Source organism: Ischnura elegans, chromosome 13, assembly GCF_921293095.1.
Source record: "Ischnura elegans chromosome 13, ioIscEleg1.1, whole genome shotgun sequence".
NCBI lineage: Eukaryota > Metazoa > Arthropoda > Insecta > Odonata > Coenagrionidae > Ischnura > Ischnura elegans.
This window is the reverse complement of record NC_060258.1, coordinates 16,894,177-17,038,355: the sequence shown is the minus strand read 5'-3', so window position 1 is coordinate 17,038,355 and position 144,179 is coordinate 16,894,177. Positions and strand designations below refer to the sequence as shown.

Genomic DNA, 144,179 nt, shown 5'->3' with positions numbered 1-144,179 from the left:
ATTTCCATGCTATAAATCGCATATTTTAAATCTCCACACTAAAGCTATGTTCTGAAATAAAAATTCAATTTCTATGTAATAACTCGCATTTACAAAATCTCCACACTAGAGCTGTGTTCTGCAATAAAAATTCAATTTCTATGCTTTAATTTGCATTTTTTAAATCTCCACACTAAAGCTGTGTTCTGTAATAAAAATTCAATTTCTATGCTATAAATCGCATTTTTAAAATAACCTACCTACAGCTATGTTCTGTAATAGAAATTCAATTTCCATGCTATAAATCGCATTTTTTAAATCTCCACACTAAAGCTATTTTCTGAAATAAAAATTCAATTTCTATGTAATAACTCGCATTTATAAAATCTACACACTACAGCTGTGTTCTGTAATAAAAATTCAATTTCTATGCTTTAATTTGCATTTTCAAAATCTCCACACTAAAGCTGTGTTCTGTAATAAAAATTCAATTTCTATGCTATAAATCGCATTTTTAAAAATTCCTACCTACAGCTATGTTCTGTAATAAAAATTCAATTTCCATGCTATAAATCACATTTTTTTAAATCTCCACACTAAAGCTATGTTCTGAAATAAAAATTCAATTTCTATGTAATAACTCGCATTTATAAAATCTCCACACTACAGCTGTGTTCTGTAATAAAAATTCAATTTCTATGGTTTAATTTTTTATTTTTAATATCTCCACACTAAAGCTGTGTTCTGTAATAAAAATTCAATTTCTATGAAAAAACTCACATTTTTAATATCTCCGCACTAATGCTGTGTTCTATAATAAAAATTCAATTTCTATGCTTAAATTTGCATTTTTAAAATCTCCACACTAAGGCTGTGTTCTGTAATCAAAATTCAATTTCAATGCTATAATTCGCATTTTTAAAATTTCCTACCTACAGCTATGTTCTGTATTAGAAATTCAATTTCTATGCTATAAATCGCATTTTTTAAATCTCCACACTAAAGCTATGATCTGATATAAAAATTATATTTCTATGTAATAACTCGCATTTATAAAATCTCCACACTAGAGCTGTGTTCTGCAATAAAAATTCAATTTCTATGATTTTATTTTTTATTTTTAATATCTCCACACTAAAGCTGTGTTCTGTAATAAAAATTCAATTTCTATGAAAAAACTCACATTTTTAATATCTCCGCACTAATGCTGTGTTCTATAATAAAAATTCAATTTCATTGCTTTAATTTGCATTTTTAATATCTCCGCACTAAAGCTGATTTCTATAGTAAAAATTCAATTTCTATGCGATAACTCGCAATTTTTAAATCTCCACCTTAAAGCTATGTTCTGAAATAAAAATTCAATTTCTATGTAATAACTCGCATTTATAAAATCTCCACACTAGAGCTGTGTTCTGCAATAAAAATTCAATTTCTATGCTTTAATTTGCATTTTTAAAATCTCCACACTAAAGCTGTGTTCTGTAATAAAAATTCAATTTCAATGCTATAAATCGCATTTTTAAAATTTCCTACCTACAGCTATGTTCTGTAATAGAAATTCAATTTCCATGCTATTAATCGCATTTTTTAAATCTCCACACTAAAGCTATGTTCTGAAATAAAAATTCAATTTCTATGTAATAACTCGCATTTATAAAATCTCCACTTTAGAGCTGTGTTCTGCAATAAAAATTCAATTTCTATGCTTAAATTTGCATTTTTAAAATCTCCACACTAAAGCTGTGTTCTGTAATAAAAATTCAATTTCAATGCTATAAATCGCATTTTTAAAATTTCCTACCTACAGCTATGTTCTGTAATAGAAATTCAATTTCCATGCTATAAAAAACATTTTTTTAAATCTCCACACTAAAGCTATGTTCTGAAATAAAAATTCAATTTCTATGTAATAACTCACATTTATAAAATCTCCACACTAGAGCTGTGTTCTGCAATAAAAATTCAATTTCTATGCTTAAATTTGCATTTTTAAAATCTCCACACTTAAGCTGTGTTCTGTAATAAAAATTCAATTTCTATGCTATAAATCGCATTTTTAAAATTTCCTAACTACAACTATGTTCTGTAATAGAAATTCAATTTCCATGCTATAAATCGCATTTTTTAAATCTCCACACTTAAGCTATGTTCTGAAATAAAAATTCAATTTCTATGTAATAACTCGCATTTATAAAATATCCACATAAGAGCTGTGTTCTGCATTAAAAATTCAATTTCTATGCTTTAATTTGCATTTTCAATATCTCCACACTAAAGCTGTGTTCTGCAATAAAAATTCAATTTCTATGCTTTAATTTGCATTTTTAAAATCTCCACACTAAAGCTGTGTTCTTTAATAAAAATTCACTTTCTATGCTATAAATCGCATTTTTAAAATTTCCTACCTACAGCTATGTTCTGTAATAGAAATTCAATTTCCATGCTGTAAATCGCATTTTTTAAATCTCCACACTAATGCTATGTTCTGACAAAAAAATTCAATTTCTATGTAATAACTCGCATTTATATAATCTCCACACTAGAGCTGTGTTCTGAAATAAAAATTCAATTTCTATGCTTAAATTTGCATTTTTAAAATCTCCACACTAAAGCTGTGTTCTGAATTAAAAATTCAATTTCTATGCTATAAATCGCATTTTTAAAATTTCCTACCTACAGCTATGTTCTGTAATAGAAATTTAATTTCAATGCTATAAATCGCATTTTTTAAATCTCCACACTAAAGCTATGATCTGATATAAAAATTCAATTTCTATGTAATAACTCGCATTTATAAAATCTCCACACTAGAGCTGTGTTCTGCCATAAAAATTCAATTTCTATGATTTAATTTTTTATTTTTAATATCTCCACACTAAAGCTGTGTTCTGTAATAAAAATTCAATTTCTTTGCGAAAACTCACATTTTTAATATCTTTGCACTAAAGCTGTGTTCCAAAATAAAAATTCAGTTTATATGCTATAACTCACATTTTTAATATCTCCGCACTAAAGCTGTCTTCTATAATAAAAATTCAATTTCTATGCGATAACTCACATTTTTTAAATCTCCACACTAAAGCTATGTTCTGAAATAAAAATTCAATTTCTATGTAATAACTCGCATTTATAAAATCTCCACACTAGAGCTGTGTTCTGCAATAAAAATTCAATTTCTATGCTTTAATTTTTTATTTTTAATATCTCCAAACTAAAGCTATGTTCTGAAATAAAAATTCAATTTCTATGCGATAACTCGCATTTTTTAAATCTCCACACTAGAGCTGTGTTCTGCAATAAAAATTCAATTTCTATGGTTTAATTTTTTATTTTTAATATCTCCACACTAAAGCTGTGTTCTATAATAAAAATTCAATTTCTAAGCGATAAATCGCATTTTTTAAATCTCCACACTAAAGCTATGTTCTGAAATAAAAATTCAATTTCTATGTTATAACTCGCATTTATAAAATCTCCACACTAGAGCTGTGTTCTGCAATAAAAATTCAATTTCTATGCTTTAATTTGCATTTTTTAAATCTCCACCCTAAAGCTGTGTTCTGTAATAAAAATTCAATTTCAATGCTATAAATCGCTTTTTTTAAATTTCCTACCTACAGCTATGTTCTGTAATAGAAATTCAATTTCCATGCTATAAATCGCATTTTTTAAATCTGCACACTAAAGCTATGTTCTGAAATAAAAATTCAATATTTATGTAATAACTCGCATTTATAAAATCTCCACACTAGAGCTGTGTTCGGCAATAAAAATTCAATTTCTATGCTTTAATTTGCATTTTTAAAATCTCCACACTAAAGCTGTGTTCTGTAATAAAAATTCAATTTCTATGCTATAAATCGCATTTTTAAAATAACCTACCTAGAGCTATGTTCTGTAATAGAAATTCAATTTCCATGCTATAAATCACATTTTTAAAATCTCCACACTAAAGCTATGTTCTGAAAAAGGAATTCAATTTATATGTAATAACTCGCATTTATAAAATCTCCACACTAGAGCTGTGTTCTGCAATAAAAATTCAATTTCTATGCTTTAATTTTTTATTTTTAATATCTCCACACTAAAGCTGCGTTCTGTAATAAAAATTCAATTTCTATGCGAAAACTCACATTTTTAATATCTCCGCACTAAAGCTGTGTTCTTTAATAAATATTCAATTTCTATGCGATAACTCGCATTTTTTAAATCTCCACACTAAAGATATGTTCTGAAATAAAAATTCAATTTCTATGTAATAACTCATATTTATAAAATATCCACACTAGAGCTGTGTTCTGCAATTAAAACTCAATTTCTATGCTTTAATTTGCATTTTTAATATCTCAACACTAAAGCTGCGTTCTGCAATAAAATATCAATTTCTATGCTATAAATGGCATTTTTAAAATTTCCTACCTACAGCTATGTTCTGTAATAGAAATTCAATTTCCATGCTATAAATCGCATTTTTTAAATCTCCAAACTAAAGCTATGTTCTGAAATAAAAATTCAATTTCTATGCGATAACCCGCATTTTTTAAATCTCCACACTAGAGCTGTGTTCTGCAATAAAAATTCAATTTCTATGCGAAAACTCGCATTTTTAAAATTTCCTACCTACAGCTATGTTCTGTAATAGAAATTCAATTTCCATGCTATAAATCGCATTTGTTAAATCTCCACACTAAAGCTATGTTCTGAAATAAAAATTCAATTTCTATGCGAAAACTCACATTTTTTTATCTCCGCACTAAAGCTGTGTTCTATAATAAAATTTCAATTTCTAAGCGATAAATCGCATTTTTTAAATCTCCACACTAAAGCTATGTTCTGAAATAAAAATTCAATTTCTATGTTATAACTCGCATTTATAAAATCTCCACACTAGAGCTGTGTTCTGCAATAAAAAATCAATTTCTATGCTTTAATTTGCATTTTTTAAATCTCCACACTAAAGCTGTGTTCTGTAATAAAAATTCAATTTCAATGCTATAAATCGCTTTTTTTAAATTTCCTACCTACAGCTATGTTCTGTAATAGAAATTCAATTTCCATGCTATAAATCGTATTTTTTAAATCTCCACACTAAAGCTATGTTCTGAAATAAAAATTCAATATTTATGTAATAACTCGCATTTATAAAATCTCCACACTAGAGCTGTGTTCGGCAATAAAAATTCAATTTCTATGCTTTAATTTGCATTTTTAAAATCTCCACACTAAAGCTGTGTTCTGTAATAAAAATTCAATTTCTATGCTATAAATCGCATTTTTAAAATAACCTACCTACAGCTATGTTCTGTAATAGAAATTCAATTTCCATGCTATAAATCACATTTTTAAAATCTCCACACTAAAGCTATGTTCTGAAAAAGGAATTCAATTTATATGTAATAACTCGCATTTATAAAATCTCCACACTAGAGCTGTGTTCTGCAATAAAAATTCAATTTCTATGCTTTATTTTTTTATTTTTAATATCTCCACACTAAAGCTGCGTTCTGTAATAAAAATTCAATTTCTATGCGAAAACTCACATTTTTAATATCTCCGCACTAAAGCTGTGTTCTTTAATAAATATTCAATTTCTATGCGATAACTCGCATTTTTTAAATCTCCACACTAAAGATATGTTCTGAAATAAAAATTCAATTTCTATGTAATAACTCATATTTATAAAATATCCACACTAGAGCTGTGTTCTGCAATTAAAACTCAATTTCTATGCTTTAATTTGCATTTTTAATATCTCCACACTAAAGCTGCGTTCTGCAATAAAATATCAATTTCTATGCTATAAATGGCATTTTTAAAATTTCCTACCTACAGCTTTGTTCTGTAATAGAAATTCAATTTCCATGCTATAAATCGCATTTTTTAAATCTCCAAACTAAAGCTATGTTCTGAAATAAAAATTCAATTTCTATGCGATAACTCGCATTTTTTAAATCTCCACACTAGAGCTGTGTTCTGCAATAAAAATTCAATTTCTATGGTTTAATTTTTTATTTTTAATATCTCCACACTAAAGCTGTGTTCTATAATAAAAATTCAATTTCTAAGCGATAAATCGCATTTTTTAAATCTCCACACTAAAGCTATGTTCTGAAATAAAAATTCAATTTCTTTGTAATAACTCGCATTTATAAAATCTCCACACTAGAGCTGTGTTCTGCAATAAAAATTCAATTTCTATGCTTTAATTTGCATTTTTTAAATCTCCACACTAAAGCTGTGTTCTGTAATAAAAATTCAATTTCAATGCTATAAATCGCTTTTTTAAAATTTCCTACCTACAGCTATGTTCTGTAATAGAAATTCAATTTCCATGCTATAAATCGCATTTTTTAAATCTCCACACTAAAGCTATGTTCTGAAATAAAAATTCAATATTTACGTAATAACTCGCATTTATAAAATCTCCACACTAGAGCTGTGTTCGGCAATAAAAATTCAATTTCTATGCTTTAATTTGCATTTTTAAAATCTCCACACTAAAGCTGTGTTCTGTAATAAAAATTCAATTTCTATGCTATAAATCGCATTTTTAAAATAACCTACCTACAGCTATGTTCTGTAATAGAAATTCAATTTCCATGCTATAAATCGCATTTTTAAAATCTCCACACTAAAGCTATGTTCTGAAAAAGGAATTCAATTTATATGTAATAACTCGCATTTATAAAATCTCCACACTAGAGCTGTGTTCTGCAATAAAAATTCAATTTCTATGCTTTAATTTTTTATTTTTAATATCTCCACACTAAAGCTGCGTTCTGTAATAAAAATTCAATTTCTATGCGAAAACTCACATTTTTAATATCTCCGCACTAAAGCTGTGTTCTATAATAAATATTCAATTTCTATGCGATAACTCGCATTTTTTAAATCTCCACACTAAAGATATGTTCTGAAATAAAAATTCAATTTCTATGTAATAACTCATATTTATAAAATATCCACACTAGAGCTGTGTTCTGCAATTAAAACTCAATTTCTATGCTTTAATTTGCATTTTTAATATCTCCACACTAAAGCTGCGTTCTGCAATAAAATATCAATTTCTATGCTATAAATGGCAATTTTAAAATTTCCTACCTACAGCTATGTTCTGTAATAGAAATTCAATTTCCATGCTATAAATCGCATTTTTTAAATCTCCAAACTAAAGCTATGTTCTGAAATAAAAATTCAATTTCTATGCGATAACTCGCATTTTTTAAATCTCCACACTAGAGCTGTGTTCTGCAATAAAAATTCAATTTCTATGGTTTAATTTTTTATTTTTAATATCTCCACACTAAAGCTATGTTCTGTAATAAAAATTCAATTTCTATGAAAAAACTCACATTTTTAATATCTCCGCACTAATGCTGTGTTCTATAATAAAAATTCAATTTCATTGCTTTAATTTGCATTTTAATATCTCCGCACTAAAGCTGATTTCTATAGTAAAAATTCAATTTCTATGCGATAACTCGCAATTTTTAAATCTCCACCTTAAAGCTATGTTCTGAAATAAAAATTCAATTTCTATGTAATAACTCACATTTATAAAATCTCCACACTAGAGCTGTGTTCTGCAATAAAAATTCAATTTCTATGCTTTAATTTGCATTTTTAAAATCTCCACACTTAAGCTGTGTTCTGTAATAAAAATTCAATTTCAATGCTATAAATCGCATTTTTAAAATTTCCTACCTACAGCTATGTTCTGTATTAGAAATTCAATTTCCATGCTATTAATCGCATTTTTTAAATCTCCACACTAAAGCTATGTTCTGAAATTAAAATTCAATTTCTATGTAATAACTCGCATTTATAAAATCTCCACACTAGAGCTGTGTTCTGCAATAAAAATTCAATTTCTATGCTTAAATTTGCATTTTTAAAACCTCCACACTAAAGCTGTGTTCTGTAATAAAAATTCAATTTCAATGCTATAAATCGCATTTTTAAAATTTCCTACCTACAGCTATGTTCTGTAATAGAAATTCAATTTCCATGCTATAAATCGCATATTTTAAATCTCCACACTAAAGCTATGTTCTGAAATAAAAATTCAATTTCTATGTAATAACTCGCATTTACAAAATCTCCACACTAGAGCTGTGTTCTGCAATAAAAATCCAATTTCTATGCTTTAATTTGCATTTTTTAAATCTCCACACTAAAGCTGTGTTCTGTAATAAAAATTCAATTTCTATGCTATAAATCGCATTTTTAAAATAACCTACCTACAGCTATGTTCTGTAATAGAAATTCAATTTCCATGCTATAAATCGCATTTTTTAAATCTCCACACTAAAGCTATGTTCTGAAATAAAAATTCAATTTCTATGTAATAACTCGCATTTATAAAATCTACACACTACAGCTGTGTTCTGTAATAAAAATTCAATTTCTATGCTTTAATTTGCATTTTCAAAATCTCCACACTAAAGCTGTGTTCTGTAATAAAAATTCAATTTCTATGCTATAAATCGCATTTTTAAAAATTCCTACCTACAGCTATGTTCTGTAATAAAAATTCAATTTCCATGCTATAAATCACATTTTTTTAAATCTCCACACTAAAGCTATGTTCTGAAATAAAAATTCAATTTCTATGTAATAACTCGCATTTATAAAATCTCCACACTACAGCTGTGTTCTGTAATAAAAATTCAATTTCTATGGTTTAATTTTTTATTTTTAATATCTCCACACTAAAGCTGTGTTCTGTAATAAAAATTCAATTTCTATGAAAAAACTCACATTTTTAATATCTCCGCACTAATGCTGTGTTCTATAATAAAAATTCAATTTCTATGCTTAAATTTGCATTTTTAAAATCTCCACACTAAGGCTGTGTTCTGTAATCAAAATTCAATTTCAATGCTATAATTCGCATTTTTAAAATTTCCTACCTACAGCTATGTTCTGTAATAGAAATTCAATTTCTATGCTATAAATCGCATTTTTTAAATCTCCACACTAAAGCTATGATCTGATATAAAAATTATATTTCTATGTAATAACTCGCATTTATAAAATCTCCACACTAGAGCTGTGTTCTGCAATAAAAATTCAATTTCTATGATTTTATTTTTTATTTTTAATATCTCCACACTAAAGCTGTGTTCTGTAATAAAAATTCAATTTCTATGAAAAAACTCACATTTTTAATATCTCCGCACTAATGCTGTGTTCTATAATAAAAATTCAATTTCATTGCTTTAATTTGCATTTTTAATATCTCCGCACTAAAGCTGATTTCTATAGTAAAAATTCAATTTCTATGCGATAACTCGCAATTTTTAAATCTCCACCTTAAAGCTATGTTCTGAAATAAAAATTCAATTTCTATGTAATAACTCGCATTTATAAAATCTCCACACTAGAGCTGTGTTCTGCAATAAAAATTCAATTTCTATGCTTTAATTTGCATTTTTAAAATCTCCACACTAAAGCTGTGTTCTGTAATAAAAATTCAATTTCAATGCTATAAATCGCATTTTTAAAATTTCCTACCTACAGCTATGTTCTGTAATAGAAATTCAATTTCCATGCTATTATTCGCATTTTTTAAATCTCCACACTAAAGCTATGTTCTGAAATGAAAATTCAATTTCTATGTAATAACTCGCATTTATAAAATCTCCACACTAGAGCTGTGTTCTGCAATAAAAATTCAATTTCTATGCTTAAATTTGCATTTTTAAAATCTCCACACTAAAGCTGTGTTCTGTAATAAAAATTCAATTTCAATGCTATAAATCGCATTTTTAAAATTTCCTACCTACAGCTATGTTCTGTAATAGAAATTCAATTTCCATGCTATAAATCGCATTTTTTAAATCTCCACACTAAAGCTATGTTCTGAAATAAAAATTCAATTTCTATGTAATAACTCGCATTTATAAAATCTCCACAATAGAGCTGTGTTCTGCAATAAAAATTCAATTTCTATGCTTAAATTTGCATTTTTAAAATCTCCACACTAAAGCTGTGTTCTGTAATAAAAATTCAATTTCTATGCTATAAATCGCATTTTTAAAATTTCCTACCTACAGCTATGTTCTGTAATAGAAATTCAATTTCCATGCTATAAATCGCATTTTTTAAATCTCCACACTAAAGCTATGTTCTGAAATAAAAATTCAATTTCTATGTTATAACTCGCATTTACAAAATCTCCACACTAGAGCTGTGTTCTGCAATAAAAATTCAATTTCTATGCTTTAATTTGCATTTTTAAAATCTCCACACTAAAGCTGTGTTCTGTAATAAAAATTCAATTTCTATGCTATAAATCGCATTTTTAAAATAACCTACCTACAGCTATGTTCTGTAATAGAAATTCAATTTCCATGCTATAAATCGCATATTTTAAATCTCCAAACTAAAGCTATGTTCTGAAATAAAAATTCAATTTCTATGTAATAACTCGCATACATAAAATCTACACACTACAGCTGTGTTCTGTAATAAAAATTCTATTTCTATGCTTTAATTTGCATTTTCAAAATCTCCACACTAAAGCTGTGTTCTGTAATAAAAATTCAATTTCTATGTTATAAATCGCATTTTTAAAATTTCCTACCTACAGCTATGTTCTGTAATAAAAATTCAATTTCCATGCTATAAATCACATTTTTTTAAATCTCCACACTAAAGCTATGTTCTGATATAAAAATTCAATTTCTATGTAATAACTCGCATTTATAAAATCACCACACTACAGCTGTGTTCTGTAATAAAAATTCAATTTCTATGCTTTAATTTGCATTTTTAAAATCTACACACTAAAGCTGTGTTCTGTAATAAAAATTCAATTTCTATGCTATAAATCGCATTTTTAAAATTTCCTACCTACAGCTATGTTCTGTAAAAGAAATTCAATTTCCATGCTATAAATCGCATTTTTTAAATCTCCACACAAAAGCTATGTTCTGAAATAAAAATTCAATTTCTATGTAATAACTCGCATTTTTAAAATCTCCACACTAAAACTGTGTTCTGTAATTAAAATTCAATTTCTATGCTTTAAATCGCATTTTTAAAATTTCCTACCTACAGCTATGTTCTGTAATAGAAATTCAATTTCCATGCTATAAATCGCATTTTTTAAATCTCCACACTAAAGCTGTGTTCTGCAATAAAAATTCAATTTCTATGCTTTAATTTTCATTTTTAAAATCTCCACACTAAAGCTGTGTTCTGTAATAAAAATTCAATTTCAATGCTATAAATCGCATTTTTAAAATTTCCTACCTACAGCTATGTTCTGTAATAGAAATTCAATTTCCATGCTATTAATCACATTTTTTAAATCTCCACACTAAAGCTATGTTCTGAAATAAAAATTCAATTTCTATGTAATAACTCGCATTTATAAAATTTCCACACTAGAGCTGTGTTCTGCAATAAAAATTCAATTTCTATGCTTAAATTTGCATTTTTAAAATCTCCACACTAAAGCTGTGTTCTGTAATCAAAATTCAATTTCAATGCTATAATTCGCATTTTTAAAATTTCCTACCTACAGCTATCTTCTGTAATAGAAATTCAATTTCCATGCTATAAATCGCATTTTTTAAATCTCCACACTAAAGCTATGTTCTGAAATAAAAATTCAATTTCTATGTAATAACTAGCATTTATAAAATCTCCACACTAGAGCTGTGTTCTGCAATAAAAATTCAATTTCTATGCTTAAATTTGCATTTTTAAAATCTCCACACTAAAGCTGTGTTCTGTAATAAAAATTCAATTTCTATGCTATAAATCGCATTTTTAAAATTTCCTACCTACAGCTATGTTCTGTAATAGAAATTCAATTTCCATGCTATAAATCGCATTTTTTAAATCTCCACACTAAAGCTATGTTCTGAAATAAAAATTCAATTTCTATGTAATAACTCGCATTTATAAAATCTCCACACTAGAGCTGTGTTCTGCAATAAAAATTCAATTTCTATGCTTTAATTTGCATTTTTAAAATCTCCACACTAAGCTGTGTTCTGTAATAAAAATTCAATTTCTATGCTATAAATCGCATTTTTAAAATTTCCTACCTACAGCTATGTTCTGTAATAGAAATTCAATTTCCATGCTATAAATCGCATTTTTTAAATCTCCACACTTAAGCTATGTTCTGAAATAAAAATTCAATTTCTATGTAATAACTCGCATTTATAAAATCTCCACACTAGAGCTGTGTTCTGCATTAAAAATTCAATTTCTATGCTTTAATTTGCATTTTTAATATCTCCACACTAAAGCTGTGTTCTGCAATAAAAATTCAATTTCTATGCTTTAATTTGCATTTTTAAAATCTCCACACTAAAGCTGTGTTCTGTAATAAAAATTCACTTTCTATGCTATAAATCGCATTTTTAAAATTTCCTACCTACAGCTATGTTCTGTAATAGAAATTCAATTTCCATGCTGTAAATCGCATTTTTTAAATCTCCACACTAAAGCTATGTTCTGACAAAAAAATTCAATTTCTATGTAATAACTCGCATTTATATAATCTCCACACTAGAGCTGTGTTCTGCAATAAAAATTCAATTTCTATGCTTAAATTTGCATTTTTAAAATCTCCACACTAAAGCTGTGTTCTGAATTAAAAATTCAATTTCTATGCTATAAATCGCATTTTTAAAATTTCCTACCTACAGCTATGTTCTGTAATAGAAATTTAATTTCAATGCGATAAATCGCATTTTTTAAATCTCCACACTAAAGCTATGATCTGATATAAAAATTATATTTCTATGTAATAACTCGCATTTATAAAATCTCCACACTAGAGCTGTGTTCTGCAATAAAAATTCAATTTCTATGATTTTATTTTTTATTTTTAATATCTCCACACTAAAGCTGTGTTCTGTAATAAAAATTCAATTTCTTTGCGAAAACTCACATTTTTAATATCTTTGCACTAAAGCTGTGTTCCATAATAAAAATTCAATTTATATGCTATAACTCACATTTTTAATATCTCCGCACTAAAGCTGTGTTCTATAATAAAAATTCAATTTCTATGCGATAACTCACATTTTTTTAAATCTCCACACTAAAGCTATGTTCTGAAATAAAAATTCAATTTCTATGTAATAACTCGCATTTATAAAATCTCCACACTAGAGCTGTGTTCTGCAATAAAAATTCAATTTCTATGCTTTAATTTTTTATTTTTAATATCTCCAAACTAAAGCTATGTTCTGAAATAAAAATTCAATTTCTATGCGATAACTCGCATTTTCTAAATCTCCACACTAGAGCTGTGTTCTGCAATAAAAATTCAATTTCTATGGTTTAATTTTTTATTTTTAATATCTCCACACTAAAGCTGTGTTCTATAATAAAAATTCAATTTCTAAGCGATAAATCGCATTTTTTAAATCTCCACACTAAAGCTATGTTCTGAAATAAAAATTCAATTTCTATGTAATAACTCGCATTTATAAAATCTCCACACTAGAGCTGTGTTCTGCAATAAAAATTCAATTTCTATGCTTTAATTTGCATTTTTTAAATCTCCACACTAAAGCTGTGTTCTGTAATAAAAATTCAATTTCAATATTATAAATCGCTTTTTTAAAATTTCCTACCTACAGCTATGTTCTGTAATAGAAATTCAATTTCCATGCTATAAATCGCATTTTTTAAATCTCCACATCAAAGCTATGTTCTGAAATAAAAATTCAATATTTACGTAATAACTCGCATTTATAAAATCTCCACACTAGAGCTGTGTTCGGCAATAAAAATTCAATTTCTATGCTTTAATTTGCATTTTTAAAATCTCCACACTAAAGCTGTGTTCTGTAATAAAAATTCAATTTCTAAGCTATAAATCGCATTTTTAAAATAACCTACCTACAGCTATGTTCTGTAATAGAAATTCAATTTCCATGCTATAAATCGCATTTTTAACATCTCCACACTAAAGCTATGTTCTGAAAAAGGAATTCAATTTATATGTAATAACTCGCATTTATAAAATCTCCACACTAGAGCTGTGTTCTGCAATAAAAATTCAATTTCTATGCTTTAATTTTTTATTTTTAATATCTCCACACTAAAGCTGCGTTCTGTAATAAAAATTCAATTTCTATGCGAAAACTCACATTTTTAATATCTCCGCACTAAAGCTGTGTTCTATAATAAATATTCAATTTCTATGCGATAACTCGCATTTTTTAAATCTCCACACTAAAGATATGTTCTGAAATAAAAATTCAATTTCTATGTAATAACTCATATTTATAAAATATCCACACTAGAGCTGTGTTCTGCAATTAAAACTCAATTTCTATGCTTTAATTTGCATTTTTAATATCTCCACACTAAAGCTGCGTTCTGCAATAAAATATCAATTTCTATGCTATAAATGGCATTTTTAAAATTTCCTACCTACAGCTATGTTCTGTAATAGAAATTCAATTTCCATGCTATAAATCGCATTTTTTAAATCTCCAAACTAAAGCTATGTTCTGAAATAAAAATTCAATTTCTATTTGATAACTCGCATTTTTTAAATCTCCACACTAGAGCTGTGTTCTGCAATAAAAATTCAATTTCTATGGTTTAATTTTTTATTTTTAATATCTCCACACTAAAGCTGTGTTCTGTAATAAAAATTCAATTTCTATGAAAAAACTCACATTTTTAATATCTCCGCACTAATGCTGTGTTCTATAATAAAAATTCAATTTCATTGCTTTAATTTGCATTTTAATATCTCCGCACTAAAGCTGATTTCTATAGTAAAAATTCAATTTCTATGCGATAACTCGCAATTTTTAAATCTCCACCTTAAAGCTATGTTCTGAAATAAAAAATTCAATTTCTATGTAATAACTCACATTTATAAAATCTCCAGACTAGAGCTGTGTTCTGCAATAAAAATTCAATTTCTATGCTTTAATTTGCATTTTTAAAATCTCCACACTTAAGCTGTGTTCTGTAATAAAAATTCAATTTCAATGCTATAAATCGCATTTTAAAATTTCCTACCTACAGCTATGTTCTGTATTAGAAATTCAATTTCCATGCTATTAATCGCATTTTTTAAATCTCCACACTAAAGCTATGTTCTGAAATTAAAATTCAATTTCTATGTAATAACTCGCATTTATAAAATCTACACACTACAGCTGTGTTCTGTAATAAAAATTCAATTTCTATGCTTTAATTTGCATTTTCAAAATCTCCACACTAAAGCTGTGTTCTGTAATAAAAATTCAATTTCTATGCTATAAATCGCATTTTTAAAATTCCTACCTACAGCTATGTTCTGTAATAAAAATTCAATTTCCATGCTATAAATCACATTTTTTTTAAATCTCCACACTAAAGCTATGTTCTGAAATAAAAAATTCAATTTCTATGTAATAACTCGCATTTATTAAAATCTCCACACTACAGCTGTGTTCTGTAATAAAAATTCAATTTCTATGGTTTAATTTTTTATTTTTAATATCTCCACACTAAAGCTGTGTTCTGTAATAAAAATTCAATTTCTATGAAAAAACTCACATTTTTAATATCTCCGCACTAATGCTGTGTTCTATAATAAAAATTCAATTTCTATGCTTAAATTTGCATTTTTAAAATCTCCACACTAAAGCTGTGTTCTGTAATCAAAATTCAATTTCAATGCTATAATTCGCATTTTTAAAATATCTTACCTACAGCTATGTTCTGTAATAGAAATTCAATTTCCATGCTATAAATCGCATTTTTTAAATCTCCACACTAAAGCTATGTTCTGAAATAAAAATTCAATTTCTATGTAATAACTCGCATTTATAAAATCTCCACACTAGAGCTGTGTTCTGCAATAAAAATTCAATTTCTATGCTTAAATTTGCATTTTTAAAATCTCCACACTAAAGCTGTGTTCTGTAATAAAAATTCAATTTCTATGCTATAAATCGCATTTTTAAAATTTCCTACCTACAGCTATGTTCTGTATAGAAATTCAATTTCCATGCTATAAATCGCATTTTTTAAATCTCCACACTAAAGCTATGTTCTGAAATAAAAATTCAATTTCTATGTAATAACTCGCATTTATAAAATCTCCACACTAGAGCTGTGTTCTGCAATAAAAATTCAATTTCTATGCTTTAATTTGCATTTTTAAAATCTCCACACTAAGCTGTGTTCTGTAATAAAAATTCAATTTCTATGCTATAAATCGCATTTTAAAATTTCTACCTACACCTATGTTCTGTAATAGAAATTCAATTTCCATGCTATAATCGCATTTTTTAAATCTCCACACTTAAGCTATGTTCTGAAATAAAAATTCAATTTCTATGTAATAACTCGCATTTATAAAATCTCCACACTAGAGCTGTGTTCTGCATTAAAAAATTCAATTTCTATGCTTTAATTTGCATTTTTAATATCTCCACACTAAAGCTGTGTTCTGCAATAAAAATTCAATTTCTATGCTTTAATTTGCATTTTTAAAATCTCCACACTAAAGCTGTGTTCTGTAATAAAAATTCACTTTCTATGCTATAAATCGCATTTTTAAAATTTCCTACCTACAGCTATGTTCTGTAATAGAAATTCAATTTTCATGCTGTAAATCGCATTTTTTAAATCTCCACACTAAAGCTATGTTCTGACAAAAAAATTCAATTTCTATGTAATAACTCGCATTTATATAATCTCCACACTAGAGCTGTGTTCTGCAATAAAAATTCAATTTCTATGCTTAAATTTGCATTTTTAAAATCTCCACACTAAAGCTGTGTTCTGAATTAAAAATTCAATTTCTATGCTATAAATCGCATTTTTAAAATTTCCTACCTACAGCTATGTTCTGTAATAGAAATTTAATTTCAATGCTATAAATCGCATTTTTTAAATCTCCACACTAAAGCTATGATCTGATATAAAAATTATATTTCTATGTAATAACTCGCATTTATAAAATCTCCACACTAGAGCTGTGTTCTGCAATAAAAATTCAATTTCTATGATTTAATTTTTTATTTTTAATATCTCCACACTAAAGCTGTGTTCTGTAATAAAAATTCAATTTCTTTGCGAAAACTCACATTTTTAATATCTTTGCACTAAAGCTGTGTTCCATAATAAAAATTCAATTTATATGCTATAACTCACATTTTTAATATCTCCGCACTAAAGCTGTGTTCTATAATAAAAATTCAATTTCTATGCGATAACTCACATTTTTTTAAATCTCCACACTAAAGCTATGTTCTGAAATAAAAATTCAATTTCTATGTAATAACTCGCATTTATAAAATCTCCACACTAGAGCTGTGTTCTGCAATAAAAATTCAATTTCTATGCTTTAATTTTTTATTTTTAATATCTCCAAACTAAAGCTATGTTCTGAAATAAAAATTCAATTTCTATGCGATAACTCGCATTTTTTTAATCTCCACACTAGAGTTGTGTTCTGCAATAAAAATTCAATTTCTATGGTTTAATTTTTTATTTTTAATATCTCCACACTAAAGCTGTGTTCTATAATAAAAATTCAATTTCTAAGCGATATATCGCATTTTTTAAATCTCCACACTAAAGCTATGTTCTGAAATAAAAATTCAATTTCTATGTAATAACTCGCATTTATAAAATCTCCACACTAGAGCTGTGTTCTGCAATAAAAATTCAATTTCTATGCTTTAATTTTTTATTTTTAATATCTCCACACTAAAGCTGCGTTCTGTAATAAAAATTCAATTTCTATGCGAAAACTCGCATTTTTAATATCTCCGCACTAAAGCTGTGTTCTATAATGAATATTCAATTTTTATGCGATAACTCGCATTTTTTAAATCTCCACACTAAAGATATGTTCTGAAATAAAAATTCAATTTCTATGTAATAACTCATATTTATAAAATATCCACACTAGAGCTGTGTTCTGCAATTAAAACTCAATTTCTATGCTTTAATTTGCATTTTTAATATCTCCACACTAAAGCTGCGTTCTGCAATAAAATATCAATTTCTATGCTATAAATGGCATTTTTAAAATTTCCTACCTACAGCTATGTTCTGTAATAGAAATTCAATTTCCATGCTATAAATCGCATTTTTTAAATCTCCAAACTAAAGCTATGTTCTGAAATAAAAATTCAATTTCTATGCGATAACTCGCATTTTTTAAATCTCCACACTAGAGCTGTGTTCTGCAATAAAAATTCAATTTCTATGGTTTAATTTTTTATTTTTAATATCTCCACACTAAAGCTGTGTTCTGTAATAAAAATTCAATTTCTATGAAAAAACTCACATTTTTAATATCTCCGCACTACTGCTGTGTTCTATAATAAAAATTCAATTTCATTGCTTTAATTTGCATTTTAATATCTCCGCACTAAAGCTGATTTCTATAGTAAAAATTCAATTTCTATGCGATAACTCGCAATTTTTTTATCTCCACCTTAAAGCTATGTTCTGAAATAAAAATTCAATTTCTATGTAATAACTCGCATTTATAAAATCTCCACACTAGAGCTGTGTTCTGCAATAAAAATTCAATTTCTATGCTTTAATTTGCATTTTTAAAATCTCCACACTTAAGCTGTGTTCTGTAATAAAAATTCAATTTCAATGCTATAAATCGCATTTTTAAAATTTCCTACCTACAGCTATGTTCTGTAATAGAAATTCAATTTCCATGCTATTAATCGCATTTTTTAAATCTCCACACTAAAGCTATGTTCTGAAATAAAAATTCAATTTCTATGTAATAACTCGCATTTATAAAATCTCCACACTAGAGCTGTGTTCTGCAATAAAAATTCAATTTCTATGCTTAAATTTGCATTTTTAAAACCTCCACACTAAAGCTGTGTTCTGTAATAAAAATTCAATTTCAATGCTATTAATCGCATTTTTAAAATTTCCTACCTACAGCTATGTTCTGTAATAGAAATTCAATTTCCATGCTATAAATTGCATTTTTTAAATCTCCACACTAAAGCTATGTTCTGAAATAAAAATTCAATTTCTATGTAATAACTCGCATTTATAAAATCTCCACACTAGAGCTGTGTTCTGCAATAAAAATTCAATTTCTATGCTTAAATTTGCATTTTTAAAATCTCCACACTAAAGCTGTGTTCTGTAATAAAAATTCAATTTCTATGCTATAAATCGCATTTTTAAAATTTCCTACCTACAGCTATGTTCTGTAATAGAAATTCAATTTCCATGCTATAAATCGCATTTTTTAAATCTCCACACTAAAGCTATGTTCTGAAATAAAAATTCAATTTATATGTAATAACTCGCATTTACAAAATCTCCACACTAGAGCTGTGTTCTGCAATAAAAATTCAATTTCTATGCTTTAATTTGCATTTTTAAAATCTCCACACTAAAGCTGTGTTCTGTAATAGAATATCAATTTCTATGCTATAAATCGCATTTTTAAAATAACCTACCTACAGCTATGTTCTGTAATAGAAATTCAATTTCCATGCTATAAATCGCATTTTTTAAATCTCCACACTAAAGCTATGTTCTGAAATAAAAATTCAATTTCTATGTAATAACTCGCATTTATAAAATCTACACACTACAGCTGTGTTCTGTAATAAAAATTCAATTTCTATGCTTTAATTTGCATTTTCAAAATCTCCACACTAAAGCTGTGTTCTGTAATAAAAATTCAATTTCTATGCTATAAATCGCATTTTTAAAATTTCCTACCTACAGCTATGTTCTGTAATAAAAATTCAATTTCCATGATATAAATCACATTTTTTTAAATCTCCACACTAAAGCTATGTTCTGAAATAAAAATTCAATTTCTATGTAATAACTCGCATTTATAAAATCTCCACACTACAGCTGTGTTCTGTAATAAAAATTCAATTTCTATGGTTTAATTTTTTATTTTTAATATCTCCACACTAAAGCTGTGTTCTGTAATAAAAATTCAATTTCTATGAAAAAACTCACATTTTTAATATCTCCGCACTAATGCTGTGTTCTATAATAAAAATTCAATTTCATTGCTTTAATTTGCATTTTTAATATCTCCGCACTAAAGCTGATTTCTATAGTAAAAATTCAATTTCTATGCGATAACTCGCAATTTTTAAATCTCCACCTTAAAGCTATGTTCTGAAATAAAAATTCAATTTCTATTTAAAAAATCGCATTTATAAAATCTCCACACTAGAGCTGTGTTCTGCAATAAAAATTCAATTTCTATGCTTTAATTTGCATTTTTAAAATCTCCACACTAAAGCTGTGTTCTGTAATAAAAATTCAATTTCAATGCTATAAATCTTATTTTTAAAATTTCCTACCTACAGCTATGTTCTGTAATAGAAATTCAATTTCCATGCTATTAATCGCATTTTTTAAATCTCCACACTAAAGCTATGTTCTGCAATAAAAATTCAATTTCTATGCTTAAATTTGCATTTTTAAAATCTCCACACTAAAGCTGTGTTCTGTAATAAAAATTCAATTTCAATGCTATAAATCGCATTTTTAAAATTTCCTACCTACAGCTATGTTCTGTAATAGAAATTCAATTTCCATGCTATAAATCGCATTTTTTAAATCTCCACACTAAAGCTATGTTCTGAAATAAAAATTCAATTTCTATGTAATAACTCGCATTTATAAAATCTCCACACTAGAGCTGTGTTCTGCAATAAAAATTCAATTTCTATGCTTAAATTTGCATTTTTAAAATCTCCACACTAAAGCTGTGTTCTGTAATAAAAATTCAATTTCTATGCTATAAATCGCATTTTTAAAATTTCCTACCTACAGCTATGTTCTGTAATAGAAATTCAATTTCCATGCTATAAATCGCATTTTTTAAATCTCCACACTAAAGCTATGTTCTGAAATAAAAATTCAATTTCTATGTAATAACTCGCATTTACAAAATCTCCACACTAGAGCTGTGTTCTGCAATAAAAATTCAATTTCTTTGCGAAAACTCACATTTTTAATATCTTTGCACTAAAGCTGTGTTCCATAATAAAAATTCAATTTATATGCTATAACTCACATTTTTAATATCTCCGCACTAAAGCTGTGTTCTATAATAAAAATTCAATTTCTATGCGATAACTCACATTTTTTTAAATCTCCACACTAAAGCTATGTTCTGAAATAAAAATTCAATTTCTATGTAATAACTCGCATTAATAAAATCTCCACACTAGAGCTGTGTTCTGCAATAAAAATTCAATTTCTATGCTTTAATTTTTTATTTTTAATATCTCCAAACTAAAGCTATGTTCTGAAATAAAAATTCAATTTCTATGCGATAACTCGCATTTTTTAAATCTCCACACTAGAGCTGTGTTCTGCAATAAAAATTCAATTTCTATGGTTTAATTTTTTATTTTTAATATCTCCACACTAAAGCTGTGTTCTATAATAAAAATTCAATTTCTAAGCGATAAATCGCATTTTTTAAATCTCCACACTAAAGCTATGTTCTGAAATAAAAATTCAATTTCCATGTAATAACTCGCATTTATAAAATCTCCACACTAGAGCTGTGTTCTGCAATAAAAATTCAATTTCTATGCTTTAATTTGCATTTTTTAAATCTCCACACTAAAGCTGTGTTCTGTAATAAAAATTCAATTTCAATGCTATAAATCGCTTTTTTAAAATTTCCTACCTACAGCTATGTTCTGTAATAGAAATTCAATTTCCATGCTATAAATCGCATTTTTTAAATCTCCACACTAAAGCTATGTTCTGAAATAAAAATTCAATTTCTATGTAATAACTCGCATTTATAAAATCTCCACACTAGAGCTGTGTTCGGCAATAAAAATTCAATTTCTATGCTTTAATTTGCATTTTTAAAATCTCCACACTAAGCTGTGTTCTGTAATAAAAAATTCAATTTCTATGCTATAAATCGCATTTTTTAAATAACCTACCTACAGCTATGTTCTGTAATAGAAATTCAATTTCCATGCTATAAATCGCATTTTTAAAATCTCCACACTAAAGCTATGTTCTGAAAAAGGAATTCAATTTATATGTTATAACTCGCATTTATAAAATCTCCACACTAGAGCTGTGTTCTGCAATAAAAATTCAATTTCTATGCTTTAATTTTTTATTTTTAATATCTCCACACTAAAGCTGCGTTCTGTAATAAAAATTCAATTTCTATGCGAAAACTCACATTTTTAAATCTCCACACTAAAGCTATGTTCTGAAATAAAAATTCAATTTTTATGTAATAACTCGCATTTATAAAATCTACACACAACAGCTGTGTTCTGTAATAAAAATTCAATTTCTATGCTTTAATTTGCATTTTCAAAATCTCCACATTAAAGCTGTGTTCTGTAATAAAAATTCAATTTCTATGCTATAAATCGCATTTTTAAAATTTCCTAACTACAGCTATGTTCTGTAATAAAAATTCAATTTCCATGCTATAAATCACATTTTTTTAAATCTCCACACTAAAGCTATGTTCTGTAATAAAAATTCAATTTCAATGCTATAAATCGCATTTTTAAAATTTCCTACCTACAGCTATGTTCTGTAATAGAAATTCAATTTCCATGCTATTAATCACATTTTTTAAATCTCCACACTAAAGCTATGTTCTGATATAAAAATTCAATTTCTATGTAATAACTCGCATTTATAAAATCTCCACACTAGAGCTGTGTTCTGCAATAAAAATTCAATTTCTATGCTTAAATTTGCATTTTTAAATTCTCCACACTAAAGCTGTGTTCTGTAATCAAAATTCAATTTCAATGCTATAATTCGCATTTTTAAAATTTCCTACCTACATCTATGTTCTGTAATAGAAATTCAATTTCCATGCTATAAATCGCATTTTTTAAATCTCCACACTAAAGCTATGTTCTGAAATAAAAATTCAATTTCTATGTACTAACTCGCATTTATAAAATCTCCACACTAGAGCTGTGTTCTGCAATAAAAATTCAATTTCTATGCTTAAATTTGCATTTTTAAAATCTGCACACTAAAGCTGTGTTCTGTAATAAAAATTCAATTTCTATGCTATAAATAGCATTTTTTAAATAACCTACCTACAGCTATGTTCTGTAATAGAAATTCAATTTCCATGCTATAAATCGCATTTTTAAAATCTCCACACTAAAGCTATGTTCTGAAAAAGGAATTCAATTTCTATGTAATAACTCGCATTTATAAAATCTCCACACTAGAGCTGTGTTCTGCAATAAAAATTCAATTTCTATGCTTTAATTTTTTATTTTTAATATCTCCACACTAAAGCTGCGTTCTGTAATAAAAATTCAATTTCTATGCGAAAACTCACATTTTTAATATCTCCGCACTAAAGCTGTGTTCTATAATAAATATTCAATTTCTATGCGATAACTCCCATTTTTTAAATCTCCACACTAAACATATGTTCTTAAATAAAAATTCAATTTCTATGTAATAACTCATATTTATAAAATATCCACACTAGAGCTGTGTTCTGCAATTAAAACTCAATTTCTATGCTTTAATTTGCATTTTTAATATCTCCACACTAAAGCTGCGTTCTGCAATAAAATATCAATTTCTATGCTATAAATGGCATTTTTAAAATTTCCTACCTACAGCTATGTTCTGTAATAGAAATTCAATTTCCATGCTATAAATCGCATTTTTTAAATCTCCAAACTAAAGCTATGTTCTGGAATAAAAAATTCAATTTCTATGCGATAACTCGCATTTTTTAAATCTCCACACTAGAGCTGTGTTCTGCAATAAAAATTCAATTTCTATGCGAAAACTCGCATTTTTAAAATTTCCTACCTACAGCTATGTTCTGTAATAGAAATTCAATTTCCATGCTTTAAATCGCATTTGTTAAATCTCCACACTAAAGCTATGTTCTGAAATAAAAATTCAATTTCTATGCGAAAACTCACATTTTTTTATCTCCGCACTAAAGCTGTGTTCTATAAAAAAATTTCAATTTCTATGCTATAAATCGCATTTCTAAATTTCCTACCTACAGCGCTGTTCTGTAATAGAAATTCAATTTCCATGCTATAATTCGCATTTTCTTAATCTCCACACTAAAGCTATGTTCTGAAATAAAAATTCAATTTGTATGTTATAACTCGCATTTATAAAATCTCCACACTACAGCTGTGTTCTGCAATAAAAATTCAATTTCTATGGTTTAATTTTTTATTTTTAATATCTCCACACTAAAGCTGTGTTCTGTAATAAAAATTCAATTTCTATGAAAAAACTCACATTTTTAATATCTCCGCACTAATGCTGTGTTCTATAATAAAAATTCAATTTCATTGCTTTAATTTGCATTTTTAATATCTCCGCACTAAAGCTGATTTCTATAGTAAAAATTCAATTTCTATGCGATAACTCGCAATTTTTAAATCTCCACACTAAAGCTATGTTCTGAAATAAAAATTCAATTTCTATGTAATAACTCGCATTTATAAAATTCCACACTAGAGCTGTGTTCTGCAATAAAAATTCAATTTCTATGCTTTAATTTGCATTTTTAAAATCTCCACACTAAAGCTGTGTTCTGTAATAAAAATTCAATTTCAATGCTATAAATCGCATTTTTAAAATTTCCTACCTACAGCTATGTTCTGTAATAGAAATTCAATTTCCATGCTATTAATCGCATTTTTTAAATCTCCACACTAAAGCTATGTTCTGAAATAAAAATTCAATTTCTATGTAATAACTCGCATTTATAAAATCTCCACACTAGAGCTGTGTTCTGCAATAAAAATTCAATTTCTATGCTTAAATTTGCATTTTTATAATCTCCACATTAAAGCTGTGTTCTGTAATAAAAATTCAATTTCAATGCTATAAATCGCATTTTTAAAATTTCCTACCTACAGCTATGTTCTGTAATAGAAATTCAATTTCCATGCTATAAATCGCATTTTTTAAATCTCCACACTAAAGCTATGTTCTGAAATAAAAATTCAATTTCTATGTAATAACTCGCATTTATAAAATCTACAAACTACAGCTGTGTTCTGCAATAAAAATTCAATTTCTATGCTTTAATTTGCATTTTTAAAATCTCCACACTAAAGCTGTGTTCTGTAATAAAAATTCAATTTCAATGCTATAAATCGCATTTTTAAAATTTCCTACCTACAGCTATGTTCTGTAATAGAAATTCAATTTCCATGCTATTAATCGCATTTTTTAAATCTCCACACTAAAGCTATGTTCTGAAATAAAAATTCAATTTCTATGTAATAACTCATATTTATAAAATATCCACACTAGAGCTGTGTTCTGCAATTAAAACTCAATTTCTATGCTTTAATTTGCATTTTTAATATCTCCACACTAAAGCTGCGTTCTGCAATAAAATATCAATTTCTATGCTATAAATGGCATTTTTAAAATTTCCTACCTACAGCTATGTTCTGTAATAGGAATTCAATTTCCATGCTATAAATCGCATTTTTTAAATCTCCACACTAAAGCTATGTTCTGAAATAAAAATTCAATTTCTATGTAATAACTCGCATTTACAAAATCTCCACACTAGAGCTGTGTTCTGCAATAAAAATTCAATTTCTTTGCGAAAACTCACATTTTTAATATCTTTGCACTAAATCTGTGTTCCATAATAAAAATTCAATTTATATGCTATAACTCACATTTTTAATATCTCCGCACTAAAGCTGTGTTCTATAATAAAAATTCAATTTCTATGCGATAACTCACATTTTTTTAAATCTCCACACTAAAGCTATGTTCTGAAATAAAAATTCAATTTCTATGTAATAACTCGCATTAATAAAATCTCCACACTAGAGCTGTGTTCTGCAATAAAAATTCAATTTCTATGCTTTAATTTTTTATTTTTAATATCTCCAAACTAAAGCTATGTTCTGAAATAAAAATTCAATTTCTATGCGATAACTCGCATTTTTTAAATCTCCACACTAGAGCTGTGTTCTGCAATAAAAATTCAATTTCTATGGTTTAATTTTTTATTTTTAATATCTCCACACTAAAGCTGTTATCTATAATAAAAATTCAATTTCTAAGCGATAAATCGCATTTTTTAAATCTCCACACTAAAGCTATGTTCTGAAATAAAAATTCAATTTCCATGTAATAACTCGCATTTATAAAATCTCCACACTAGAGCTGTGTTCTGCAATAAAAATTCAATTTCTATGCTTTAATTTGCATTTTTTAAATCTCCACACTAAAGCTGTGTTCTGTAATAAAAATTCAATTTCAATGCTATAAATCGCTTTTTTAAAATTTCCTACCTACAGCTATGTTCTGTAATAGAAATTCAATTTCCATGCTATAAATCGCATTTTTTAAATCTCCACACTAAAGCTATGTTCTGAAATAAAAATTCAATTTCTATGTAATAACTCGCATTTATAAAATCTCCACACTAGAGCTGTGTTCGGCAATAAAAATTCAATTTCTATGCTTTAATTTGCATTTTTAAAATCTCCACACTAAGCTGTGTTCTGTAATAAAAAATTCAATTTCTATGCTATAAATCGCATTTTTTAAATAACCTACCTACAGCTATGTTCTGTAATAGAAATTCAATTTCCATGCTATAAATCGCATTTTTAAAATCTCCACACTAAAGCTATGTTCTGAAAAAGGAATTCAATTTATATGTTATAACTCGCATTTATAAAATCTCCACACTAGAGCTGTGTTCTGCAATAAAAATTCAATTTCTATGCTTTAATTTTTTATTTTTAATATCTCCACACTAAAGCTGCGTTCTGTAATAAAAATTCAATTTCTATGCGAAAACTCACATTTTTAAATCTCCACACTAAAGCTATGTTCTGAAATAAAAATTCAATTTTTATGTAATAACTCGCATTTATAAAATCTACACACAACAGCTGTGTTCTGTAATAAAAATTCAATTTCTATGCTTTAATTTGCATTTTCAAAATCTCCACACTAAAGCTGTGTTCTGTAATAAAAATTCAATTTCTATGCTATAAATCGCATTTTTAAAATTTCCTAGCTACAGCTATGTTCTGTAATAAAAATTCAATTTCCATGCTATAAATCACATTTTTTTAAATCTCCACACTAAAGCTATGTTCTGTAATAAAAATTCAATTTCAATGCTATAAATCGCATTTTTAAAATTTCCTACCTACAGCTATGTTCTGTAATAGAAATTCAATTTCCATGCTATTAATCACATTTTTTAAATCTCCACACTAAAGCTATGTTCTGATATAAAAATTCAATTTCTATGTAATAACTCGCATTTATAAAATCTCCACACTAGAGCTGTGTTCTGCAATAAAAATTCAATTTCTATGCTTAAATTTGCATTTTTAAAATCTCCACACTAAAGCTGTGTTCTGTAATCAAAATTCAATTTCAATGCTATAATTCGCATTTTTAAAATTTCCTACCTACAGCTATGTTCTGTAATAGAAATTCAATTTCCATGCTATAAATCGCATTTTTTAAATCTCCACACTAAAGCTATGTTCTGAAATAAAAATTCAATTTCTATGTACTAACTCGCATTTATAAAATCTCCACACTAGAGCTGTGTTCTGCAATAAAAATTCAATTTCTATGCTTAAATTTGCATTTTTAAAATCTGCACACTAAAGCTGTGTTCTGTAATAAAAATTCAATTTCTATGCTATAAATAGCATTTTTTAAATAACCTACCTACAGCTATGTTCTGTAATAGAAATTCAATTTCCATGCTATAAATCGCATTTTTAAAATCTCCACACTAAAGCTATGTTCTGAAAAAGGAATTCAATTTCTATGTAATAACTCGCATTTATAAAATCTCCAAACTAGAGCTGTGTTCTGCAATAAAAATTCAATTTCTATGCTTTAATTTTTTATTTTTAATATCTCCACACTAAAGCTGCGTTCTGTAATAAAAATTCAATTTCTATGCGAAAACTCACATTTTTAATATCTCCGCACTAAAGCTGTGTTCTATAATAAATATTCAATTTCTATGCGATAACTCCCATTTTTTAAATCTCCACACTAAAGATATGTTCTTAAATAAAAATTCAATTTCTATGTAATAACTCATATTTATAAAATATCCACACTAGAGCTGTGTTCTGCAATTAAAACTCAATTTCTATGCTTTAATTTGCATTTTTAATATCTCCACACTAAAGCTGCGTTCTGCAATAAAATATCAATTTCTATGCTATAAATGGCATTTTTAAAATTTCCTACCTACAGCTATGTTCTGTAATAGAAATTCAATTTCCATGCTATAAATCGCATTTTTTAAATCTCCAAACTAAAGCTATGTTCTGGAATAAAAAATTCAATTTCTATGCGATAACTCGCATTTTTTAAATCTCCACACTAGAGCTGTGTTCTGCAATAAAAATTCAATTTCTATGCGAAAACTCGCATTTTTAAAATTTCCTACCTACAGCTATGTTCTGTAATAGAAATTCAATTTCCATGCTTTAAATCGCATTTGTTAAATCTCCACACTAAAGCTATGTTCTGAAATAAAAATTCAATTTCTATGCGAAAACTCACATTTTTTTATCTCCGCACTAAAGCTGTGTTCTATAAAAAAATTTCAATTTCTATGCTATAAATCGCATTTCTAAATTTCCTACCTACAGCGCTGTTCTGTAATAGAAATTCAATTTCCATGCTATAATTCGCATTTTTTTAATCTCCACACTAAAGCTATGTTCTGAAATAAAAATTCAATTTGTATGTTATAACTCGCATTTATAAAATCTCCACACTACAGCTGTGTTCTGCAATAAAAATTCAATTTCTATGGTTTAATTTTTTATTTTTAATATCTCCACACTAAAGCTGTGTTCTGTAATAAAAATTCAATTTCTATGAAAAAACTCACATTTTTAATATCTCCGCACTAATGCTGTGTTCTATAATAAAAATTCAATTTCATTGCTTTAATTTGCATTTTTAATATCTCCGCACTAAAGCTGATTTCTATAGTAAAAATTCAATTTCTATGCGATAAATCGCAATTTTTAAATCTCCACACTAAAGCTATGTTCTGAAATAAAAATTCAATTTCTATGTAATAACTCGCATTTATAAAATTCCACACTAGAGCTGTGTTCTGCAATAAAAATTCAATTTCTATGCTTTAATTTGCATTTTTAAAATCTCCACACTAAAGCTGTGTTCTGTAATAAAAATTCAATTTCAATGCTATAAATCGCATTTTTAAAATTTCCTACCTACAGCTATGTTCTGTAATAGAAATTCAATTTCCATGCTATTAATCGCATTTTTTAAATCTCCACACTAAAGCTATGTTCTGAAATAAAAATTCAATTTCTATGTAATAACTCGCATTTATAAAATCTCCACACTAGAGCTGTGTTCTGCAATAAAAATTCAATTTCTATGCTTAAATTTGCATTTTTAAAATCTCCACATTAAAGCTGTGTTCTGTAATAAAAATTCAATTTCAATGCTATAAATCGCATTTTAAAATTTCCTACCTACAGCTATGTTCTGTAATAGAAATTCAATTTCCATGCTATAAATCGCATTTTTTAAATCTCCACACTAAAGCTATGTTCTGAAATAAAAATTCAATTTCTATGTAATAACTCGCATTTATAAAATCTACAAACTACAGCTGTGTTCTGCAATAAAAATTCAATTTCTATGCTTTAATTTGCATTTTTAAAATCTCCACACTAAAGCTGTGTTCTGTAATAAAAATTCAATTTCAATGCTATAAATCGCATTTTTAAAATTTCCTACCTACAGCTATGTTCTGTAATAGAAATTCAATTTCCATGCTATTAATCGCATTTTTTAAATCTCCACACTAAAGCTATGTTCTGAAATAAAAATTCAATTTCTATGTAATAACTCATATTTATAAAATATCCACACTAGAGCTGTGTTCTGCAATTAAAACTCAATTTCTATGCTTTAATTTGCATTTTTAATATCTCCACACTAAAGCTGCGTTCTGCAATAAAATATCAATTTCTATGCTATAAATGGCATTTTTAAAATTTCCTACCTACAGCTATGTTCTGTAATAGGAATTCAATTTCCATGCTATAAATCGCATTTTTTAAATCTCCAAACTAAAGCTATGTTCTGAAATAAAAATTCAATTTCTATGCGATAACTCGCATTTTTTAAATCTCCACACTAGAGCTGTGTTCTGCAATAAAAATTCAATTTCTATGGTTTAATTTTTTATTTTTAATATCTCCACACTAAAGCTGTGTTCTGTAATAAAAATTCAATTTCTATGAAAAAACTCACATTTTTAATATCTCCGCACTAATGCTGTGTTCTATAATAAAAATTCAATTTCATTGCTTTAATTTGCATTTTAATATCTCCGCACTAAAGCTGATTTCTATAGTAAAAATTCAATTTCTATGCGATAACTCGCAATTTTTTTATCTCCACCTTAAAGCTATGTTCTGAAATAAAAATTCAATTTCTATGTAATAACTCGCATTTATAAAATCTCCACACTAGAGCTGTGTTCTGCAATAAAAATTCAATTTCTATGCTTTAATTTGCATTTTTAAAATCTCCACACTTAAGCTGTGTTCTGTAATAAAAATTCAATTTCAATGCTATAAATCGCATTTTTAAAATTTCCTACCTACAGCTATGTTCTGTAATAGAAATTCAATTTCCATGCTATTAATCGCATTTTTTAAATCTCCACACTAAAACTATGTTCTGAAATAAAAATTCAATTTCTATGTAATAACTCGCATTTATAAAATCTCCACACTAGAGCTGTGTTCTGCAATAAAAATTCAATTTCTATGCTTAAATTTGCATTTTTAAAACCTCCACACTAAAGCTGTGTTCTGTAATAAAAATTCAATTTCAATGCTATTAATCGCATTTTTAAAATTTCCTACCTACAGCTATGTTCTGTAATAGAAATTCAATATCCATGCTATAAATTGCATTTTTTAAATCTCCACACTAAAGCTATGTTCTGAAATAAAAATTCAATTTCTATGTAATAACTCGCATTTATAAAATCTCCACACTAGAGCTGTGTTCTGCAATAAAAATTCAATTTCTATGCTTAAATTTGCATTTTTAAAATCTCCACACTAAAGCTGTGTTCTGTAATAAAAATTCAATTTCTATGCTATAAATCGCATTTTTAAAATTTCCTACCTACAGCTATGTTCTGTAATAGAAATTCAATTTCCATGCTATAAATCGCATTTTTTAAATCTCCACACTAAAGCTATGTTCTGAAATAAAAATTCAATTTATATGTAATAACTCGCATTTACAAAATCTCCACACTAGAGCTGTGTTCTGCAATAAAAATTCAATTTCTATGCTTTAATTTGCATTTTTAAAATCTCCACACTAAAGCTGTGTTCTGTAATAGAATATCAATTTCTATGCTATAAATCGCATTTTTAAAATAACCTACCTACAGCTATGTTCTGTAATAGAAATTCAATTTCCATGCTATAAATCGCATTTTTTAAATCTCCACACTAAAGCTATGTTCTGAAATAAAAATTCAATTTCTATGTAATAACTCGCATTTATAAAATCTACACATTACAGCTGTGTTCTGTAATAAAAATTCAATTTCTATGCTTTAATTTGCATTTTCAAAATCTCCACACTAAAGCTGTGTTCTGTAATAAAAATTCAATTTCTATGCTATAAATCGCATTTTTAAAATTTCCTACCTACAGCTATGTTCTGTAATAAAAATTCAATTTCCATGATATAAATCACATTTTTTTAAATCTCCACACTAAAGCTATGTTCTGAAATAAAAATTCAATTTCTATGTAATAACTCGCATTTATAAAATCTCCACACTACAGCTGTGTTCTGTAATAAAAATTCAATTTCTATGGTTTAATTTTTTATGTTTAATATCTCCACACTAAAGCTGTGTTCTGTAATAAAAATTCAATTTCTATGAAAAAACTCACATTTTTAATATCTCCGCACTAATGCTGTGTTCTATAATAAAAATTCAATTTCATTGCTTTAATTTGCATTTTTAATATCTCCGCACTAAAGCTGATTTCTATAGTAAAAATTCAATTTCTATGCGATAACTCGCAATTTTTAAATCTCCACCTTAAAGCTATGTTCTGAAATAAAAATTCAATTTCTATTTAAAAAATCGCATTTATAAAATCTCCACACTAGAGCTGTGTTCTGCAATAAAAATTCAATTTCTATGCTTTAATTTGCATTTTTAAAATCTCCACACTAAAGCTGTGTTCTGTAATAAAAATTCAATTTCAATGCTATAAATCTTATTTTTAAAATTTCCTACCTACAGCTATGTTCTGTAATAGAAATTCAATTTCCATGCTATTAATCGCATTTTTTAAATCTCCACACTAAAGCTATGTTCTGAAATAAAAATTCAATTTCTATGTAATAACTCGCATTTATAAAATCTCCACACTAGAGCTGTGTTCTGCAATAAAAATTCAATTTCTATGCTTAAATTTGCATTTTTAAAATCTCCACACTAAAGCTGTGTTCTGTAATAAAAATTCAATTTCAATGCTATAAATCGCATTTTTAAAATTTCCTACCTACAGCTATGTTCTGTAATAGAAATTCAATTTCCATGCTATAAATCGCATTTTTTAAATCTCCACACTAAAGCTATGTTCTGAAATAAAAATTCAATTTCTATGTAATAACTCGCATTTATAAAATCTCCACACTAGAGCTGTGTTCTGCAATAAAAATTCAATTTCTATGCTTAAATTTGCATTTTTAAAATCTCCACACTAAAGCTGTGTTCTGTAATAAAAATTCAATTTCTATGCTATAAATCGCATTTTTAAAATTTCCTACCTACAGCTATGTTCTGTAATAGAAATTCAATTTCCATGCTATAAATCGCATTTTTTAAATCTCCACACTAAAGCTATGTTCTGAAATAAAAATTCAATTTCTATGTAATAACTCGCATTTACAAAATCTCCACACTAGAGCTGTGTTCTGCAATAAAAATTCAATTTCTTTGCGAAAACTCACATTTTTAATATCTTTGCACTAAAGCTGTGTTCCATAATAAAAATTCAATTTATATGCTATAACTCACATTTTTAATATCTCCGCACTAAAGCTGTGTTCTATAATAAAAATTCAATTTCTATGCGATAACTCACATTTTTTTAAATCTCCACACTAAAGCTATGTTCTGAAATAAAAATTCAATTTCTATGTAATAACTCGCATTAATAAAATCTCCACACTAGAGCTGTGTTCTGCAATAAAAATTCAATTTCTATGCTTTAATTTTTTATTTTTAATATCTCCAAACTAAAGCTATGTTCTGAAATAAAAATTCAATTTCTATGCGATAACTCGCATTTTTTAAATCTCCACACTAAAGCTATGTTCTGAAATAAAAATTCAATTTCCATGTAATAACTCGCATTTATAAAATCTCCACACTAGAGCTGTGTTCTGCAATAAAAATTCAATTTCTATGCTTTAATTTGCATTTTTTAAATCTCCACACTAAAGCTGTGTTCTGTAATAAAAATTCAATTTCAATGCTATAAATCGCTTTTTTAAAATTTCCTACCTACAGCTATGTTCTGTAATAGAAATTCAATTTCCATGCTATAAATCGCATTTTTTAAATCTCCACACTAAAGCTATGTTCTGAAATAAAAATTCAATTTCTATGTAATAACTCGCATTTATAGAATCTCCACACTAGAGCTGTGTTCGGCAATAAAAATTCAATTTCTATGCTTTAATTTGCATTTTTAAAATCTCCACACTAAGCTGTGTTCTGTAATAAAAAATTCAATTTCTATGCTATAAATCGCATTTTTTAAATAACCTACCTACAGCTATGTTCTGTAATAGAAATTCAATTTCATGCTATAAATCGCATTTTTAAAATCTCCACACTAAAGCTATGTTCTGAAAAAGGAATTCAATTTATATGTAATAACTCGCATTTATAAAATCTCCACACTAGAGCTGTGTTCTGCAATAAAAATTCAATTTCTATGCTTTAATTTTTTATTTTTAATATCACCACACTAAAGCTGCGTTCTGTAATAAAAATTCAATTTCTATGCGAAAACTCACATTTTTAAATCTCCACACTAAAGCTATGTTCTGAAATAAAAATTCAATTTCTATGTAATAACTCGCATTTATAAAATCTACACACAACAGCTGTGTTCTGTAATAAAAATTCAATTTCTATGCTTTAATTTGCATTTTCAAAATCTCCACACTAAAGCTGTGTTCTGTAATAAAAATTCAATTTCTATGCTATAAATCGCATTTTTAAAATTTCCTAGCTACAGCTATGTTCTGTAATAAAAATTCAATTTCCATGCTATAAATCACATTTTTTTAAATCTCCACACTAAAGCTATGTTCTGTAATAAAAATTCAATTTCAATGCTATAAATCGCATTTTTAAAATTTCCTACCTACAGCTATGTTCTGTAATAGAAATTCAATTTCCATGCTATTAATCACATTTTTTAAATCTCCACACTAAAGCTATGTTCTGATATAAAAATTCAATTTCTATGTAATAACTCGCATTTATAAAATCTCCACACTAGAGCTGTGTTCTGCAATAAAAATTCAATTTCTATGCTTAAATTTGCATTTTTAAAATCTCCACACTAAAGCTGTGTTCTGTAATCAAAATTCAATTTCAATGCTATAATTCGCATTTTTAAAATTTCCTACCTACAGCTATGTTCTGTAATAGAAATTCAATTTCCATGCTATAAATCGCATTTTTTAAATCTCCACACTAAAGCTATGTTCTGAAATAAAAATTCAATTTCTATGTACTAACTCGCATTTATAAAATCTCCACACTAGAGCTGTGTTCTGCAATAAAAATTCAATTTCTATGCTTAAATTTGCATTTTTAAAATCTGCACACTAAAGCTGTGTTCTGTAATAAAAATTCAATTTCTATGCTATAAATAGCATTTTTTAAATAACCTACCTACAGCTATGTTCTGTAATAGAAATTCAATTTCCATGCTATAAATCGCATTTTTAAAATCTCCACACTAAAGCTATGTTCTGAAAAAGGAATTCAATTTCTATGTAATAACTCGCATTTATAAAATCTCCACACTAGAGCTGTGTTCTGCAATAAAAATTCAATTTCTATGCTTTAATTTTTTATTTTTAATATCTCCACACTAAAGCTGCGTTCTGTAATAAAAATTCAATTTCTATGCGAAAACTCACATTTTTAATATCTCCGCACTAAAGCTGTGTTCTATAATAAATATTCAATTTCTATGCGATAACTCCCATTTTTTAAATCTCCACACTAAAGATATGTTCTTAAATAAAAATTCAATTTCTATGTAATAACTCATATTTATAAAATATCCACAAAAGAGCTGTGTTCTGCAATTAAAACTCAATTTCTATGCTTTAATTTGCATTTTTAATATCTCCACACTAAAGCTGCGTTCTGCAATAAAATATCAATTTCTATGCTATAAATGGCATTTTTAAAATTTCCTACCTACAGCTATGTTCTGTAATAGAAATTCAATTTCCATGCTATAAATCGCATTTTTTAAATCTCCAAACTAAAGCTATGTTCTGGAATAAAAAATTCAATTTCTATGCGATAACTCGCATTTTTTAAATCTCCACACTAGAGCTGTGTTCTGCAATAAAAATTCAATTTCTATGCGAAAACTCGCATTTTTAAAATTTCCTACCTACAGCTATGTTCTGTAATAGAAATTCAATTTCCATGCTTTAAATCGCATTTGTTAAATCTCCACACTAAAGCTATGTTCTGAAATAAAAATTCAATTTCTATGCGAAAACTCACATTTTTTTATCTCCGCACTAAAGCTGTGTTCTATAAAAAAATTTCAATTTCTATGCTATAAATCGCATTTCTAAATTTCCTACCTACAGCGCTGTTCTGTAATAGAAATTCAATTTCCATGCTATAATTCGCATTTTTTTAATCTCCACACTAAAGCTATGTTCTGAAATAAAAATTCAATTTGTATGTTATAACTCGCATTTATAAAATCTCCACACTACAGCTGTGTTCTGCAATAAAAATTCAATTTCTATGGTTTAATTTTTTATTTTTAATATCTCCACACTAAAGCTGTGTTCTGTAATAAAAATTCAATTTCTATGAAAAAACTCACATTTTTAATATCTCCGCACTAATGCTGTGTTCTATAATAAAAATTCAATTTCATTGCTTTAATTTGCATTTTTAATATCTCCGCACTAAAGCTGATTTCTATAGTAAAAATTCAATTTCTATGCGATAACTCGCAATTTTTAAATCTCCACACTAAAGCTATGTTCTGAAATAAAAATTCAATTTCTATGTAATAACTCGCATTTATAAAATTCCACACTAGAGCTGTGTTCTGCAATAAAAATTCAATTTCTATGCTTTAATTTGCATTTTTAAAATCTCCACACTAAAGCTGTGTTCTGTAATAAAAATTCAATTTCAATGCTATAAATCGCATTTTTAAAATTTCCTACCTACAGCTATGTTCTGTAATAGAAATTCAATTTCCATGCTATTAATCGCATTTTTTAAATCTCCACACTAAAGCTATGTTCTGAAATAAAAATTCAATTTCTATGTAATAACTTGCATTTATAAAATCTCCACACTAGAGCTGTGTTCTGCAATAAAAATTCAATTTCTATGCTTAAATTTGCATTTTTAAAATCTCCACATTAAAGCTGTGTTCTGTAATAAAAATTCAATTTCAATGCTATAAATCGCATTTTTAAAATTTCCTACCTACAGCTATGTTCTGTAATAGAAATTCAATTTCCATGCTATAAATCGCATTTTTTAAATCTCCACACTAAAGCTATGTTCTGAAATAAAAATTCAATTTCTATGTAATAACTCGCATTTATAAAATCTACAAACTACAGCTGTGTTCTGTAATAAAAATTCAATTTCTATGCTTAAATTTGCATTTTTAAAATCTCCACACTAAAGCTGTATTCTGTAATAAAAATTCAATTTCTATGCTATAAATCGCATTTTTAAAATTTCCTACCTACAGCTATGTTCTGTAATAGAAATTCAATTTCCATGCTATAAATCGCATTTTTTAAATCTCCACACTAAAGCTATGTTCTGAAATAAAAATTCAATTTCTATGTAATAACTCGCATTTATAAAATCTCCACACTACAGCTGTGTTCTGTAATAAAAATTCAATTTCTATGCTTTAATTTGCATTTTTAAAATCTACACACTAAAGCTGTGTTCTGTAATAAAAATTCAATTTCTATGCTATAAATCGCATTTTTAAAATTTCCTACCTACAGCTATGTTCTGTAAAAGAAATTCAATTTCCATGCTATAAATCGCATTTTTTAAATCTCCACACTAAAGCTATGTTCTGAAATAAAAATTCAATTTCTATGTAATTACTCGCATTTTTAAAATCTCCACACTAAAACTGTGTTCTGTAATTAAAATTCAATTTCTATGCTTTAAATCGCATTTTTAAAATTTCCTACCTACAGCTATGTTCTGTAATAGAAATTCAATTTCCATGCTATAAATCGCATTTTTTAAATCTCCACACTAAAGCTATGTTCTGAAATAAAAATTCAATTTCTATGTAATAACTCGCATTTATAAAATCTCCACACTAGAGCTGTGTTCTGCAATAAAAATTCAATTTCTATGCTTAAATTTGCATTTTTAAAATCTCCACACTAAAGCTGTGTTCTGTAATAAAAATTCAATTTCAATGCTATAAATCGCATTTTTAAAATTTCCTAGCTACAGCTATGTTCTGTAATAGAAATTCAATTTCCATGCTATAAATCGCATTTTTTAAATCTCCACACTAAAGCTAAGTTCTGAAATAAAAATTCAATTTCTATGTAATAACTCGCATTTATAAAATCTCCACACTAGAGCTGTGTACTGCAATAAAAATTCAATTTCTATGCTTTAATTTGCATTTTTTAAATCTTCACACTAAAGCTGTGTTCTGTAATTAAAATTTAATTTCTATGCTATAAATCGCATTTTTAAAATTTCCTACCTACAGCTATGTTCTGTAATAGAAATTCAATTTCCATGCTATAAATCGCATTTTTTAAATCTCCACACGAAAGCTATGTTCTGATATAAAAATTCAATTTCTATGTAATAACTCGCATTTATAAAATCTCCACACTAGAGCTGTGTTCTGCAATAAAAATTCAATTTCTATGCTTTAATTTGCATTTTTAAAATCTCCACACTAAAGCTGTGTTCTGTAATAAAAATTCAATTTCTATGCTATAAATCGCATTTTTAAAATAACCTACCTACAGCTATGTTCTGTAATAGAAATTCAATTTCCATGCTATAAATCGCATTTTTTAAATCTCCACACTAAAGCTATGTTCTGAAATAAAAATTCAATTTCTATGTAATAACTCGCATTTATAAAATCTACACACTACAGCTGTGTTCTGTAATAAAAATTCAATTTCTATGCTTTAATTTGCATTTTCAAAATCTCCACACTAAAGCTGTGTTCTGTAATAAAAATTCAATTTCTATGCTATAAATCGCATTTTTAAAATTTCCTACCTACAGCTATGTTCTGTAATAGAAATTTAATTTCCATGCTATAAATCACATTTTTTTAAATCTCCACACTAAAGCTATGTTCTGAAATAAAAATTCAATTTCTATGTAATAACTCGCATTTATAAAATCTCCACACTGCAGCTGTGTTCTGTAATAAAAATTCAATTTCTATGCTTTAATTTGCATTTTTAAAATCTACACACTAAAGCTGTGTTCTGTAATAAAAATTCAATTTCTATGCTATAAATCGCATTTTTAAAATTTCTTACCTACAGCTATGTTCTGTAAAAGAAATTCAATTTCCATGCTATAAATCGCATTTTTTAAATCTCCACACTAAAGCTAAGTTCTGAAATAAAAATTCAATTTCTATGTAATAACTCGCATTTTTAAAATCTCCACACTAAAACTTGGTTCTCTAATTAAAATTCAATTTCTATGCTTTAAATCGCATTTTTAAAATTTCCTACCTACAGCTATGTTCTGTAATAGAAATTCAATTTCCATGCTATAAATCGCATTTTTTAAATCTCCACACTAAAGCTATGTTCTGAAATAAAAATTCAATTTCTATGTAATAACTCGCATTTATAAAATCTCCACACTAGAGCTGTGTTCTGCAATAAAAATTCAATTTCTATGCTTTAATTTTCATTTTTAAAATCTCCACACTAAAGCTGTGTTCTGTAATAAAAATTCAATTTCTATGCTATAAATCGCATTTTTAAAATTTCCTACCTACAGCTATGTTCTATATTAGAAATTCAATTTCCATGCTATAAATCGCATTATTAAATCTCCACACTAAAGCTATGTTCTGAAATAAGAATTCAATTTCTATGTAATAACTCGCATTTATAAAATCTCCACACTAGAGATGTGTTCTGCAATAAAAATTCAATTTCTATGCTTTAATTTGATTTTTAATGTCTCCACATTACAGCTGTGTTCTGCAATAAAAATTCAAATTCTATGGTTTAATTTTTTATTTTTAATATCTCCACACTAAAGCTGTGTTCTGTAATAAAAATTCAATTTCTATGCGAAAAATCACATTTTTAATATCTCCGCACTAATGCTGTGTTCTATAATAACATTTCAATTTATATGCTATAAATCACATTTTTTAAATCTCCACACTAAAGCTATGTTCTGAAATAAAAATTCAATTTCTATGTAATAACTCGCATTTTTTAAATCTCCACACTTAAGCTGCGTTCTGTAATAAAAATTCAATTTGTATGCTATAAATCGCATTTTTAAAATTTCCTACCTACAGCTATGTTCTGTAATAGAAATTCAATTTCCATGCTATAAATCGCATTTTTTAAATCTCCACACTAAAGCTATGTTCTGAAATAAAAATTCAATTTCTATGTAATAACTCGCATTTATAAAATCTCCACACTAGAGCTGTGTTCTGCAATAAAAATTCAATTTCAATGCTTTAATTTGCATTTTTAAAATCTCCACACTAAAGCTGTGTTCTGTAATAAAACTTCAATTTTATGCTATAAATCGCATTTTTTAAATTTCCTACCTACAGCTATGTTCTATAATAGAAATTCAATTTCCATGCTATAAATCGCATTTTTTACATCTCCACACTAAAGCTATGTTCTGAAATAAAAATTCAATTTCTATGTAATAAGTCGCATTTAAAAAATCTCCACAATAGAGCTGTGTTCTGCAATAAAAATTCAATTTCTATGCTTTAATTTGCATTTTTAAAATCACCACACTAAAGCTGTGTTCTGAAATAAAAATTCAATTTCTATGCTATAAATCGCTTTTTTTAAATTTCCTACCTACAGCTATGTTCTGTAATAGAAATTCAATTTCCATGCTATAAATCGCATTTTTTAAATCTCCACACTAAAGCTATGTTCTGAAATAAAAATTCTATTTCTATGTAATAACTCGCATTTATAAAATCTCCACACTAGAGCTGTGGTCTGCAATTAAAATTCAATTTCAATGCTATAATTTGCATTTTTCAAATCTCCACACTAAAGCTGTGTTCTGAAATAAAAATTCAACTTCTATGCTATAAATCGCATTTTTAAAATTTCCTACCTACAGCTATGTTCTAAAATAAAAATTCAATTTCCATGCTTTAAATCGCATTTTTTAAATCTCCACACTAAAGCTATGTTCTGAAATAAAAATTCAATTTCTATGTAATAACTCGCATTTTTAAAATCTCCACACTAAAGCTCTGTTCTGTAATAAAAATTCAATTTCTATTCTATAAATCGCATTTTTAAAATTTCCTACCTACAGCTATGTTCTGTAATAGAAATTCAATTTCCATGCTATAGATCGCATTTTTTAAATCTCCACACTAAAGCTATGTTCTGAAATAAAAATTCAATTTCTATGTAATAACTCGCATTTATAAAATCTCCACACTAGAGCTGTGTTCTGCAATAAAAATTCAATTTCTATGCTTTAATTTGCATTTTTTAAATGTCCACACTAAAGCTGTGTTCTGTAATAAAAATTCAATTTCTATGCTATAAATCGCATTTTTTAAATTTTCTACCTACAGCTATGTTCTGTAATAGAAATTCAATTTCCATGCTATAAATCGCATTTTTTAAATCTCCACACTAAAGCTATGTTCTGAAATAAAAATTCAATTTCTATGTAATAACTCGCATTTATAAAATCTCCACACTAGAGCTGTGTTCTGCAATAAAAATTCAATTTCTATGCTTTAATTTGCATTTTTAAAATCTCCACACTAAAGCTGTGTTCTGAAATAAAAATTCAACTTCCATGCTATAAATCGCATTTTTAAAATTTCCTACCTACAGCTATGTTCTAAAATAGAAATTCAATTTCCATGCTATAAATCGCATTTTTTAAATCTCCACACTAAAGCTATGTTCTGAAATAAAAATTCCATTTCTATGTAATAACTCGCATTTTTAAAATCTCCACACTAAAGCTGTGTTCTGTAATAAAAATTCAATTTCTATGCTTTAATCGCATTTTTAAAATTTCCTACCTACAGCTATGTTCTGTAATAGAAATTCAATTTCCATGCTATAAATCGCATTTTTTAAATCTCCACACTAAAGCTATGTTCTGAAATAAAAATTCAATTTCTATGTAATAACTCGCATTTATAAAATCTCCACACTAGAGCTGTGTACTGCAATAAAAATTCAATTTCTATGCTTTAATTTGCATTTTTAAAATCTCCACACTAAAGCTGTGTTCTGTAATAAAAATTCAATTTCTATGCTATAAATCGCATTTTTAAAATTTCCTACCTACAGTTATGTTCTGTAATAGAAATTCAATTTCCATGCTATAGATCGCATTTTTTAATTCTCCACACTAAAGCTATGTTCGGAAATAAAATTTCAATTTCTATGTAATAAATCGCATTTTTTAAATCTCCACACTAAAGCTATGTTCTGAAATATAAATTCAATTTCTATATAATAACTTGAAAAATAAATACAAACTTGACCAAAAAACTAAGTTTAACAATGTAATGTACATTGGTCTTTAGAATAAATGAGTATTTGGTACTTGAGAGCGAGTATTGAGAAAAATATTGGATAAACCGCATACTCAATACAGAGGTTATGAAAAATAACCAACTTTAAAAATGTATAATTAACGACAAATGTATGAACAAGTCATGCGATTCACTTTAAAACATACTTCCATACTATATTTACATAACAAAAGCATATTTTATTCACATAACAAAAGCATATTTTATTTACATAATAAAAAATTAATCACAGATACGAAATGTAATTTTCATGAATTTTTATAAATCTGTTCCCAAATGGGAACATTAGACTGTAAACGGTTAATAAATGCTAATAAAAACTGTTTGTAAACAGACTTATATCACATACGTTTTAAAATTATTACAGCATTTAATTGACTAACTTTATAGAGTTTGAATGCGACTTCAAAGTTAAAGAATGTAAGTGAATTTAATGATGTATCGATTTTAAACGTATCTAATGAAAATCGGTAAAAATATTAATATTTTATTATTATATTAAATTATGTAAAATATTAAGATATTTTATATATATATATATATTATATTATTATCATTATTATTTACTATTTTTATTTTTTTAAACGACGTTTATCCCATCACAAAATGAGCGTCAGTGATAGGTACGCTAAAATTTCACATCTCAATCTAAACAAATGCCAATAAAAACTAATTGGAAATAAATTTTGATAATGATGCGTCTTAAAATAATATGATTCTTAAAGGAATAACCTCTTTATAGTTGGATTTCTGCATTCAAACAACGTGTTACTATATATCTCGAAATTGTTACTATGTTACGCTAAAATTCCTTTAGTCAATTTAAAGGAATACTGTAATAGAAAAACTGTAATTGTGTTTATCAGATATGTTGTGAAATACATAAATATTTTAAAGAAAATTACTTCCTCAACGATTGAATTCTGAATTTAAGCAACTTTCTCCAGTATCACAAAAAGTGTCCCAATTTGATTCGATAATTATCGTTAATAATAATCGATAATTATTTAAATATAATTTTGTCAATTTTAACAAATACTCATAAAAACTTTAATTGCCAACCGATATTGACCAGATTCGTTTTGAAACGATACAATATTTAAGGCACTTAGACCTCTTATGGTTTTAAATGTTAAGTTCCAACGACATTGTAAAATACCTATCAAAAATTTTCCATCTGATAAGCTTAAACTACTTTTTCAATATGAACTTAAAAATTTTATTTGTCACCGATTTTGATCAGATACGTTTAAAATCGATGCATCATTAAATTCACTTCATGTACCATGATTGAATGTAATGATGTATCGATTCACTTCACTATATATTTCAACCAAATTTTGTTAGAAAAATATAATAATAATCAATTTCTTAATACACTGAAAAACATAATTTTTTTCCTGATGTTTCCGAAATGATTTAGAAATTTGTTATTTAGACAGTATCATACAGGATGATTTTTAATTGTGAATCTTAGCTCAGGATTCATCCCAGGTGGGAACATTAAATTTTGACAAAGATAACGTTTATTTCAAACGCGAAATGTCAAATGATGTGCACGAAAATAACTCAGAAGTCATTGGTGTTGTCATCGTTTATAAATCCGTAATTTTGACAGTGCCATGCTAGATAAATTTTAGTTGTGTTAGTCCTTACCACGAATGATCACTAAAATTACACACTTATAAAAAATCGTTACTTTGTAATCATATGCGAAATTTATTTGCCCGAAGTAACTAGAAGAAGTTATTCGCGCTCTTTTCCCTTGAAATTCCGTTATTTTGACAATATAACATGAACGATGAACTTAAGTTTAGATAGATACACGGAAGGTAGCAGTTATTTCACAAGTGTTTACCGAGATAAAAAGAAAACAATCTTTGAATGTCACCGAAATTTACAACTTTCCTTTCATTAACACATCAAACCTAATTCTGATATACATCGGTCGGTCGGTTTCTTTATCCGCAATGGATTTCCACACAGCATATATCACGGATTGCAGTCAACGTTAGATCCATAGGCGGATTTAGGGGGGAAACGGGTGCCCCTACACGCTTAACAAATAGACAAAGTTTTCAAAAATATCATTACGTTCGTTTTCTTTTGTGTACTACAGAGCCTCTATCATTTAAGACTAAGACGAAGTACAAGTCAACAATGCAGATTATTATGTCATTGGTCATATGACTAAATTGCGCCGTACGTAAATATCTGGCTAAAAAATAGCATTACCCAAATAGGAGAGGGAATCTAAATTTTCGCTATTATTTATGTAACCTTCATATTAATAGCTTCCATATTAAAATAAAGAGAATGTTTCGTAAAGTAATTGTTTTCATATAGTTTTTATCTCAATTATGAGGAGACGGCCATTTACCTGAGAGGAATCCTGGATACACCTACATAGTTACGGGTTCACTCCGAAATTAGCACTCGACACTTGAGAATTATAATAGCACTCTATCTAAAACACTTGAACGAAACAGAAACCTATAAGAACTCATAATTAAATAACCATAAACCCATAATAGGGTAGCTTCCTTCATCAAAGAAAACGAAAGGTGTTGATTGCGATTCGTTACCCACCATTAGTGTATTCATAATACCTATACAAATTATTTGGTTTTAGAAATCCCAGTTTAGACGAATGTTAATGGTCAATTTTAATCTCATTTGAAAAAGGCCATATTGGCGCCCATGCGATGCCACTCCACGTGACGTCAGAGGGACCTAGTTTCTATACGAGTAGATAGGAGTTTTACATCGTCTGAGATTACCAATGCATGCATGCGGCACAGAGCTCAGGGAAACATCTCTTAATAATAACCCATTAAAACTGCCTATGGTCGGAAAATTTCCTTCTTTTGATAGGGTATTGAAAATCCTTATTTAAGCGAAGCGCTATCTGCTAGCAGCGTAATCTGCTACCTGCTAGCAGCCTGCATCGCAGCGGTGCACATACCTTCGCCCCAAGGTCATCTCACACGCCGACAGCGGGAACCAGAATGACGTCACACGGGGTTTTCCCAGCATTCGTACTCAGCCGTCGCGTTTTCGCGCGCTTGGAAATTTTCACTTTTCATTTAATCGCATAAATTAAATATCGTCATTCGAAAATCTAAAAGCGTGAAATACGTACTCCAGGAGTAATTATCTTTCGATTTAAGCAATCAAAAAAAATAATAGGAAAACACCCTATTAAGGCCCTACAGGGTCTATGAAGAATACACCAGGACCTTAATCTTTCGAACCCCATAGTGCTACTTCTGGTTATGTCCCCTCGTGCTCTTAGCGTCGTTTTCTCGTTACTGTTTGTTGCGTCACGACATACAACTTATATGTATTGTTGGACATCCTGCTTGGTAGGCAAACCTCTTGACATATTACTCCGCGGGAAAACATAACTCAAAGGATGCGACAGTTAACTATTAAATTTGCTTTTATTTAATTATAAATGGTTTTCAAGGCATGAGAGGACCCATTCAGAAATTAACATATCAATTAAAACGGTGAAGCCGAAGAGGTTTCATCACGGTATTGCTGACAGTATTTATTGGTAGTTAAATTAGGTAAAATATTTACCCATTACCATCAAAAATCATTATTAAAGCATTATTTTTCAAATTATTTAAGAATTTCTACTATATTTTCATAAAATAATAAATGATTACCATGAGCACATAGCCCTTTAAACATCAATAATTATTAATAATAAATGCGAAACGATAAGCAGACGAAATCCGGGGGCCATATTACTTGTAGCGAGTAGCATGCCATGGACCTCGCTAGACTTTGCAGCGGGTGATCGTAGCGGTGCTCGGCCGCTATAGCAGCTACGTTGGGCCTGATGACGTATCTAGCAGTGGTGAGGTTTTTGGATACAGCCCTTAACCCTTTAACTGCTTTTGAATCTCTGAAAACCATCTATGTAAATAGGTCTGATAAATGGCTCCATCAAATGCAACCTAATATCGATCATAACTTCGACTTTAATTAATCGATCTCCTTGTTTTAACTTTTATCGGATGAAACACATTATCAGCTGTATTGTGTATGACTTTCATGTTCAAAACTTGATTAACAAAAAAGTTATTAGCGATTAAAGCGTATCCAAGGAGATTGGTATCGATATAACTCGCACATGAATCGATCGAGCGGAATTATCACCATTGCGTAAGTTGACTATTTTAATTATGCTATTACCCTGAAAATTTCATTCATCTAGCTGAAATGGTTGCTAAGATATTTAAGGTTGTATGCTCTACAAAAAAATGGCGACAATGATTTTTCGCGTGCAGGATATTTTTCGGAATTTAATTATGAATAACCCAAGAGGGATACGGAGAAAGTAAGCTGAAACGTTAGGATTCGAAGAACCCTTAACGGTTTTTCTAGAAGATTCCAAATTTTCACATGGCACATGTCTCAACGCCGAAATCCAAGATTGAAAATTCGACCACCTCTACAATGGAAAATCGAAATCGTTTATTCCTCGGAATTGTTTCGACATATGAAAATTCCGAGATAGCCAAAAAATCAACCAAAAAATCTAGCATCTTGCGTTTCAAGGAATTTGTCCTGCAATGATTGCAAGTTGGTCAAAAAAATTCTTTACGTAGTGCCATAAGAAAAGCATGGGACACTTTCAAAAAATCATAAAAAATACTAAATATCAATTCATCGCAATGATAACCACATCAAAAAATCAACCAAAAAATCTTGTTTATGTCAAGGGAATCTCATGGTCCTCACATATTTAAAAATACATTATAAAAGCGAAAACGTTTTAGTCCCATAAGGCTCCCATGTTAATTCAACTCGATATATCTCGAAAAATTATCAACTTTTTAAAGATTTCAGATTTTTCCTCCCGATGAATTTTTTTTTACTTTTACGTCCAATATTCCATATACCCACACATATCACAGTTTGGGCTGCTAATTTGTATCAATCACACAATCAGTGAATTAACCATCAACCAGATTAACCATCTCCTCACATGCGACGAAAAGGTTAAAATGAGGTTCATTTGGCCATGGAGCAGGTACTTCTATAATGGGTTTTATACACTCTCCAAACGGTTGCTAATAAAGAACCCTTTCCTCAACAAGCTCACCCACACAGGACCCTCTCATCGACCCTACCGGCTGGGGGCCTCCCTCCTGAAAAGTGTCCGCTCTGACTGCATTTTTTAAATATATCTATCAATGCGATTATCAAAAAGCGATGGTTTGCATCATACTCCTGCCAATCAAGTACGTCTTTGAACCGTGTTTCTGCGATGAGAAATAACGATTTTGTTAACTTTGCTATAAACGTGGCTGCAGACCACCGGAAATTGGCCATTTTAGCAAAGTTAACTTTCGAAGACCTTTCAAAGTGATTCGGCGAAAGTGCATCGCAGGGAGGAAGAGAAAGTACGTTCACAGCAGCCTGCCGAGCGAACGTACCAGGTGAGTTCACAGCAGTGAAAGGGTTGAGTATATTGAGGAACAACCTCAAGGAAAGACGTGTAAGATGTTTACACCCTGTGGGAAAAGAATGGAGAACTAATGATAGAAAATGAAGAAAAAGTGAAGACACGGAAAGAATATCTGGTGGAATTGTACAGTGGATACAGACAAAAAAAAAGAACAAAAACTATCAACAACAAAAGGGAAGTGGATAAAGATAACACAGGAGCCCCAATTTTAATATGAATCAGAATTTGATGAGGCAGTAAGAGACCTGCAGATGATTTACTCAACTGGAATTGACAATATTCCAGCAGAGCTAAATAAAAATGCAGGAGAAAAGACGTTGAACCAGCTGTAGAAAACCACACGTGAAATGTATTCATTAGGTGAGATGCGAAAGGACTTGGAGAGAAATATTATGATCCCAATTCCCAAGAGAAAAAAGGGCAGAGAACTGTGAACATTTTAAAATCATAAGCCTGATAACGTACCAAGTACGTCCACAGCAGTGAAAGCGTTAATCCTCTAGGTGAAAACCTATTTGCTGGGATGTGCATTCGAACGATGTTTTTGGTCAACACACGCACGGATACACACAACGATCAATGCTGCAGAGTGGGGTAAAGCAGATCCTTTGCGCAGTGCTTTTACTAAGTTTTACATGTCCATGCACATGACTGATGACCTTGACTCTTCTTTTTAAACACTCTTATGAGACTCTTTCTAAACACTAAAGACTCTTATGGGTCAATATCCAAAAAAACGTACATTCTCTACGGGCAAAATTTAAAAAATAATAATTTTTGTTCATTGAGAACCAAAGTTGTGCAATTACAATTGCTCAGTCATAAAATCTAATGGCGTAAGCGGCAGAGATTGTTAGTATTTAGTTTTTTTTACTTTTGTCTGTCTACGTGCATGATAATTATGTCCACCGACATAGTAGAAGAGGAATATTGCGTTTACTCACAACATTTTTTTTTAAATTTGTCATTGGGTATTCTGTAACTAGTCATAGTCTAGGTATCATCATGCCCGTTACCATCTGTCATGTCCATGGACTTCGGATATTTCACGAACATGATGTCCACAGACATGACAAATTCCTCCACATTAAGCTATAGTTGGGACTTACAATAAGTTAGGGCACTGCCCTTACTACATTGAACTTGCATTTTATAGTTACAAAAAGCATCTCCATTTCTATTAGTGAATGATTTTACTTTTACTAATTTTTACATCTCCACAGACATGACTGGACGATCTTGGCTCTTTCAAAAAACTGTACATACTAAATTTTTTTTCTTCCAGCATTAAAACACTCACTAAAGCAAGTATAAACTCAAACAACCCAATATATCTGACAATATCTTTCTCTGCACACTGGTTGTTCAGGGCTGACATCATTTTCTATTAATGAATTCTCTCCCTTTTTCCCATCTGTCCACGAATATTGCTTTTTTGGGTAGGACAAATGTTTTTTATCTTATGATAAATATTATGAAATAAAAGCTACCCAAGAAGCCTATCTTGGAATGATTATATTGTCGTAACTTGTTGAACGATAGATTTTATAATATACCTATTATTCGGTAATGCCATGGTTGTTATTATGTACAATAAACACTGCTTCGAAAATCTTCGTGGAACTGTCTATACTGACATGACGAATCGTAGTCTGTGGACATAAAATTTGGGGAATATAATTTTTTCCTTTGTTTATTTGTCACTAAAATTAGTTGTAGGGTACATAAAATAATATGCCACTTTATTTTCGATTTACCAGTTTTGGCTTTTTTTACGGCAGTCCATGCACATACTTTTGTAGGATTGTGGAAGAATGACCCTTATACCACGAATCACCTGCTGTGTTCCTTGGTGACAACCAATAATTATCGGCAATTAGTGCTTCACTTTCGAATGATTTCAAGATTTGTAATGCGTGCCGAATACAAGAAACGATGAGGCCAATTCAGATATGATTTCACTTTTTCAATCATGGTACCGTCAATTTTATTTATCGATTTATCAACGATCAATCACTAGTTCCTATATTAATTTCATGTGGGGCACATACTTCCACAATCTGACGTGTACTACTATCTGATGCTTTACAACAATATTTACTATTTATATTTCCTCTCACGAGACAGGTCCTTGACGAGCCTTGACTATATGAAGAGAGGAAGAAGCTGTTCGAATTCACATAATAGTAATAATGTAATTTCAACTGATATTTTCAATGATGAAAGTAATGATTATAAGACGCAATAATTAGAAGATGCAGGTTTGAGCATATTATGTTGTTTTAAATGTTAGTACATATATAATTGCTAGTGATACGTGAAAATTGCATGTGCAGTAGATGCGATACGCGTGAATAAATGACGGTTCTTTGGTGACAACGAAGAATTTTTGGCAATTAGTGCTTTACCTCTGAATGATTTCAAGGTTTGCAATGCGTGCCAAATACAAGAAACAATGAGTCCAATTCCGATATAATTTAACTTTTTTAATCATGGTACCGTCAATTTTATTTATCGATTCATCAACGAATCATGAGTTCCTATATTAGGCCATTTTATATACAGTGGAACTTAGTTATAACGGCATCGGCTGTAACATCAACACGGGTTTAACGTCACATTTTATACAGACCAGCCAAAATTGAACATTTCATGTTGTACGAAACCCCCGTTTATATCATCGACAAATATTGTGATGCTCGGGTATAGCGTCAAAAATTTTGCAATTCTTAGGTTGCAAAAGTGCTTCACTGCTGCACTGCTTCAACACTCAGCGCGCTTCAAGACGTTTGTTGCACAACGGAGAGAATTTATATTTCTGAAAGGACCGTTCAAAAGAAGATCACAGATTTTTTTCGACAGTAAAGTAAGATTTTTATTAGGCTATAAAATATTTAATTGTGAATATCATTTTTACTAACTTTTTTTATCATACATATTCCAATGTACGAGTTATAGATTTCAATAAACAGTGTTGTATATAAAGCAGAACATTTTCGTTTTTACTTTGTCCTTTCACTCAGATTTTAAGGCTCCTTTTTTTATAACGTCACTCTGATATAACGTTAAAAGCTTCTGGTCCTATTGATGACGTTATAACCAAGTTCCACTGTATAAGGCACGTACTCTCACAATCTGACATGTGTACAAAGCCGCAGTCAAAATTGCATCGTGTAAAGCGGTGAATTGCTAGGAAACAGGGGAGAATGCGTGGTAATGAGATGGAAAAATAGCCCTTTCCAATTTCGTTCACGCATTTGTGCAATTCCACGCCATTTTAGAAATAAATGCAATTCTAACCTGCATAATTCTGTGCCACATGTAAAACGGCCTTAGACCACACCTAAAAAGCACTTTCGAGTTTAAACTACAATAGCATGATTCTTGTTTGCCCACCTTGACATCCTACAAGAATATTTACTGTTTTAATTTCCTCGCACGAAAAATGTCAGAAGCCTTGACCAAGAAGAGAGGAAGAAGCTGTTCGAATTCACATACTAGCAATAATATAATTTCAACTGGCATTTCCAACGATGAAAGTAATAATGATTACACAATAATTAGAAGACACAGGCATGTGCATATTACATACTGTTTTAAATGTTAGTACATATATAATTGTGCATCTTATATTATCCATTTCCTTCCAAGAACAAAACTTGAGAAATTGACTGATGGCAAATTTAAAAAAAAATTCTGACTCAATCTCTTAAAAAATAAGACTGTTTTCTGATTCAAAAATATATAATACTCCATTCAACAGAACTTGAAAAACATGGTAGAACCATAAAAATGCAGGCCTGAGTCAAAGTAGTAACCAGGATTATAACTGGGGGTGGGGCAAGCCATGGGACTTATGAAATTATTTCCTTGAAAAAATAGTATTATTTTAGTTACATATCTTAAACTAATACAGTCAAACCTGTATGTAGTGACCCTCTTTACATCATAAACCTCCATACTTCGTACCACCCCTACGGTCCCGTCTGATTTACATGTAAATTTACAGGCAAACCTCTTTGTAGTGAACCTCTTTATCTCGTGAAACCTCCACTTATCATATCAAGGAGACACCCCCGAGACGGCCTAACTACCTTCGCAAATCGTACCGAGACAACTAGAGACCATTAATGCAGTTGTGATTATGTGCATGGAATGACATTTTCAGCGATAAATGTTTCACGCTTATTTTTTTTCTTATACACCTTTAAATGTGCTGTGATTTTCACGTTAATCATTAGTTGTGGCCATTTTGTTCCATACGAGAGCATACCTAAGAGTGAATAAGAAAAAAGGTTTCCAACTATCCTAATCATTTTAAGTGACTGTTGAATTAAGAGAGATAACATCGTTTTCTCTCAAATCATGGTAAAAATCATGCGATAGCGTTCGCTGTGAGTAATTATTAAATAATAAATGTATGTTCACTAATACATTCATGTTTGTTTAAACACATAAATATAATGGTTTAAAAGACAGAAGTGCCTTTCATTTTCGAAGGATATGAAAAAATAGTGCCCATCACTAAAACCTCTCTCTAGTGAACCTCCATACATCAAATTGCCCAAATTATTGGTCCCCTCCATTATGACGTAAAGAGGTTTTACTGTATATATCATTTTTCCTGGCTTTAAACAAAATTTGTTGAATACTTTCATTTCAATTCAGTACTGATTTTGCGATGCTTGCTTCTATGGGGGGGTGGGGTAGCTGCCCCCCCCTGCCCCTCGCTGGGTAAGCCCATGGCCTTTGTTATCATCATTACACCCAAAGAAACTGGAAACTCAAACTGCACCAATCACATAGCTCACCTGTTTCTCCCTGGAAAGAAAGAATTCACAAAAGTTCAAGATCATACGTGCCAGTCGCTAGCTCCCTCGCACATATTCTCTCCAGAGCCTCGCTGCTAGTAAACCAGCGAAAAATCTCCATCCCCTCCACCGACCCCCTCACCCTCCCTTCAGGTTTTTTGCAGCCCCCGCCCCCCCTTTCCCTCTCAATGAGCGGATGAGTAGTTCTAGTTCTCCCAAATCTCCTCTCAACAAGGCCCTCCGACAAGTTGTGTTTTTGTCATTATTTATTATTTGATTTATTACTTATTACCTGCAAACATTTTAAAAGTCACATTATCCCTGTCAACACAACAATTATGGCCACACTGTGGCCGAATTGTGGTTTACCTGTGGCAAGTATGGCTATGGCTAAACACAGCTTGCCATATTATGGCCAGACTGTGGGTACCATATGGCAAGCCATAGTCTGGCTTGCCAAACACATGCCCAACTTTAACCACCCTTCGGATAGTCTCAGGAAGGCCAGATATTGGCAAACCAAACATTTGCAAGCATAAGTATATCGTGGTTGCTGTCGATACTGGTTTGTTGACGAGTTATTAAAATGGAAGTTTGTTGATTCTATTTACATAAAGAAAGTGTACTATTCAACCTTAACACATTCAATGTGGGCCCGATTTTCATTAAATTCGTCAGAATCGGCCGATAAAATAAGACAGAAAAGTATTTAACAATTTATTACTAAAAAAGGCCACCTTTTATTTTCTTTAAAATTTCTCAGCTGGCAGTTTAAGTGTTCTGCTTTCAATTAAAAAAATAAAAAAAGGTAGTATTTTAATACTTTTTGTTTTAAGGCATGTCAAAGTGAGGCTTGTTTTCGATTCTTTTACACCAAGATGGCATACCTTCAAGGAGGAAAAAAATGTTGTTTCATTCCACTTTCATAACAGTGAAAAGTTCATATCTGAATGATAGGTTACATCTATTGACTGAAAGCAAGTTCAATCTTGTTTACTTCCATGGCTTCCAATGTGTGCAAACACCCACTGCTACTGGCTGGAAACGGTGAATGAGTCGCAATTTGCACAGAGTATTTTTCAATGGCAGTTCACGTAAGTCTTCTACTTTGGGCCATATGGAACAATTCGATGGACCTTGTGGATGTATAAACAAGACACTAATGTCATTCTCTTCTGAACACACTGCAGTGATTTTTTAAATTGACCAGGTTTTTCGGAAACACACAATGAAGTCATTCATGGTGAGATTTTGAGTACAGCATGTCTTTATATCTGAATTTGTTAGTGTCACAGCCTGTTTGATTGCGTGGATTACAGAGAGAGCAATAGTTGTCCCGTGTCTGTTGACTACCAACACATGAAACTGTTGATGCAATGTACAGGTGCTTCTTTCACCCAATCATTTTTTTGTCTACATAGGGTGGTTTCCTATTATTGTTATTGCCTAAATCGAAAGATTATTAATCCTGGAGTACATATTTCACGCTTTTAGATTTTTAAATGATGATAACTTTTTTTTTGTAATTAAATGAAAAGTGAAAATTTTCAAGCGTACGAAAACGCAACGCCCAAGTATGAATGCTGCGAAAAGCCCGTGTGACCTCTGGCTGCTTGCTGCCGAGCATGGCGGTAGCGTAGAGTTCCTTGCTAGCAGGTAGTGCTTGGTTTAAATAAGGATTATTAATACCCTATCAAACAAAGAAAACTCTCTGACCAAAGGCAATTTTAAGAGGGGATTGTTAAGGGATGTTTCCCGGAGCTCTGAGCCTCATGCATACATTGGTAATCTCAGATGATGTAAAACTCCTATCTACTCGCGTAGCATCTAGGTCCCTGTGACGTCATGTGGAGTGGCATCGCATCGACGCCAATCTATCCTTTTTCAAATGAGGTTAGAATTGACCATTAACATTCGTCTAAATAGGGATTTCTAAAAATCAAATAATTTGTCTATTATGAATACAAAGTCACGATAGTGTACTATCCAACCTTAACACATTCAATGTGGGCCCAATTTTCATGAGCGTCGTCAGAATCGGCCGATAAAATAAAGAAAAATAAAGAGAGATTTTCGTGCCATAACTTCCATTCAAATACTGCTATTTATAAACGGTGCACACTGGTCAAAAGAGGGAAGCTTGCTAAAGGCCGTACACACGATCGGAAGACTCGGAAGCGGATATTAGTCACGTATGGAGGTGGAGAAAGAGTCTGACCGGCAGAGCACGTCAATTGACGTCCTCCGCGATTGACGTGCTCCGCGCTGAATGTGTTAAGCCGCATTATGACGGGCCACACTTTAGCCGGGGGTCAAAACCATTATGGGGCCCAGTGGCGCAGCGAGGGGGGGGTTCTAAGGGTTAAAACCCCCCCAGAGCTCAGATAAATTTTAAAGTTTAACCCATTTTCCTTAATTGGATTGATATTACTAATAGAATAGTGTAAGGGTTAATGATATATCCCTCAGAAAGCCGTAAAACTCACCATTTTGAACCATGCATCTTAACCCTTTCGCACCGAATTCCGCACCAGTGCGGCGAGGATTTTTTTTCCTCAACTACGAATGCCACACCAGTGCGTCCTGAATCTTCTAACCCTAACCAACGAGCCTGTGTGGCACAGGTCGAAAAAAGTGGCCGTGGCGGACACAATAGACCCACGGACGCGGTCGCCCCTTGTGATCCGCCTTAGCGCGAGCCCAGCCCCTTCTTCGGCCGCTCAGGTCGACCCTTTCCTATCCTCTCCACGCGGTCAACTATTGTTATTTGCAGTGTGTTTTCCAAAAAAATATTTGTAGCTTACTTTTGAAATCCAATGCTATAAATGAATTCATCTTTTTTTGGTGACCACATGGAAATTTCAAACGAAATTCTAACGTTAATATCAACAGAGTTATAGAACGACTAGTATATATACTAAATCTGTCTATATAAACGTTAGAACTTCGTTTAAAATTTCTGCACGCTCGGAAAAAAACACGAAATTCATTTTGAATTTAAAAAAATCGATACGAACAACAAATATTTGCATATATTCTGCGTTAATATTTTAGCTAGTTGACCGCAGACTCGTGCTAGGAAGGGGCTTTTAATCCTTCTAGGGTCTGGGACAGAGGCCGAGGAAAAGGATCGGCGCCCCACCGAGTTGGGTCCAAAAATGTTTCGGGAGGGACCCACTGCCTTTAGTCGACGTGGAAAGGCTTCGTACAGGGGAGTAAAGAAAACTTTCAAGAGACTCGTATTGAGGAAGAATTTCCTTCAACGAAGGTCCGGCACGAAAGGGTTAAAATTCCGCAATTTATTAATCTCGCACCCATATTGCTTATCCTGGAGGGTATTCCATACCCCCAAACACCCTGGTATTAGTTGCACCAAACCCCTCCAGCCTTAATTCCTAGCTGCGCCCCTGATGGGGCACACCGTAATGTGGTTTAAATATGGATAACACACTTTCTTTATATCAATTGAGTCAATAAACTTACATTTTAATAACTCACCAACTAACCTGTTTCAATAGCAACCGTAATATACTTATGTTTATAAATGTTTGGTTTGCCAATCTTTGGCCTTCCTGAGACGATCCACAGTTTACTTGAAGTTATCCATGTGTTTAGCAAGCCAAACTATGGCTTGCTGTATGTCAACCACAGTCTGGTCATAATTTGGCAAGCTGTGGCTAGCCATAGTTGCCACAAGTAAACCACAATTGTGTGCTGACTGGATAGACTATTAACTTGGCTAGAATTCTTTTGTTAAGATTGTTATTTGCAAAAAAAATAAATTCAATTAACTACTACATTTAAAACTTACCATTTCAAATAAATGTAAATTTGGAAAAGCTAGATAGAAAAAATGCAGCGACTGTTACATATTAGCAAAGGTTTCATGTCGATAGTTTCCTGCTCATCATTACAATTAGGAAAACTGTAAGTGGAGCAATCACCTTTCGTCTTAAATAATAAATAACAATGACTTATGTTAATTATTTAAATATTTAAATTTATAAATCAGTGGATGAAAACAATTAATTTGTTTCCTGAACATCAATTACAATAAAATATTTACACTCTACATTCATGTGAGTGAAAACAAAAGTACATACATATTTACATTTTTGAATATTGCATTGCTCAAGAGGCATGTCCACTTTTTTTGTTAAACATACCACACTTTGGGAAAAAATGCCTGGAAAAGATGGCGGCAAATAATTTCCAAAACTTTGACAATCACATTTTGATGGGAATAGAGTTTCTCTCGGTTTCGAAGAGGAGAGAGCGTTCTAGGAAAAATACCAAAATTTGTACATCAAATGTCATTTCTGTAGGATCAGAGTTCCCACTCTAGCTACATTATAAAATTAACTAAAAATTTATCAACCGCAACAGGCACTGTAAATTCAAACGTAGCAATGAAAGAGCTATTTCTCCTGACGTCACCTATCGATATCAAAATTTAGATGTATCTTAAGGTGGTGAGTGGCAGAATGGAGGGAGCAGTGAGGTAGGGAAGTAAAGAAGTGTCTGATTTTTCACCATATTTAATGAAAACTTTGTTTGCCGGTCTTCCAATCACAGGCTCAAGATCAACGTGTCGTCATGGCACAAGGCACCAAAAATTGCACTTCGAATATACGTGTGGAGATAAATGTGCCCCTATGTGGCTCGGCATTGAAACATGATTTTAATACTTTCTATTTTTTGTGATCTGTCAATTTGTAGTTCTTTTTCTATAAGTTCGAGAGATTTTTAAAGTGTTACGATGAAATTCACAGCTATTTCCAGGTTTCTTCATGGTAGACGAAACTCCCGGCTTATTCACGGATTTAAAGTTTTTCACGGTTGAGAGGGAACACTGAGGATTCATCTCACTTCAAACCTTGCGGACATATCTTATTTTGCAGGAGTGGATCTTGGACGATATCCAAAACCTTCGTATGAAATAGAGGCCCTCACCCCTTTTAGGAACCAACAATCGAACGTCTTCACCACTCGAACCTGGAAGGCATCTCGGCTTTCCTCCTAGAAATAACTTGAAAATGTTGGTTGTGGTTTTCGGGAATCGCTCCATAGGTAACATTTCCACACTCAAATAACGTTTCACTCCTACTAGGAGCATTATCAAGAGAATGGGAGGTAAACCGTTCTCGTCCCGAGCTTATATATGTTTCGTTAACCCATTGTTGACCCGATTTTGAATTTTCGCAGAAGGCAAAAAAAAAAAAAATCAAAATCAAATCAAAATCAGGTCAACAATGGGTAACGAAGCCTATAATATAAGCTCGGGACGAGAACGGTTTCCCTCCCATTCTCTTGATAACGCTCCGTATAGGAGGAGTGAAACGGTATTTGAGTACCTACCCAGCAATTACCGAAAACCACCACCAACATTGATAAAAGAATCTGTGAAAATCTTCACGCGAAAATCACGTGGAAATACTCTTCCTTGAAAAATTTAAGGCCTCGAGACGAATTCCTCGAACTGATATCGCCTTACTTTTTGGGATACCACCACAGTTTCTTCCAGCTTTTGAATCTGCTCCTGTTTGTGGCGTTGCGTTCACAGTTTTCCTGTCATCTAGGTGTTGACGGGGGGAAGCAGCTCTCCGATTTCGACGCCGTGACATTCGGAACACGTGACTTTGGTGGTTCGGCGGAACGGCGGGATGCAGATGCGTCATTCGCTCCCTCTGCTAAATTTGAGTCCACATTCCCCGTTTGCAACGCTTCCGAATGTTTAGAATCTTCTACCTGGATGCTAATCTTCACTAAATCACGGACCGGCGCTGAAGCATCAGTCTCCAAGCACGATTCATCGGATTTCATAGACAAAACATCAGCACCCGGTTTCGGCAGTCCTGATGCCTTTGACCCAACACCATTGTCACATGTCGCAACTTTTTTCACACCAACACCATTCTCGCCTGCGGCCGGGGAAGCTGTACAGTTTCCTCTAGATGTTCGATTAACTATTACTTTTCCAGCACCTTCGGCATCGGAATCAATGCAATTTGACACTTTTCTCTTTCCAGCACTAATCTCCGCTTGAGATGGAAGGTGGGAAGATGTGATTTCTGTACCCACACCGTCAGCAACTCTGGAGTCACCACTCTTTGACTTTTCTCGTGAACTGGTGCTAATAGCAGCCGGTTTGACTTCTTTACTCAAACGATCGGCTACTTCCAAGTCTCCCGTCTTTGATTTTTTCGATGAACCACTGTTCAAGCTAGAATGTTTGATTTCCGTGCTCGAAACACCAGCTTTTTGAGAGTCTCGTGCCTTTGATGTTTCTGATGAATTGTGGCTAGAACCAGAAGATTTGATTTCCGAATCCACACCATCAGTCACTTTTGAGTCTCCTGTTTTTGATGCTTCAGATGAATTGCCGCTAGCACCAGAATGTTTGATTTCAGCATTCAAACAATCAGCTTTTTTGGTCCCTCCTATCTTTGGTTTCACTGATGAATCACCCCTACCACTAGACATCTCGATTTCTTTACGTAATCCATCATCTCTCTTAGTCTCTCGTGACTTTGATTTTTCTGATAAATCATCGCTACCCCTAGAAGATTTGATTCCTTTATCCAAACTGTCATCTTTTTTAGAATCTTGTGTCTTTGGTTTCCCTGATGAATTAACGCTAGCAATAGAAGATTTTATTTCCTTACACAAACCATTATCTTTTTTAGAGTCTTGTGTCTTTGGTTTCCCTGATGAATCACCGTTAGCACTAGACATCTCGATTTCTTTACGTAATCCATCATCTCTTTCACTCTCTCGTGACTTTGATTTTTCTGATAAATCATCGCTACCACTTGAAGATTTGATTCCTTTACTCAAACCATCATCTTTTTTAGAATCTTGTGTCTTTGGTTTCCCTGATGAATCACCGTTAGCACTAGACATCTCGATTTCTTTACGTAATCCATCATCTCTTTCACTCTCTCGTGACTTTGATTTTTCTGATAAATCATCGCTACCACTTGAAGATTTGATTCCTTTACTCAAACCATCATCTTTTTTAGAATCTTGTGTCTTTGGTTTCCCTGATGAATCACCACTAGCAATAGAAGATTTGACTGCCTTACGCAAACCATTATCTTTTTTAGAGTCTTGTGTCTTTGATGTAACGGATGAGTTACCACTACCACTAGAAGATTTGATTTCTTTACCCAAACTGTCATCTTTTTCAGAGTATTGTGTCTTTGGTTTCCCTGATGAAGTACTGCTAGCACAAGAAGATTTTATTTCCGTACGCAAGCCATCATCTTTTTCAGAGTCTTGTATCTTTGGTTTCCCTGATGAATCACTGCTAACAGTAGAAGATTTGATTCCTTTACTCAAACCATTATCTTTTTTAGAGTCTTGTGGATTTGATGTTATGGATGAATCACCACTTCTAGTAGAAGACTTGATTTCTTCACTCAAACTGTCTGCTTTTTCAGAGTCCTTTAATTTCTCTGATGAATCACCGCTAGCAATAGCAGATTTGATTTCCTTACCCAAACCATCATCTTTTTTAGAGTCTTGTGTCTTTAATATTTCGGACGAATCACCGCTAGCACCAGAAGATTTGCTTTCTTTCCTCAAACTGTCACCTTTTTTAGAGTCTAGTGCCTTTGATGTTACGGTTGAGTTACCACTAGCACTAGAAGATTTAATTTCTTCACTCAAACTGTCTGCTTTTTTAGAGTCCTTTGATTTCTCTGATGAATCACCCCTAGCAATAGAAGATTCGATTGCCTTACCCAAACCATCATCTTTTTTAGAGTCTTGTGTCTTTAATATTTTGGACGAATCACCGCTAGCACCAGAAGATTTGATTTCTTTCCTCAAACTGTCACCTTTTTTAGAGTCTTGTGCCTTTGATTTCTCTGATAAATCACTGCTAGCATTAGATGGTTTTATTTCTTTACTCAAATTGTCAGCTTTTTTGGAGTCGTCTGTTTTTGACCTTTCAGTTGAACCACCGCTAACATTAGGAATTGCAATTTCTCTATGCAAAACATCGCCTACTTTGGAATCTCCTACCTTTGATTTTTCTGTCGAACCACGGCTAACACTGGAAGATTCGACTTTTGCACCCAAACTTTCAGCCTTTTTGGAGTCCCCTGTCTTTGATCCTTCAGAGGAAACACTTCTGACAATTTTTAAAACACTATCATTCGATTCTGTCAACACTTGAGAGGATGAACCACCAGCTTCAGATTTTTCCATGGCTTTCTGTTCTTTTTTGGCCTCAGAAACACTGCTGTTACCCTGACTAGAAACACTATCACCACCTTTTTCTGAAACCGCAACTGAAGCAGAAACATCAGTCGATTCCTGCTCTTTCAAAGCACTCGACCCAACAGTAGAAGACTCAGAAGATTTGGAGTTCTCATTAACAGCATCATTTTTCACTGTTTTGTCCGCAGATACCAAAAGATCTGGATCTTCACCATTTTTATTGGATGCCTTCAAGACTGCATTCGAACTCCCAACAGTAGTTGTTGCTTCTAAAATGTCAGTGCTTTCACAGTTGGCCTTCTTGTGAGACAAATTATCACTTGCTTCACCACATTCCTTTGGAGCTGTATCCAACCCTTTCGATGTTTCCAAGTCTCCTTTGGAGCTAAGCTCCACCACCTCTGAAGCAGGGTTCGCGTCACCATGGTCTGAAGAGGGCTCTTTGGATGTCTTACAGATGCCTTCTTCTGTTTCCAACTGTCCCAACACCACAGAAACGTCACCACCAAGACTTCTTGACTTTTTACCACCCTCAACATTATCCTCCGTGTTTCCTGAAGCAGAGTTTGAGCTACCAATGTCTGAAGAGGTCTCATTGGATGTCTTTGAGATGCCTTCCCCTGTTTTCAACTCTTCTCCAAGATTCCTTGGCAGTTTAGTATTCCCAACACTGTCCTCCCCTGTGGTTTCTGAAGCAGCGTTGGAGTTGCCAATGTCTGAAGAGGGCTCTTTGGATGTCTTTGAGACGTCTTCCCCTGCTTCCAACTGTTCTCCACCAAGACTACCTGACTGTTTACTACTCTCAACATTGTCCTCTGTGGTTTCTGAAGCAGAGTTCGAGTTGCCAATGTCTGAAGAAGGCTCTCTGGATTTCTTGGATACGTCATCCCCTGTTTCCAACTGTTCCAATGCCACAGAAACAGTCTCCGTGGTTGGGGAGGTTGAAGTGACTCCTGTCTCACTTGCGTCAGCAATCTTAGAGTCTGATTCTCCTGATGCCTTTCCAGGACCATCGCCCACTGACGAGCACTCCGAGCGGTCACCCTCATGACCGGGCTCTTTGGAATTCCCACCTTTCGACCGCTCCGACGCCACCGAATCGTCACCGCTCCCGCCATCTCCGTCCGACGATCCCTGCGATGACTCCTCCCCATCCTCGCTCCCCGACATCCCCTCTGCCTCATCCGCTTCCACACCCCCCTCGCCTCCCCCCGTGTCGTTGGTCATCTCCTCCCCTGAATTGACGTCACCCTTTGACTGCTCCCCATCGGCCGGCTTCCCTTTCGCCAACGCCTTCCGCCCTGGCGACGACTTCTTCGGCTTCTTCTGCCTCAACGCTACGCTGCAGTGGACCTCAAACTCAGACTTTTCGCTCAGCTCAGCTCCGAGGCGGCTGGCCTTGTGGTGCTCATGGGCCTTTGAGTGCTCGAGAAACGTGTGCACCTTTAGCAGGACTCGCGTCGGGAACCACATACCGCACTGCGAGCACTTCTCATCTCCTCCTTTGCTGCTCCCGACGATCCCCTCCACCGCGCCCCCGTCCCGCACTCTGAAACACCCTCCCACGCTCGACACCACAAACTCCGGCAGTTTCTCAAGCTTCACCCTCACTTCAGGCATCCCCAGCGACTTCGCCATCTCCTTCAGCTTGGAAGGGGACACCTCGGGTGGTCTGTGCAGTGGGGAGGCGTCAGCGGGCGATTTCTTTGGGGCTTCGACGCTGCTAACATCCCCTTCCTTCCCTCCAGATGAGACGGATGCTCTTGAAACACTTTTAAGGGATGCATCGCAAGATTCCGACCCGGACACATCCCCTGCTGACCTTTCCCTCGACTTTTTACTTTCCCTACCACCTGATTCACCCGATCCTGGTTTTGAAGAGGTGGCGTTTTTTACAGAATCACCATCACCAGAGTTATTCTCCTCCTCTGAGGATGAGACTACGTCGCTTGACTTCTTTACGGGTTTCCTAGAAATACTAGCGGTAGATGTGGCCATCTTACTCTCGAGAATGCGACTTCTGCCAAGCACGGATTTCGTTTTTGCTGCTTTCAAAGATCCTGAAACGCTCCTAAGGGAGGCATCGCAAGATTCTGACCCGGACACGTCCCCTGCTGACCTTTCCCTCGACTTTTTACTTTCCCTACCACCTGATTCACCCAATCCCGGTTTTGAAGAGGTGGCGTTTTTTACAGAATCACCGTCACCAGAGTTATTCTCCTCCTCTGAGGATGAGACTACGTTGCTTGACTTCTTTACGGGTTTCCTAGAAATACTAGCGGTAGATGTGGCCATCTTACTCTCGAGAATGCGACTTCTGCCAAGCACGGATTTCGTTTTTGCTGCTTTCAAAGATCCTGAAACGCTCCTAAGGGAGGCATCGCAAGATTCTGACCCGGACACGTCCCCTGCTGACCTTTCCCTCGACTTTTTACTTTCCCTACCACCTGATTCACCCAATCCCGGTTTTGAAGAGGTGGCGTTTTTTACAGAATCACCGTCACCAGAGTTATTCTCCTCCTCTGAGGATGAGACTACGTTGCGTGACTTCTTCACGGGTTTCCTAGAAATACTAGCGGTGGATGTGGCCATCTTACTCTCGAGAATGCGACTTCTGCCAGGCACGGATTTCGTTTTTGCTGCTTTCAAAGATCCTGAAATGCTCCTAAGGGAGGCATCGCAAGATTCCGACCCGGACACGTCCCCAGCTGACCTTTCCCTTGGCTTTTTACTTTCCCTACCACCTGATTTATCCAATCCCAGTTTTGAAGAGGTGGTGATTTCACTAGCGGATTCATGGTCACTACAGTTAGACTCCTCTTCTGAGGATGAGATTATTTCTCGTGACTTCTTTACAGATTTCCTCGAAATATCAGTGGTAGAAGTGGCTATTTTCCTGTTATGAATGCGACCTCTGCCACGCACCGATTTCGTTTTTGCCGTTTTCAAAGACTTCTGCAGACTTGAAGACATGCCAGTACCCCCTTGAACACTATCAGCAACCATTTCAGTTTTGGGCACATCTCCTTTCGCCAACGGAATGTGGTTTGTGACGCTGTCACCAGTCTCCTCTGTGGCCACTCGTGGTGAGGTCTTGAGACTGACGCAGTAGGTCGTCCTGCCGATTCGAGTGAGCCACGGAGGTGTCCCATTTTTAAGAACATCCTCAACCAATACACGACATCCCCTTGTCGCCGGGTGCTTGGAACGGACAGAAGTTTCTTTCTCACTGTCCGACGTCTTCCCTGCAGTCATCTTCTTTGATAGCGGTCCACTTTGGCTGCGGTTCAAAGACGTTTTGTGATCCACTGTCTTCTTCTCGGGACCTGCAATGAGACAGGGCGTCCAAACAATCAGAGATGAAAAATTCAGGAATAGAAGGAATGCCAACAACTTTGCTACTCCAACATAGTAATTAATAGAGACCGAATATGGTTTCGTCACAGAGTAACATTATCTAGGTGAAGAATTGCAGGCAAATTGACAGTATTATAATAATTAGTATTATCATTACTTTTCCTCTTCTATTCTTGACCTTGTTTAACAACTTTTTATGATACATCTTGGAGTATAGGTCAATGTAAGATAAGTTATAGCCAACGTTTCGCTTTATTTAAAATCATCCTCAAGGCTATGAAAGAGAAAACATGAACAATATAAAATACAAAGATGACAACGATATACAATATTTTTAAATAATAATAATAATAATAATAATAATTTATTAATTTGCCAGACGACAAGTATTGTACATACATTGTATATGGCACGTCATGTATACAAAATCAAGTTATTTACAAAATGGCAGTTTAAATACAAAGGCAGTTACAAAGATAAATATTCATCAACTGAGTAGAAACAATTGGATAATAAAAAGTTTTTACACTTAGTTTTGAATGTCGACAAACTCATAGGAGCTTTTAGGTTCTTCGGAAGCTTGTTATAAAGCCTTAGAGTCATTGTTTTAAAGCCACCGATAGCTTTCTTAGTGCGTACAAATGGGATATGCAAGTCACCCTGCTGCCTAGTACCCTGGTTATGAATATCCGAGTTTAGTGCAAAGTCCTTAAAGTTTGACTTGGCATATAATAAAACAGAAAGTATGTAGACACAGGGAATGGGTAGCACGCGAAGACATTTAAACAAAGGGCGACATGGGGTTCTACATGGTTTGTTTGCAATCAAACGTATAGCTCTTTTTTGGATTTTAAAAATGGTCACTGCATGGGGTGAAGAGCCCCAGTGTAGAATGGTGTATAGTAAATGGGGGTAGAATTCCCCATAGTAAATAATTAGAAGAACATCAATGGATACAGTGGATCTAATTGATCTGATTAGGAAACACTTAGAGCTAAGATGACCAGCTAGATTAGAGACAAGTTTTTCCCAGGAAAGAATAAAAAATTTCCCAGGAAAGGATAAAAATGTTACGATCGCATTTTTTATACAGTAATATAAAATCAAAATTAATGGTAACTAGGTGAGGCAATACCTTAGTAACACAACATCAATAAATAGGTACAAAGTTAAGAGGTATGCCAAAATTTTTTGTGTATTCTATTCTGTTCTTATATATGTATATATGTGTATACTTTACATTATATTACTGTATAAAAAACGCGATCGTAACATTTTTATGTAAAAATATTGTATATCGTTGTCATCTTTGTATTTTATATTGTTCATGTTTTCTCTTTCATAGCCTTGAGGATGATTTTAAATAATTCGAAACGTTGGCCATAACTTGGTTTACAATGACCTATACTCCAAAATATATCATAAAAAGTATTATAATGATAATAATACAGTGTAACCTCTTTACATCGTAATGGAGGGGACCAAAATTTTGGCAATTTGATACATGGAGGTTCAATATAGAGAGGTTTTAGTGATAGGCACCATTTTTCCATATCCTTCGACAATGAACGGCACTAATGTCTTTTAAACCTATATATTTATGTTTATTATTTGTGGTTTCGTTATGCAGGGTTCCCACTCTAACTTAATTATAAAATTCACGGTTTTTTCCAGGTTTTCACGGTCTAAATTGCATCAAATTCATGGTCTGCTGATAAGCCATTTTAGGAAGAAATATTGATCACGTAGCAATCACTGGCTACACGTTAACTAAAAATATAGCACATGCGATAAACGCCAGGAATGCAAAACGCAGCGATGAAAGTGCTCTTAAGACGTCACCTATCGTTAGCAAAATTCAGGGACGGCTAAAGGTTGCGAGTGAGAAAAAGGAGGGAAGACAGGGAAGTGAAGAGGTGTCTGATTTCTCACCTGGTTTATGATCACCATGGCTTAAGGTCTTTCAATCACAGCCTTAAGGTCTGTGTGTCGTCATGACACATGGACCAAAATTTGCGCTTCGAATATACGTGTGCAGATAAATGCAAGGGCAGTGTCTGCGAGTGACAGACCTTGAAGTATGATCGACGAATCGATTTTTCTTTCTTTTGATCCGTCAATCGTGGTGATCTACAATCAATTTTGAGGGGTTTTTAAGGTTTTACGACAAATTTCATGGCTATTTCCAGGTTTTTTCACGGTATACAAAATTCACGGCTTATTCACGGTTTTAAGGTTTTCACGGTTGAGTGGGAACCCTGGTTACAGCGTAACATTATCAAGGGGAAGAATTCCAGGCAAATCAACAGTATAATAATAATTAGAGATACGTGAAAATCGCAAATGCGATAAATGCGATGTGCACAAATAAATGCGACATAGATGCGATGATTGGACTTTTATGATATTTTCACGCAAATTTGCCTTTTCGACGGCAAAATTCGTACATTTTGTGCCGAGAGCAGTCTTAAATGCTCTGCCGACACTCACCGCTTAAAGTATGTGAGCGACTGGCCAGCTACTAGTTGTCTGGGACTCTATATGTGGCCGCGAACTACAAGTGGGCACGGGCAAGCTACACCACCGCCACTATATGTCTTATTCCTTAATTTAATAATAATAATAATAATAATATATTTATTTATTTTCTGTGGCAAAGCCACCTCAGAAAAACAATACATTTACATTATAATATATCAGTCGGCACTAGTGAATACAAATAATAATATTATAGATGTGCACATTTACATTACATATGATATTATTTAATAGTGTTCAAGAATATACAATATACAAAGGTGGGAAAGACTTTTACAAAGAAAGAGTTTTATAAAGATATTTCCAGTATTTATATTTAAAAGATTCTATTGATTTCACTCGGGTTAAGTTAGCTGGCAGAGAATGCCATAATTGTATTGCACTAACAACAAAAGATTTTCCATATACATGACTTTTGTGTGGTGGAAAGTAAAAATAAACTTGTCGTCTAATTTTTAATGAGGATTCAGTAGTCTGTCTTATGGGAAACATATCATACAGATAAGCTGGCATATGATTACGTATTAATTTAAAAATGAACAATCCCAGGAAATATTTTCTCCTAAGAGTAACTGGTAGCCATCCAAGTTCCCGAAGGTGGGGACTGATGTGTTCAAACTTCCGTTTACCATAAATAAATCTGGCACATGAATGCATTAGCCGTTGGAGCTTAAGGTTTAGTTCCTCAGTAAGGTCATAATAAACTAAGCAGCAATAATCTAGATGAGGAAATATCAACGTGGAAATAAGTTTCTTTCTGGTGTCCAAAGGAAGTAAATGTTTATATATTTTCAACTGATATAGTGTGGAATTTATTCTGTTTGAAATTTGGGATACGTTATCTTTCCAGGAAATATTATTACTAATAGTGACACCAAGATTACGAGCAATCTGGGAATAAATAATTTCATGATTATCAACCTTTATTTTTGGTATTTGGTCCAAATCAATACGCTGAAGCATACGTGTGCCTCCCATAATTAGGGCTTTAGTTTTGGCACCATTTAAAATGAAATTATTTGATGCAGCCCAAGAATGCAGTTTTAGCACGTCAGAATTCACTTTGCTTACGGCCTCTGCAATTTCTTGGGGTTTACAGTGGTAGTAAATCTGTAAGTCGTCTGCATAAAGCATATATCTACAATATTTCAGTTGCTGAGGCAGATCTAGAATGTAAATTGAGAAAAGAAGTGGCCCAAGTACCGAACCCTGGGGAACTCCAAGTGTGACAGAATTCCATTCTGACAATTTCCCGTCATGTCCCTTGACTGCTTGTTTCCTACTATGAAATGCATTGATTGCGATTCGTTACCCACCATTACTGTATTCATATGTATACAAATTATTTGGTTTCAGAAATCCCAGTTTAGACGACTTAGGCAATGGTCAATTTTATCCTCATTTGAAAAAGGCCAGATTGGTGCCCATGCGATGCCACTCCACATGACGTCACAGGGACCTAGTTTATATACGAGTAGGTAGGAGTTTTACATCGTCTGAGGTTACCAACTCATGCATGAGGCACAGAGCTCAAAGAAACATCTCTTAACAATCACCTATTAAAATTGCCTATAGTCGGAAAGTTTCCTTCGTTTGATAGGGGAATAATAATCTTTATTTGAGCCAAGCTATACCTGGTAGCCGGATACTCTCCTACCTGCTAGCAGCCTGCATCACGGCGACGCACATATCATCGCCCCAAGGTCACCTCACACGGCAACAGTGGGAACCAGAATGATGTCACATGGGCTTTTCCCAGCATTCATACTTAGCCATTGCGTTTTCGCACGCTTGAAATTTTTCACTTTTCATTTAATTGCGAAAATTAGATATCGTCATTTAAAAATCTAAAAGCATGAAATGCATACTCCAGGAAAAATATTCTTTTGTTTTAGGCAATAAAAAATAATAGGAAACCACCCTATAGGCGAACTATCCTGTATATGGGCATAAACAAACGTTGAAATGATAGAAAGAAGACTAAAGAATGTTTATAATGCAACATAAGTTTATTAAACTATTAATATGATTAATAAATCAGCAAGTTTAGTTAATTTATTGTCATTTTTTAAGAATAATAACAATTTAGTTAAAAATATTTTTCACAGCCTCGGGCGATGCTGAATGAATGTCTTTTACTAAGTCCTATTAAAGAAAAGTCCTATCCTCTTGCGGATAGTATAACAACAAGAGCTTTCAAAATAGGGCAAGAATAGGGCCATTTGTGAAAAATAAGAGTAAATGAAAGGAGGAAAATATAAAAAAATAGTACAGTGGAACCTCGATTTATCGTTTTCCAAGGGGATGGATGAAAAAAATGATGAATGCGGGAAAACGATCAATGCAGGAAAGTTTGTCCGGGTTGCCTATGTCCCAGGAAACGCAGGATTTTTGCGAATTATGACATTCATTAATGGATTCAAAAAAGATATTAGCTTATTACAGGAATATTATTCCTGTATCGAAACACTAAGGTCATATTGTTGATTCGGATTATATCTCTTTCAAATATCCTGAAGGAAAACGCCGCCTTGCTAAAAAAATGTTTTACTCCACTCGGAATTTTCACTGCTATTATGCATTTCTGTCCGATGTAAAAATTCTTATCCATCAAATGCCATTTCAAGTACACGTATTTACGAGAGAAATGTGCGTGTTATGCCTCAAACAACTGATTTCGCCGTCACAGTGATTGGTAATAGGATGTATCAAGAAGGCCAAAAATAGTTTATTATTTGAAATGTTCCTTTCTTGCAATTAAATTTTTAATATGATTGAGGCAATGTGGCGTTAATCGTCATCGGCACGCCCACCTAATCTTCGGCTTCATCCCACTTCTTGCTTTTCACCAGGGATCTCACTCTACCCCGACCCCTGCCGTCATGTACTAGCGGACATACCGAGGCGTGCTGTAATATTCACGCATTTCTAGCCCGGATTCTTTTCTTCGTCTTCAATTATTTTCAGTCTATCTTTCAAAGTCCTCACTTGTGTCTTCGGAAGGGCCATGGCCCGAAGACGAATAAGAATAAAACTAATAAAAATGAAACCGGACTCTATTGAACCCACACGGAAAACACTCGCCGGCTTTAAGTCAACCCTACCTGGAAAGTACGGAACCACTCGTACGAGGTGAAGTTCGGCACTAATGCTATCGCGTACGGCGTAAGCAGGGCTTACTGCAGAGGGTGAAGCATGACCATAAGACTGCGCAAATTTTTTTATTCTATGGTGAAGGCAGCTTACCCACTCATTTGTAACAATAAGTAGCGTAGCTCCAGATGAGCAGATGAATTCAGATTGCTAGTAGGGAGAAACAAAATATCCTGAGAAGACATCGCTTCGTTAGCACCTCGGACAGGTGAGACTTGTAGCATAACTCGTAAATTGTAACCAGACGCCCTGTTTTCGAAAAAAATCCGCATCAACTGCCGTGAAGCTCACTATCAGCTGCGAGGATATCGATATTCGCCAGAAATCGTATTATTCCAACTATTTCCTTGCTTAAAATGGATAAATAACGTTAGAAATACGTAGTGTTTGGTATCATTCTTTTTTGAATTACGTGCACATCACTAATAACTCAATCTAATAAAAGTATAATACCAATTGCCGAAATTCATTTTTACACACCTTTTGGGCTAATCGGTGATTCATGCAGCAGTTGACCTCCAGAGGTGGGGATCTTTGAAGCAAGTCAGCTAAAAAAAAAGCCAGCGGGCGAGAAAGGGGGAAGCGTGAAAAAGGTTTCTTTTGTTCTCGAGTAACTTGATATTTTCTTTCGAAGCTAAGGTCTTCGTAATACGATCCTTGCTCGAGCTGGAACCGTTTTTTTATTTCGGAGAAGAGGAAAGCTTCAGACGGGGAGAGGCGAGTGCAGAATGGAGGGGGATACCGGATCTTGGGAAATGCGATAATGTGACTATCCCACGGCACTCAGCTTCTCCCTATCGTATTTCAATCTCCTGGGGAAGATTCAAACTTCGTCTCTCTCGTTATTAGCCATAAACAACACGTTGTAAACACTTCGTCTTATTTTTGTCAAACGATGAATGTGGGAAAATTATACGACGGGACCGCGATCTTCAAACGATCAATGCGGGAAAATGATACTTCGGGGAACGATAGATGCGGGAAAAAATTACATTGTCTTTATGGAACTTAATTTGGGACCAGGAGCGGCGAACGATGAATGCGGGAAAACGATTAATGCGGGAACGATAAATCGCGGTTCCACTGTATTCTGAAAACTAAATATTTTACTTTCGTCGTGAGTATAGAGTCTTATGTCGCCGACTCGTGGCCCAATAAAGCGGCATGCTATCCCAATTAAGCGGAGAATACTCTGGGATATTCCTCTATTGGGTTCTGTTCTTCAAGATCTGCCCCAATTAAGCGGCTGCCCCAAGTAACTGGTGGACCTATAAAACGGAATCTATTGTAATTACTGATAATGGCTGGTGGAGCATACAATACTGTTCTGGTCAACGGGAGTCCCTGTGGCTCAAAATTTCCAGCTCTTCCAAGGTGTCTAATCTTCATCCTCTCTTCTCAAAGTGCAGAATAGTAGAGATGAAGTCACATATCACATGTCCATAAGATGTTCTGCAAATTGTGAGTGATCTTTCCCCTGTCTACGACACATCTGGTGCTAGGCTACCCTCATGGAAAAACTCCTCCCTGCTTGGCCGATGTAAGTGCGCTATTAATTATATTAATTATAATTCAAGAATGATTCATGTGTTTTTCCAGAGAAATTTTTTACAAAATTCCAATTTAATCTTATGTGATTACCGGGATAGATATGAATTTTGAAACACCGAAAATTGCTTCAATAGTCGCACATTATGTTATGATAATGAATTCTCAGGTAAAGAAAGAAAGGGATGGGAACATGTAATGGAAAAAGGATGAGGACAACGGTGCTGTAACAGGTGGAAAAAGCCAGGAATCAGAGGGTAGAAATGCGGCCTGACTCAAAACGCATGTTCCTGTCTCTTTCCTGCTATCGTGTGAGTGTATATCTTTCCTTTCATTCTTGTGCCCTTGTCCAATTCTTCCACTGGTGATCGGTGAGCTGCCCCAGTGCCATCTATTGGTTACTCATGTGGGCCAAAGCAAGGGAAATTTTTGTATATAAACCGCCGCCGAAATCATAGTAAATCTATGTGTCCTCATAGCGCAATTGGTAAGGCACCTGGCCGGCAACCAGGAGGTTCTGGGTTCAAGTCCCAGTCAGGCCGCATTTTTACCCTCTGATTTCTGGCTTTTTACCATCTACCACAGCACCTTTGCCCTTGTCCTTTTTCTATTACATGTTCCTATCCCTTACTTTCCTTACCACTGAATATAATACTGTCCCGATCTCGTCTCCAATCTTAACTTTAAAGTTCCATGCAGACCCACTCGAACGCATTCGCTCCTCCATGTGCCCATTCCCAGATTGTCACTAACCAAACGTTCCATCCTCTCCCGCCTCTCTTCCCTCATAAATTCCCTTCCAGATCACATTGACCCGTTCTCCTTTCCAAACCACTCCTTTACAAACCGCGCTCTTTCCTACCTTAATGTAAGCTCTTAAGGTCAAAGAGCTACTTACTTCAATGCATTGTTATTTATTTAAATTAATTATGTTTGATTGTGTTTGTGCTTTTATGTTTGTTATACTGTGCCACTATAAAATGGCAAACTATGCTGTATGTGGACAATTTGATAAATAAATAAATAAATAAATATTTGTACATTTGTGCTTAAGGCATCGTGTGAATGAACGAAGTAATGTTACATTAATAAAACAGTACACTCCCGATAATCCTAATGGGCTAATGATGGGGAGAGACGGCAGGAATAATCGAGTGGGAGAAGGGGCGAAGAACGCTGCAATTGAATCGCCTCACGATTATTTTTTGCGAAGGTGGTGAGGAAGCAAAGCAAAGTGCTGAATATCCCGAAGTTGCAGTCGTAATGGAGGGAATTGAAATGGTTTTGACACGGTATAATTTTGAAAATGGTGTAATATTGTGAACAAGTGGGGTGTGTATTTTGAAGAAGGGGGGAGTGAATTTTGTGCTTCAATAAGCATGAATGTGTTGACAGGTTTTAGTTACATGTTTTTTAAATTTTGGGTTGTTTTGTTGCTTCTTTGAATTTGAAAATGGATACTAAGTGAACTTGAAGAAGTGTCAATTTATTTTCATAGTTACTGTTCGAGATGTGTTCTGTGGCACATTTTAGCGAGCAAAATTTTAATAATAATTTTCAATTTCCAATTTAATATTCTTGTACTAGTCTCTAGTAGTAATCCATTGATTCAAGATAAATAATAAGTGAAGGTTTAACTCGAAGGCGTTGGGGCTTCGATTGTAAAATGTAGATTAGGATATGGTAACCAAATTGTTTATAGTTGCTTTGTCTATAAAAGTTGAGTTTCGAAGGCTTTTAAAAGAAAATGTTTTCAGTCCCTTACAACATTTCTTTTAATGGGGCTAATGTAACAATTAACTTCAAGTTTTATTTGCGTTGAGTCTGAGAATGTTGATATGACAATTGATGGGAGAGGAACAATGAGGCAATGAGTGATAGTGGACGGAGATTGTTGTGAACAGCAAAGAAAAGGGAGTGGGATTGTAATAGTCACGACGTGCGCATGTTTTTTGGACCTAGATTCAAATTATAAAACGTGAAATACAGCGTAGAAACAATATTTATGAACCATTAAAAAGAAGATAATAATAAAACGTAACAATGCTGACGTCACTTGGCATTCTATTCTTTGTGTTTTTGAATCTAACTTGAGTCAAAGAGTGCTCGACATTTCGATTCTGTTGTCTTTTCTAACACTCCAATGTTACAACAACTTTGTTAATGTTTTTGGCTGCAATTTTTATGAGTTAAGGTTAATAAATATTGTCTGATATTTCTTCTAAAATAATTTTGCTTCCAATATTTTAATATGCATACTTCACCAAACCAAATGTTTTAGAAAAGTAAGGTAACATACGGAAGGCGAATAAGTTTTGATGATTTAACTCTGAAATTATGATATAAATAAACTAAAATGCCATGTGAAAGGAAAGAGGGCAAAATGTTATGCATGTGTATGAAGCTAAGTGCATTGACCTCGGTAAAATATAGAATTGGAAAGATTTTGGAATTTCCTATGGTGAGCGCTGAGACAAGAAGTACGGGGGTTGGCCGGGACTGTGAGCAGGTAGGAATGCCGAGGGGAGAACGAGAAGGGATCAGGGGAAAGCGCTTCTGTGGAGAGATGGCAATGGTGCGACGCACTTACCTACCCATAAAAATAAAATGACCAGGGAGGGGGTAGCATCTTCGGGACAACTGCAATCTTATGAATGTCGGGAGGAAAGTCCACGCAGTAAATGGTAGTGATGGGTCGATCATGAACGATTCGATCAAAAAGATTGAATCACTAGGTGAATCAAATGACTCATGATTCATTTCATTAAACAAGTCGATCATCAATCATCAATCACTCCGACTTCCGGTTTCATATTAATCATCTCGGTTTCCGGTTTGTTTCAAAATTTGGAACGATCGATGCTTGATCTCTTTTCCTCAGGGCAGAAATAGTTGTGAGAAAATTAAATACTATGTTATGAAGAACTGAATACTTGTGTAATCCTTTTTCTTAAATGTTTTCCAGCAGTTATCAGTATTAATAACACCAATACACGTAAAAGGAAAATATTAAGATGACTCCTGTAGGAGAACGTTAAGAAGTAGAAGTTAAAGCTGGTTACATTTTATTGTGCCGTCCATAAAATTATCCTGCAGATCAGATTCATGCATAGTGTGTGGTGTATTTTGTGTTATATTTTCATCAACTATAGTTAGAAATTATTTTATTAGTGTTAAGAAACTGTGGCAGTTTTGCCTTCCCAAATATTTTCATGACACTACTTCCTTCATTTTTGAAATCTAATTTACTCATCTAGGAATTCACAATCAAAATAGTATATGAAATGATAATATGGATAGCAATCAGCGTTACCAATGCTCTTCGCAGATGAGGCAGTATTTATTCGATTATTCAAAGTGATTTATTACATCCATTGTGAGTCTTTTCGATCATGATTCCTTTTGAGTCTTTTCAATCATGACTCCTTTGAGTCTTTTCGATCTTGATTCCTTTGAGTCTTTTCGATCTTGATTCATTTGAGTCTTTTCGATCATAGTGATTGAATCAATTGATTGAATCACTTATGTGACTCGAGTCAAAATGATTGAATCACTAAAATGATCGACTTTGCCCATCACTAGTAAATGGCCATTTGGGACAAAAGGCCGAAAACATGAGTTAAAACATGTCCTAGTGTAAAGGAATTGAAATACGGGTCATGAAATGCAAAAGATATTTCCGACTACTGAGTTACAACGTTAAAAAAAGTAAACATTTTGTCAGCAATACCATTCATTCTGTTAAAAGTTTATAAAAACGACCAATGATGCAGAGCAGACAAACAATCCTATTATCATTTTGGTGTAGAATAAGACAAAAATGTTACAAAAAGAGAGGCTAAGATATATTATAGATATACAATGAATATATTTATGAATATGATACCGATAACAATTAATCTATTTCTTATTCCACATACAACGAGTGAAAGCAAATAAATTTCAATTACCAAAATTCAGAATTCAAAAAATTATATTTTCACCGAGGATTACGGATAATTTTCGCAGCGAAAGAAAAAGAAATGCGGGTTGCATAACGACGGATTTTCGGCGTAGCAGATGTCTTTCATGAAAGCCATTTTTTTTTATTACGAAAAATGAGGTAAAACATACTAATTGATATTTTTAAATGGTTTGTTGGTAAGTCAAAACACAATTATAGATATGAAAACGTAAAAATTTAAATTCCGACACTGGGAAAGAAATTTGCAAATAAACCCGCATTGAATGGGTTAATAGGGGCAGAGTGCACAAGTCCCGATAAGTCCCAATTAACCGGAATCTACTGTACGAACCTCTGGTTTTTCAGCCCCGTGACCTTCATAATAACGAGACGGTACTGTAACTATTGATTACCTGAGTTGAGAAAAAACATCCGATAATTTTTGGGCATATTGTTAGGGCAACAGCTCAAGGTAAATAAACAATATGTGTCGTCCGCCAGATTGTGTCGGTACCTTAATTATCGCTACAAATACTCTCATATCGAGCCAAAAGTAGACTCATATTATATTGTCTTTAAATTACCTCAAAAGCGGTCTGACAAGATAGTAATAAGTACGGAGCAAAAATGATCATCGACGTGGGAACTTACGTTGCATCATCAAGGTTCATCATTTGCTTTCACCTTCAGTAGTTAAGTTTATTATGCGGCAAATAGTGGCATGAAAATATGTTTTCTATGCATGTTTTGCATGGTTATATGTAAACGAAGTATTGGTTTCCCAAAAGTATACCAAGTGCCAAACTTGAAAAATATTATCATATATTCGTAGAAACAAGGTGCATGTATACCGCTATGTTGTTCTTATTAGTTCAGTCAATTTTACTATTTATTTAACTTGGTAGCAATAAAGTGGTAATGTTATTACCTTTCTGCTGTGTCTCTGTACATTTTAAAATGATTTGTGTGAGGTCGTCTCCCTTAATATCCATTGTATCGCAGATTTTTTAATCGAAGTGATCAGCAGACGATATTTAGCTGCCATGTTTTTGTAGGGTGTAGGGCTGATTCAACTACCCTACATCAGGTAGGGCCCGTTTAGCTCCAAAATCGGCCATATGTAGGGCTAGATGTGGCTTATGTAGGGCAAGATCGGTTTATGTAGGGGCTGATGGTGTATCCAGGGTCGACTAAGATTACAGGCCTAACTATTGATTACCTGAGTTGCTGGGGGGCTGATTGGGGGCATGGGGCGTGATGGGGTGCTTGGCGTGCCCCTTGGTCTTGGACGTCTTCCCTTGCCCCAACTCGGCACACGCCACCTTGCTCTCCCGTTCAACCAGCTTCCCCTTGTCCTCCACAGGCGGCAGAACCTCCACTTCACTCTCCATCTTCTCCTCGTCCTCCGAACTCCAATCGGACAGGTTCGGCACCTCACAGCAGCTGCTGTCATCGCTAATTATGTCGCTCTCGTCCGACATGAAGGCAAACCTCCTCCTAGAGACGGGAAAATTTTTCAATTATTTTTAAGGATGAAACGTTCGAATACTCCAATCATCAAATACCGCATATCATGAGCATAAATTAACCCTCCAGCAGGTGTGCCATATTCTCTGACACTTGATGGCGCGTGTGGCACTCAGTGGAACACTTGGTTTTCCTCCGATATTAATAAGAAAAACTCGAAATAAGAAGCGTACATTCATGACCTTGTTGGAATAATTGGTGCGTTTGGTTCACTGACCAACTACTATTAATAACGTGAGGCCAAAGCGGCACAATGTTGCACTTTGTGCCACAGCACACCCGCTGGAGGGTTAAACTATTTGATATTAGATGACATATTGCAGGGGTGGGTAATTGTTTCCGCTTGAGGGCCACTGTATGAGCGGAGGTTATCAGAGGGATGCACCGTTTACAATGATCGTAATCATCAGTTAACATTGACTGTATTGAATTTCAGAAAATATATAAATAAGGTATAAGGACGATCTCTATTTTTCGCGATTAAATGAAAAGTGAAAATATTCAAGCGTGAGAAAACGCGACGCGTAAGTAGGAATAATGGGAAAACTCCATGTGACGTCGTTCTGGTTCCCACTGTTGGCGTGTGAGGTGACTCTGGGGAGAGGCTTTGAGCACTGATACGACACAGGATGCTAGCAGGTAGCAGAGTATCCTGCTAGCTTGTAGCGCTTGGCTTAAATAAGCATTATTATTCCCCTATCAAACGAAGGAAACTTTCCTACCTAAGCCAGTTTTAATAAGTGATTATTAAAGAGATGCTTCCCTGAGCTCTGCGCCTCATGCATGCATTGGTAACCTCAGACGATGTAAAACTCCCATCTACTCATATAGAAACTAGGTGCCTGTGACGTCACGTGGAGTGGCATCGCATGGGCGCCAATCTGGCCTTTTTCAAATGAGGATAAAATTGACCATTGCCATTCGTCTAAACTGGTATTTCTGAAACCAAATAATTTGTATATATTATGAATACACTAGTGGTGGGTGAGGAATTGCAATCAATGCATTTTGTTTTCTTTGATGAAGGAAACTACCCTATTTTATAATAAAAATTAAATACACCCATGTCTCGTATAGCGCAATTTCGATTAGCGCAATTTCGATATAGCGCAAATTCGTTCCTCGGGGAAACATTGCAACGCAGTGAAGCCTAATCACAAATCTTAAACGCTCTCATGATAAAACGTGAACTTGCTCTAAGTACACACGAAATTGCTATCATTTTACGCATATTAATATTATTGCTTGCCTCAAATCTTCTTTTTTGTTTATTATTAATCGAAATCCGTCGCTGTGCAATGGCCAAAAGTATTACTCGTCATTAGGTCCAGATAGCCGGCCTACCGAAGTAATTTATCTCGTCTCCTTAGCAGAGTGATAATAGTTAATTTAGATCATTAATTAAGCGTGGGGCTAGTGGACATGAGTTTTTTTTTTTTAAGCAATACTGTTTGAGACGTAATTTTTACCGTCATATGTTATCGGGCGATTGACTTCCAGGTAGAGGGTCTACGCTAAAGCCGTCAAGGTCATCGGATTTTCACGGGGGAGAAATGGAGCGGTTGCCGAGTTGCGTATGAATGGCATGAACACACAAAAGGGTCGGCTATAGAGTCTCAAACACAATGGCTTCGTTCCCTCCCCGCAGTCGTAGGCCCTCTGCGTCTCAGGAATACAGTTCAGCAGTAGAGGGTGATTTCGATAGAGCCATACAGAGTAAAAACCAAGAGAAAATGGCAAAAAATAGGAATGCGGGTAGAAAAATCAAGAAATTATCAAGTAGAACCATAAACCTAGAAGAAAAATTGAAAGAGGTCAATTGCTTTGAAAATGGAGAACGTCAAAGCGATATTGCGCGGAAGTTTAAACGCACGATGCCTTATTCTGAATAAAGACGAAGTTAAAACATCAGTGACCTCAGCCGCACCAACTTTAACCAAGCGGTCTACACATACGGAAAGTTCATAGTGAATCAGTACAAAAAGACGAGAGTGGCAATCGCTCCGAGACATTTAGTGAAAGCTCCGGTTGGTTCCAGTATTTAAACGGCAAGCAGGTATTTGCAGTGCGGCGATATCAGGTGAATCTGCAAGTGTTGATAACGCAGTCACCGCAACATTTTCTGATGAACTCCAAGCTGTGACTGAAAGTGGCTCCTTTCCCCCTCGACAAGTTTTTAGTGTTGACGAGACGATATTCTTTTGGAAAAGAATGCATTCTCGTTCATTCATTTTCAGGGAAGGAAAACCTGGGTCAGGTTTCAAGGCATTTAAAGACTGTTTCACGTAGCTGCTAATGACTCGTAGGACTTCAAATTAAAATGATTTAACATTCATAAACTCCGCTAGCTATGAAATGGCGTTCAAAGTAGCATTTCCTTGTTATTTCAATGAGCGACAAAAGGGCCTGGGGGACACACAATAGTTGTTTTTAGACTGGTCTGAGAAATCGTCAACTGCCGGCAATGCATTACGAACCCCTGCGATAGCAGATGTTAGCCCACCCGCACGACAGGAGCGAATTTCAAAAGCACGTAAGAATTTTTTTAACGCGAATAAAAGTATTGGAAAGCTTGCATACTATCTTTAAATATATTTTAAACTATAAACATTCATATAAATAATGTTTTCTGAGGCTATTTATGGGAATATATATGTTTTAGAGGAAATTCAATACCCAAGACCTGTGCTGCCAGGAACGCATCCCTATCTTCCCTATGTTAAAACTAGGGATGAGTCGATTCCACTTTTTTTCGATTCCGATTCCAATTTCGATTCCTTCAAATCGATTCCCGATTCTCGATTCCGATTCCATCGATTCTTGTTCATTCTAACTGGTGGGATTTTGATTTATCTGTAGCATTGCTGTCATTAAAATTTAAGAATTGAATGGAATAAAATAACTAGGGATGGACAGATCCAGGATTTTTGGAGCGAGATCTTTCGAATCGGATATTTTCGAATCCAAATGCATTATCGAATTCCTGCCATTAAACAAAGTCATTATTTGTTTATTGTGGGTACATACAATCAATGGATTGCTTCTTAGATTTTCATTCACATTCTAATATTATTATGAATTAAAAATTATTTTATGGGCTTTCAAGTTGTTTTTTAAAAACATCTTCACATACTCAGGGCCTAAACTGTTATGTTTGGGTTTGGAAATGAAAATAGGAAAAATCTTAGGATGAACCACTGACCAGTGGCGCAGCGAGAGGAACATAAATATAAAAAACACAATTACTTTCCTTCATAAAAGGAAACAAAATATTTAAAAATCATGAATTTACAAAAATGAAAAAAATGAATCTTTGAAAAATGAAGTTTTTCTAATATGAAGGGCGTTAAAATTAGTTTGAAACTGTGTTTTTATATTTCGGGGGGTGAGGTCCGGACCATCCCCATGGCTACGCCACTGGGAAGGAGCACATGAAGGAGAGGTGGAGAGGAAGGAGCCCGCTCCCTCCGTATTTCAAACAACAAGGCTACAAATGAGGGAGTCGGACGAAGAAATCAGATCTTGCTTCAGTGACGTCGTTGCCTTCAAAGCGAAGCCGGGCGCGCTACGTGATATATGTAGTTGGCGTTTCCAATCCGTCTCTAATTGTTTGAGGGGTTAATGCTACGCTTGTTTCTTTGAAAATTATGCTGTTTGGACAATCAGTAATGTGTAATTGTAGAATTGTAGATAGAAAACTGAGTGGCAATCAATTAGAGCTGAAAAATAAACAGAAATATCGTCAGGAATGCATCTCGTTTGGTCTAATTCTTTTTTAAATCCCGTGCATAGCATCTAATTGTCGAAGCTATCAAGATATCTTCGGGCCCAAAAAGTCACTCCCCTAGCATTTGTCGTCTAGAAACAGAGAATTGAAGCAGGTAGGCCAAAAAAGGTCAGTTGGTGAGGCGAGTTAGGGATGAAACACGCTTCAATTGTTTTCATGTGATTTTATATTTTCCTTAGAAGACAATGATTTTTGGTCCGTGTGATTTCGGATACAAAAAAAAACAACAGAGGCACGGCTGGTGGACGGCCGAGGGTGGTTTTCTGAAATCTGCGGCGTAGTTACTTTTGACGTGGTTATTATCCTACGGCGCTGAAATTCCTCCGATGATTGTTCAATCTCTTGGGAAGAGTCACACTATGTGCCAGTCGTATTTTGCCTTTTTTATTTTCTGGCTGAAAATCCTGGCCACGGCTGAAATTCTACTCGCAACCTCTGCGAGAGCTTTCAAACAAAACGGTTCATGAGTAGGACAAGAATCGCATGCGACGACGCATTCGAAGAGAGAATCGGAACTCTTTCCACCCTGATGGGGCATTGCATTCACTGAATCTATTATTTAAAATTTCGGATCCAGATCCGATGTCTTTCGCGACTTTGGATCCGATGAAGGGCAATATCCGCGGGTATTTGGATCCGAGGTATCCGATCCGACCATTCCTAAAAATAACAATAGCCGCGGTGGCTACATTCTCGTTTGGCCGCGGTGGCTTAACAAGAATGTAGCGTTCATGGCGTCGATACATACCAGAGCAGCCTGGCGGGTGCGCGGTGGCGGCCGAACGCAACCTGTCGAGTCCGCCCGGAGGCCGCGGCGGCTTATGCCAAGCAAGTATCAACTTCCTCAAGGGTTGCATTGATGAAACTGGGCTATACAAACGCGAATGTGTCTAATTTTTTTATTATTGACGCAGACGCGTGTTAGTCTAAAAAAGTTACGTATATAAAAAAACCCGCTCTCAGCGCGTATTTATAAGAAACTTTTTTCACAGGAAAACTCGCTCTCTGCACGTTTTTATTATCATCAGACTTCAAATATCATTCGAAAATAAAAAATATATATTTCGATCTATAATATAGTAAATTCCGGTTATTACGCGCCTCACTTTACCGCGGTTTCGGATATACCGCGGGTCTCACCATGTCCCCCGAAATAATTACATTGACCTTTTTTTTGGGGTAGGTAACTTTGTGGCGAATTTTATCTCGGCGTGTCTACCGACGCGTCGCAACGGCGCTACTTCAAGCGACTGTATTAACGCGGTTGGCGACGTATTCCATACATTGTTTCGTAGCCATAAAAAAAAACTCGGTAATTCCTGATCGGTCATTGTGTCTTGTGAACTCGAGCTGAAAAGTGTGTTGCACGGCAATAATAATTTTCGAGATTCAGGGAGATTGAGATAATTCTCTTTCGTACGTTCGCACCGCGGCGCTCAAACCAAGGTATGTACTCAATGCCCACAGGCTTCGAGCATTTAATGATGAATGAGCTGTTTTACCTTTGCCTTTGGCTTAATATTAATATGAAAATTACTTTTTTACGAAAATTTTCATTGATTTTAGGGTAAAAACGATGTCTGCCCAAAGGAAAACTTACACAATTAAAGAAAAGTTGGGCATAATCGACAGAGTGAAACGCGGTGATTCAAAATCAAGTTTATTCAGGGAGTTTGGTGTTCTTGAAGGAACTATTCGTGGTTGGATGAAAGAAGAAGATAAATTACGATCATTCGTTGATCAAGTGGATGACGAAATAGGACTTGATAGAAAAAAGGCCAGATTGAGTGCTGCTGGTGATGTGGATGAATGTTTGTTCACGTGGTTTGTTCAGAAGCGCAGTGAAGGTGTTCCATTATCCGGTCCACTTTTACAAGCACAGGCAATTAAATTAAATAAACAAATAGGTGGTGCTCATGATTTTGTTGCTTCTGCTGGCTGGCTATCGAGGTGGAAAATTCGCCACGGGGTAGCGCAAGTTAACATGCAAGGAGAATCTCGTTCCAGTGACAGTGAAGCAGCTAGAGAATTCTGTGGGACTTTACGCAAGATGATTGATGAACGTGAGTACACTGAAGAGCAATTGTATAACTGCGATGAAACCGCTCTCTACTACAGATTGCTTCCAACACAATCACTTGATATTAAGAAGTCGGCAAATAAATCCGGAATAAAAATGAGCAAAGAAAGAGTGACTTTATTACTGTGCGCTAACAAATCAGGAAGTCACGAGTTAAAACCTCTGTGTATTGGTAAAAATCGAAGTCCTCGGTGCTTCAAGCACGTTAATATGAAAGCACTACCCATAAATTACAAAAACAGTCAGAATGCCTGGATGACTCGAGACATTTTTTTTATCTTGGTTCAATGAAGATTTTGTTCCATCGGTTAATAGCCACTTAAGATCAAAAAAGTTAGAAGAGAAGGCACTATTCCTGTTAGATAACTGTTCGGCCCATCCGTCTTCTGAGCTCTTGATAACGAGGGATGGCAAAATAGTGGCTTCGTTTTTACCAAAAAATACGACAGCTCTTATTCAGCCCATGGACCAAGGGATAATCAGAGCATTTAAAGCCCACTATCGGCTGGAATTGCTCACTAGTGTCATAAATTCAGAACTGCAGGTACAAGAATATCTGAAAACAGTCACCCTGAAGAACATGGCTTATAATATTGGTTTGGCATGGAAGAAAATAACTTCAGCTACAATCCTAAATTGCTGGTCAAAGTGCGAGTATACAACGGGCGATAGCATGGAAGACGAAGACGAGTTTTTGGGTTTCACGGAAGAGGACGCACGTGAAGCTTCAGATGTTCTTTGTAATAAACTATTTGTGAGTGATCTCGAGACCTGGGTTCGCGAAGACGAGGAAACTCCTGTATCTGCTTATAAGAGTGACGAAGAAATTGTGGCTGCGGTCCTGAGCCGCGCAAAAACAGCTGCATCATCGGAAGATGAGAGCGAGAATGAAGAAGACGAAAGTGAGGTCGAGATGCCAAAAATTGGCCATTTATTACATAATATAAGTGAATTGATGAATTGGTTGGAGGGACAAAGTGATTGCGATAGGATTCATCTGTTGCACTTGCAAAGCATAAAAAATTACGTGACAAAGAAACGCCATCAACTATCGCGGCAAAAGAAAATATCCGAGTACTCTAGGAACTCCCGTTAAAGTAGAGCGTCTAAATCATAAAATAAATATTTATATAATGTATTACGCAAATAAATTGGCTATAAAAATTACCTTTAAGGGTTTTTTTATTGCTTCCCACGCAGATTCCCGTAATAACGCGGTTGTCCGATAACGCGGGTGTAAACTATGTCCCCCTAGACCCGCGTTATAACCGAATTTTACTGTACTTTAAAATTGGTGGTCGAGATGAATTCTCCGAATGTGATTCATAATCGCAATACTTTGATTTGCCGTGACCAGCGGCTAATAAAAGAACGGAAAACGCATGCATTGCTTCCCGATCCCGAGGTTTCCAATTTTTTTTTTCTCTTAGAGTTGCTCATGATCACGCGCCATTTCAGGGTTCGTCGGTTTGTCGCTCTTGCCGACATTTTCATGTTTCGGAGGCCGCTTAGGTATGTTAGTCGCAGCACCCGCGTGCCGGGCGTATCCTCCGCGCGGGCAAGGCTGACACCGCGGCCGCTTAGATGTGTGGCAGCCTTTGTGCCCCAAACTTATAGTCTGTGCTCAAAACATTTATCTTCCTGGAATCGATGGAATCGGAATCGACTTTAGGCGATCGATTCTCGATTCCGATTCCGTGCCCGAGAATCGGTGGAATCGAGAATCGACATTTGGAATCGACTCATCCCTAGTTAAAACGCTCTCGTATAATGCAAATTCGTATAGCGCAAAGACCCCAAGGAACGCATCCCTTGCACTATACGAGACATGGGTGTAATATGTAGTGTTAGTTATATTCATTTTATTTATTAGGTAAATTTTATATTAATTAGATTTCTGGCTGCTAGCACATTAAATTATATGACTGATTTAATGAGACAAGTGTACCCTATCGCTTTATTTTTAACCCTGTGTCTGGTCATCACAAAGTCTGTGGCAAGCCAAAATTCGTCTACATCTGCACTATTTGGGGGTGGCATGAAAGAGATGAACATGTAATCATTTTTGGAAGTGAGACATTACCTATCGACGAGCTATTTAAGTGACATTACATATCGGCAGGACGAAAAGTGTTACAGTAAAACCTCTTTATATAGTAATGGAGGGGACCAAAATTTGGGCAATTTGATGTATGGAGGTTCACTATAGAGAGGTTTTAGTGATATGCACCATTTTTTCATATGTATCGGAAATGAAAGGCACCAATGTCTTTTAAACTATTATATTTATGTGTTTAAACAAACATACATGCATTAGAGAGCATATATTCATTATTTAATAATTACAGAAAGCGAGTGCTATCGTATGATTTTTACCATGATTCGAGAGAAAACGATGTGATCTTTCTTAATTCAACAGTCACTTAAAATGAATAGGATAGTTGGATATCATTTTTTCTTATTTACTGTTAGGTATGCTCTCATATGGAACAAAATGGCCACAACTAATGATTAACGGGAGAATTACAGCACATCAAAGGTGTATAAGAAAAATAAGGGTGAAACATTTATTGCTGAAAATGTCATTCCATACACATAATCACAGCTGCATTAATGGTCTCTAGTTGTCTCAGTACGATTTGCAGAGGTAGTTAGGCCATCTCTGGGGTGTCTCCTTGGTATGATAAGTGGAGGTTTTACGATATATAGAGGATCACTACATAGCGGTTTGCTTATAAATTTACATGTAAATCAGACGGGACCATAGGGCTGGTATGAAGGTTTATGATGTAAAGAGGTTCACTACATAGAGGTGTTACTGTATATATTAATGGCTGCTGAGAAAAATTTAAAATTTTTATGACACTAATATATTTCAGTGATGCCCATCTCTTGCTAATGAAGTGATTAGTTTTTCAACTGTCACTGGTTCCTTGTGAGGAAACTGAATATTGGTGGTCTCTTTGACATATGGTAATAAATTATTCGAATTTCTGATACAAACCACTGATCGGCCATGATTCTCTTTGACACTGGAACGACGGAGTGAGACAGTGAAAATCGTTCCTTTATTTATTCATCCAATTCCAACTAACACGCTTCCCTCTCTAACAAAATTATAAAATTCACTTTTTTTCTCCAGGTTTTCACGGTCTAAATGTCATCAAATTCATGGTTTGTACATAAACCATTTTAGGAAGAAATATTGATCACATAACAATCATCGGCCGGAAATTAACTACAAATTAACGTACTCGACAGATGCCGTGAGTGCCATCCCGTGGATCCTGAGACATGTGTGAATGGATCCAATGGGCAGGGATTCGAGTCCTGTCACAGCAAGTCTCAGACTCCCACTCAATCTACCGTATAAGTGTGTGTAAGAGGCGCACCCCTATTTTGAGCATCGAAGCTGTGAAGAAAAAAATTTAGCGGCATTTTTTTAATACAATTGCGTGGTGTTGCAGACGTATGCCAGGAATTTCGACAGTTATCGAAATATTCTCTTTCAATACCAATTGAAAGAGGAAATTTTGATAACTGTGGCGGTAATAGCGGCATAAGAGGGAGTAGAAAAAGTTCTGATCCTCCCTTCACAAATGCCGTTGCTCTACGACGCTTGTCCTATTCACGAACAATTTTGTTTAAATGCTCACGCAGGAGTATTGCAATAGAATTGCAGCCGTGGAAAATTTTAAGGCGCATAGCATGAACCTTCCCAAGAGCTTGGACAACAATCGGGGCAATCTCAGCGCCGTGGGATAATAACCATGTCGTAGATTTAACAGAACTACACTCGGCTCTCCATCAGCCAATGCCTCTGCTGTTTTTTTTTTCCTTTCCGGCCCCACAGGAAAATATCAAGTTACAGGGGAACAATGGAAACGTGTTTCATCCCTACCCCGTCATACCAACTAACCTTGATCGATCTCCCAGTTTCTGGAGGCCAAATGCTAGGTGAGTCATCTACTGAGCCCAAAGATATCTCGATAGCTTTCAATAATTGTATGACACGCACGAGGTTCAAAAAAAGAAAGAGATCTAATGCAACGCATATCTGACAGAATTTAAGTGTTTTAAGCTCTAATTGTTTGACACAAAAATTTATAGTTTCAACAAGGCTACTAATATTCAAAATAGTCCTAACAGCACAATTTCGGAAGAAACAAGCGTAGCATAAGCGCATTCAAACAAGATGAGACGGACTGCAAACTTCACGCAACGCAAACTGCGTATATCACATTGCTGTGCCTCCGCCCCTTTTCTTTGAAGGCAACGACGTCACATGCAAGATCGGACATGTTCGTGCATTGCTCCTTAGCTCGTAACCTCGTTGCTTCAAAGATCGCGCTCCTTCCCCTGGACCTCTCCTTCCGCGCTCTTCACTTATAAGCATTTCTGATTTCTTCCATCCACAATTTAGTCCAAAAATGAACACACTTGTTTGAATTTTTTAAAGCGTAGGTTTTGATACAAATATAATTTTCAGTTGCAATAATCCTCATATCAGCGTCTGAAGATGATTTTTGGAAAATCAGGTCCTCAGCGTAATGGAAATTACTCGGCAAGACAGATATTGACTATTGACCAGGTATGTCATTCAAAAATACACGTTTCTCTACGTTTGTTAACCGATTACTATATGCAGTATAAATGCCGCGGAATGCCCACTCGTGGCAGTAAATTTAGCACGCCCTCCAGAGCGAAAAACCCTGTGCAATATTTTCCATGTTCACCTCTGGGGTACTGACGTGACGGAGCGATGCTTACAAAAAGCAAACAGGAGCATTTTAAAAATACGTCACTAAGGGAGAAACTCCCCATGTTTCTGACCTAGGATTTCAGATGACTGACTCACGCTGAAAGCCAAGGCCACTCAGTTCCCCTTGGACTTGCGACCGGCGAAGGGGAGGGAGGGGGAGATAAGAAGTTTGTGTAATAGGCTGCAATTTCTGGGAAAAAAGGTGCGCTTCTTAAACGCGCTTATACGGTAATTACTCATTATTATGGCATGCACTGAAGTCCAGTTATAAATTTGCAAAGTACAGCGGAACATCATTCTGACGCCGGCAGTAGTAAACAATGCAATGCACAATTTCACGCACAAAATAATCACAAACTCAATAAATTGATGGCATACACTTGAAAACGTAGTCGTAATTATCTAAACACGGATAGTTCCTTGTTATGCAAGGCATATAATTTGCAAAATACTAACTGACAGGTGGTCCGGAGACCAACAAGTAATTAAATCCCACAAAAAAATCGTTGAAGCTAAATAAATCAATGGAAGAAAGATAAAGAGCTAATGATACAGTATATTCTAAGCTCTCACCTTCGAGAATAACTTACAGTGAGTCCTCTTTTAACGTCACTTACTGTTCATGAAAAATGTGACAATACAAGAAATGACATTAATCGAAGCATAATATCCCATAAAAAAACAATGTAATAAGTGAATATCGGCTCCTAGACCTCACAATTCCTACACGAAAAAATTTTAGCGCATCATATATGGCGCATTTTTTACGATGGGAATGCCAAACTGTGGCATAAATACAAGTTCCTGTCTTCATCGGCGACAATAGCAGCACTGACGTAAATCCTTCTCCATTTTTGTATCTTCCCGCTTTTGCTTTTCGGCTTCGCTATGGTGGTCGCCCGGGCGAGCGTCGCCTGGGCATCATCATCGATGAAACATCGTCGCAGTTACGGGAACCAAAATTATTGTGAACACGGTGAAAAATGTGATGACAAAAATTCCGAGTTCTACACGGAAAAATGCCTTGAAATCACTTTTTATGTTCCGGAAAACCATTATGTCAAGTAAAACCTTGCGCACCTACCTGAGAATTCATTTTGCAGAAAATTTGCAAAAACCGTAATGGCAATTAACAATAAACACACCGCTTTACACTTTGCATAGACTGACTGTATTACCGCCCACGAAACAAACAACCTGCAATGCCCACTGCTTCGCCTTTTTTCTCAAGTGAAATTAAAAAGACCTGACGTTATCGCGAAGCTAGGTGTGATAAACAAATTCCGATCTCATAATCTTCGTGACGTTATCGCGAAATGACGTTAAACGGGGTGACGTAGAACGAAGACTCACTGTATATTTACAAACAAACGAAATATTTGCGGGGCGCATTGTTTACTGTGCCAACAAGGGAAGTGCATAGAGGAGGACCAATCCCATCCCATTGAAGGCTCATCTCTGTTGCCCCTTCGATCGCATTCTAATTGGTTTTCAAAAATATTTTCACCACTAATTATAACAATAAAACTCATATAAAATGGAGTATAAACTCATAGAAAATGGAGTTCCTTATTATAAGTACTCACCCAAAACCATTCTTGAAAACTATCACTGCAAGATTTATTATGACCGTTCAATTATTACCAATAAAACAGTCCATAGCAATGGACCTGATCTAGTAGTGCAAGATAAAACTCACAATGAAACGTACTTGATGGACATTGCCGTACCTAATTCGCATAATATCACCACAGCCTACACCAGCAAAATGGAAAAGTACGAAGAACTTAAAAATGAAATCAAGACATTGTGGAAATGAGATAAAGTACACATAATACCAATCATTATCTCTGCCACAGGAGTAGTGCCTCATTCAATCCATCAAGGTAATAAAACTATTAGACTGCCAAAAAACTTGTTCTAACACAATACAAAAAGCAGCAATTTTAAATACTTGCCAGATTGTCAGAAAATTTTTCAACACAGAGTAAAAAGACGAGAGTGCTTGGTGATACCCGCACCTCGCCTAAAACCAGCAAAAATGCTGTGAAAATATATTTTAAATAATAATAATAATAATAATTTTATTGTCATCCAGCCTTTACAGCAATAGACAACGTCAAACATCTACAGATATTAAAACAGTATGCATTGTAGCTTTATGCAATTTGAGACAAGAACATTACACAAATGCAAATACAATTTCATTTACATATTGACAGCAATTATAAAAGACCAGCAATCTCTAGATTTTTGTTTCAAAAAATTCCTGCAAGGAGTAAAACGGTCTTGCAACAAGCCATTCGAGTATTTTATTTTTGAAATTATCAGTAGGTATAACTACCATACCACCTGGGAATTTATTGTATATTCTCATCCCTATGCTCTTGTAGCTGTTAAACGATGTGGATAACCTGTAGTATAGTAAATTTAATTTGTTGCTATTCCTTGTGTTATGATAGTGAATATTTTGTCTCTGAAGGAGATGAGGTAAATTATTCTTTGTGTGTAATAAAACAGAGTAAATACATAAATTAACAACTGTCAATATTTTAAGTTCAATGAAAAAAGGCTCACTGTTACGTTTAACCCGCATGACTGTAATTTGTACAAAAGTTTGTTGTGAGGTACCATGTCAAAAGCTTTCTTAAAATCTTGAAATAATGCATCAACTTGTCTTTACGATCTACCAGATTTTATAACATTGAATTATTCATTATAATGGCATGCACTGTAGTCCAGATATAAATTTGCAAAGTACAGCATTAAGCTGCCGACAGTAGATAAAGCCCATATCCTGTCATATCCATTATTGAAATTAGATTGTGAGTGACTTATTTCCTCCCCTTCTCATAAATTTCTGGGTGTTTTTATTGACAAAATCCCTTACGTGGGAAAAACATTGATTTTGTGTGTTCTCGGGTGGCCTCAGGATGTTACCTCTTGAGGAGAATCCTTCCAATCACCAACCTTAATGTGGCCTAATCTGTTTATTATGCATATGTTTTTAGAAGTCTTAAATACAGTGTGGTTCCCTGGGGTCATACTATTTGTACCACTAGGTTATTCAAACTTCAAAAATGGGCTATCAGGATATTGATGGGTGTTAATAAATCCACTTGTTGTAGGCAATTTTTCAAAAAGCTCAATATCTTGACTCTTCCTTGTACAGTGGAACCCCGATTTATCGTTCCCGCATTCATCGTTTTCCCGCATTCATCGTTCGCCGCTCCTGGTCCCAAATTAAGTTCCATAAAGACAATGTAATTTTTTCCCGCATCTATCGTTCCACGAAGTATCGTTTTCCCGCATTTATCGTTTGAAGATCGCGGTCCCGTCGAATAATTTTCCCGCATTCATCGTTTGATAAAAATGAGACGAAGTGTTTACAACGTGTTATTTATGGCTAATCACAACAGACACAGTTTGAATCTTCCCCAGGAGATTGAAATGCAATAGGGAGAAGCAGAGTGCCGTGGGATAGTTACATAAGCGCATTTCCCAAGATCCGGTATCCCCCCCCCCCCTGGTTGAAGCTTTCTTCTTCTCCGAAATAAAAAAAAGGTCCCAGCTCGAGCAGGGATCGTTTTACGACGACCTTAGCTTCGAAAGAAAATATCAAGTTACTCGAGAACAAAAGAAACCTTTTTCACGCCTCCCCCTCTCTCGACCGCTAACTTTTTTTTAGCCGACTCGCTTCAAAGGTGGAGGTCAACTGCTGCATGAATCACCTACAGTGGAACCTCGTTAAAGCGAGTACGGGCTATAACGACACCCCCGCTATTACGAGAGATAGCCGATGCACCGTCAATTGACCCTATAATAAGCGTGTTAAAAAATTCGTTTTTACGAGACCCTTTCGGTGTTGGCTCTCGCCATAGCGAGGGTTTCAGCACCGGAAGACTTTCATCAAGACTCCTTAACCTCTGTAACTGCTAGCGATCTGTTAGAAATGAAGTTAATGGAGTGCTCAGTCTCAAATTTATGTGGTAAACTGTCGTTCGATAAATATAATGATTGATGAAACAATGCTCTGCATGATTTTTATTCAGTGCGGCGCTTATAAATTGTTCGAATAGTTGGTCGTTATTTGAGTAAGGAAATTTAGTGATGCAAAAAAACATCGCCTTTCGTCTGTATTTATGCTTACGTTTATCGGATAGATGTTTATCTGTCGCCGCACCACTCCTGTTCCTGTATATCTGTTCGCAACAGGTATATTGTCTATTATTTGCTCCACCTCCGGTAAAGCGACAATTCGCTATAGCGAGTGTTTATTAGTGCACCGTGGGGTGTCGTTATATCGAGGTTTCACTGTATTAGCCCAAAAGGTATCTAAAAATGAATTTCGGCAAATGGTATTACACTTTTATTATATTGAGATATTAGTGATGTGCACGTAATTCAGTAAAGATTGATACCAAACACGACGTATTTCTAACGTTATTTAAGAATTTTAAGCAAGGAAATAGTTGGAATAATACGATGGTGATTTCTGGCGAATACCGATATCCTCGCAGCTGATAGTGAGCTTCACGGCAGTTGATGCGATTTTTTTCGAAAACAATTACGAGTCTGGTTACAATTTACAAGTTATGCTACAAGTTTCACTTGTCTGAGTTGCTAACGAAGTGATGTCATCTCAGGATATTTTGTTTCTCTCGACTAGCAATCTGAATACATCTGCTCATCTAGAGCTACGCTACTTATTGTTAGAAATGAGTGGGTAAGTTGCCTTCTCTATAGGATAAAAAATTTAATTGCGCAGTCATATGGTCATGATTCACCCTCTGCAGTAAGCTCTGCCTACGCCGTACGCGATAGCATTAGTGCCGAACTTCACCTCGTACGAGTGATTCCGTACTTTCCGGGGTGGGTTGACTTAAAACCAGCGAGTGTTTTCCGTGTGGGTTCAATGGAGTCCGGTTTCATTTTTATTAGTTTTATTCTTATTCGTCTTCGGACCATGGCCCTTCCGAAGATACAAGTGAGAACTTTAAAAGATGGACTCAAAATAATTGATGATGAAGGAAAGAATCCGGGCTGAAAATGCGTGAATATTGCAGAACGCCTCGGTTTGTCCGGTAGCACATGACGGCAGGGGTGGGGGTAGAGCGAAAAAATCCCAGGTGAAAACAAGAAGTGGGATGAAGCCGAGGATCAGGTGGGCGTGCCGCTGACGATTAACGCCACATTGCCTCAATCATATTAAAAATTTCATTGCTAGAAAGGAACATTTCCAATAATAAACTATTTTTGGTCTTCTTGATCCATCTCATAGCCAATCACTGCGACGGCGAAATCAGTTGTTTGAGGCATAACACGCACATTTCTCGCGTAAATACGTGTACTTGAAATGGCATTTGATGGATAAGAATGTTTACAGTGAAATAGCAGTGAAAATTCCGAGTGGAGTTCAAAAATTTTTTAGCAAGGCGGCTTGTTCCCTTAGGATATTAGAAAGAGAGATAAGTCGAATCAACAATATGACCTAAGTGTTTCGATAAAGTAATAATATTCCTGTAATCAGCTGAAATCTCGTTTGAATCCATTAATGAATGTCATAATTCGCAAAAATCCAGCGGATCCTGGGACATAGGCAACCCGGACAACCATTCCCGTATTTATCGTTTTCCCGCATTCATCGTTCTTTTCATCCATCCCCCTGAAAAACGACAGATCGAGGTTCCACTGTATTTACATTTATTATGCTCCAATATATGACACCACCATACAACACCAGGAGGAGCAAAGACTTTAGAACTGTGTCACACAATCTTTCATTATATGCAAAAGGTCCTCCCTACGTTGGTTGCAAATTCTTCAACCACCTGCCTTCGAATATTAAAGGTGTTAACTGCCTCCTAGATTTTAAAGTAAAGTTGAAAAGGTATTTGATATCTATGTAATGCCTTTTATTCTGTAAACGAATTTCTTTCAATGTAATGTGTGTCATTGTATTCTCTTCTTTATTTTATTTTGTTTATTTCTTTGACTTGTCCTATACATGTATAAGTGTCCTGGGATGATTAAAATTATTATTATTATCCTTAAGTATCCACAGACACTGACCTGTTAGCATCCTGTGAGGGCTTCTTAACTTCCGTCACTTTGGAAGCAAACGAATCCCTCTTCCCCACAACTCCATCCTGATGCCTGCTCTTCGATTTCGAGTCGTTCTCGCGAACTTGCGATTTCTCCTGGCGTATCTGAGAGGCTCTCGACTTGCTGGACTCGGAGTCACTACCTTTCGGCGTCGTCTTCCCCCCCCTCCCGCCATCAGAGCCCATACGCCCATCAGACTTTCCCTCCCTCTCCTTCTTCAACGGCCGCTCACTCCGGGAAGGGGAGTCCAGAGAAATGCTGTTTGACGCCTCGGACACGGAAGATGTCTTCCTTTCCCTCGCCACGCCAGCCGACTTGCCCACCGAGGAGTCGACCACTGGCGCTGACGGAGACGGTGCCACCTGAAATGACAATGGGGTGGTTTCCTACTATTAACGATAATAAAAACTCAAGTGTTTTTTTTATCAGTTTTTTGATCCTGTTTTAAATAACAATTTTTACTTAAAAAATTGGTTCGAATAGGGAATGCATTGGGAATATTAGCCCATTAGTTCATAGCGTCCGATATGTTGGACGTGTGTATTTTATTTTGTTATAGGCTCCAGTTGACTTTCCCTACATTTTAATACTGCAATAAGTTCAAATGGATGTCTGTCTTCACCCCCCCGCTAATATTTTAGTTGACTCATTGAATTTATCGACTAAAGAAGTATTTATGTGAGACATGGCGCACCTCTGATATATCGGACGCTATGCACTAATGGGTTAAATATGAGTTTTAGAAAAGTTAAGCAGTCAAAGAAACATTAAACTAAGCAATAATAATGATTTTGCAACGTTTTATGATTTTTTGTTGCATTGCGGTAAATGTCAGACCGCACGTCCCTGGTAGTTTGACTAGATTTGCACGTCACTGGTTAAGGGTTGGGCCGTGGTATACTCTGCACGAATCACGGGAGAGAGAGCAGTCAGGGACGTACCCAGGATCATAACTAGAAGGGGAGAGGGGGCAAGCGGAGTTCGTTCAGGTTCTAACGCTGAAAAGGTTATGGAAACCAATATTTCAAAAAAATCATAACAGCACTTTATATTTGTACAGGCCAACAAAATAAATTTGTTTGAAAACTTTTTTTATCTTAATAACTGATCTTCATAGAATTTCATGTGCCAAATCCAAACCTGGCCTTAGTTTTTTCAGTATCACCCATAGTTTCCAAGCAATATGTATTTAATATTTAACTAATCGTAAGCAGGTAGTGCAATTAAACACTAATTGTAATGGTGATGTTAATCAGAACTACTCAGATGTCCTTATTTCAAATTGTGGAGTGCCCCAAGGATCTATTCTAGGGCCACTATTATTCATCATTTTTATTAACGACTTACCATCTCATTTGCATCAGAGTAAAGTCATTTTATATGCTGATGATGCTACTACTCTGAGTTTTGGTAATAAGACAGGGGAGGTGATTGATATGGCACGCTCATCAGTAGCACAGATGATTGACTGGTGTAAAAGTAATAACTTAAAATTGAATGGAAATAAAACATGTTTTTTAAATTTCCATCACAAAATTAGTCCTCCAGAAACGAGTCCTCTACTTAAGACTAATTCATCAACAGCCATTCAGCAGTCTAGCTCTACAAATTTTTTAGGGTTGAAATTAACTGAAAACCTTGATTGGCAATATCATATTGAGGATTTAGTTAGCAAAATGGCAACGGGAATATATATGATTCGCAAATTGGCTCCAACTACTTCATTAGAAATACTGAAATTGATATATTATGCCAAAATTCATTCTCACTTGGCTTATTGTGTAGTTTTATGGGGAAACACAAGTGCTGCTGCTAGAGCATTCTCTATGCAAAAAAGAGCCTTGAAAGTTATGGCAAATGTGTCCATCAGGTCTCCTGGAAAGCCATTATTTCTAAAATATAAAATAATGACACTACCAAGTATGTACATTTTTTACTGTGCATTATTTGTAAAAAAGAACCCTACCTTATTTTTACCAAACTCCTCGGTTCATGCCTATCTGACCCGTGGGAGTGAAAATATACATACAGTAAAACCCCTTATTTACACTTTTCTAGGGACCCAAGAAAAAAAGTGTAAATTGCGGGAAAATGCAAATAGCGGGAAATGGAGAATTTTCACTTTTATTCATATACTGGCTTTGGAAATGTTAATTTTTTAATTGTTCTCTAAGCATTATTCCATAACATTGTTTCCCTCAGAAGCACAGTGTTTTTGCTGGCAGCAAAAATTAAAAATAATCCTGTTTTGTCTGCATTGAAAACATCTTTTGGGCTGTAACCCTTCCAGAACTCTAATATATTCAGATTCTTTCCACTGTGTTGCTGTCTCTATGTTAACATCTTTGCTTTCACCACTCACCATCTTACATACAAGACTGTACCTATTTTTGAATCTATCCAACCAACCATTATAGATGCCGTGGAATCTTTGATTCCCAATCTTGTCGGGAAATACTTTTTCTCAAGGGCCTTTGGGCCTGTTTACACGATACATTAGCACGTACGAGTTTAATGTTAAAAATGATTTTTGTGGACCGGAACGGGACATGTACAAATGTAGGCAGGGGCAGATCCAGGATTTTTTTCTGGGAGGGGCACAGAGGGCCTGACAGGCAAAAGATCTTGTCTTAATTGAGATTAAAAACAAGATATAACAATGATCTCTCAAGATGAAAAAATTCTCTTTATTTTTAAATCAAAGCTATTCTTATTGAATTAAATGATTAAGCCTCCTTTAGTAATACACAAAACAAAGCAAACGTAATGATGACCATCAGGGGCGGATCCAGGATTTCTTTCTGGAGGGCGCAAGCAATGCCGTATCCAGGATTTTGTTCTGGAGGGGGGGGCACAAAAGGAACGCAATGATAACTGGACCGTATTAAAAATCTTTCATATTTTTTAAGTGTCTGGGGGGGCATGTGCCCCCCCCATACATCCTCCTATGATAACCGTATTCAAATTTTGTCTATTTTTTTAAGCATCTGGGGGGGGGGGGGGCACGTCCCCTGCCCCTAAATCAGACTACGAATACATGAACCAAATTTGAACAGGTTCTATTTTCTGTTCATGCATACGCACAAGTTGGGTGAATACACGGTGCATTTTCGTGATCATAATTTAGACATTAACTTGTACGAGTTAATGTACTATGTAAACAGGCCTTTAGATGACACCATTTGCAGGGACATTTGATGATCTTGCACCTAAAAACTACTCTTTTAGAATTCGTTCTATTTCTTCTTACTTGGAATTCTTCACATATATTCTCTTTTTTGATAAATAGCCGCACTGGTTCGCATATTTTACAATGGCATCGCGATTTTTCACCACGGTATTCAATGTTGAGACTGGGAATCCGATCGGATTGCCAATCCCAACATTCTAGTTGCTTCGCCAGCGTTTGAATCGATGTGGTTTCCGGTGTGGGAATCGACTAGCTCTAAAATTTTCATTTTCTCGTCAATTAAAAATGTCCGTTTTTCACCTCGAATTTCCATTTTCAAGCCGGATAAATTCTATTTCCTGTACGAATTGAGGGTAACTTGGCAACACACGAGTATCTGAACTACTCCTCGGAGATCAAGTGCGCAGTACAAACTGTCATGTGCGACTTCATAATTTTTGAAAGTTACTATAGTTTGCAATACACTACTATTTGAATGGGATAATTCAAGTTTAAATAAGTTTTTTTAAGTATTTAATTAACCCATAATTGCTACGCAACTGTTGAATGAAGACAGCGCAAATGATCCCAGTTGTCGGTCAAGTTTTATAGTTCCGGCATTTATCATGTTTCATCACGTCTGGTTTCCTGTCAAACTCTCGTATTAAATAATCGACTACATGATTATTGTCAACATTCCTTCAGGAGTTCTTGCATTATAATTATTACATAGCTCGATTGCTCAATACACCTACTTTCATATCATGAATCTTTTCGCCGCTGACAGAAAACGAGATGACGTAGTTCAACTTTCCGACGTTAGTGGCGTTCTGTCCCGCCACATTCAAATTCTTCCCGAAAATAGTTCTCATTACGTCTCTCTCTCTTGGACTTTTAAATAAAAATGCGCGAAAGGAAGCCAAAAGACAGTTTTTATGGGCTGATATGCACGATTAATTGTTTTAGTACGCAAATAATTTTTTTTAGTCGGCACGTCGTGATGCACATGGCGGGAAAACGAAAAAAACACGGCGTAAATACAGGGTTCTATTTACATTGGAGAGATAGGAAATATGACGAGACCCAGAAAAAAACTTGCAATTTGCGGGAAAACGTAAATTCCGATAACGCAAATACGGGGTTCTACTGTATTTTACAACAATTATGTGCCAAAAGAGGTCCACATCACTCTGCCTCGCTTATTTTTAACAAATTGCCTACGAGTATAAAACATATTTCAAATATTAATGTTTTTAAGACAGAATTAAAAAATTTTTTACAGCCTAAGGGTTATTATAATGTAAATGAATTCTTGTCTGATAGTTCATGACAACATGTATGTTTTGATGTTCTATGTCACATGTTCTATGTCTGTTCTATGTCTCCCTGACAATGTTCTATGTCACCTGTTTGACCCATGGAACAATAAAGATATTATTATTATTATATTCAGTCTAATACCCCTATACGGTATATAGGGAAATCAATGAAACACTGTGTTGCATCATAAAATTGTTTGTATTAACTGTTCACTACATCGTGATAAAATTGTTTGTACAAATATGATTGAGTACCTTATAGTTTTTCACTAGTTTTTTATCTCAGTTTATGCCAAAGAGAAACTGCGGTGATTTTCGTTACTGTTTCGATATTGGTTTGTTATTCATTTCAGTATTTTTATTACAAATCTTGATTCAAATATGTGTTTTGAAAAATTCTCTTTCTTCAGTTATTTAGCTCAGTTTCTGTTTTTGGCTATGTCCACACCAAAAGGATTATGTCACTTTGTTCACTATTGCATTGTTTGCTAAGGTTTATTTAATATGGCATACCGTATAAGCTTGTGTAAGAGGCGCACACGTGTAAGAGGCGCACCCCTATTTTGAGGAAGGAAGCTATAAAGAAAAAAAAATTTTACGGTATTTTTTATCCTATCGTGCGGTGTTGCAGACGTATGCCTGGAATTTCGACAGTTATCGAAATTTCCTCTTTCAGTACTATTTGAAAGAGGAAATTTTGATAACTGCGGCGGTAATAGCGGCATAAGAGGGAGTAGAAAGAGTTCCGATCCTCTCTTCGCATACGTCATCGCTCTACGTTGCTTGTCCTACTCACGAACAATTTTGTTTAAAAGCTCTCGCAGGAGTATTGCAATAGAATTGCAGCCGTGGAAAATTTTAAGGCAAAACACGACAGGCACATAGCATGAACCTTCCCAAGAGATAGGACAACAATCGGGGCAATCTCAGCGCCTTAGGATAATAACCACGTCGTAGATTTAAGGCCCCTTGCACACACACCGATTTTGGACGGCTGGTAAAATATCGGCCGTCCACATTCCAATAGTGAACAATGGGAGAGCATTGGAGCTTGCACACGTACCGAATACGCGCCGGCACCGGTTAAATGCCGGTTAGCTGCCGGCCATTGTCACTGTGGATCGCCGTCGCCGGCTCAAAAACATTGCAACTTATCGTTTGACCGGTAAAAATCTGGCGTGTGTGCAAGCATCGCTTCACCGGTAAAATATCGGCCGATATTTTACCGGCCGTCAAATTTTCGGTGTGTGTGCGCGGGGCCGTTTTTTTTTCCTTTCCGGGACTCCATAGGAAAATAGGAAATTATCAAGTTACAGGGGATCAATGGAAACGCGTTTCATCCCTACCCCATCTCACCAACTGACCTTTTTCGGTCTACCAGGTTCAATTCTCCGAGTTTCTGGAGGTCAAATGCTAGGTGAGTCACCTTCTGAGCTCGAAGATATCTCGATATCTTTCAGCAATTGTATGACACGCACGAGGTTCTAAAAAGAATTAGACCTAACGCGACGTATATCTGACAGCATTTAAGTTTTTTGAGCTCTAATTGATTGACACAAAGATTTATAGCTAAAACATGGCTAATAATATTCAACATAGTCCAAACAGCACAATTTCGGAAGAAACAAGCGTAGCATGAGCGCATTCAAACAAGACGAGACGGACTGGAAACTTCAGGCAACGCAAACTGCGTATATCACATTGCTGTGCCTTCGCCTCTTCACTTCAAAGGCAACGACGTCAAATGCAAGATCGGACGTTTTCTTCCCTTGCTCCTTCGCTCATAGCCTCGTAGCTTGAAATATGGAGGGCGCTCCTTCCCCTCGACCTCTCCTTCAGCGCTAGTCCAACAATGAACACACTCGTTCGAATTTTTTAAACCGCAGGTTTTGACACCAATATAATTTTCAATTGCAAAAATCCTCATATTAGCGTCTGAAGATAATTTTTGAAAAATCAGGTGCTCAGCGTAATGGAAATTGCTCGGCAAGACAGATGTTGACGAATCAGGTATGTCCTTCAAAACTACGCGTTTCTATACGTTTGATAAGCGATTACTATATGCAGTATAAATGCCGCGGGATACCCACTCGTGGCAGTAAATTTAGCGCGTGCTCCGGAGCGAATCACCCCGCGCGATCTTTTCAATGTTCACCTCTGGGGTACCGACGTGACGGTGCGATGCTTACGAGAAATTCAAACAGGAGCATTTTAAAAACACGTCACTAAGGGAGAAACTCCCCTACCTGCCGCTTGATTTTGACCCAGGGTTTCAGATGACTGACTCACGCTGTAAACCAAGGCCCCTCAGTTCCCCTTGGACTTGCGACCGGGTAGGGGAGGGGGGGGAAGATAAGAAGTTTGTGTAAGAGGCGCACCCCCATTTTCCGCTGCAATGTTTGGGAAAAAAGGTGCGCCTCTTACACGAGCTTATACGGTATTTTTTATTGCATGTTTATATTTCATTTTCAATGCTTTCTTTTTTATCACAATAGGGTGGTTTCCTTCATCAAAGAAAACGAAAGGCATTGATTGCGATTCGATACCCACCATTAGTGTATTCAAAATATACAAATTATTTGGTTTTAGAAATCCCAGTTTAGACGAATGGCAATGGTCAATTTTACCCTCATTTGAAAAAGGTCAGATTGGTGCCCATGCGATGCCACTCCATGTGACGTCACAGGGACCTAGTTTCTATACGAGTAGGTAGGAGTTTTACATCGTCTGAGATTACCAACGCAGGCATGAGACACAGAGCTAAGGGAGACATTCCTTAATAATTACCTATTAAAATTATGTATGGTTGGAAAGTTTCCTTCGTTTGATAAGGTATTAACAATACTTATTTAAGCCAAGCACTACCTGCTAGTAGCCTGCATCGTAGCGGCGGTCATAGCCTCGCACCAAGGTGGCCCCACACGTCGGCAACCAGAATAACAGTTTAGAAATTTATAACGTAACACAGGTTTTTTCCCAACATTCATACTTAGCAGTCACGTTTTTTCGTGCTTGGAAATTTTCACTTTTCATTTAATCGCAAAAAATTGATATATCATCATTTAAAAATCTAAAAGCATGAAATACGTACTCCAGGAGTAATAATCTTTCGATTTAGGCGATAAAAAAAAATAGGAAACTACCCCATGCACTCAACTCTGCTGTTAGTTCAATAGAATGTTAAAATAACCTTAAGCTCACCACCATTGTAGAATTGGTGCTCTGAGGGGTATTGTACCCAGAGCTAATAAATATTATTATCACCTTTTTGGCCACAGGGTTCGCTGGAGATTCCAGGGGACGCTTCCGATTCTTGCTGTTCGCGTCGTCATCCCCCCTTCCAATGACACCTCTTGACTTCTTCGCAGTATTCCCCTGCAACAACAAGCACACATCAAGAAATTAACACATCCGTCATATAAAACTGCTTTACAGTCACTCACTGACTCTTTGACACAACAGACTTGGCAATGTATTGGAGCCATATTTGTAATTGTTTGGTAAAAGCCATAGTTGTGATTGCTTGGTAAAAGCCATATTTGTAATTGTTTTGTAAAAGCCATAGCTGTGATTGTTTGGTAAAAGCCATATTTGTAATTGTTTGGTAAAAGCCATATTTGTAATTGCTTGGTAAAAGCCATAGTTGTGATTGTTTGGTAAAAGCCATGTATGTAATTGTTTGGTAAAAGGCATATTTGTAATTGTTTGGTAAAAGCCATATTTGTAATTGTTTAGTAAAAGCCTTGGTTGTGATTGATTGGTAAAAGCCTTATTTATTTTTATTGTTAAGTTTTTCCCTGAAATATTTTCTAACTGCCTGTCTGTTATTTTTTATAAATATTTTAGCACTCTAAGAAACAATGATTAATTTTTATCTTTTATTTTAATTAGAATTGTGACTTAAATTGGGGTGGGAATCGAGTTACGTATCTTCCTCCTTCCAGTTACCGTGAGAGAGGGACATAGAGGAGTTACGCTGCATGGTGGAGAAGGCTGAGATCTGGCCAGTTTAACCCTCTCGAGACGGCAGTTTTCGTCTTAGGATGACTGCTGTACTGAGCCCAAGAGACTCTTCTTTCTCGTGGTGCGGAGCATTTTTGGAGGGCATTCGTTAAGAAGGGTCTCGCGGAACCTTTTTTGACCCCTCCCCGCTAGGACTCCGCACTATCTCGGACTCCGAGAGTAGTTGTGCTCCCTCCTTTCCAGGTTTACGACCATACCTGCAGCATTGGTTTGTGGTCAACTTATGGATTGCTTAGATGTATTTAGCACATGGATAATTGTTGCTTGACATAAATTGCAGACTTTGAATTGAATTTCTCATTTTTTTCTGAGCATTGTCAAATTTTAAACGAAGTTCTAAAATCAATATTAACGCATTTAACACATTGCGTACAGATGGCGAGAATTCTCATTATATTTTTTCCTGAACCTTCCGGACGGATGACGAAGATTCTCGTCATTTAGGCACGTCAACCTAAACAATTTTAAAGCGTACGCTTAAACATACTAACAAATACGCTTTAAATTGTTCAGGTTCATGCGCCTAAATGACTAGAATCTTCGCCATCAGTTCCGGAACATACGGAAAAAAATGATGAGAATTCTTGCCATCCATACGCAATGTGGTTACCTGCCAACATTAATGTTACATAATCGTGCAAAAGATCCACAGAGAAAAAATCATTCGCCTTGACCGGGATTCGAACCCGGATCCCCCGATTTCCAGTCGAGTGCTTTAGCCAGTTAAGAGACCGAGGTGTCATTCTTCCCTGTGGATATTTTCGGACACTACTGGACAGGATGTCGCGTTTACGCAACGCTGGGAAAACTCTGGTGAATATAAATGAAAAATCAAATTTTCTAACTTAGGTTGCCTTTTTTATTTTTCATCTTCACTTATGATTAGAGGTCCGTGAATTCCGCGAGACGCGATACCACGAAATAACGCGAAATCGGTGAATAAAAACGAAATTTCACGTTTTTTGTGATTTAAGGTGGATTAGCGAAAAAAATCACATCTAATGAGTCATAATCTATTAAAGCCTAAGCCTTAATTGTTTAACACTGCCGGCGTTCATTTGCTCTTTCTCATTACGATTCCATGGTCAATTGGCTCATTTAGTCTCCCGCGTAACGCATCTACGTAATATCACGCACTGTAGTGATTTCTCAGCCAGCATTTGCCGTTAGGTGGATATACACTATCAGGGTTCCCACTCAACCGTGAAAACCTTAAAACCGTGAATATGCCGTGAATTTCGTCTTCCGTGAAAAAACCTGGAAATAGCCGTGAATTTCATCAATAAAACCTTAGGAATCTCTCAAACTTGATTGTAAAACTACAATTGGCAGATTAGAAGAAAAATCTATCTTTCGAGCATGTTTCAAAGCTGAGTCACGTGCAGATACCACGCATTTATCTGCTCACGTGCATTCGAAGCGCAATTATTAATTGGTCCATGTGCCATGACAGCACATTGACCTTAAGCCTGCGATTAGAAGACAGGCAATAAAAATCAGGTGGATCTGAATTTTGCTAACTATAGTCCTAATCCCATCCTAGCTATCCTAATCATTTTAAGTGACTGTTGAACTAAGAGAGATCACATTGTTTTCTCTCCAATCATGGTAAAAATCATGCAATGGCGCTCGCTTTCTGTAATTATTAACCCATTTTGTGCTACCCTTCTTCCTGGGGTACAGTCGAAAACTGCAGAGGGTATTTTAATAATATGTAGCAACTAGAAAAAATAAATATTATATAGTTAATTTTTTAGATATCTTTAAGCGGTTATTTTTAATTAATGAGATTAAATATTGAATTTTGATAACTGCGGCGGTAACAGTGGCATAAGAGGGGGGAGAAAGAGTGCCAACCCTCTCTTCGCACACGCCATTACTCTACGATGCTGGTCCTACTCACCAACAATTTTGCTTAAAAGCTCTCAAGCAGAAGTATTGCAATAGAATTGCAGCCGTGGAAAATTTTAAGGCAAAACGTGACAGGCGCGTAGCATGAACGTTTCCAAGAAATTGGACCAAAATCAGGATTTCAGTGCCGCAGGATAATAACCACGTCGTAGATTTAACGGAACCATGCTCGGCCCTCCATCAGCCAATGCCTCTGCCATTTTTTTTTCCTTTCCGAGACCCCACAGGAAAATAGGAAAATGTCAAGTTACAGGGGAACAATGGAAACGTGTTTCATCCCTACCCCATCTCACCAACTGACCTTTTTCGGTCTACCAGGTTCAATTCTCCAAGTTTCTGGAGGCCAAATGCTAGGTGAGTCACCTACTGAGCTCGAAGATATCTCAATATCTTTCAGCAATTGTATGGAACGCACGAGATTCTAAAAAGAATGAGACCTAACACGACGTATATTGACAGCATTTAAGTTTTTTAAGCTCTAATTGATTGACACAAAGATTTATCGTTAAAACAAGGCTACTAATATTCATCATAGTCCAAACAGAACAATTTCAGAAGAAACAAGCGTAGCATGAGCGCATTCAAACAAGACGAGACGGACTGGAAACTTCAGGCAACGCAAACTGCGTGTATCACATTGCTGCGCCTTCGCCCCTTCACTTTGAAGGCAACGATGTCACATGCAAGATCGGACGTGTTCTTCCCTTGCTCCTTCGCTCATAGCCTCGTAGCTTGATATACAAAGGTGAGGGATCGCGCTCCTTCCCCTCGACCACCCTTTCAGCGCTCTTCACTTATAAGCTTTTCCGATTTCTTCCGTCCACCATTTAGTCCAACAATGAACACACTCGTTTGAATTTTTTAAAGCGCAGTTTTTGACATCAATATAATTTTCAGTTGCAATAATCCTCATATTAGCGTCTGAAGATGATTTTTGGAAAATCAGGTCCTCAGCGTAATGGAAATTACTTGGCAAGACATACATTGATGATTAACTACTTATGTCCTTCAAAAATACGCGTTTCTCTACTTTTGATAACCGATTACTATATGCAGTATAAATGCCGCGAGATGCCCACTCGTGGCAGTAAATTTAGCGCGCCCTCCGGAGCAAAAAAAACCCTGCGCGACCTTCCATGTTCACCTCTGGGGTACCGACGTGACGGCGCAATGCTGACAAAAAAGCAAACAGGAGCATTTTAAAAATACGTCACTAAGGGAGAAACTCCCCTGCCTGCCGCTTGTTTTTGACCCAGGGTTTTAGATGACTGACTCACGCTGAAAACCAAGGCCACTCAGTTCCCCTTGGACTTGCGACCGGTGAAGTGGAGGGGGAGAAGATAAGAAGTTTCTGTAAGAGGCGCACCCCCATTTTTGGCTGCAATTTCTGGGAAAAAAAGGTGCGCCTCTTACACGCGCTTATACGGTAAGTTTTTTTATTTCAATGTCCTCAAATTTCACATCAATAACGTAAAAGCCGATATATCGGCGTGCCGCACTAAAAGGGTTGAATTATAAGTACAAGTTCGCTTCATAAATACGATGGTTTATAAGACATCAGTGCCTTTCATTTCCGAAGGATATGAAAAAATGGTGCATATCACTGAAACCTCCAGCCTATAGTGAACCTCCATACATCAAATTGCCCAAATTTTGGTCCCCTCCATTATGATATAAAGAAATTTCACTGTAATTTGCCAGGAAAGCATCAAGTCAGATTGGGAGGTGTTTTGCTTGGCAGCAATAGGAACAATTACCGATTGCACATCATTTCCTCTTTTGCCTCCCGAAGAATCACCGTGGTCCACAGCACTGTTGGTCTTCTTATCAGGCCCCTGGGACTTGTGCTTCTCTTGTTTGGATTGAATTGAGTCAGAAATTCGCCTTTCCCGGTGGCCAGGAAGGAAGAATCTCACGTCAGGGAAGTCTCCAAGCGGGCATGGATTCGAGTCCTGCCGTGAACAAAGAATAGAAGTTGAAGCAGAGAATAAACACAGCAAGTCTCACACAAACGGTTCCCACTCAATCTAAATCATAAAATTCACAGTTTTTTCCAGGTTTTCATGGTTTAAATGTCGTCGAAACCACGGTCTGTTGATAAGCCATTTTAGGAAGAAATATTGATCACATAAAAATCACAGGCCGCACGTTAACCAAAAATTTATCAAACGCAACAGACGCCGTGCAATGCAAACGCAGCAATGAAAGTGCTGTAATCTCTCCTGACGTCACATTTCGTTTGCAAAATTCAGCTCTGGCTATAAAGGTTGTGAGTGGGAAAATGGAGGGACCAGGGTGCCAGGGAAATTAAGAAGAGTCTGATTTTTGCAAGTGTTAATGAACACTTTGGTTACCAGTCTTACGGCTTTGCTACAGGCTTAAGGTCAACGTGTCGTCATTGCGCACGGACCAATAATTGCGCCTCGAATATACCTGTGCAGATAGATCCATGGCCACGTCTGCACGTGACTGACCTTGAAATATGATTGAAATATCCATTTTTCTTTTAATCTGTCAAACATAGTTTTACGATCGTAAAATCAAGATTGAGAGATTTTGAAGGCTTTACAACGAAATTCACGGCTTTTTCCCGGTTCTCTCACGGTAGACGAAATTCACGGCTTATTCACGGTTTTAAGGTTTTCAAGGTTTAGTGGGAACACTGTAACATCTTTGCTTCACAAGATTTACACACTCATGTACACCAGAAAATTAATCCGATAGTATTAATATGATTTCCTAATTTTTTAATGCCTAAATCGAGAGATTATTGCTCATGGAGAACCTATTTCACGCTTTTAGATTTTTAAATTACGATATCTATTATATGTTATTATCCACCGTGAATTCAAACGTAGCAATGAAAGTGCTATTTCTCATGACCTCACCTGTCGATATCAAAATTCAGGTGAAGCTTAAGGTTGTGAGTGGCAAAATGGAGGGAGCAGTGAGGTAGGGAAGTAAAGAAGTGTCTGATTTTTTGCCAGGGTTAATGAACACTTTGGTTACCAGTCTCTTCCGGCTTTGGTGCAGTCTTAACCCTTTGAGTGCGGCACGCCGATATATTGCCTTTTACGTTATTGTTGTTAAATTTGAGGACATTGAAATAAAAAAACTTATATATCAGTAAACTTATAAAAATGTTGTGATAATTGTCCAATTTTTATCTCATTAATTAAAAAAAACCACTTAAAGATATCTAAAAAATTAACTATACAATGTTTATTTTTCCTAGTTGCTACATCTTATTAAAATACCCTCCGCATTTTCCGACTGTACTCCGGGAAGAAGGATAGCACTAAAAGGGTTAAGGTCAATGTGTTGTCATGGCACAAGGACCAACAATTGCACTTCGAATATATGTGTTGAGATACATGTGGCTCGGCCTTTAGATAAAGCGTTTTAGGCTCAGCACAGAAAGGGTTCCCACTCTAACTACATTATAAAATTCATGGTTTTTTCCAGGTTTTCACAGTCTATATGTCATCAAATTCACAGTCTGTTGATAAGCCATTTTAGGAAGAAATATTGATCACATAACTATCACCGGCCGCACGTTAACTAAAAATTTATCAACCACGACAGGCGCCGTGAATTCAAACGTAGCAATGAAAGTGCTATTTCTCATGACGTCACCTATCGATATCAAAATTTAGGTGAAGCTAGTAAGGTTGTGAGTGGCAAAATGGAGGGAGCAGTGAGGTAGGGAAGTAAAGAAGTGCCTGATTTTTCGCCATTTTTAATGAACACTTTGTTTGCCAGTCTTCCAATCACAAGGCTCAAGATCAATGTGTCGTCATGGCACATGGACCAACAATTGCACTTTGAATACACGAGTGGAGATAAATGCGTGGACAGTGCCTATGCGAGACTGACCTTGAAACATTAATGTATTATCTTTTCTTCCTTTTGATCTGTCAATTGTAGTTCTACTATCAAGGTTGAGAGATTTTTTTAGTTAGAGAGAAATTTTGTAGTTGTCCACCTCAAGAATGAATTACTCAATGACCTTCTAAGGTAGAGACCCAAACTAAGGCTTTTTCGGTGCCATGAACTTCTTAATAATGATAGTCTCCTGTATTCAGAGTGTAAAACGGGGGAGTTGAGCTATATGGCCTCAAATATGCAATATGGAATGAAAAAAAAACCTCAATTGTCCAATTGAGTTTCGTTTGTATAATATCTCCCACTTCTTGTCCAACTTTTAAAAATTAATCACTGTATTGTGGAAACCCAAGGAGATGCTGTCATTCACTGATAAACACTTGAACACACCCACTCACAAATACAAGTAGGCAAAACAAGATCACTAAAAACACCAAAAAGATTTCCAACAAAAAAACATCAAAGCATGATTCTAGACTTTTGACAAGTTGTCACAGCTGCCACTGTTGACAGTACCAGAGTAACTGCTTTGTTTACTGAAGCAGCACGGCCAGAAAATTTCAGGGCGCGTCCACTGTCTTCGAGAGTGCAAATACCAACTAGCGTCAATTCATTTTTACAAAATACAAGTTTTGGCCGTACATAACGCTGGGAAATGTATTCCATTAACACAAGGAGAAAGAATTTCAGAGCACTTACGATAAGCCCTCTGCTGGCGGAAGCCTTAAGAAACTCGATGCGGGACGCAATACACATTGTTTTGAAGTATTTGAACTCTGTCACCTTGTCCATGCATTGTCTGCAAATTGTGACTGGTAGGCCATCTGCTTTGCATACCTTCAATGATTAGGATGAAAACAACACTAATTTATCATACAAATAACAATTATTGGCTATGTATTGGAATATATAACAACAATTTTGGATAAACCACTAGAAACTATGTTATCAGTAGGACCAAAACATGCATCGTATTCAGTCATCTGCTTACATCCAGCTGCAAAAGTTCTTTGATAATTTCCCACACAAGGAAGCCATTAGTTCCATTAGGATCGAAGATGTTTATGGAAAAGTCGCACGTTTTGCGGCAGAGCCTGCACAGTGACAACCCACCGCCAGACATCTTCCGTCCAGAAACTTTCACTTTAGACGAGAATATTCACGAAAACATGAACTTTTCTTTCAAACATTTATAACAGACGCAAACCGATGCTGCAATAAATTAATCACAAGCGCTACACAAGCCGATACAGGCAGACGCAATCTTTCATGGTGTCATGTAAAATATAAATGTGCCCTTCGTTCATAAAGTTTATACAGCTACATTAACAACAATTCAATATTTATAATTCTGATCACGCATATCGTGGCGCACTTTAGCGTACGTTGCGCGGTTGCGTAGTCGAAACATTTGCGAAACGAGACGCGACAAGAGACAAACGAATGATATTTGTTTTGTGTTTCAAATCCTACGCTCTATTCCCGGTAGATGTCTTGTTGTACTGATCGTTACTGAAAATGCGCCTTTAGGTAATTTTTTAAATAACAATTCTTTTAGCACCTTTAAAGGAAATTAAAGAGCTTTATTAAGTAAGGTTAATCGATTTACCGGTTCTAAGGATGACTATAGTTTTCTAAACAAGTAAAACTTATAACCGATACTGACATTTATAGTACTAACTCAGCGGCGTAGCCATCGCTATTTGCAATGCAAAGTTTCTGACGGCGGAGGCGCGGAGGCTTAGGCACGGCGAGTAGACTTGTAGGTGAGGGGGGGAGAAATTCGCGGCGAAGCGGGGTAGCGCCGCTACCCCGGCCACCGTGGCGTGGCAATCGCGTGACGTCAGGATAACAGCCAATCGGAATTGACTGCCAATGTCGTCTGCATATATTGCTGTATTTACGTATTACTTATTATTTTTTCTTATTTCCTTCAACCAGCGCGAATTTAGGGACAGGATTTTGTAGGGATCTTATAAGGATAGGGGTATTACTGCTTCAAATAAGTAAAAAATCCGATTACGCTTCAAAAGCCTTTATTTTGAGCTGGTGTCTGTACATGAAAAATCGTTATTACAACAGAAATTATTCTTTAACAAGCAGGACAGGAGTCCACAAAATTCACACGTAAAGCGGATAAGGATTAGTTTGTAAGAATTAATTGGAACGAAACTCCCACGTACCACTCGTACGTTCTACCAGTCTAAACTAACATTGTAAAAAGTTAGGAAAGCTCAAATCAATAAACATGGGTTACAACCAACACACATTAAAATAATATTTATACATTGAAAATGTAGTCATTATATTAACAAATAAGCTTCCATCATAACAATTAATGTACAAAATTGTATTGTAAATATCAGGCTATATACCGTAATGTGTACTACAGTATAATGTCCTACGTTTGATGCAATATAATTAAATTAAAGTTGAAACGAAAACCAAATACTGTTTCACAAACTTTTTATTTGCTATCAAGACAAATTGTCTTGGTAATGATGTTGAAAGTAGTTGATAGCATTAGTAAAATAAGACATTGCAATATTTCCTCTGAGTTTTATTATGACACTACGTGTTCCGTCGTTACAAACAACGTTATCAAGTATGGCCAAGCAACACCTGATAATGTTGTTTGTAATGACGAAATGTTAGTGTCATAATAAAAGTCAGTGGAAATATTGCAATGTCTTATTTTACTAATATTAAAACTTCCACCATATCGTGCCCAACATCATACAAGATAGTTGATACCAAATAAAAAGTTTTTGGAACAGTACTTGGTTTTTGTTTCACCATGAATATTTCATCATTCTAATAAGTAACGCCCAAATCAGTTGAGTTTAAATGAGAAGGCTTCAGACATATTGGTAAGGGTGGAAATCAAATTGGAAATGGGAAGAATTCACTCAGGCAGATGATTCTCGGTAGCCTACTGAACCCGGTCGGCTACAGATGATGTTCGGTTGTCAACCAAATCGGGATTGTTACTGACGATTTTTAGTTGCCTACCAAACATGGTAGGATGTTTCAAAAAGCATATAGCCTACTGTAACCGGTTGGAAAAAATTTCAGCTGCAGTTATCCATTCATATCTCAAAGTGCATTCGTATCAATGAAAAGTAACAAAGTGAATCTTTCCTATTTCCAATTTGGTTTCCACACACACTATTATGGCTGAATCTCTCAAATGTACTTATCATACATCAAACTTAGGAGATTATACTGCACTGTACAGTGTAGAGTACGGTGAACAGAAAACCACTACTAATCCATGGTATCTCATTCCAGTTTTTAATCCATATTGCACAAAATTAGTAATCAAATCAAAATTTCTAAACACAGGAGAAATTACTGTAGTGAAAGGGATGTTATTACATATCACTTGAATTGAGGTGACTTTTGGAGTTGAAGTAAAGCCAAGGTACAAAACATATTATTATGAAAATATCTTACCATTGTCAATAATGTCATATGATTTAAGACTCCCTTACAAATTCAAATGTGTTTTGCTGTTAGGATTATGTACATATGCAGTAAAACCTCTATGCAGTGAACCTCTTTACATCATAAACCTCCACACTTCATACCACCCCTGCGGTCAGTTTTACATGTAAATTTATAGGCAAACCTCTTTGTAGTGAACCTCTTTATCTCATAAAATACTTATCATACCAAGGAGATACTCCCGAGACAGCCTAACTACCTCCAAACATCAAATTGCCCAAATTTTGGTCCCCTCCATTGCGATGTAAAGAGGTTTTACTGAATAATTGAGGATCTTAGAAACCAAGAAAGATAAGTGCAATTAATTACCAAGAATTATCAGCTATTATGTAAAAAAATTGCACTAGTCCCCCTAAGCTTCTATGGTCCTCATTTGTTATGTAAAATGAATGACTAAATGAATTAATCTAAAAAATCTTTACACGTGAGAATACAACTCAAAGCAAATTAGCAGTAGGAACACTCGTGTATTTAAAAATTTTGACTGCAGTACTTTTCAACAGTCTGACTGAACTATTAAATAAAAGCAAACAAAACAATGAGGTGGGAATGGGAATGATTTTTCTGATTACATAAAACCCGACTCTCTGTCTTACTTTGAAATTTGATTAATTTACCCAGCCTTAAATATTTATTTATTTCAAAGGATGGAAAAAATACACTTTTGCATTCAAAAGAATCCTAAGTCTGGAATAATGAACAGTAGTCTCCATGTAAACTTACTAGGAATTTCCAAATTAATCAATTTTAGGGGCGCACAATCCACATTGAAATCATGTAAAACTCAAGGTCGGAAAATGTCAGAAAATTGCAAATGCCCTACAACATGCTTCAAAATTTCCATTAAAAGCTGTCCAGATTTGCCAAAGCAGTATCCACTCCTTTGTTTGAAAAATGTTTTTGAGTGACCTTAAGTGTTTAGGGTGGTAAAACATTTATCCTTGTGCATTTCTTATGGAACAACTGTTTTGGTTACCAAAAATCGAAGGCAGCATTTTTTTACTACCTCCTTTAGGCAAGTTTCATTTGAGATATGAAGTTATAATTTTCACATTTATGCTGACAAATAGATGAGATTCACTTGTCTAGCAATCCATTTCTTCCCACGATAATATCTCCCTTGATAAATGCAGTTATACTGATTAAATAATTCATATTCCCCCAACATCAATAAGGACATAGGTATTTACTTCCTAACCATAAATACCAAGGGCAGGAAACACTAATCTCATCTTCTGAAATCCATCACTTAGAAAACCAGATTATCAATGCACTAGATAATAAAATGGAAGTTGCTACAATATTTTTTGATTTCTCAAAAGTTTTTAACACTGTGGACCACCAATTGATCCTCAATAAACTTGACTTGATGGTTTTTGTGTCATAGCTAATTTTGATTGAAACCTACTTGTCGGACCATATTCAATTTGTCATTACCTCAGGAAATGGTGTAACTTTCATTTGCCTGGGTACAGGCCTGAAGCATGGAGTTCCATTAAGCTCCTTCCCTGTGCCTATATCCTATCACTTTCAAACATAAATGATCATATAAATAGTTTTCTACAAATAAATGGTTCCAATCCATTCCCTATGCTGTTGACACCAATATTGTTCTCACAGCAACAATAATTTTGGAGAATTGAAAGAAAAATGCAAAAAGTGAGTCATACTTTCTCTACCTATCTCATTGAATACATTGGAGTTCCTCGTCTCAGACAATGGCCATTTTTATAGATAAAAAAAAGAGGCATTTAGGCTATGAATTTTTAAAAAACATGATGCCCTTTACTGTCCTCTGTTCAAAAAGTTGGCTGTATTACCACTGCCATGCAAAAATTAGAGGTTTTGGTACTCGTTGTCTTTAAGTAATGGTTATTTTATTAAAGTTGGTAGCAAAAACTGTAACTACTGTTTTCACTAATATTTCTCATATCTTGCTCACTAAGGGTGAGGCCTTAAGACAAAGTTTCATTACACTTCCCTAAAAGACAGAGAAAAGAATGTCTCATAAGATACAAAGAAATAATATCTCCTTCATCTAACACAGAAAACAGTATGTTTATACATATCTTGAATGGTATTCCCATCGTTGATTGTTGAAATAAATCAGGCCATTATATGTACCGAATAATTTTGTAAGGTGTGCTAAGAATGTTGGCTATGTTGTGTAATCTGACTGATGTGTTCTATTGAATCTTGGTGCACGAGTAATTAAACAGACTAAATGAGTAACAGGGAAAGATACTTTCCAAAAAACCATACCATACAACTTTGTGAAAACATCAGGAGAGGTACAGGCTAATGCTTGGTCAGAGAAATGCAATTTGATAAATAAAATATATAACATAATATAGAAATACCCACTATAGAGACTGCACAGAATTGGCGAATCACAAATATATAAACTTTTTCAATACCTTCTTCCTAAAATTCCAGATGCTGACATTTATCATGCAAGAGGCCACAAGATTTCCATTCGAGTTCTTCTGTTGGGCACTTCCATTAAAGCTGCAAAACTGCTTTATGAATTGAACGATTTCTGCAGTCACACTCACACCTTAATCAATCCACCCTGCAATAGACAGTAAAAATAACATGGATGTCTCCCTTACTAAATTTATCTATTTACAGTTTCTCAAATCTGTATGAAATCATACTCACCTAACTGAACAAAAATGTCCAAATGGAGAAGACAGTAATCGACAGAATGCATGGGCGGCAAGGCTCCCTTTCATTTTCTCTCTTCACCTAGGATTAAGAGTAGAGGTGGATATCTTGGGGAAGTGAACGATATTCCCAGTGTCTTGTACTCAGATTATTTAGTCTCCTCATTGTGGGTCTATTTTCCAACCCTTGTAATAGCTACACCACCAACTGTCATCTACAACAAAATTTATACTTAATTATGGTTATTTACATAATACTGACAATTTTGAAGTATTTGCTAATGTTTATACCTCTTCTTTATTGTCATATTCCATGAACATGTTTCGTGGGCACTTCAGGAGATGTGGAGGGTCATCGATGGTGAACATTTTTTCACCCGCAAATCTGAAATAAAGATAGGATATCTTTGCCAAAGTGTTGGAGGAGTAGAAAGGACTATCTTCAAAGGGATTACTCATCACGCCAGCTTCCCTAATATAAGGGTACTCCTGTGGAAAATTATCTTATAGTGAATGACTGTCTCTCGCATGGAAGAAAATAATGCCCTAATAGTACTTAAGTCCCCACCCTTTGCACTTGCATTTACCCCGTCATAACACCATTTACAGCACATATATAGCATGACACTAATGAAAAAAATCCACAGATACTACAAGAACATAAGAATATTATACGCTAAGTACGATATGTCACATAAAAACAGATTGTTTCATTAATTTTGAAAGTGAATTGGAAGAACAGGGATATACAGCGGAATCGCCGGTCTCACCTACTGGCTTTCAGTGCATTAATGGCCAACTTATACTACAAGATTCTTTCACTTTGTACTTACAGACGTTCATTCCGAGGAAATTAATGCAATTTGATAGGGCTATCAGGAGTTTTCCGCGCGCCGTATCCAAAAGCGTGACAACGTTGAGACGAAGGCATGTTTAGATTCAAACGATTACAAACGGTTTGCTGTTGTCTGCTAGTCGTTGCCGATTGGCTGTTATCCTGACGTCACGCGATTGCCACGCCACGGTGGCCGGGGTAGCGGCGCTACCCCGCTTCGCCGCGAATTTCTCCCCCCCTCACCTACAAGTCTACTCGCCGTGGCTTAGGCGCTTAGGCATACATCCAAGAGCTGTTCATCGCGTCGCTACTATCAGCTACTATCAAGATTTTTCAAGACGTCCATACATATCGGAATTTGGTGCACTAATTCGTAATAGACTTTTTCTATAAGAAAACGACACATTAGCACTAACCGCAAAGCAGGAAAACACCGATATAAAGTATGAGGAACCAAAGTTATTGCAATTAATGACATTAATACCACACATGCTGCCATGATAAGTACTAGGTAATGCCTACAATGAAGAACCGCGAAGAATTTTCCTGACAACAGCGTTCTCTCATCCTTTATAAGAAGGTGAGGGAATAAAAACATTGAAGTCGGGAAGCAGCCGCGTAGGTTACATTCCATTCTCCTGGAAGAAAAACCTTTCCATTTTCTATTTTTCACATCGCAGATCCGACAATTCTTAAAAACTTTACCAATGCTGAAACTAATGGGAAAATCAATTCTACGAGAGGTAGAGAGTAATTTCTTATCGTGAGGCGGAAACAACGTCTCAATTAACTGACAGATAGCATCTCCAATTTATTTAGGTACTCCAATTGTTTACTTTAAGAGAGGCAGGTGAGCCGGAGACGTTGCCGATAGGTGGCGCAACTTCTCAGTATTTTGATAAGAATCCGAAATGTAGACAGAAAACTTATCTCAAGAAAAGTTTACCTATTGGTAAATCGGGCCTTTTTTTTAGCTTCCATTGAATTTCTCATGGATGTTGAAGAGTTGAGGATTATCTATTGCAATGTGTTGACCGATTGAATGTTATCTACTTCTTTGGTCCATTCACTCGAGTATCACCTAAGTTTCATTCTCTGATAAAATTTTTCACTATCTCATTCGCGGTGATTACCTTGGTGGAGATAAGTCAATTCCACCGGGTTCAATTGGTGTTGTGCAACCTTTCCACGACCTGCCTGCGTATCTTTTAAGCAGATAATGGCCACGAAGAACATCGAAGACTTGTGCCGAATATGTGTTCAAGAGAGTCAGTCTTACAAGCATATTTACTCGAAATGCATCGAAGATGCCTACCTGTATGAAGTGATAAATGCACTGTGCCACATTGATGTGAGTAATTAGAAATTCTACCTTTATTGTCGTACATTTCTCTCGGTATTATTTCTTGGGGTGATACCTTAGGAAAACCAATTTTTTTTCGAGAATTTTTGAACAATATCCATCGATTCTCATTGACGTTCAAAATGACACGAATGACTCATTTAATGCTTCAACCTGGGACAAACCGACTGTATTATTAACATTACTGAAGCTGACCTGTACCACTTTGTTGGGAACTTTGTTTTACATTCAGGATTGCCATTTAATGCAGAAAACCTGGTAGGACTGAGAATTTCATATTGCCTGAAAACACGTACAAGTACAGCGTAAAAGGACGCAATTGTCGGTGAAATTTAAATTTAATTCATTTGTATATGGTGAAGTTAATCAATTACTTATGAGGTAAATGTTCAACTTTATTAAATAACATTTTTACCGCCTGTAAAGGTGAAAACTGTGCAGAAGCCAGAAAAGTTGCTTGGAATGCCAGTTACATTTGTGTGGCTGCCCTAATTATTAAATAGTCTCTCAAAGTTGTGCTATGAGAAGGGTACGTACACATTATATCATTTGATGATAATGACCCTTACTTTTAACGAAAGCCCTAGGGAGTTTAGGTGGGTATTTACTTGTAGAATTGAACATTTTTTAGAGGTAGTGAGAGGCAGAGATAGTTCTTGTGTGGTAATAATAATATATTTATTTATTTAACGGGTTAATTGAAAACCCTTTTATAGCGTTGTACATTGATTACAAGCATCAAAGTGAAAAGAAAGGGAAAAAAAGACACATCATAAAATATCATGGCAATGGTAATAACTGAAATTAGACAAATTTTAAATAAGTATATAGATATTACATTACATTTAAAAAAAGCAAAACAGTCAAGAAACATTGCTCCTCACATATCTTTTGAAGGTGCTTGAAGATGAGGCGAAAATCTCCCTCGAGATTTCATTTGCGTCTCTCATTGCAGGATATAGGGGCATGTAAAAAGAGTAATTATTCAGTAGATAAGGAACATATAAGATAAGTAATCCACGAGCGTGCTGCGCCCGCTCCCAGCGGGCTTTCCCCGCTCTTTGCAATGCAGGTCCACAGAGGGATAGGCGCGTTGCTAATTTTAAAATGTAGAAAAAAAAGGCAGGGTCTTATGTGCAAATTTATTTGGAATGTTCATGTACAAATTGAGGTCAGAGGACCTCTTTAAACACAACATTGGAAGTAATTACACTATCCTCTTTTAAACGCACACGATGACTCATACTTATGTATCAACAGGAGACTTGAGTGTGGAATCAGCCGCATTTTGATAAAAGTTATCCAAAGAATGCGAGATATTGTTGCAAATTAACAACAAAATCAGTTAGTGCACCGTTAACGTCAGGAATATTTACAGTCTTTTTATTGTTTTTCTTAATTATTTAAAAACCAATTTTAGGAAACAATAGCAATATATAGGAAGTAAGATATGCCGTTGCATGTTTTCTGATAAATTCTGTGCATTTTGGTACCTCATTTGTAGAGTTTGGTTGCGTATAAGTTAAGAAAAAGGTATCTATACAGTAGAAATAATATAGAAGATTACACCGTCATATTCTCCTTTATTTCTGGAAATAGAAAACTTGTTTGTAGTAAACCTTGAAAATTTCTGTTGGACCCTCTCCACGTGTGGTTCGTGTTCTCAGTATTTGTAAAATCTACTCCGATTTGGCAATGAACTCGATGATTACAGGCCAACAGTTGGATGGGTAACTCTCCGCAGGGGTGGTCTGGGATGATTGGGCACCCACCTTCATGGGGAATATGGGGTCCTGCCCTGAGAAATTTAACCCTTTCCTGCCGGACCTTCGTTGAGGGAAATTCTTCCTCAATACGAGTCTCTTGAAAGTTTTCTTTACTCCCCTGTACGAAGCTTTTTCGCGTCGACTGAAGGCAGTGGTTCCCTCCCTAACCATTTTTGGACCCAACTCGGTGGGGTGCCGATCCTTTTCCTCGACCTCTGTCCCAGACCCTAGAAGGATTAAAAGCCCCTTCCCAGCGCGAGTCCGCAATTAACTGGCTAAAATATTAATGTTAAATATATGCAAATATTTGTTGTTCGCATCGATTTCTTTGCATTCAAAATGAATTTTCTGTCTTTTTTCTGAGCGTGCAGAAATTTTAAACGAAGTTCTAACGTTGATGTAGACGTATTTAGTAAATTTACTAGGTGTTCTATAACTCCGTTGAAATTAGCGTTAGAAATCCGTTTGAAATTTCCATGTGGTCAGCAAAAAAAGATGAATTCATTTCTAGCATTGGATTTCAAAAGTGAGCAAGAAATATTTTTTTTGGAAAACCCACTGCAAATAACAGTAGTTGACCCCGTGGAGAGGATAGGAGAGGGTTGACCTGAGCGGCCGAAGAAGGGACTGGGCTCGCGCTAAGGCGGATCATGAGGGGCGACCGCGTCCGTGGGTCTAAGGTGTCCGCCACGGTCACTTTTTTCCAGCTGTACAGCACAGGTGCAGCATTCGTTGGTAAGGGTAGGAAAATTCACGCCGCACAGGTGTGGCATTCGTTGTTTATGGAAGGAAATCCTTGCTGCACGGGTGCGGCATTCGGCGCAAATGGGTTAAGGAAATTGCATGCCTAGATGTAGATTTTGACGCTATTCTGGCTCTTGAAGAGTAGATGTAATTTTGTTAAAAAAATATCAATTGCGTAAGAACAGACACTATGAAAATTGATAATTTCACAGCTTGTATAATTTAAAAATGTATTATGGTTCTAATTTCTCCATAAAAACCTCATATAAAAAAACTTTAAAATGACCTTCTACAATAGGGTAGTTTCCTTCATAAAAGAAAATGAAAGACATTGATTGTGATTCGTTACCCACCATTAGTGTATTCATAATATACAAATTATTTGGTTTTAGAAAACCCAGTTTAGAGGAATGGTAATGGTCAATTTTATCCTCATTTGAAAAAGGCCAGATTGGCACCCATGCGATGCCACTCCACGTGATGTCACAGGGATCTAGTTTCTACACGAGAGGATAGGAGTTTTACATTGTCTGAGGTTACCAATGCATGCATGAGGCACAGAGCTCAGGGAAACATCTCTTAATAATCACCCATTAAAATAACCTAAGTTCGGAAAGTTTTCTTCGTTTGATAAGGTATTAATAATCCTTATTTAAGCCAAGCTCTACCAGCTAGCATGGTACTCACCTACCTGTTAGCATCCTGCGTCGTATCAGCGCTCAGAGCCTCGCCCCAAGGTCACCTCACTTGCGGCAGCGGGAACCAGAATGACGTCACGCGGAGTTTTTCTCAGCATTCATACTTACCCGTCGCGTTTTCGCGCGCTTGAAAATTTTCACTTTTTGTTTGATCGCGAAATATAGATATCGTCTTAAAAAATCTGAAAGCGTGAAATACGTACTCCAGGAGTGATAATCTTTCGATTTAGGCAATAAAAAAATAATAGGAAACCACCCTATTACTTAATAATCTTTATAATACATTCCTCCTGCGTCAATACACTTAGTTCGGCTTGCCTGCCAATCGTCGAAAGCCTGCTGGAAGTCGGTTTTCGAAATACTGTTGAGAACCTTTGTAGTCCCCGCATTAACTGCCTCGATGGAGTCGTACCGATATTCTTTGAGCTCCCTTTTTATTCGCGAAAACTAGAAGCCAGGTGGAGTCAGGGTTGGGGCTGTAGGGGGGATGAGGCAACTTCACCACACCGAATTTCACGAGCAGCTGCCTCACAACAATTGCACTGTGGCATGGCACATTGTCATGGTGAAGTTCCAATTCTTGGCAATGGCTGATCGCACTTCCGTTACACGATGTCGCACCAGCTTCGTGCACGCTTTCCTCATCGCAAGATCCTCTGTTACAATGGCGTGGACGGTTAAGGCTGAAAGGCCCGTCTCCTCACCCATGAGGGCGATGGTTAAACGCCTGTAAGAGTCCAAAACTCTTTTCGCTTTGCCCATCTGAGCAGTGGTTTGAGCGGTCGTCAGGCATCCAACGCGGTGCTCGTCTTTGGCAAGCTCCCGGCCTTCCTTTAACATTTTGTGCCGCTCAAAAACTCTTGTGCGGCTTAAGGCACCATCCCCATAAGCCTGTTTAATGAGTTCAAGGGTCTCCGATGCAGATTTCCCAAGTTAAACGCAAAACTTCACAGCGTAGCTTCGCTCGACAGTGGGCTCCGTGCTGGGAAGCGACGACAACACAAACAATCACGCGTCACAACAATCAACCTGGTGTCCCAACTCATTCCTGAAGGCGACTGAACCAAAGTGCGCTGGAGTGGTGGGGGACCCCTCTACCGAGCCGACAAGTTGGACCCCCATACACCGCATTGTTGAGGTTACAGCGAACCAGTCCCGATTCTTATTGAACGGACCCTGTAATTAAGCAAATTATTAAGTTTTGAATAAAGGCCTACAAAATTAGCAAAATATAATATAACGAGCGTGATGCGCCAGCTCCCATCGGGCTTCCCCCGCTTTTTTCAATGCAGGTCCACAGAGGGATAGGTGTGTTTCTAATTTTAAAATGAAAAAAAAGGCATGGTGTTATGTACAAATTTAATTACGTATCAACAGGAGACTTGAATGTGGAATCAGCCGCATTTTGATAAAAGTTATTTAAAGAATGCGAGATATTGTTGAAAATGAACAAATGTATCAGTTTGTGCGCCGTTAACGTCAGGAATATTTACTGGTTTACCTCTCGAACATTCCACCATAACCAGGACACGAAAACAAAGAAAAGAGGGTGCCAGAGTAAGAGAGACAGAAAATGGTTCGCCGTAGACTGAGTACGTGTTTAGTCCAAGACCTTTCTGTGTTAACTTGAAATAATATTTTAAGTATACCGGGACTAGCCACGGTGATAACTTTTACGGGAGTCACCCGCGATGCACAATTGTGCGAAAAATCCACAGAGAAAAAATCATTCGCCTTGACCGGGATTCGAACCCGTATCCCTCGATTTCCGGCCGAGTGCTTTAGCCAGTTAAGCTACCGAGGCGTCATTCTTCCCTGTGGAAATTTGTGGACTATACCGGACAAGGTGGTATGGACTTTCTGAGCATATTATGCGACGAGCAGTCCAAATCGTGCACACGGTGCCACAGCCGGAGAGTAAAGTCCACAGAGTATAGTCCACAAATTTCCACAGGGAAGAATGACGCCTCGGTAGCTTAACTGGCTAAAGCACTCGGCCGGAAATCGAGGGATCCGGGTTCGAATCCCGGTCAAGGCGAATGATTTTTTCTCTGTGGATTTTTCGCACAATTGAAATAATATGTTGAAAGCACTTTATATTGCAAAAAATATAATAACGTGGATCTGAAACTAAATTGGTATCAATTAAATATCCTGAAATAAAGGTTTGCTCTGCACCATGGAGCAAGTGCGTGACGTCAAGATGGCGGATCGCCTCATCCCTTTAGAGAAATATCAAGGGCCATTTTTTAAAACCATTTTTAGGAAATAAAAGCAATATTTAGGAAGTAATATATGCCGTCGCATGTTCCCTGATAAATTCTGGGCATTTTGGTACCTCATTTGTAGAGTTTGGTTGCGTATAAGTGGAGAGAGAGGTATCTATACAGTAGAAATAATAAAGGGGATTTATTCTTCCATGCATACATATTTTTTACAGATTATTATATCCATTCAAAGGAAGTAAGGAAGCCTGCAAGTCAATATGCCTGTTTTTGGGCGAGATTCAAATTTCATTAACTGTGGAAATGAAAACACAGAACCAAAATACACAATACCTTGAGAGAAAAAACATTTTGTGTCCAATAATATCATAACTTAACTGACCATAGGATGAAATACAACATGTGATGTACAACACATACAATGTCAAGTGTGTTTAATACAATATACCGACCCTTAACAATAATTTTTCAATGTCATCAAAAGTTGCTATCCATTATCATTATTGAACGGACCACGTACTTAAATTTGTCTAGAGTGAACACCTCTATGTGGTCAAGTTCAAGCTTAGCTCCACAACTGTGGCGACGTGCACACGATTTGGACTGCTTGTTGCATCATATGCTCAGCAGTCCATACCACCCTGTCTGGTATCATCGACAAATTTCCACAGGGGAGGGTGATGCCTCGATAGCTAAACCCATTAGCATCCGCAAGCGCACTGGTATGTGGCCTGAATCTGTTCACAAACACCTCAAGCGCACCAGTACACAGAATGCATAGCGATTTTGTATCAGTTGATCGTGCTGCTATCTTACGAGTTTCTTTGTAAGGTTTTGACCAGATAGTTTACCTGATAGAAGCTGCCATTTGGTGGTTATTTAGAAAATTCTTTCCATTGTAAATCACCTCAGGAATATTTGCACTTGAACCAAATTTAAGAGCAGCTAACTCTTGACAACATATCAAAATTTGGTCAAAATCAGTCAAAAAATACTCTATTAAATGTCTCATTTAAACCAACACTACAAATGTGTTCAAATTCTTTAAAAGTCGGCATTGTTTGGGGTGTGAATGAGTAAACTGTGTAAAGGACTCGACTGGAAATTGGGGGATCCAGGTTCGGATCCTGGTCAAGGGGCGAAATGGCCTTGAAGACTGTCTCTCGAAGCTTCGGCCTATTCGAAAGAATATGGTGGTTTCCTATTACTTTTTATTGCCTAAATCGAAATATTATTACTCCTGGAGTACGCATTTCACGCTTTCAGATTTTTAAATGACGATATCTATTTTTCGCGATTAAATGAAAAGTGAAATTTTTCAAGCACGCGAAAATGCGACGGCTATGTATGAATGCTGGGAAAACTCCGTGTGACGTCGTTGTGGTTCCCGCTGCCGCAAGTGAGGTGACCTTGGGGCGAGGCTTTGAGCGATGATACGATGCAGGATGCTAGCAGGTAGCAGAGTACCATGCTAGCTGGTAGCGCTTGGCTTAAATAAGGATTATTATTCCCCTATCAAGCGAAGAAAACTTTCCGACCTTAGCCAGTTTTAATGTGTGATTATTAAGACATGTTTCCCTGAAGTCTGTGCCTCATGCATGCATTGGTAATCTCAGACGATGTACAACTCCTATCTACTCGTATAGCATGTAGGTCCCTGTGACGTCACGTGGAGTGGCATCGCATGGGCGCCAATCTGGCCTTTTTCAAATGTGGTTAAAATTGACCATTGCCATTCGTGTAAACTGGGAATTCTAAAACCAAATGATTTGTATGTTATGATTACACTAATGGCGGTAAACGAATCGCAATCAATGCCATTCGTTTGCTTTGATGAAGGAAACTAACCTATTAAACCTGGCTGAGAACCCGAGAAGAATTCATCAATAAAATCATATATGTTTTTATTACTACATATTATTTGGACCTGCCACTGCTAAGCGTCTTTGTATTTCTCTTGCAGATAAGCACTGGCGATGGCCTACCAGAATACATTTGCAGCGAGTGCTACGACAAAGTGCTCGGCTTCCACAAGTTCCAGAAGACTTGCCACGACGGCAAAGCGGCTCTCCTCAGCATCAAGATGAAGTACAGCGAAGAGGTGAGCTCTGTTTATTAAGCGCTTGTGAAGGGTCTCGGGTTTCAAGGAGACATCGTGAGGGTGATGTTCGGGACCTGGATGCGGATGTTACATTCTGCAACTGTATAGGTAATGTAGAAAAAGGGTAAAAAATACAGTGTCCGGCATGATACGGTGGAAATCTGTGATATATTCAGCTTAGTAAAACCACTTGTCTGTTTCCCCACACTTTTATTTAAACCGACCATGGATTCGGCAACTCAAGCCATTATCAAGGTACATAGCTTTGGGTGACAGCCTTTTTATATTGGCACAGTTTTTCAGGAGGGGGTTAATGGGGTAGGTTCATTCCAAGGTTAATGATGACGTCAATGGAATTGGAATGAACCTACCCCATTAACCCCCTCCTGAAAAACTGTACCAATATAAAAAGGCTGTCAGCCAAAGCTATGTACCTTGATAATGGCTTGAGTTGCCGAATCCATGGTCGGTTTTAATAAAAGTGTGGGGAAACAGACAAGTGGTTTTACTAAGCTGAATAGAAAAAGTGTCATGGCTTTCTTCCACATAGGCCTGGTTTCGAGAGATATTCACATGGAAAGGCTCTATTCAAGGTTCCATTTAAAATCTCTAAACTAGTATTGAAATTTAAAAAATAGCAAATTAACTAAATTAACGGAACAGGGATGAGTGGTGACAGAGATTTCTAAAATTATAAGAGTGGAAAAAAGTTTGCCCACACCAGGATTCAAACCCAGCCCACGAGCGTCAAGGGACACTGGACGAGAGCCTTCATCCACTCGACCAACGTGAATGTTGAATGCTCAAGGGAAGTTATGGTACGCAAAATGTTTACATGCGAATATCTATCGAACCCGGGCCCATGTGGAAGAAAGCTATGACTTTTTTTTTACCTTACCTATATAGTTTCAGAAAATAAAATCTTTACATAAGTTATGGATTTTAAATGAAAATGCGAATTGTGCCTCACCACGCAAATTTGAGGACTTAAATACACTACACTCTCGATTATCCTAATGGCTAATGATGGGGAGGGATGGCACGAATAATCACATGGATAACCCAAACTTTGACTTAAATGTCTTTCAATATTTGTAATTTACGTAAAACAAGCAATATATTATTATTTATGCCATTATTCTGCTATTTTAGAGTGCTTCCTGGACTCAATGAGAGCTTTCTTTGCCATTTCGCAAACTTTTTAGCGGCGATTACATGGTTTTACTCGTATTATTAATGCTCCATCTAAGGCCTAGTTTCGAAAACCACACATCCGTGGCTGTGTGATCGCGGATACAGAAAAGTGGTTGGCATGAATGCTTCAAAACCACTGAGCAACGTAGGAAACTACACTGTCAGTCACCACGCCACGTAGTCGCATCTCCCACAACTTTCCCGGGTTGCAACTGCTGCGGGACGTGTGTCCGTGATCATGGAGTGCGATCGCGCACTGTGAGGCTTGGAAAACAGGAACACAGTACTCCCGTGAATGCAGCTAGCACGCGATCGCTTCTGTTTTACGAATGGGATTCTAATGGAAATAATACGCCCGGTGTATCCTAGCATTAAAATTTGGTAATTCTTGTGATTTTGTGTCCGATTTAATTTTTTTATAAAGAAAAATATTGAGCGAGAGTAAAAATCATGCATATGGATAATCCGCAATCAGGATATACCGCAGCCAGATAATCGGGAGTCTGCTGTAATCACTCACGCGTGCATTTCCGGGTAATGTGCTCGTCCTCGTCCCAGCCATTTCTCCGACAGCCTCTTCATGTACAGTAGATTCCGGTCAATTGGGACATATCGGGACTTGTGCACTTTGCCCCAATTAGGCGAACTATAATGCAACATAATTTTATTAAACTATTAATTTGATTAATAAATCAGCGAGTTAATTTATTATAATTTTTAAGAATTATAACAAAATAGTTAAAAATATTTTTCACAGCCTCGGGCGACGCTGAATGAATGTCTTTTACTAAGTACTATTAAAGAAAAGTCCTATACTCTTGCGGATAGTATAACAAGAGCTTTCAAAATACGGCAAGAATAGGAACATTTGTGAAAAATAAGAGTAAATCAAAGGGGGTAAATGTAAAAAATTAGTCTTCTGAAAACAAAAAATTTAAATTTCGTCGCGAGTATAGAGTCAATGTTACAGACTCGTAGCCCAATAAAGCGGCATGCTGTCCCATTTAAGCGGAGAATACTCTGGGATATTCCTCTATTTGGTTCTGCTCTTCAAGGTCTGCCCCAATTAAGCAGCTGCTCCAAGTAACCGGTGGACCCATTAAACGAAACCTACTGTATTTATAATCTCAACTCGTTCCTCTCACCAAATAAACACCATTTTGTCTCTCTTCACATTCTGTTACTGACCCCAGCCAGTTTCCCCTGCTACAGTTCAAGTACAATGACCCCTGCATCCCAGCAACCTGCTCGTTCTCGAAGTCTTCTTTGTCAATGTGTCGTGCCTGTTTTCACTCAACTGGGCCTCGGTGCCTCATTCGGGGATTAGCGAGGGTCAGTTGTGGAGGGAGGGTTGTTGAGGCGGAACAATTTGAAATTCGCGTGATAGCAGTGGCGGCGCGTGCGTATGCGCATGTTAGCAAGTGCACACCCAAAGATGAATGAATTATAAAAGAAAATATTCCTTTGCAATGAGAAGGATAAAAATCCTGTCTCCATATGCAAGAAGCATGAAGCTCCGAACGCTACAGCTATCTCCTTTTCGAATTCACCGCTCTACAAGTGTGCGATCCTGTGGCATCGAGCCGGACGCATTTTCGGTCTATGCGATCGCTTGAGGGTGCTCTGGCGGGACGAAGTAAGCGGGGGGGTATGTACAGTTCAAATGGGTGATGGGAGCAGACTCGAAACAATGAGAGTGCGCGCGTGCATATTTTTGGTGAGTGACTGGCAGCAAGTGTAGCTGCCACATAAACTACCTGTGCCCAAGATCCTAGTCCGTCTACAGAGTCATCTGTATGGCCGTTTCCTAAACTACTTCCTCATAGGGTGTAAGGAAAGGAGAATGAATTTCACCTACCGTCACTTGTAAAGGTGTGTTTAGAATAATTATTTTCATGCATGCTAATATTATTTCTGTTCATGCAATTTTATGGGTAGAATATACCAGTGATATGTTTTGCTTGCTATGTACAGTGGAACCTCATTAAAGCGAGTACGGTCTATAGCGACACCCCCGCTATTACGAGAGATAGCCGATGCACCGTCAATTGACCCTATAATAAGCGTGTTAAAAAATTCGTTTTTACGAGACCCTTTCAGCATTGGCTCTCGCCATAGCGAGGGTTTCACCGCCGGAAAACTTTCATCAAGACTCCTTATCCTCTGTAACTGCTAGCGATCTGTTAGAAATGAAGTTAATGGAGTGCTCAGTCTGAAATTTATGTGGTAAACTGTCGTTCGATAAATATAATGATTGACGAAACAATGCTTTGCATGATTTTTATTCAGTGCGGCGCTTATAAATTGTTTGAATAGTTAGTCGTTATTTGAGTAAGGAAATTTAGTGATGCAAAAAAACATCGCCTTTCGTCTGGATTTATGCTTACGTTTATCGGATAGATGTTTATCTGTCGCCGCACCACTCCTGTTCCTGTATATCTGTTCGCAACAGGTATATTGGCTATTATTTACTCCACCTCCGGTAAAGCGACAATTCGCTATAGCGAGTGTTTATTAGTGCACCGTGGGGTGTCGTTATATCGAGGTTGCACTGTATTCTATTACAACGAAATATAATGCTCATGGATTAGTATTAACATAATATAATTAAATCATCCTATATCTGCACTAATGCACACCCTAGATGAATTACCACCAGCCGCCACTGCGTGATAGGGCACAATTCGGAGTTCCATTTAAAATCCATAAACTACAGTACACTCCTGATTATCCTAATGGGCTAATGATGGGGGAGAGACTGCACTGAGAATCGGAAAAAACAGATTACCCAATTTCAATTGAATGTCTTTTAATGTTCATAATTTATGTAAAACAAACACTATATTATTATATATTCAGTTATTCTGTTATTTTAGAGTGCCTCCCAGACTCATTGAGAGCTTTCTTCGCCAGTTCGCGATCTCAATATTATATATTATATTTATGACTGTCACAGGTGGTTTTTTTTAGCTATTATTTGACTTTTTGTCTGTCACCTTTGTGCTCAGCCTGCCCCCAGTGACATCTTTATCTTTCGAACAAGTGTGTTTTCACCTGAAAGTCGGGATTTACAGATACAGTATGTCCTATGTAGTCTAAATACATATCTCCCAACGTTTTGACTTTTGCGTATGGTGGTTGACCCCAGAAAAATACAATGGAATTGTAATTGAATGAAACAAATTTTAAAAAAAAATGGTTTGTAAATACTTCTACATGATATCCGCTGTGATGCTTTAGTTTGTAAATAGGCAAAGTTACACATGTTTCAGGAATGTATGTACGTGTATATGATTGAAATTAAATGAAACAAATTTTTAAAAAAATATGGTTTGTAAATAATTCTACGTGATATCACCCATGATATTTTAGTTTGTAAATAGGCGAAATTGTTCCACATGTGTCATATGAGTGCGTTGGAAGCCAAGGGGTACAAGTGATTTCTCTTTTCTATACAAAGTTAGGGACAGAAATTAGGTATGGAAAACGAACGAGATCAATCAGATACCTAGCAGTGCATTTGATTTTGCACTGGATGTCAGCACAGAACAGAGACTCACTCGTTTCCCTTGGCAACCAGGTTTTTGTGTATTTATGTATTCTAACAATTAACTTTACCTAACTCTGTTGAGGAAAAAATCACTTGTACCCCTTGGCTTCCAACCCACTCATATAGGATGCTGCTATTTATATTTATCGATTATTTTATTCCATGAAGTGGCCCGAAGTGTGTTCTACGTAGTCTAAATATCTCCCAACGTTTTGACTTTTGCAGATGGCAATCGACCCCAGCAACATCAAGACGGAAGTGTTCATGGATGAGATAGAGTACGATGGATATGGGTGCGAGGAGGGGAAGGGGGACATTGGTGACAGTCCCGTCGGGAGTGAAGGGGCAGACGACGGAGGCGACATGGAGCCAAGGGGCAGTGACGCGGAGAATGCTCAGGTGAGGGACCATTCACCATGGAACAGGGTGGTTTCCTATTATTTTTTGAATTGCCTAAATCGAAAGATAATTACTCCTGGAGTACGTATTTCACGCTCTTAGATTTTTCAATAATGATATCTATTTTTCGCAGTAAAATGAAAAGTGAAAACTTTCAAGCGACTTTCCGACCGCAGGCAATTTTAATGGGTGATTATTGAGAGATGTTTCCCTGAGCTCTGTGCCTCATGAATGCATTGGTAATTTCAGAGGATGTAAAACTCCTATCTACTCATATAGAAACTAGGTCCCTGTGACGTCACGTGGAGTGGCATCGCATGGGCGCCAATCTGGCCTTTTTCAAATGAGGTTAAAATTGACTATTAACATTTGTGTAAACCGGTATTTCTAAAACCAAATAAATAATTTGTATATTATGGTGGGTAACGATTCGTTACCCACTAATGGTGGGTAACGAATCGCAATCAATGCCTTTAGTTTTCTTTGATGAAGGAAACTACTCCATTATATGTCTCGTGTAAAATGACTTTAACAGGGTATGTGTGTACAACACTGTTTAGAAGGATATCTGTAATATTGAGCAGTGGCATAGGAAGGAATTTCGGGGAAACCAATTGGGGGAAAATTTTTGAAAAACAGGGTACTAAGTAGAGGTTTTTAAACTAATTTTAATGCTTTTTATATTCGAATCAATTTTATTTGTGAAAGAAATATTTTGTACATTTTTGATTTTTTAATATTTTGTTTTCTTTTAACACATTGCGTACCGGGGTATTTTAATTCCTAGGAACGCCGATTCTGGGTGGAGGTGTTGAGATTGGAAATATGCCTTTGGTTTAAACATGGTTAAAAAGCTAATGTTTAGAATATAACTTTACCCAATCAAACGTTATGATGCATCAATTCATTATGAATAACGAACAACGACTGAAAACGTACTACGAATACCTATTGCACGCTTTAAAATTGTTTAGGTTGACGCACCTAAATGACGAGAATCTTCGTCATCCGTCTGGAACATTCGGGAAAAAAATGACGAGAATTCTCGCCATCCGTACGCAATGTGTTAATTTGTTGGAAAATAATTGTTTACATATATTTCGGGGGGGGGGGGGGGGGGCGGGGGAGGTCCGAACCCCTCGGATCCCGCCCACCTGGCTATGCCGCTGATGTTGAGCTTGGGATACCTGAACTCCTTAGCATCCCAGGATTTGTGTGTGGGCAAATATCTGGTGTAATGCACGCTGAAGCTGCTGACCATCTCCCACGTTCATCCATTCTCCTCTCTACAGGCTGTCAACCAGAGTGGCGTCCCACGCATTGTCCCCGTGGGTCTTGTGAAATTCCCCCGGCATGGCAGCGGCGCCTCTGCGTCTGCCGTGGCCGAGGGACTGAGTCGCATCCCGCTGCTCCCGAGCGATGCGATGGGGGATGGAGGTGTGACGCTGGAGGAGCCAAGAGGGGACGACTGCCTACGCGACCCTCAAGAGGAGAGCGTGCTGCCCAACGGAGTGGAAGAATACCAAGCTGGAGGGGTGAGAAGCCATCTCCTCTAAACCATATACGGCAGTCTTCCGATTATCCGGCAGCGGTTTGTCCGTGTTGCGGGATTATCTGTGCATGATTTAAACTCTCGCTCAATATTTTCCTGCGATCATTATAAAAAAAATTAAAGTGGACGCAAAATTATTGGAATTACTGTATTTTAATGCTAGCTTACACCGGGCATATTATCTCCATTAGAATTCCCCATCGTCTAACGGAAGAGTTTGCACGCTACCTTCATTCACGGGTGCTTCGTATTCCTGTTTTTTAAACCTTGCAGTGATCAATCGTGCTCCGTGATCACGGATACACGTCCCACAGCAGCTGCAACCCAGGCAACTTGTATGAGACGCGACTACATGGCCTGGTGCCTGACAGTGTTGTTTCCGACGTTGAGCCGTGGTTTTGAAGCATTCGTGCAAACCAATTTTCTGTATCCGTGACCATAAAGCCACGGATGTGTGGTTTTCGAAACCAGGCCTTTCATGGAGCATTAATAATACGAGTACAACCATGTTATCACCGCTAAAAAGATTGCGAACTTATGAAGAGAGCTCTCATTGAGTCCGGGAAGCACTCTAAAATAACAGAATAACTGCATAAGTAATAATATACTGTTTGTTTTACGTAAATTATGAACATTACTAGACATTTAAGTGAAAATTTGGGTTATCCGTGTTTTCTGATTACTCGTGCCGTCTCCCCCCATCATTAGCCCGAATAATCGGGCTCAGTGTGCTGTACAGTAAAACCTCTTTACATCGCAATGGAAGGGACCAAAATATGGGCAATTTTTATGTATGGAGGGAGTTCACTATAGAGAGGTTTCAGTGATAGGCACCATTTTTTCGTATCCTTTGGAAATGAAAGGCACTACTGTCTTTTAAACCACTTTTTTGATTTGCAAAACTTTGTTGACAGCATCGAAAGACGAGGAATGACACTGACGTTAGAAATACAGACTGGAAGGCAGATAATTGAGCAATTCTTTCGTGACTGTTCCTCACCGATTGATGCTGAAGCATCAAATATTAGTCAGACTAACGAAAAAAGATGCACATGGTGTGAATTTTGGTGCATCTGGGGAGGGGTGGAGGAGAGCGGGGAGGGGATGCGAGCGGCCTTCACCCAAAATCCACTTAGTAACAGCTGTCGGACAATACCAGAATAGCATATCCAAAGTTCGCACACCTTTATAGCCCCTCGAGAGGCTTCTTCATAGACCGTAGGCTCCTCTCCTGCATTCTCGGATCTAAAAATATTTCATCACTTCTCTAATAGTTAGTAAAATCGATTTGTTGAACACCGACGAGGCGCCAAATAAGAAACAAACCGTCTCACTACGCATCCTTTTTTACCTTCTACCATCTTCCGATTTATATTATCAAAGATGAACGCCCTCCTAGCAGCACACGCGGGATGAATTTTGCCGTATTCGAGGTATGGAAGGGGGAGGGGATGGGATCGGCCTGCCGTTCTTGTATCCGCGACGCTGCATGGGCGTTGGAATATTTTCTTCGTGGACGCGGACTCAAATTAGGCATTTTGTGGCTAAACGGTGGCATTTACGTCAAAATGCACTCAATTTTTGCCCTCACAGGACAGTAATTCAGCAAAATCTATATGGAATTACTATTAAATATTATATTTTTAGAATTTTGACCCTCTCCCCTTTAATCGGATTTGAGCGAGGGTCAGGGGTTCACCTAGAGGTCTCAAATTTTTCAGGCCTTATTTTTGATCGGTCCCACAACTTTTTTTCACTGGGCCAGATGGATTTGAAAAAAAAATCGATTTTTCCGATCCACCCTACTGCATAGAGCATGCCAAAACAAACAGTTACTATAATCGCCAAGGGTATATGTCGCCTAGTGGCTCGGAGAAATGAAAGAAAAATTGCATGGTGCCTGTCAGATCCATTGCACCCAAAGGAAGATTAATATTGACGGCAGAGCTTCGTTCAAAATTTATTATATCTATTTATTATATTTATTGTATCTATTAGAGTTATTGCCCTAATGTATAATCATCTGCTGCTATTTATAAAAAAAAAGGAAAATGATTGGCTACATTCTAGAATTTAGTTTATGACTATCTTTTGTGTCATTGTTTTTAAACTGTAATTGGCTACTCAAACCATCATCAATCATTGTTCACAAGGTTTTTGCCAATTATAGCATGGGAATATCAAGTAAAAGATGTCAATTTGTGTAGGACAGTGTGAATTGTACGAAAGTCGATGACTGCCTGTAATGTGAAATACAGGCAAACCTCTTTGTAGTGAACCTAGTTAATTCATAAACCTCCATACTTAATACCACCCCTACGGTTCCATCAGATTTACATGTAAATTTATAGGCAAACCTCTATGTAGTGAACTTCTTTATCTCGTAAAACCTCCACTTATCATACCAAGGAGACACCCCCGAGACGGCCTCTCGCAACTACCTCGCAACTACCTCCGCAAATTGTACGGAGACAACTAGAGACCATTAATGCAGCCGCGATTACGTACATAGTATGACATTCTCAGCAATAAATGTTTCACTCTTATTTTTTTTTCTTTTACACCCTTAATATGCTGTAATTTTCACATTAATCATTAGTTGTGGCCATTTTGTTCCATATGAGAGCATACCTGATTGCAAATAAGAAAAAAGGTATGCAACTATCCTATTCATTTTAAGTGACTGTTGAATTAAGAGAGATAACATTGTTTTCTCTCGAATCATAGTAAAAATTCATGCGATAGCGCTCTCTTTCTGCAATTATTATATAATAAATATATGTTCACTAATGCAAGCATGTTTGTTTAAACACATAAATATAATGGTTTAAAAGACAGTAGTAGCTTTCATTTCCGACGGATGTGAAAAACTGGTTTTCACGTGCTTGAAAATGTTCACTTTTCATTTAATCGCGAAAAATAGTTATCGTCATTTAAAAATCTAAAAGCATGAAATACGTACTCCAGGAGTAATAATCTTTCGATTTAGGCAATTTAAAAAAATAATAGGAAACCACCCTATTACAGGTGATACCTGCCTTCACGTCCGTGGATGTCCCGAGGCCGTTTGATGGATCCGAGGGCGACGGTTACGTCATCAAGCAGATCTATGGGTCAGAGGGCGCCGAAGGGGAGGAGCGACCCGAAGACAGCTTCCCCTTCATGGGCCGCGCAGGCGAGCGCAACAAGGCGGGCTACGAGTGCCCGCACTGCGGAAAACGCATCTCACGCCGCTTCGACTTCGAGAGCCACTTGCGCATACACTCGGGGATAAAGCCGTTCGAGTGCCACGTGTGCCACGCAACGTTCAACCTCAAGAAGCGTCTGAAAGCCCACATGAACGTCCACCTGGCCATGAAGCTGTTCATCTGCGCGTATTGCATGCGCAAGTTCAAGAGCAAAGACGCCTTGCGTCTCCACATCTACGTTCACGCGGGGGAGAGGCTGCCCGACCGGCCGTCCAAGCCGTCCGAGGTCTGGTGCGCGGTCTGCGGCGTGAGCGTGCTGGAGAGCTGCCTTGCGCACCACATGCGCACGCACTCCAGGGGGCTGGACTGTTCGGTGTGCGGGGAGGCGTGCCGGGATGAGGAGGAGCTGCAGTCGCACCAGAGGGTTCATGACCACGTCAAAAGGTTTCAGTGCAAGAAGTGCGGGAAACGATACGGCCTCAAGGTAAGAGCGAGATATGCAAATTGTTGATACAGTAAAACGTAAATTAACATTTCTAGCAATTTATCAGCAGTTATGTTTTTTTTTTAACCCTTAACCGGTGACGTGCAGTCTGAGAGACCGCTGCGTTTCTAAAATTATGAATATTTCCAAAATTAAGATTTCAAAATATCTATAATTCTTGTTAGCTTCATATTTTTGCACAACAAGGACATCCCACTCTTAAAATTTAACGTTCCTTTTATTAATTTCTGTAAATTTGCAATTGAACTCGATTAGGGGTCTGTGAGACCGCACGTCACCTACTAAGAATGCACCAAGAAAAGGAATAAGCGGGATAAATTTCATGGCTACTTTACTACTAAGCCTTCCAACTTTAACATTTAAGAGAAATGAAAATTGTTGATGCTCATTATTTTATTTTTACGTTTTCCTAATAACCCGAGGGAAAGCATTCCAAAAAACTTATTACATAAGACAATTTACCAAAGATATGCCAAAAAACGTAAAAATAAGCTATAAACACACTATATTGTACTTATTATAGGTAATTCAGCCAATTTCATTATTTATTTCACTTGATGGGTATAATGTGGTTGTATTATTACCTTTCCGCTGTGTTAGTGTACATTTTAAAATGGTTTTTTGTGAGCTTGTCTCCCTTAATATCCATTGTAACTTAGATTCTTTAATCGAAGTGATCAGCCTCAAGGTAAGTAAGAGAAATTCAAATTGTTGATACAGTAAAACGTAAATTAACATTTCTAGCATGATTTGATCTGAGGTTTCCGCGGCGTTTCTTCATATGAGTCTTGGCTTCCTTGCGTTCCTCCGCGTTTAGATGTCCATATAAGTGACGACAGTTTCTCCAACCATCCTGCTGGCGTCTTCAGGTCAGAAGTAGCGATGCATAAAATTTGGCCATCTTATATAGGTGGCTTGGGGATCAGAGGCCGATTTTGATTGGTTTGAATTCACGTGGGCTTTGATTGGTCATTGATTTTGAAGACCCTTTTCCACGTGTTGGCTAATGTGTAGCCGTCTTCTCTGTTGCAGTTCTCAGGGTGCTTTGCTATCTCTAAAGCTTCTCGGATTAGCCTAGGATAGTTACGGCTTTCATTGCACAAGACTTAAGGCTTATCGAAATTTTATGCATCGCTACTTCTGACCTGAAGACGCCAGCAGGATGGCTGGAGAAACTGTCGTCACTTGTGGACATCTAAACGCGGAGGAACGCCCGGAAGCCAAGACTCATATGAATATTTCTAGCAATTTATCAGCAGTTATGTTTTTTTAATGTATTTGACTCGTTAAAAATATTTTTCATCCATAAAAGGCTGATTGCCTTGCTTAGGTGGCAATTACGATTTATAGTACAGTGTAACCTCTATGTAGTGAACCTCTTTATTACATCATAAACCTCCATACTTCATACCACCCCTATGGTACCCTCTGATTTACTTGTAAATTTACTGGCAAACCTCATTCAGGGATTAGCGAGGGTCAGCTGTGGAGGGAGGGTTGTTGAGGCGGAACTTTTTGAAATTCGTGTGATAGGGCACAATTCCGAGTTCCATTTAAAATCCATAAACTACAGTACACTCCTGATTATCCTAATGGGCTAATGATGGGGGAGAGACAGCACGAATAATCTGAAAACACAGATTACCCAATTTCACTTAAATGTCTTGTAATGTTCATAATTTACGTAAAACAAACACTATATTATCATTTATGCAGTTATTCTGTTATTTTAGAGTGCCTCCCAGACTCATTGAGAGCTTTCTTTTCCAGTTTGCGATCTTAATATTATTATATATTATATTATTAGTATATTGGTAATAGAGAACTTGACTGTCACAGTTTTTTCTTTTTTTTTTTGCTTTTACAGTAAAACCTCTTTGTAGTGAACCTCTTTACATCGTAAACCTCCATACTTCATACCGCCCCTATGGTACCCTCATATTTACTTGTAAATTTACTGGCAAACCTCTTTGTAGTGAACATCTTTACCTCTTAAAACCTCCACTTATCATGTCAAGGAGACACCCCCAAGAAGGCCTAACTACCTCCGCAAATCGTACCGAGACAACTAGAAACCATTAATGCAGCCGCGATTACGTACAGGGAATGACATATTCAGCAATAAATGCTTCGCACTTATTTTTTTTCATATACGCCCCTAATATGTTGTAATTTTCACGTTAATCATTAGTTATGGCCATTTTGTTCCATATGAGAGCATACCTAACAGTAAATAAGAAAAAAGGTATCCAACTATCCTAATCATTTTAAGTGACTATTGAATTAAGAGGGCTTGAATTGTTTTCTCTCGAATCAAGGTTAAAAATCATGTGATAGTGTTCATGTTTGTTTGAACACATAAATATAATGGTTTAAAAGACAGTAGTGCCTTTCATTTCCTAAGGATATGAATAAATGGTGCCTATCATTGAAACCTCACTATAGTGAACCAATCTCCATACATCAAATTGCCCAAATTATGGTCCCCTCCGTTACGATGTAAAGAGGTTTTACTGTATTTATTTATTTTATTTTACGTTTTCTCAATAACCCAAAGGAAATCACTTCAAAAAACTTATTGCAAAAAACACCTTACAAAAGATATTACGGAAAACGTAAAAATAAGTTATAAACACACTACAGTGCAACCTCGATATAACGACACCCCACGGTGCACTAATAAACACTCGCTATAGCGAATTGTCGCTTTACCGGAGGTGGAGCAAATAATAGCCAATATACCTGTTGCGAACAGATATACAGGAAAAGGAGTGGTGCGGCGACAGATAAACATCTATCCGATAAACGTAAGCATAAATCCAGACGAAAGGCGATGTTTTTTTGCATCACTAAATTTCCTTACTCAAATAACGACTAACTATTCAAACAATTTATAAGCGCCGCACTGAATAAAAATCATGCAAAGCATTGTTTCGTCAATCATTATATTTATCGAACGACAGTTTACCACATAAATTTGAGACTGAGCACTCCATTAACTTCATTTCTAACAGATTGCTAGCAATTACAGAGGTTAAGGAGTCTTGATGAAAGTCTTCCGGCGGTGAATCCCTCGCTATGGCGAGAGCCAACACCGAAAGGGTCTCGTAAAAACGAATTTTTTAACACGCCTATTATAGGGTCAATTAACGGTGCATCGGCTATCTCTCGTAATAGCGGGGGTGTCGCTATAGCCCGTACTCGCTTTAACGAGGTTCCACTGTATATTGTACTTATTATACTTCAGCCAATTTTATTATTTATGTCACTTGATGGGTATAATGTCGTAGGAATGAGTCGATTCCACTTTTTTTCGTAAATAAAAGTAAAAAAACTAGGGATGGACGGATCCAGGATTTTTTTCGGATCAGGATATTTTGGGATCCAAATGTATTTCCAAATTCCTGCTATTAAACGAGGTAATTATCCAAGTTTATTCTGGGTACATACAATCAAAGGAATGCTTTTTAGATTTTCATACACATTGTAAGCACTAAGCTTATAGGAAGGGCCAGGTTCGTAGAAGGCAGAATGAGATGACAAGTCTGGTTCCACACGTTTAATTCAGAGCACAGTTACAAACTCCCCCTTCGAGATACCGCGTAAGACTCCCCATGTCTATTCCCTCCAAGAGGCTTCCTCCCGTGTCGCGTCCGTCCCGTGACCCTCTCGGCGTCCTCCTATTGGCTGGAAAAGGCCGCAAGATCATGCACATCATACGCCTTCCCACGCCAAGATACTGCAACGTGTTACGGCATAAAGTGTTGGAGGAATACGCGGAGACCAATTCCCACGCGAGAGCAAGTTGTTAATCGGAGTAGGGTGTCAGAGTCATGCACGAGGATGGATCCCACGCAAGAGGTGTTATGAGTTTCAGATACTGGACCCATCACTCGAACGCGACTCTGCGATTCTTCCATTACACCGAGAGTGGAGCCGAGCCGGCACGAGACGGCAAGCGACACCCTTACAACATTTTAATATTTTTATTAATCAAAAATCATTTTTTTGCTTTCAAGTTCTTTTTTTAAAAACATCTTACATGCTCAGGACCTAAACTGTTACGCTTGGGTTTGGAAATGAAAATAGGAAAAATCTTCGGATAAACCACTGACCAGTGGCGTAGCGAGAGGGGGAAGTGTCGGGGGTCCGGACCCCCCAAAATATAAAAACACAATTACTTTCCTTCATAAAAGGAAACAAAATATTGAAAAATCATGGATTTACAAAAATGAAAAATGAAAAAAAATGAAGTTTTTTCTATTGTGAAGGGTGTTAAAATTAGTTTGAAACCCTCTCCTTTGTACCCAGTTGTTTAAAAATTTTCCCCCTTGTTTTGGACCCCCCTTAGCGAAATTCCTGGTTACCCCCCCCCTGCCATCGACTGAATTCAAATTTTCCTCACGCACGTTTCCCCCGACTTTTGTCGCTTTCTCACCACATACCGACTTGTAATTCACCCGAAAATGCTTCAGTATGGTGAGGTGGATTTAGCACTTCCTCATGATAATGTCATGCCACAGTGCATGCACATGGCATACATTGGTTATCCTTATAGCACGCTCCCTCCGTATTTCAAGCAACGAGGCTACAAATGAGGGAGTCGAGGAGGAACAAGTCAGATAACGTCGTTGCCTTCAAAGCGAAGCCGGGCACGCTACGTGATATATGTAGTTGGCATTTCCAATCCGTGTCTACTTGTTTCAGGGATTAATGCTGCGCTTGTTTCTTTGAAAATTGTGCTGTTTGGACAATGTTGCATATCAGTGTAGTCTAATTGTAAATAGAAAACTTAGTGGCAATCAATAGCTGAAAAATAAACAGAAATATCGTCAGGAATGCGTCGCATATGGTCTAATTCTTTTTTAAATCTCGTGCATGTCATCTAATTGTCGAAGCTATCGAGACATCTTTGGGCCCAGGAAGTAACTCACCTAGCATTTGTCGTCTAGAAACAGAGAATTGAAGCAACTAGGCCAAAAAAGGTCATTTGGTGAGATGGGGTAGGGATGAAACACGCTTCAATTGTGTGATTTTATATTTTCCTAATAAGACAATGATTAATGGTCCGTGTGATTTCAGAAAAAAAAAACAACAGAGGCATGAGCTGATGGACGGCCGAGGGTGGTTTTCTGAAATCTGCGATGTAGTTACTTTTGGCGTGGTTATTATCCTACGACGCTGAGATTCCCCCTGAAAATCCCCCAATGATTGCCCAATCTCTTGGGAAGAGTCACATTATGTGCCAGTCGTATTTTGCCTTTTTTATTTTCCACGGCTGAAATTCTGCTACGTAACCTCTGCGAGAGCTTTCAAACAAAACGGTTCAAGAGTAGGACAAGAATCGCATGCGATGGTGCATTGGAAGAGAGAATCGGAACTCTTTCCACCCTTATGGGGCTTTGCATTCACTGAAGCTATTATTTAAAATTTCGGATCCAGATCCGATGTCTTCCTTGACTTTGGATGCGACGTATCCGATGAAGGGCAATATCCGCGGATATTTGGATCCAAGGTATCCGATCCGGCCATCCCTAGAAATAACAATAGCCGCGGTGGCTACATTCTCGTTTGGCTGCGGTGGTTAAACAATAATGTAGCGTTCATTGCGTCCATACATACCAGAGCAGCCTGTCGGGTGCGCGGTGGGGGCCGAACGCAACCTGTTGAGTCCGCCCTGAGGCCGCGACGGCTTATACCATGCTGATTTCAACTTTCTCAAGGGTTGCATTGATGAAACTGGGATATACAAATGCGAATGTGTCTAAATTGTTATTATTGACGCAGATGCGTGTTAGTCTATGAAAAAAAGTTATATAAAAAAAACTCTGCGCGTATTTATAAGAAACTTTTTCTTTCGCAGGAAAACTTGTCTCTGCACGTTTTTATTATCATCAGACTTCAAGTGTCATTCGAAAATAAAAATAATATATATTTTGATCTATTATACATTAAAAATGGTGGTCCAGATGAATTCTCCGATGGTGATTCGTAATTGCAATAATTTGATTTGCCGTTACCAGCGGTTATTAAAAGAACGAAAAATGCATGCATTGCTTCCCGATCCCGTGGTTTCCAATTTTTTTTCTCCGAGAGTTGCTCATGTAAACGCGCCATTTCAGGGTTCGTCGGTTTGTTGCTCTTGCCGACATTATTTTCATGTTTCCGAGACCTCTTTAGGCATGTTCGTCGCAGCACCCGCGTGTCGGGCGTATCCTCCACGCGGGCAAGGCTGACACCGCAGCCGCTTAGGTGTGTGGCAGCCTTTATGCCCCAGTCTATGCTCAAAACATTTATCTACCTGGAATCGGAATCGACCTTAGGCGATCGATTCTCGATTCTGATCCCATGCCCGAGAATCGGTGGAATCGAGAATCGACATTTGGAATCGACTCATTCCTAGTTATATTATTTGTTCGGGGGCGTCCGTTACTTACGTGAGGTTATTTTAACGATTTTTTGGTCATCACCTCCCTTCAAAATATCTGCCGTATACAGGGTGTCCCATTTATCTTGACCACCCGAAATAACTTTTTGTCCAGATGCAAATTCAAACATGTGTCAAGGAAATGTTCATTAGCCATCAGGGGGACATTAATCAGCATGATTGCCTTCCTTGTAGATTGTTTACAAAGATATGAACTGCGGTATGTCTTTTTTAAATGGCACCCTATATTTTTTACTCGGCAATTCATTTCCTCTCCTATAACTCCTCCTGTTCATATCTTTGTAAATAGCAAAGTTACAAGGAAGTCAGTCATGGTGATTAATGTCCCCCTGAAGGCTAATGAACATTTGCTTGACACATTCTTGAATATGCATCTGGACAAAAAGTTATTTCGGATGGTCAAGATAAATGTGACACCCTGTATTTCTGAGAGACCACTGTAGTTTTCTCCTCTCTCTGAACAGGGTTCTGAACTCATATGTATTCACGGCATCTGTCGCATTTGTTAAATTTTTAGATAATGGTGATTGTTACGTGATCTATATTTCTGGCTAAAATGGTGTATCATCAGACTGTGAATTTGACGACATTTAAACCGTGAAAACCTGGAAAAAAACGTGAATTTTATGATTTAGTTGGAGTGGGAACTATGTTTATGAAAATTAAATGATATTCAAGTGAAAGTATGGATTATTCCTGTTTTCCGATTGTTTGTGCCGCCTCTCTACATCATTATCGCGGATAGTCGGGAGTGTCCTATGATAGCATCGACTCATTAAAGATGTAGTGTGTTATAATATTTGTTCGGGGGCATCTGTTACTTACGTAAGGTTATTCTGACGATTTTTTGGTCATCAGAATCTACTCTGTCAGCATCCCGGACAACTTGTGCGAGATACGACTACGCACCGTACATGTGTACATACCTAGCAGTGTAGTTTCCGACATCGCAGAGTGGTTTTGAAACATCCCCTACCCTCGAAATATCTGCCGTATATTTCTGAGAGACCACTCAGGGGATCTTCCATCTCAGGGAATCTAGAAGATACCCTTAGGATGATCAGAAAGTCCCGTATCGAAACGTCGGGAGACATGGACGACATCAGCTAGTGGAAAATCCGAGAAAATTTTCTGCAACTGATATATCGGGAAAACCCAAGATCATACATCACTCTAGTTTTCTCCTCTCTCTTTCTCTCTGAACAGGGTAACCTTGCGCAGCACATGATGACGCACACGTGCGACAAGCGGTTTGCGTGCGCCACGTGCGGGCGAAAGTTCTACACGGGCTCGCGGTTGCGTCGCCACGAGAAGGTGCACTCGTCGGAGCGCAACGTCCTGTGTTCAGTGTGCGGCCGCGCCTTCAAGACCAAGTATTACCTGAAGCAGCACTTGAAAACGCACGAGGGGGGTCACCGGGACGCTCCTTACCAGTGTTTGACTTGCCTGCAGCGGTACAAGTGGCCGGGGGATCTGAGGAAGCACTGCCGCGTCAAGGGACACGATCCAGGCAGCTGCGAGAAGATGGTGAGCAGCGCGTGATGCGGGCCCCAGGTCGGTCAGTGCCTGTGAGGTAACTTATCTGTCCTGTTTTAGTTTAATTGCCTGGGAATAATACTGCATCAGCGTCACCAGCGGATTCTTCAGTGATGGACAACGTTTTACATAAGTATAATGCTTACCCTCATGTATAGCATGGTTTCATTTGTTATAACGAGAATTCGTTATATCGAGGTGTATTTTGTGCCATTGGGTTTGCCTGTACTTCATCAACCCTATGTTACGCGGATGTTTTCATTTAGATGTAAAGCCGTGATATTGTGACTACGGTGAGCAGCGCGTGATGAGGGACTCAGGCCGGTCAGTGCCTGTGAGGTAACTTATCTGTCCTGCTTTAGTTTAATTGCCTGGGAATCGGACTGCATCAGCGTCACCAGCGGATTCTTCAGTGATGGACAACATTTTACATAAGTATAATGCTTGCCCTCACGTTTACTACTGCTGTGTAGCGTGGTTTCATTCGTTATACTGAGAATTCGTTATATCGAGGTGTATTTTGTGCCATTGGGTTTGCCTATACTTCATCAACCCTACGTTTTCATTTAGAAGTAAAGCCGTGATATTGTGACTACGTTCAGAGGGAAATTGCCCTTTTTTCATTGGTGTATCGTAGCTGCTGCTTGGCCGCCAGCGATATTTCTGGAGGTGTCCACGTTTAACACAGTTACGTGCCAACCCTCGCTGTAACGCAGTGGAGGTATTATCTGTCTCGCAATTGGGGTGAAGATAATCTATTTGTGTTCATGTTTGGTCAAGAGCACACCAAGCATTGTGTTAAGAGGCCTAGTGGATACAAGGTATCTTGGAAGGCTGCCAGTGTGGGGCAGAAGGTCGAATTGTTATGATTTCAGTGATAATTATAATGCCTGTTCTTTAATTTAATCGAATTCAATGCAAAAGAACCTAGACTATTAAAATCTGTACTCCTGTTTGTATGACATTGGCCTAAAGATAGGATTCTGCTATTGCTAGATTCTATAAAACCACAGTTATCGGTCCACTTAACTCCCTGTTCCTGGATATTGGCAGTATTCGTTTAAGAAGTGTCATTTCAGGCTCGGTAAGGTTACGCTCTAAGGAAGTTACTCCGGCTGAGGGGAGAATGGGCTATATGTTATCCACATTGCAACTAGTGCTAGATTTGTAGTTTTGAAACTGTAACGTGTGAAAAATTTGTGCTATCAAATTGAAAATATGTAGTGTAGTTATATGGGATTGGTTTCTATAATGACGTGATAGAAATCATTCAATGCGTTCTACTAAATTTTGATTTGATAGATGATGCATAATGGTTAATGCAGTTCTATACGGCTGGTTGCTCTTAAAACCATTTTTTATATTTCTGCCGCTAGTGATGAGCGTAATGGTGATACAGTATATTCCAGTTAATTGGTACATATCGGGACTTGTGCACTTTGCCCCAATTAAGCGGCTGCCCCAATTAGGCGAACTATCCTACATATGGGCATAAACAAACGTTGAAATGATAGAGATAAGACTAAAGAATGTTTATAAAGCAACATAAGTTCATTAAACTATAAATTTGATTGATAAATCAGTGTTTTTAGTTAATTTATTATCATTTTTAAGAGTTATAACAATTTAGTTTAAAATATTTTTCACAGCCTCCGGCGACGCTGAATGAATGTCTTTTACTAAACTCTCAAAATAGGGCAAGAATAGGAACATTTCTGAAAAATAAGAGTAAATCAAAGGAGGAAATTATAAAAAAATAGTGCTCTGAAAACAAAAAAATTTAATTTCGTCGCGAGTATAGAGTCTATGTCGCCGACTCGTGGCCCAATAAAGCGGCATGCTGTCCCAATCAAGCGGAGAATACTCTGGGATATTCCTCTATTGGGTTCTCTCCTTCAAGATCTGCCCCAATTAAGCGGCTGCCTCAAGTAACCGTTGGACCCATTAAACGGAATCTATTGTATTGCCATCACTTTGTTACATGTGACTGCTACTCATCAGTAATGGTGATTCTTGACTGTGATTGCGATCACCGCGGAGAATCACTCATAAAAGTCAGCCGTGATTTGTGGTGCTGCTATCCCTGCTATTTTGTCCAATTCGAATGAATGGGCTCTCCTCAAAAGGGACAAATAAATT

At 35.8% G+C, this 144,179-nt stretch overlaps 2 protein-coding genes and 1 long non-coding RNA gene across 4 annotated transcripts; 1 reads left to right on the top strand and 2 right to left on the bottom strand.

Moving 5' to 3' along the window:
- Nucleotides 1–57,678: 57,678 nt before the first annotated feature.
- Nucleotides 57,679–109,172, bottom strand: LOC124170125 (mucin-19-like). 2 transcript variants are annotated; one of them, XM_046548814.1, is made up of 7 exons: nucleotides 108,755–109,172; nucleotides 108,463–108,600; nucleotides 105,636–105,830; nucleotides 101,209–101,319; nucleotides 93,424–93,818; nucleotides 76,415–76,692; nucleotides 57,679–63,982 (listed from the first exon to the last, which is right to left on the bottom strand). In XM_046548814.1, exons 1-7 carry the CDS (start codon nucleotides 108,884–108,886, stop codon nucleotides 58,002–58,004), a joined length of 7,230 nt encoding a protein of 2,409 aa, XP_046404770.1. In that variant the 5' UTR covers nucleotides 108,887–109,172; the 3' UTR covers nucleotides 57,679–58,001. The 2 variants fall into 2 exon arrangements, with proteins under 2 accessions (XP_046404770.1, XP_046404771.1); XM_046548815.1 differs by lacking the exon at nucleotides 105,636–105,830 and having other exon boundaries at nucleotides 108,755–109,171.
- A 4,629-nt stretch (nucleotides 109,173–113,801) lies between these two features.
- Nucleotides 113,802–114,269, bottom strand: LOC124170285. The gene is made up of 3 exons (XR_006867416.1): nucleotides 114,228–114,269; nucleotides 113,932–114,151; nucleotides 113,802–113,842 (listed from the first exon to the last, which is right to left on the bottom strand). It is a non-coding gene; the product is annotated as an uncharacterized LOC124170285 (long non-coding RNA).
- A 1,263-nt stretch (nucleotides 114,270–115,532) lies between these two features.
- On the top strand, nucleotides 115,533–143,745 carry LOC124170116 (zinc finger protein 497-like). Its single transcript, XM_046548799.1, has 6 exons — nucleotides 115,533–116,122; nucleotides 123,531–123,668; nucleotides 128,638–128,811; nucleotides 130,104–130,346; nucleotides 133,391–134,035; nucleotides 141,711–143,745. The coding sequence occupies exons 1-6, from the start codon at nucleotides 115,991–115,993 to the stop codon at nucleotides 142,044–142,046; spliced, it is 1,668 nt and encodes a 555-aa protein (XP_046404755.1). The 5' UTR covers nucleotides 115,533–115,990; the 3' UTR covers nucleotides 142,047–143,745.
- Nucleotides 143,746–144,179: the final 434 nt, after the last annotated feature.

Bases quoted from the DNA above. Each gene is read 5' to 3' on its own strand.
- LOC124170125 (XM_046548814.1), bottom strand. From the start codon at position 108,886: ATGTCTGGCGGTGGGTTGTCACTGTGCAGGCTCTGCCGCAAAACGTGC. The intron at 101,320-105,635 runs GTAATTGTTCCT...TTGTTGTTGCAG, and splicing joins GAGGAAATGATGTGCAATCG to GGGAATACTGCGAAGAAGTC. The intron at 93,819-101,208 runs GTGATAATAATA...TTGTCATTTCAG, and splicing joins CGAACCCTGTGGCCAAAAAG to GTGGCACCGTCTCCGTCAGC.
- LOC124170116 (XM_046548799.1), top strand. From the start codon at position 115,991: ATGGCCACGAAGAACATCGAAGACTTGTGCCGAATATGTGTTCAAGAG. The intron at 123,669-128,637 runs GTGAGCTCTGTT...TGACTTTTGCAG, and splicing joins AGATGAAGTACAGCGAAGAG to ATGGCAATCGACCCCAGCAA. The intron at 128,812-130,103 runs GTGAGGGACCAT...TCCTCTCTACAG, and splicing joins GTGACGCGGAGAATGCTCAG to GCTGTCAACCAGAGTGGCGT.